The following is a 118,797-nucleotide window of genomic DNA, read 5'->3' as shown; positions in this document are numbered from 1 at the left end:
GAAAGCGCTACACAACATGTTGAACAATCGCAAGTGAGTTTCTCCAAAAATTACAATGGGCTCGGGAGAAAGCCACTTATTTGGGACAATCAGAAAACAAGTCCCTGCCAAAAAGGATTCAGCGATGTAATCCAGTCTAAATTATTTTTCTTTTTTGAAATGGCGTCATTGCTGGCAGTAGAAACTTATTGCGTCACGAAAGGTTCTACTGTCAGCAAATAAAAATGGGGACTGACTGGACTGACAAAAGCTTGACTGACTTGACACCAGTATGCAAGATTGCACCTCCACCTTGACCTGACAAAAGGGTGGATGTATGTATGTATGTTTCTTTTTACAGGAGTAGAAAGGTGACAGCAACAGGTTGCATGAGCTTTTGGGCCGTGCTGATTTAACCTTTTAATTACCACTTTCTGTGTCTTTGTGAATTTACCAGCGGTGTGTTATTCTTGACCTTGTATTGTTTACAGTGCAGAGGTCACTGTGAGAAAGTGTGCATACAGATGCACTGCGCTAACAACTATTTTTCCACAGCAGAGGGTTAATCGTGGGATCTAATAACATGATTTACAGCAGGACACACCACTGGCTAATGTTTTTTTCCTTATGACAGGGCCTGGAGCTACTCCAGGGGAGAATCCCTGGGAATTTTTAAGAGACAATGCACAACTTCATTGTGCATGTCTAATTGTGTTAAGCTGACATAGGGCAAAAGAGGGTTTTCCGTGGAAGTTTTCATTTTTAAATTGCAGGGACCGTGACATGAGAGATATGGAAGAAGAGACTGAAGTGCAGATACAGACCACGACCGGGAGAGAACGCTTCAACAGGACCAGTGAGAAGCAGGGACCATCTGCAGGACAGCAGACAAACGACAGTGGGCTGCACCACTGGGCTTCCAAAGGATTGTCACGAGGAGATTTTGAACAGCAAAATCTTAAAATAAAATGAAAGAGTTTCGCCGTTGACGTTGAGGAAGACAACTAAGGTGTACGACGTGCTCTGCCTTAAATCTACAGCTGCGTTGGAACAGAAATCGAGGGATGGAGAGAGCATGCCAAGCTCCAAAAGTGACAGCACAGAGGAAGATCAGCGTTGGAATTATAACTCTGTAAATGGCACAGACACCAGGAGCCATGACTGTGACTGGGAATGACCATCTAATGCTTTTTCACTTTGCCATGCAAAGTACTTTGACACTCTGGAGAAGACCTTTCCTCTGTATCATTGTTGTTGCCATTTGCATGTGAGAGCTTAGACTGGGGGGAGGATTAAAGAAGAACAAAGGGTGGTGGGAGAACAGTGAAGTTAGGATACACAGTGTGAAACTCCTTTAAGTGTACAATAATGTTGATGTGATGTACAGAATGTCGGGAAAGAAATTCTGGTATTATTGTGATTCTTGATTTAAGAATCAAAGGGTGGGATTGTAATGGAATTTCTTTCACTTATGTATTAATCACGTTATTGTAATGCCTTGGTGATTTTAACATGTCTGACACTCATACTTAAGACAAATGGTAGGGGGTGTAGTAAGGATGTTGGGGGAAACAGGAACTCCAGAGGACCAGTCTTTTGTCTCTTTTTTTTTTTTTCAACAATATGTTTATTAAAGTTTTACATATATACATATATAAAGTACATACACACACAAATTTACACAATAAACGAAACACAAGGTACATTCAATGAAAGCACTTGAGTCCATGAGACTTCTGACAGATTTTAAAGAGTAATCTTCAGGTTGCAGCATATGGTTGTGGTCCTGTACAGGGAATAGTTAGGCTGTCCCTGTCTCCCGCAGTAAACCAGAAAGATCTTCATTCTCAATATACTGGATGTAGCGCCCCCAAATTTTCTGGAAAATTTCTTGTTTATCTTTTAAAGTATATGTAATTTTCTCTAATGGTAAACATAAAGACAATTCTTTGAACCAATGTGAAATACTTGGTTTGCCAAGACTTCTCCACGTTAGAGCTATCACTCTCTTTGCTTGCAGTATTCCCATATTTATGAAAATTTTTTCAAAATGATTTATGTTACATCCTGCAGGATATAGTCCCAGTAGGAAAAGTTTGGGATCCATCACAAGTTTAATTGACAAAATCTCCTTTATCATTACTCTAACCTCTTCCCAAAACTCCTTTATTTTTGGACATGACCATAAACAGTGGAGCAATGTGCCCTTATCTTCTTCACATCTATTACAGATGTCAGGGATCTGCATATTAAATTTGTTAAGTTTTTCTGGTGTTATGTACACTCTCATCAACCAATTAAATTGTAGCAATTTTAGACGTGTGTTACCTGTCTGTGTTTGGGCTAGCTTACATGCTTTACTCCATTGCTCCACTGTCAATTCCTCCTGTAAGTCATACCTCCAAGCTTCAAGCTTAGCAGCAGATGAATCAGGAGAGGATGTCATCATCAAGTTATATAATTCAGATATCATTCCTCTACCAGTGGGGTTTTTGGTTAGGATTTTCTCTAATGTGGACAGCGGGGGAATTTGTGTAAAATCATTATGATAAGACCTGATAAAACTCCTAAACTGTAGGTATTTGAAAAAGTGCTTTCGAGGGATATTAAATTTAGAGATTAGTTGTTCAAAACTTAAAAGTCTTCCATCACCCCCGAAAGCATCTTTCACCAGTCCCAGCCCCGAGTCTGCCCATATTTTAAAACCACCGTCCGCTCTACCTGGGGCAAAATAATTGTTGCCCCAAATCGGGCTAAAAACGGAGAGGGGAGATTTTATGTTTAAATATCTTTGAGTGACATGTAAGATATAAATCATGTTTTTAACTATAGGATTAAGCGTAATGTCTTTAAGTTTATTATATTTATCAGAGTATACATATGTAGGAAGTGGAAGCCTAAGAGAGAGAGACTCAATAGTTCTCCATGCGGGGGGCTTTTCTGCAGCATAATAGAACATTATAGTTCTTAACTGGGCTGCCCAGTAATACCAAACCATGTTAGGACATTGCAGCCCTCCGGCATCAAAGGGCAAGTATAAAAGTGATAAGCGAAGTCTGGGACGCTTGTTATTCCATAAAAACTGATTAAACAGTTTTCTTATTTTAAGGAAAAAGTCTGAGGGAGGTGGCAAGGGTATATTCTGAAACAGATACAGAAGCTTAGGGAGCACGTTCATCTTTAGTATATTTATTCTACCAATCAGTGAAATTTGGAGACTCGACCATCTCTCCACTGATTTGGATATGTCAGTCATAATTGGACCATAATTATGGTTCACCACCTCTTCCAATTTCGGGACAATCTGAATACCTAGATAAGTAAACTGATTCACATTTCTAAAATGGCAGGTGTATTTAGGTGGATTCATCCTTTCTTCTGAGTTCAAAAGCATTATGGAAGATTTTGATTTATTGATTTTATAACCAGAAATATGTCCAAATTTTCCAATTAGGTCTAAAATGGCTGGAATAGATTTTCCCAGATTTTTAAGAAAGAGGATCACATCGTCAGCATAAAGAGCTATTCGATGGTCGAGCCCTCCGATCTCTATACCCGTGATCATACCGTGTTCTCTTATAGCAATAGCAAGTGGTTCAATTGCGATTACAAATAAAAGGGGGGATAGGGGGCAACCTTGTCTACAACCTCTTCCAATCTCAACTGGTTTTGAGACAACATTATTGGTAATTATTTCTGCATAAGGATTATTATATAGAAGCTTGACCCAGTTACAAAATCCCTCTCCCAAACCAAAGCGACCAAGAATCTCAAGCAAATAGGGCCACTCTACCCTATCGAAAGCCTTCTCGGCATCTAGTGCCAAGAAAGCTGTATCTGAAGACCCCCCTTGCTCGTGTAAAATATTTAACACTCGTCGAACATTATGGAATCCCTGACGCCCAACCATGAACCCATTTTGATCTTCCTTGATGATAGCTGGCAAAAGGCACTCCAGTCTCTTTGCTAGAATTTTACAGAGTATCTTTAAATCTGAGTTTAAGAGGCTAATTGGCCGCAGGTTTTCACATTTATCATTCGATTTTCCAGGTTTGGGAAGAAGTGTAATTAAGGCCCCTCTCAGAGTGGGTGGGAGTATCCCCTTTTGAGCAGATTCAGAAAACATTTCCAAAAGGGGTACCTTTAATTTGGATGCAAACTTTTTATAGATATCAATTGGCAGACCGTCTGGCCCCGCAGCCTTTCCAGAATTCATACTCATTATTGCCTCTGAGATTTCGTCCAGAGTCAATTTAGCCCTCAGTCTCAAGGATTCCTCTTCTTCTATTCTGGGGATATTCATATTGTTAAGAAAAGAGAAAAAATTTGGGTCTGGTTCACCTGGGTTTAGATCAGAACTGTATAACCTTATTTTGTCTCTTCAAGGACTCTGGGAGGTAGCAAGGGAGTGTGAACCTTAAGGTGTGAAACAGCTGTACTGCCTTTTGTTCCTGGAGAAGGTATTTAACTGAGAGCCGTGCTAGGCTCAGTGAGACTCTGCTGACCCTGCCCCGTGGTCATGCAGGCTCTCCATCAAGCTTGGTTGTCTGTTCTGTGTGTTTTGATTAAAGAATGTTGGCTACCACTCACCGCTCATCTGCAGGCTTTATTTAAGTGGAAAACTTCCACAACAGCGCTGAGCCACCTGGAGCAGCGGCAAAGTTACGTCCGAATGCTCTTTGTGGGTGTTCTCAGAATCTCATCTCTGCTTTTCACGGATGATGTGGTTCTGTCGGGTGATGGCCTTCAGCTTGCTTTGGAACAGTTCGCAGCCGAGTATGAAGCGGTGGGAACGAGAATCAGCACCTCCAAATCTGAGGCCATGGTCCTCATCCAGAAAAGGGTGGCGTGCCCACTCTAGGTCAGGGACGAGTTCTTGCCCCACGTGGAAGAGTTTAAGTATCTCGGGGTCTTTTTCACGAGTGACAGGAAAAGGGAGCAGGAGATCGACAGATGGATTGGCGGATTGGTGGTGGTGGAATGATTGGCCCCAGTGATGCGGACGCTGTACCAGTTCATCGTGGTGAAGAGAGAGCCGAGTGTAAAAGTGAAGCCCTCAATTTACCGGTTGATCTACGTCCCTACACTCACCTATGGTCACGAGCTTTGGGTAGTGACTGAAAGAACGAGATCGCGGATACGAGCAGCAGAAATGGGCTTCCTCCAAAGGGTGGCTGGTCTCTCCTTTAGAGAAAGGGTGAGAAGTTTGGCCATCCGGGAGGGGCTCACAGTAGAGGGGCTGCTCCTTCTCATTGAAAGGAGCCAGTTGAGTTGGTTTAGGCATCCTGGGCACCACCTGGGTGAGGTGTTCTGGGCATGTCCCACTGGGAGGAGGCCCGCGGATAAGCAGATGGATGGATGCTCTTTGTGGATTAAAGCTCAGCTTTCAATACAATCAATCCCAGATATCCTCTTCACCAAACTGGTCACTCTTGGCCTTGGACTTTCTCACCAACTGGTCCCAGACTGTAAGACTTGGCCCCCAACTCTCCTCCAGTCGCACGCTGAGCACTGGCTCCCCACAAGGTGTGCTGAGCTCCCTCCTGTATTGTCTCTAAACCTAAGCCTGCAATTCGACCCACAACAACAACCTCCTCATCAAGTTTGTATTAGGAGACCTGGGTCGTCGACCCAGAGTTTTGAGTTTACTTTATTATTGAACTTTGATTTTGATATTATTTATCATTTCTAGTCTTTTGCTTTCTTTGTTAGTTCTGCTTTCTGGTTTCTGCCTGTGTTCCTTAGTTGCTGTGTCTCCCCTGTCTGCTGTATCCCCTTGTGAAGTCCGCGTCTCTGTGTTATGTTTCCTGTTTTACTTTGAAAGTCTGCGTCTCATGTTAATGTGTCTGGTTTTGTTTCCTTTGCCTCGTTAGCCCTGATTTGCCCTAGCTGTGTTTCCCTCCTGTCTCTCATTCTCTGATTGCTCCCACTGTGTATTTAAGCCTTGTGTTTTCATCTGTCCATGTCGTGATCTACCCTCATTCATGCTGTGTGTTCTGCGTGCGTGCGTGCGTGCGTGCGTGCGTGCGTGCGTTTATTTTTGTATTTTGAAGTTTGTTACTTTTGAGTTCAGCATTAAAGCTGTTCTTTGAGTTCACGTTTTGTCTCTGGAGTCTGCACTGTGGGTCCTCCATACCTGCACACAGCCTAAACATGACAGATTGCTGATGACAACACATTAGTCTTACTTATCTCAAAGGGAGACGAGGCAGCTAATAGAGAGGAAGTCCTGAAGTTGGCAGCATAGTGTTCAGAGAAAAACCTGGCATTGACCACCAAGAAACCAAAGAGAACATTGTCGACTTCAGGGCGCACAGCACTGATTTAGGCCCCCTATACATCAACGGTGAGTGTGTGGAGAGGGTCCACACCTTCCTGTTTCTCTGGAAGCACAAACTGGACCCCAACCTGCTGCTGACCTTCTACTGCTCATCATTGACAGCCTACTGACATACTGCATCAAAGTAAGGTACGGCAGCTGACCAGAGGGGAATAGAGTGAAGCTTCACAGTGTAATCAAGGCAGCACAGAAGATCATTGGCTGCCCTCTCCCTCCTTGGTGGACATTTATTCCACCCGCTGTCTCAACAGAGCAACAAACATCATCAAGGGCAGCTCCCACCCAGGTTTTGACCTGTTCGACCTGCTACAGGTGCATCAGCACAAAGACTGACAGACTTGGGAACAGTTCCTTTGCAAAAGCCATAACCACGCTGAACCCACTAATGACACAGTTTCACCCCCCAATTAAAGCCTCTCCTCTACACACAGAATATACAAACACCACCACAGTGCAATATTTAATTTACGTGCAATAACCCCCACTGTAAATATACACTATTTATTCTTTTCCAATGTTTGTGTATTTGATATTTTTTGATATTGAACTGCTCATATGTATACAGTGCCACAGAACTGTGCACCTCAGCCCCCTTTCTTTTCCCACATGTCTGCACTGGGTAGGAGATGCTCTGAATCTCATTGTACATGTGTATAGTGACAATAAAAGGCGTTCTATTCTATCAGTTTAGAGGTTCAAGAACAGCAGGGAGAGAACACACCTGCTGGGGAGGCCTTTGCTGGTAGTTTGTGTGTGGGATGTGCTGCTGGGAAATGAGGGTCCAGATATATATATATATATTTTTTTTTGCAATCGTACACATTTATTTCTTACTATTTAAAAGATTTCTCATTTCTTTTGAGTTAATACAGTAAAAAGAAACATTTTGTCATGTAGAAAAACTGATTTGCACTGTAAATGTTCAACTTCAACTTGCAATCCTTCAAACAATAGAAAAGCCATTTAATTGTATGAGTGTTAACAGACTTTTATGTTTGATTAAGCAGAAATTCTAAACCTGGTTCAGTTGCTAAAACCTCTGACTGTTTCAACAAGTGTTAAAGAAAAAGAAGATAAAGCTGAGAAAACTACTAAAACTGCTTCACATCCATGTGGTTGTGGATCAATTTTATTACATAATATCGTCATAATATCAAATATGACACTCTGATAGTGATGCCACATCTAAAACAGTTTGTCTTTTAATCCGTTTCACATGTGCAGTCTCCACGGTGCCTGTTATTTCCTTGAACAGTAATGAGAAGAAAAACTGTGAAATTTACAGCCTTTCTACATATGAGTGTTTTTTGGTAATTAGGCAGGTGACCATCAAAAATACATTTAGTGCAAAGATATCTACAAAATGTAAATCATCTGGGAAATGCAGATAAATAATAAAGTTTCATATCTGCTCACATCAATAGACCTGTTTTCAGACAACTCCAAATAAAACACAAATTTCAGTAAAAAATAAAAACTTTTTTTGGACTTGTTTTTCAAAGATGTCAAACAACGGGTGTGACACTTAGCTGTGTGTGAAACTATTATCTGATCGAATAAAACAAAAATTAGTTCTTTTTAAAATAACAAGACTATAAATTCTTTTTTGAATTTTGGTCAGTTTGAAACCGTATATCAGAGGATTCATGATAGGAGGAATGACAAGAAACTCTATTGCTATAAAGTTTTGAAGGGTCCGAGGCAACTCTTTCGAACCCAGTCGCATATTTATAAGATCAGTAAGTATTGCCACAACAAAAGTAAATAATGAGACGAGATGTGGGACACATGTTTGCATGAACTTTGCCCTGTTTTCTATAGACTTTACACATGTTTGAATGATATACATATAGGACCAAACTATAAAAACACCATGAAGAAAATAAATACTTATTGTAATATTTGCAACTATAGCATTGATTGTAGTTTGTGCTGGAAAACAAGCGAGTTGAACAATACTCCAGTTCACACAGAAGAGTCTGGAAATATACGGGCTGCATAACTTCAGTCTGGATGTTAGAAAGACATTTACAGCCACAATGCAGAAAGTTGTGAACCAAGAAAAACATGCAAACCTAATGACTCTTCGCTTTGACATGATAGAGTGGTACTTCAGTGGCTGACATATGGCCACATATCTGTCATATGCCATGACTGCAAGAATCGACAGTTCGCCACAGACAAAAGAATAAATCACCTGATTCTGAATAAGGCAACCGTAATATGAGATGAGATGAACATCAGAGAGGAGATCCCAGAGAAATCTGGGAAAGAAACCTGCTGTTCCATAAAGTGCATTCATACAAAAGACACAGAGCAGAATATACATTGGTTCATGGAGGTTGGTGTCCAAGATGATGATCACAATGAGAGAAACATTGACCAGGCAAATGATGCAGTAACACAACAAACTGAGAAAGAAGAGAACAAACCTGTGACTGATTGTTTCATTGAAACCTGAAAGAAAAAACATTGTTATTACAGAAACATTATTCATTGTGATAGAGAGACCTAAGTGTAGCCTAGTCTCTCACTGTATCCTGTCTCTGTTCTCCTCTCTCCTCTATCTACTACAGATAACAGCAACATGTGAGCTGGGATTTCAAACCAGCCAATCAATGACCTGGAATGAAAGCTCACAGCTTTGGAAAAATATCCCAGGGGATTTAATATGTATCACGTACTAAACACATAATAAAACAACCCTGCAGGTTCTCGAAAAATAAATATTAAATAGTTTTTAAATCTTTATTCAAAAATAAGCTTCTTTATGATACTGTTAGGAATTTATTGCATTTATGCCATTTAAAGATAACTGCCTAGGGCTTGTTGTGGTTTTCTTCTGTTATTCTTTTGTAGTCCTTCGTAGTCCAGCTTGAGCCTACACTCAAGTCAGCTCATTCTTGCTTCAGTGATAATGATCAGGCTCTCTGATGCTTGCTGAACTTACGAGTAAGATAGTAAGATGTCCTTGTGAATGTTGCTTCCTCTTTGCCTCTTAGTAACTCTGTGGAAAAAGGAATTGTTTGCACCTGTTACATGTTACTTACCTGTTACTCTGCTGCCTGCTCACTCTCCACCTTTCCTACTCCACAATGGAAAGATTCCAGCCTGCACTCCCTCCTTTGTCCATTCTGGAAAAGTGATCCAAGCTCCTCAAAGCAGAACTCCAGTCATGAAGCCTCAAGAACCCAGCTATTTATCAAATTTTCTGCAGTGTGATGTAACCTTATCCTTGCACCACGATCACCCCTTTTCTCTGGCCTAGGACGTTCAAAGTTCTGACATCCATACTGGTTGGCTTTTGTATGGCTTCAAACTCCTCCAGTGCATGATGATACTCATCCACTGACGAAGCCAACTGGACAAAATCACTTGCAAAAAGCAAGGACACAAGAGTGCGGTTCAAAGCGTCAAAACTCTGTCATGGACATTTGGTTGTACAATGTTGAATTGAAGAAGCTTTTCAGATGAGAGGTGAAACGTCTTCAAGCAACTTAAAGTAGTCCAGACGCTTTTATTTCTAAGCTCCTTAGACTACGATGACCTGGATGACTGAGAACCTTCACAGACACATTGGTTGTACAAGGATCTTGTAAAATCCATCCAAGTACCTGTTACTCACCCAGAACAAAACACATGTTGAACGGTTGGTCAGTCACCCATGAAAACTCCAATCAATCACTAACTCAGAACCACTGAGGTAGACTACCTCTCCTCAAAAGAGAACAGAAGCGAAAGGAAGGAAGCCGGAGAGCCAAAGAACCAGAAGGATCACCCTTGCAGTGAGCCCCAGAATGATTGATTGGCAATTTCCTAAATTTTTGTTGATAAGCTTGCGGGACAAGCTCATATGTTTGTAACAGTTTTCTTTACAATTTTATAATTAATCAATCGACAAACTGGTACACACCCCGTGGGCTTTGCCGACCAGTTTACGATGTAATAAAAGCAGCCAAAACTCCATGGGACAACTTGCATTTGTTGAAATATGAACCAACTTTGTCTTCATGACATGGAGGGACTAGTTGAAAGTGCTTTGTGATGTCAAAACCTATAGAAATAGTAGTAGATGTGCTGGGATGACCAGACACAGGCATGGGAACAACACGTGAGCTTTTCTCTAAGTCCAGGGCCCTAACACGAGATGCATAGCTTGCACCTCAAGTTGTTTAGCGTGGGCCTCCACCTCTCTTACACAGAGGGTTAAGCAGAGATCCTCAGTGGACATACCTGTTTGTCCATAGCTGCATCATTCAATAGAAGGCACTTAGGTAGAAAGAGCTTAGAAAAGAGTACCTCTGCGAATATGTGTAAATGGATGAATGTGGCAAGTTGTGTAAAGTGCTTTGAGTGCTCAGACTAGAAAAGCGCTATGTAAGAACCAGTCCATTCACCATCAGCCTCCACACTAGCAGGGAGCATGTCAGTAGCCTCCGGCACTTTGGTATCCGGTCCCAGTTTAGTCCTGTCTAGGGGTCAGGTCATAGCAGGAATGAGGCATCTGCCCCAAGCAGGACCCAAGCAGCCACAGGAGACAATCTTCTGTCACTACATGGTGTTTATTTATAGAAAGGAACAACAACAACACAGGACGGTCAGCACTTCAGGATGAGCTGAGGACAAAATAATAAACTCAGGGAAGCAAGTAAACGTCTTTCACAGGCAGTTCTCCAGGTACCGCAAAAACAAGTATATATGACAACGGCTATAACACTATGCATTTATGGTATACTCTGAAAGAAATATTTTTCATTACGATTTACAATTATCCCCTTTTGTTCTTCAGATACTTTAAATGATCTTGTATATATATAAAACTGGTCAGAAAATCCAGTAAAATCACCAAAAACTTGTAAGGCAAATCTGAAATAAGATGATATCAGGTTCCTCTTTTATTTCACTAATGAACATAAAATGTCAGTGAAGTTTCCACACAAAGTGCATTTGGTAATGGGTGTTAATCATTTGCCTTAGACGAATTCTCTGAGATATATAATTTGTAAATTATATGTAAAAATAAATAAATGTATTTTTTAGTGCCAAAAAACTTGAAATATAAAAAGATTTAAGGCACAAAAAGCAACTTCCTATCACTCAACAGAGCGTCATGATGATGCAACAGTGCAAGTGACCATTCACAATACATTAAGCATCACCTAATAAATTAACATTAATGCTTTAAAAACTGTATATGTGGCTTGACTATTTGCTCAAGACAGTCCATTTATGTGGTTTAGTGATTTTTTTTAAGAAAAGTATTAAAAATGTAAAAAAAAAAAAAAAGATATAAGTAACTTCTAAAACTCAAAGGGGCTTTACTAGCATAAGGCAAGAGTCACCGAAATATAAAAAACATGACAGTACAGATTCTTTTCTTAATTTTGGTCAATTTGAAGCCATAAATAAGAGGATTCATAATAGGAGGAATGACAAGAAACTCTATTGTCACAAAGTTTTGAAGGGTTTGAGGTAAAACTATTGAACCAAGTCGGATATTCATAACATCAAAAAGTATAGTCACAAGAAAAGTGAGTAGGGAAAGTAAATGTGGGACACATGTCTGCATGAACTTTGCCCTCTTTTCTGTAGACTTTACACATGTTTTAATGAGGTAAACGTAGGACCACACGATAAACAAACCGTGGAATACATAAACAGTTATTGTAATATATGCAACTATGCTGTTAATGATAGTTTCAGCTCGTGAACAAGCAAGTGTGACAATAACTGAGTTCACACAGAAGAGTCTGGAAATGTACGAGCTGCATAACTTCAGCCTGGATGTTAGAAAAATATTTACAGCTATAATACAAAAAGGTGTGAACCAAGAAAAACATGCAACCTTAATGACTCTTTGCTTTGACATGAAAGAGTGATACTTCAGTGGCTGACATATGGCCACATATCTGTCAAATGCCATGAGTGTAAGAATCGAAACGTCGATGCAGGCAAAAGAATAAACCACATGAGCCTGAATAAGGCAATCGTAATATGAGATAACATGAACAGGAGAGAGCAGATCCCAGAGAAATTTAGGGTAAAAACCTGCTGTTCCATAAAGTGCATTCATGCAAAAAACACAGAGCAGAATATACATGGGTTCATGGAGGTTTTTGTCCAAGATGATGGTCACAGTAAGAGCAAGATTTAGCAGGAAAATGATGCAGTAACACAGCAAACTGAGAAAGAAGAGAACAAACCTGTGATTCACTGTTTCATTTAAACCTGAAAGAAAAAACATTGTTATTACAGAAACATTATTCATAATGAGTGAAAGACTGAACTCTGTCCCTCACAGAGTCTGGTCTCTCCTTTTCTCTCTCTTGACTAGATCATCACCTGAGCTGGATTTCAAACCAACCAATCAATGATCTGGAAAGAAGGTTCACTGCAGTCAGTGTGCTGTAATTTGCTAAATATAAAATAAAACAAAATTAAAAGCCACAAACAAATTTCAAGATACTATAAGTGTATTTTCAGTTTTACAGTTGTGTTCAGTTGTGATCACTAATACATTACAGACTGCGGCCAGTCTCAAACAAAGAGGAGTCTCCAGATTTATTCACTACGACTGGGAAACTGAAGTGTAACTCTGTTCCTCACAGGTTGGTCTCACTCCCTTTCTATTAAGATCTTCTATATGATCTTCTAAAAGATAGATTTTATTTGCATCACCTGTCTGTGTGATGTGAATGTGGAAACTTTGTTGATAATTGGTGAGGCAAACCTCTGTAATCCTGCGACAAAATCTAAACTGTTAAGTTTTTCCTTGCTCCCAGTTAAGAAATTGTATACAGATGCTATAATGCTACATTACACCAGATCTTCCCAAAAGGTTGATTCTGTTCATCTGGACGTTGTCAGTGGGAGAAACATTTCATCACTTGTCCAAGTGACTTCTTCAGTCTTAACTGACTGCAGGTTTCCAACCTTATAAACAGTACATTTGCACAATGACTGAAACTAAACACTTATCACCAACCACTGATCAAAGACCATTGATCAGTGATCAAAGACCACTGATCAATGGCCATGAGTACCATTCACACAGAGTTGGGGAATGGCTGCAATCACAGCATTGTAAGATGGTGAAAGATGTACCCTTAGGCCCCCTCCTCGATTTAGAGATGGTCTTTGCCTTTTCATGTAAATGGCCAGTCAAATCTCATAGTGCTACCAGCCCCTCCCCAGTACGCTCAAATAGCGTGTAGATTAAGTTTAGTGTGGAAGAAGGGGTGAAAAGATGCAGCTAAAAAGCTGAGAGAAAACAATAAAAAGAATGTAAAAATAGATGCAGCAACATGTATCAAACTGACATCTTGGCTGTTGGGGGCTGCTGCACCATGAACAGTAGTACCACCAACAACTTTTAACCAGACCTCACAGCCACAGGAGGCTGCTGCTTCTAGCACCAGCTGTGGAAAAGTGAGGAAGAGGAGGAAGATGAAACTAACATGGTAAGAAAATAGTTGGAGGGACATCATTAGGGAGGGAAGATACTGGTAAAATTCATGGCTACTTTGACCATAAGCTACTGCTATAATCCAACAACAACTGTATCAACCTGAATAAAACCTGTTTCAATATCTATAATTAAACAAAACAAAATACATACATAATATGTGTATACATGATATACAGTGGCTTGCAAAAGTATTCGGCCCCCTTGAACTTTTCCACATTTTGTCACATTACAGCCACAAACATGAATCAATTTTATTGGAATTCCACGTGAAAGACCAATACAAAGTGGTGTACACGTGAGAAGTGGAACGACAATCATACATGATTCCAAACATTTTTTACAAATAAATAACTGAAATGTGGGCTGTGCGTAATTATTCAGCCCCCTGAGTCAATACTTTGTAGAACCACCTTTTGCTGAAATTACAGCTGCCAGTCTTTTAGGGTATGTCTCTACCGTTTTGGTCTCATCTGACCAGAGCACCTTCTTCCACATGTTTGCTGTGTCCCCCACATGGCTTGTGGCAAACTGCAAACGGGACTTCTTATGGTTTTCTGTTAACAATGGCTTTCTTCTTGCCACTCTTCCATAAAGGCCAACTTTGTGCAGTGCATGACTAATAGTTGTCCTATGGACAGATTCCCCCACCTGAGCTGTAGATCTCTGCAGCTCGTCCAGAGTCACCATGGGCCTCTTGGCTGCATTTCTGATCAGCGCTCTCCTTGTTCAGCCTGTGAGTTTAGGTGGACGGCTGTGTCTTGGTAGGTTTACAGTTGTGCCATACTCCTTCCATTTCTGAATGATGGCTTGAACAGTGCTCCGTGGGATGTTCAAGGCTTGGGAAATCTTTTTGTAGCCTAAGCCTGCTTTAAATTTCTCAATAACTTTATCCCTGATCTGTCTGGTGTCTAAATCCAATCGAGAATCTGTGGCAAGATCTGAAAACTGCTGTTCACAAACGCTGTCCATCTAATCTGACTGAGCTGGAGCTGTTTTGCAAAGAAGAATGGGCAAGGATTTCAGTCGCTAGATGTGCAAAGCCGGTAGAGACATACCCTAAAAGACTGGCAGCTTTAATTGCAGCAAAAGGTGGTTTTACAAAGTATTGACTCAGGGGGGCTGAATAATTACGTACAGCCCACTTTGCAGTTATTTATTTGTAAAAAAATGTTTGGAATCATGTATGATTGTCGTTCCACTTCTCACATGTACACCAATTCAATTCAATTCAATTTTATTTATATAGCGCCAAATCACAACAAAAGTCGCCTCAAGGCGCTTTATATTGTACAGTAGATAGTACAATAATAAATACAGAGAAAAACCCAACAATCATATGAGCCCCTATGAGCAAGCACTTTGGCGACAGTGGGAAGGAAAAAATCCCTTTTAACAGGAAGAAACCTGCAGCAGAACCAGCCTCAGGGAGGGGCGGCCATCTGCTGCGACCGGTTGGAGTGAAAGAAGGAAAACAGGATAAAGACATGCTGTGGAAGAGAGACAGAGATTAATAACAGATATGATTCGATGCAGAGAGGTCTATTAACACATAGTGAGTGAGAAAGGTGACTGGAAGGGAAAAACTCAATGCATCATGGGAATCCCCGGCAGCCTACGTCTATTTCAGCATAACTAAGGGAGGATTCAGGGTCACCTGGTCCAGCCCTAACTATATGCTTTAGCAAAAAGGAAAGTTTTAAGCCTAATCTTGAAAGTAGAGATAGTGTCTGTCTCCTGAATCCAAACTGGAAGCTGGTTCCACAGAAGAGGGGCCTGAAAACTGAAGGCTCTGCCTCCCATTCTACTTTTAAATACTCTAGGGACAACAAGTAGGCCTGCAGTGTGAGAGCGAAGTGCTCTAATAGGGTGATATGGTACTACAAGGTCATTAAGATAAGATGGGGCCTGATTATTTAAGACCTTGTATGTGAGGAGCAGGATTTTGAATTCAATTGTGGATTTAACAGGAAGCCAATGAAGGGAAGCCAAAACAGGAGAAATATGCTCTCTCTTTCTTTCACCACTTTGTATTGATCTTTCACGTGGAATTCCAATAAAATTGATTCATGTTTGTGGCTGTAATGTGACAAAATGTGGAAAAGTTCAAGGGGGCCGAATACTTTTGCAAGCCACTGTATCTATATAAAAAAAATTCCAATCATCCCTTGCTGGTGGTCTTTTATCCTTCCTTCAAGCTCAGGTCCTCTACCAGAGGCCTTGGAGCTTGAGGATCCTGCGCAGTGTCTTAACTGTTCCTAGGACTGCGCTGTTCTTCACAGAGATCTCGGATGTTGTTCCTGGGATCTGCTGGAGCCACTCGCCTAGCTTGGGAGTCACTGCACCAAGTGCTCTGATTACCACTAGGATCACTGTTACCTTCACCCTTCACATCTCCTTGAGCTCTTCTCTGAGCCCTTTGTACTTCTGCAGCTTCTCGTGTTCCTTCTTCCTTATGTTGCTGTCATTCGGCATTGCTACATCTATCACTACGGCCATTTCCCCCTGTTTGTCTACCACTACAATGTCCAGTTGGTTAGCTATCACCAGTTTGTCTGACTGTACCTGGAAATCCCACAGGATCTTAACTCAGTCATTCTCAACCACCCTAGGATGCGTCTCCTATTTTGACCTCAGGACTTCCAAGTCATACTCGGCACAGATGTTCCTGTATACTTTTCCAGCCACTTGGTTATGGCGTTCCATGTATGCCCTGCCTTCTAGTACCTTGCACCCTGCTGTTATGTCCTGGACTGGGGTCTTGCCTTGTGTGATAGACCCCAGCCTCCATGAATCTTGTGCCCAGAGCTTGTTCCTGTGCTGCCATGATTAGTGCCTTTGTGCTGTCTTTCAGTCTAGCTTTGTTCAGCCAGTTCCTCTATCTGCCAGTGGTATATGCCATGCAGGGGCCCGTTCTTTTCCTTGCTCCTCCTTTTTCTTGGGTTTCTGTTCCCTGAGGTATTCACTGAGCACGTGGTCGGTTGAGGACATCTTCCTGATGTACTCATGGATGTCTGTGGTCTCATCCTGGACAGTGGTTCTGACACTCGCCAGTCCTTGGCCTCCATCCTTTGGCTTAACGCACAGTCTTATGGTGTTGGAACTGAGATGAAACCCTCCATGCATGGAAAAGAGCTCCCTTGTCTTGACATCAGTAGCTTCCATCACCTTCTTTGGCCAGCTTATTATCTTAGCATGGTATCTGATCACCGACAGGGCATAGGTGTTTACTGCCTGGATCCTCAGGACTTTCCTTACTCTCTGCAGGTATTTAGTGGTTGTGGCTTTCATAGCAGCCTGTTCAAGGTTCCCATTTGCCTGTGGGATTCCAATGTACTTGTACTGTAGATTGCCACTATGAGAGGCAAAGATGATCTTTTGACCACAGCTCCTGTAAACTCGGGGCAATGGACACAACCCTTTTGGACTTTATGTTCTCAAACTGTACCAGGATGCAGGGGAAATTCTTTCTAATGGGGAGTTAAGACCTCACAGCCACCTTCACCTTTAACTGTTTCGGTTCACAAGATTTGTTAGTCTTCTGGACCATTTGATCAAACTAACACCCGAGTGTTCAAAAAATGTGCTTGCAGAAACTAATCATTGATCTTTAGCTGAACATGGTCTGTGAACCTTATGGTCTAACAAAAGGTAGCTTTTTATTGGACAATCCATTAAATCACAGTAGTCCAATGAGGAAAACCAAAAATCAAAATAAAAGACTGCTTTAGATCAGGCAGGCCATTCCTCCCAATCACCTCCTCGTGGTTTTTCCATCAGGATAACTATGAAGCACAGAACCTCTTCCTGGATCCAAAATTCAATTCAAAGTGCAAGTATTTGTATTGAGTATACTCACAATTACCCAGTGCAGTTTCAGAAAAGGAGTGTCCTTCTCTAATTAGAAAATTGGTCCTATCTGAATAAATGGTAGTGGAGGGTGCAGGTGGGTCATCCTGGCCTCTGTTTCCTGCACCCTGTCCAGGGTGGAGGGTGGCTGGTGATCCAGGGCTGGACTGGCAGCATCTTGGGATCGCTGCTGGCTCTGGGGGCATCCATTTGTCCGCACTTTGGAGAGTGGGGTGGGTGTGGATAAAGTTTGTCTCTGTGCAGTATCTGTGTGTATGTATGGCCAGCCTGGGTCTAGAGCTCTTTACGCCTAGGCCCATGTGGGATATTGTTCTAAACTGAACTGGATTGGGTAATGTGTTAGGAATGAAAGGCCGCATCATATGATTGAATAACACCCAGCAGGCTAATTCAGGCTAATCCATTTTACTGAATTTTATTTGCACCAACTCAAAATGGTATGCATCCCTGACAATAACTGGATATGCTTTGAATGAGATGATGGATGGTGTCCTGGGGCATCTTTTTTCACATCTGTACCATGGCATCATGGAGCTCATGGACAGCCTGAGGTGCAACATGGTGGTGAAAGATAATGTCCCAGAGCAGTTCTATTGATTTTAGGTCAGGTGAACATGTGGGCCAGTCAATATTAACAATTCCGTCATCATCCAGACACTGCCAGCATACTCTCTCTACATGAGAGACCTGAAAGAACCCATAGAATTTATCTGTACTGTCAGCAACAGCTAACTATGCATTTATGGTACACACTGAAAGAAACAAATTTTCATAAAAATATTTATAACATTTCTTTATATTGTACTATACTTTACTATTATACCTATGATCAAACCCGGGTAAAGCCTTCTGTGTGTAGTTTACATGTTCACCATGTGCTTGTTTAATTTTGTAATTTCTCATGGAACAAAAAAACATGCTACATTAATCTTGATCATAAGAGTTTTATTTCTTCAGTACATTAAAGTTTCGGGTTTAATATAAGATGGTAACAGAGGAAGTGACCATTCACAATACATTAAGCATTACCTAATTAATTAACATTAATGCTTTAAAATCTCTATATGTGGCTTGACTATTTGCTCAATACAGCAGGAAACTGCATTTACATGCTTGAGTGTTTTTTTTAAAATAAAGTAATGAAAATGTAAAAAAAAGATTAAACTAACTTCTAAAACTCAGAAGTTCTTTGCCAGCATAAGCAGGAGTCACTGAAATACGGAAAGTAATAAAAGTACAGATTCTTTTCTTAATTTTGGTCAATTTGAAGCCATAAATAAGAGGATTCATAATAGGAGGAATGACAAGAAACTCTATTGTCACAAAGTTTTGAAGGGTTTGAGGTAAAACTATTGAACCAAATCGGATATTCAAAACATCAAAAAGTATTGCCACAAGAAAAGTGAGTAGGGAAACTAAATGTGGGACACATGTCTGCATGAACTTTGCCCTCTTTTCTGTGGACTTTACACATGTTTTAATGAGGTAAACGTAGGACCACACAATAAACAAACCGTGGAATACATAAACAGTTATTGTAATATATGAAGCTATGTGGTTTATGATAGTTTCAGCTCGTGAACAAGCAAGTGTGACAATAACTGAGTTCACACAGAAGAGTCTGGAAATGTACGAGCTGCATAACTTCAGCCTGGATGTTAGAAAAATATTTACAGCTACAATGCAAAAAGGTGTGAACCAAGAAAAACATGCAACCTTAATGACTCTTTGCTTTGACATGAAAGAGTGATACTTCAGTGGCTGACATATGGCCACATATCTGTCAAATGCCATGAGTGTAAGAATCGAAACGTCGATGCAGGCAAAAGAATAAACCACATGAGTCTGAATAAGACAACCGTAATATGAGATAACATGAACAGGAGAGAGCAGATCCCAGAGAAATTTAGGGTAAAAACCTGCTGTTCCATAAAGTGCATTCATGCAAAAAACACAGAGCAGAATATACATGGGTTCATGGAGGTTTTTGTCCAAGATGATGGTCACAGTAAGAGCAAGATTTAGCAGGAAAATGATGCAGTAACACAGCAAACTGAGAAAGAAGAGAACAAACCTGTGATTCACTGTTTCATTTAAACCTGAAAGAAAAAACATTGTTATTACAGAAACATTATTCATAATGAGTGAAAGACTGAACTCTGTCCCTCACAGAGTCTGGTCTCTCCTTTTCTCTCTCTTGACTAAATCATCACCTGAGCTGGATTTCAAACCAACCAATCAATGATCTGGAAAGAAAGTTCACTGCATTCACAGGTGCTGCAATGTGCTAAACATAAAATAAATATAAAATAAAACAAAATTAAAAGCCACAAACAAATTTCAAGATACTATAAGTGTATTTTCAGTTTTACAGTTGTGTTCAGTTGTGATCACTAATACATTACAGACTGCGGCCAGTCTCAAACAAAGAGGAGTCTCCAGGTTTATTCACTGTGACTGGGAGACTGAAGTGTAACTCTGTTGCTCACAGGTTGGTCTCACCACCTTTCTATACCCATAGTAGACCAGTAACACCTGAGCTGGAATTTCAAGTCAACCAATCAATGTTCAGGAGTGAAAGATCTCTGAAGAATCGAAATGTTTATTCCAAAATGGAAAAACATAAAAAGAAATCTAAAAACAATTAACATGAATGTTTAACATTATTAGATTCTCATCAAATAAAGAAAGTAAAAGTTTTCTCAGTAAATGAGCCGGTGTTTTTGTTCAATTCAATTTTATTAATACAGCACCAAATCACGACAATGGTTGCTTAAAAACACTTTATATTCAAAGGTAAAGACGCAACAATAAAACAAATAAATAAGAGAAAATCCCAACAATCACATGACCACCTATGAGCAAGCACTTTGGTGACAGTGGGAAGGAAAAACTTACTTTTAACAGGAAGAAATCTCCAGCAGAACCAGGCTCAGGGAGGGGCGGGGCCATCTGCTGTGACCGGTTGAGCATGACAAAGAATTGCTGTGGTAGAGAGCACTTAATAATAACTAATGATTGAATGCAGTGTGGTGTATCAGCAGTCACCTGATCCAGTCCTAAGTATATGCTTTAGCAAAAAGGAACGTTTTAAGCCTCATCTTAAAAGTAGGGCAGGTGTCTATCTCCCAAACTGGAAGCTGGTTCCACAGAAGAGGGGCCTGAAAACTGAAGGCTCTGCCTCCCATTCTACTTTTAAATACTCTAGGAACAACAAGTAGGCCTGTGTGGCACCCTGAGTATTTTGAGCATTAAGAACAAGTCTCAGATGTGTTCCTTATGTGTTCGTGCCCCCCATCATCTTTTTTTGCTATTTGTTGTTACAATAGTTTGCATCATAACACAGAGCGAAAAGCTCATTTGCTCCCACCTGATGTGAAGTGAGGGCGATATTTAGTTTCGCCAGTAGGTGGCAGTGGCGGCTCAGCCAAATAGGTAACTGGCAAAATAATCTCTCACAAAGTAACGCAGGCCAGTTATTACAATGGAAGCTGCCAGTAACACCGAACTGTTTTACTGTGTTTCAGGTGAGAGCGATATACAAGCACTACATACGTTTATGTAGAGTTGATGCTTATTTAACATGTTGGAGTGTAATTCGTGTTTATATGGTGTTTAATGTGAGGGAATAAGGGAGTTGTTTCACGTTATCTGTGGGTAATCCTAGTAACGTTTGTGCGCTAGCTAAGCGATGTTAGCCTCCTGTATCAATCTCTGTAACCGTGTTGTTACATCAGTAATGTGAAAGGGAAACTGTTAGCTGGTTTCAGTTAAAGTTATAGGAAATAGACCAGCCAGTACATGTTATGTTGTCTGTTGTTTACTGGTCATTTTCTCTGTGTGTTAAGGGCTGATTAGTACATGGCCATTACATGTAACGCCAAAAAGTAACGCAGGCCAGTTATTACAATGGAAGCTGCCAGTAACACCGAACTGTTTTACTGTGTTTCAGCACAATAAATCTTCATGTGCACCTGAATGAACCCTGTCGTCCTTCAGTGTGTAACACCTGCAGTGCGAGAGCAAAGTGCTCTAATGGGGTGATATGGTAGTACAAAGTCATTAAGATAAGATGGGGCCTGATTATTTAAGACCTTGTATGTGAGGAGCAGGATTTTGAATTCAATTGTGGATTTAACAGGAAGCCAATGAAGGGAAGCCAAAACAGGAGAAATATGCTCTCTCTTTCTAGTTCCTGTCAGGACTCTTGCTGCAGCATTTTGGATTAACTGAAGGCTTTTCAGGGAGTTTTTAGGACATCCTGATAATAATGAATTACAGTAGTCCAGCCTAAAAGTAATAAATGCATGAATTAGTTTTTCAGCGTCACTCTGAGACAGGATATTTCTAACTTTAGAGATATTGTGCAAATGGAAGAAAGCTGTCCTACATATTTGTTTAATATGTGCGTTGAAGGACATATCTTGTTCAAAAATTACTCCAAGATTCTTTGCAGTGTTACTGGAGGTAATGCCATCCAGAGTAAGAATCTGGTTAGAGATACTGTATTTTTAACATTTTTAGGACCGAGTGCAATAAACTCAGTTTATTCTGAATCTAGAAGCAGAAAATGTGGCTAAATTTCTAGAAATTAGAGCTCCATCAAAAGTGGACACATGATAGAGATGCATGCTTTCATCCATATCTACAGATTCAGAAAGGGCACAGCACGCAATAACATTCAAATCCAGAATCTCTTTTTTTTTCTCTCTGAGTGAACAGTGCTGATTGTGTCACCTCTGTACCTCCTCTGGTACATCACAGCACAGGGTTACAGATCTCAAAGACCTAGTAGACGTATTCAGCAGGCCAGGAATGGGGAAGATCACTACTGAGAGCAGGTCTTCAAGCTTTTTTTGTCTGGAGAATCCAGTCAGATTAAAAGCATCTCTGTCAGCACACAGCAATAATCTTGACTGTATTTACACAGATTTGAGACATGTGCAGTGGTGGTTCACCCCTAATGGGCAAAACCTACCCAGCTAAGCATCTTACATCTCTGGGTGACACTGGTTGCATTATGCACCATGTACTACAGTTCAGTGCTGCTTTCAGGTGTATGGGCCTGAATATTAGCAAGGAATACTGGAATCTTTATTTATATTATTGTATGTTGTTTCAGATTGAAAGAAAGTCAACATATAAACTGCAATAAAGCATACAGTCACATTTTAACAAAGTAGCTGCCTATTGTATTATAAAGTAACATTTGAACAGCAATGTTTCAAAGAAACACACTTTAATAATAATAATAATAATTTATTACTATGGCTATTCAGTAAAAACAGTTTGCAGGGCTTTTATCTGAATCAGTTTAATTAAAAAGCAGCTTTTTCATTTTTACTGTGGTAGAAGTGCAAACAGGCAGCAGAAACACAAAGATATAAAAGTATGATTCGTTTCCTCAAAATTATATTCAGCACAAAGTTGAAATGCTTATGAGAGAAGCACAGGCATAACAAATAACAGCTTTTTAGATGTACATATGTGTCCTTTAAATTGAAGATAATTTAAAAACAGTGATTAGTGTTACATGAATAAAGATCTAAATCTCCTTTTGTGCTAGAAAAAAGGTTTTGAGTTAAATGGAAGACTATAATGAAACAGTTGATGATTAAAAATGCATGTTAACTTATGCAGATATGCATACAAATCACTAAACCCTGTACTGAACTACTGTTCATTAGAAACAAGAAGATATCCTTGGGGTTTTTTTTCCAACTTTAATTTTTATTAGTTTTAGTTAACATTGAAAAAAACACAGTAAAGAAAATTACAAACAAACAAACAGGCTGGAGTTTACGTTTCTTTTCCATCTATCACATGCACATTTCTTGTTGTGTTGTTTTTTTTGGTGCCACTTCGGAATGCTTTCCACTTCCTCCATTGTCTATCGTATTTACATCCCATCAGTCTAATATTGAATGTTATTTTTTCAATCTCTGAGATACCCTCTACAATACTAATCCAATCTCGTTGAGTGGGAGGGTCTGGATGTAACCACTTCTTTGTGATTGCTTTTTTAGTTGCGGCTAGAATAATTTTTACTAAATATAAGTCCTCCTTTTGTATCTTTTCCTTTATGTTTCCAAGATACATCACTTGGCAAGTGTTTGGGAGTGCATAACCCAGAATATTATCCATGGTCATTTTAAGGTCTTCCCAATACTTTTTAATTTTTATGCACTTCCAGAACACATGTGAATGATCTGCTTCTGTTTCCTCACACAGTCTCCAACATTTCTGTGGACTTGAGATCTGTTTACTTTTAATTTTGGGTGTAATGAAAAAACGTGTCAAATTTTTCCAGCAAAATTCCAGCAAGAGTTACCCCCTCCAAATATGGATGCTGTCGCACTGCTTGCGCTAGTGGCTCGGCATATAAGGCAAAAAGAATTGGTGACAAGAAACAGCCCTGTTTTGTACCTCTATGTAGCTGAATTCTGTCCGTCAGGCTACCATTCACCTTGATTCTGGCTGTAGGTTGATTATAAATTGTCCTTATACATTGTATTGAACTGTCCTTAAACCCAAACAAGATATCCTTGGTTTAGGAGTTATTTTGTACAAATTAACAAAAAAATGAAAAGAAACATAATTCTTTTATTCAACCTTTGAGACTTTTTGAAGTGTATACTAAGGGAAAGGAGCTTTTGTCCATTCAGATAAAATTACTTGATTTTGAAATTTTAAAAATAACAACACAAATACTTTTTCGGATTTTGGTCAGTTTGAAACCATAAATGAGAGGATTCATAATGGGAGGAATAATGAGAAACTCTATTGCCACAAAGTTTTGAATGGATTGAGGTAAATTCTTTAAATCAGTTCGTATATTTACAACATCAGTAAGTATTGCCACAACAAAAGTGAGTAAAGAGGCCAAATGTGGGACACATGTTTGCATGAACTTTGTCCTGTTTTCTATAGAATTGACACATGTTTTAATGAGATAAATATAGGACCAAACTATCAAAGCACCATGAAGCACATATATGATTATTGTAATATTTGCAACTATGCCATTAACTTTTGTTTGTGCTGGAAAACAAGCGAGTTGAACAATACTCCAGTTCACACAGAAGAGTCTGGAAATATACGGGCTGCATAACTTTACCCTTGTTGTTAGAAAAACATTTGTTGCTATAATGGAGAAAGGTGTTAACCAAGAAAAACACACTAACCTAATGAGTCTTTGCTTTGACATGATAGAGTGGTACTTTAGTGGTTGACATATGGCCACATATCTGTCAAATGCCATAAGTGTAAGAATTGACAGGTCACTGCATCCACAAGAGTAAATCACCAGTGCCTGAATAAGACAACCGTAATATGAGATAACATGAACAGGAGAGAGCAGATCCCAGAGAAATTTAGGGTAAAAACCTGCTGTTCCATAAAGTGTATTCATGCAAAAAACACAGAGCAGAATATACATGGGTTCATGGAGGTTGTTGTCCAAAATGATGGTCACAGTAAGAGCAAGATTTAGGAGGAAAATGATGCAGTAACACAGCAAACTGAGAAAGAAGAGAACAAACCTGTGATTCATTGTTTCATTTAAACCTGAAAGAAAAAACATTGTTATTACAGAAACATTATTCATAATGAGTGAAAGACTGAACTCTGTCCCTCACAAGCTCTGAGCTCTCCTTTTGTCTCTAGCGTTGACTAAAGCGTCATTTCTGACCAGCCAATCAATGATCTGGAATCAAAGCTCTCTGCTTTTGAAATCCACTGGAGATTCAGCCATGTTGCAATGTAAAAAACATAAAATTAAACAAAATAGAAACAATAAAGAGGCATGAACAATTTTCTTCATAAAACTAAAATAACATTCACTTGTCACCAGTTTTCCAATAGGCTGGACAGTAACACAAGCAAAAACAAACCCACAGCATTGAAGGAAAAAAGGAACAGTTGGTAAAAACAACCAGTGAAGTCTTGCAATCCTGGAAAGAGGCCCTGGGGCAGATCCAGAACACAGAAACATGATAATGAAAGTATTTTCTAAAACAAACCAGGCCGATGAAATCAGAAACAAGTAGACGAGACAGAGAGAGACAAAGATAAGGAAACACTGGTGATGATGAGTTAGCAAGAGAAATAATGGGAAGGCCGGGCATGCCTAATGGTTTAGAGATCCTTAAATCGGACCTGTGGTAAAACTTCAACAGCATTCTAAGGGACATATGTTCCACTAATATCCTTTCCACACAGGAAGCAGATTCTAGGCATGAGGGGGATCACTCGTGCAACTATGATGTAGTTAATTAACTCCTTGATGGCAGCGACCCCGGGGTGAATGAGATTTGTCCTAAGTTCCTCAATGTTCTGGATGTTGTGGGTCTGTATCACTTAACATGTCTCTGTTGAGGGTCTAGTATAGCAACTTTTTCTGCTCCTGGATTGTGGATTGGCACGACTAGGTCGATGATTTTTTTTTTTTAAAATAAAAAGGCACCTGAGGGCGTGCTCATATTACAGATGGACCACACTTCTAAGCCTACCTGGGAAGGTTTATGCCAGGGTACTGAGGAGGAGAACCTGTCCATTAGCTGAACATCACATTCAGTAGCAGTTTTTCATAATGATTGTAGAACACTGGATCACCTCTTTACCCTCTTAAGCATATTCAGGGTGCATTGGAGTTTGCCCAACCAGTCCACGTTTTTGTTGACCAGGAGAGGGCATTAGACTGTGCCCCTCAGGTGTCCTGTGGGATATCATTCAGGAGTACTGGGAATCTGACCCATTGTTATGGACTTTTCTATCCCCGTGCAACCATGCTGAAAACTTAGTATGCATTGCTGGCAATAAGACACACTTTTTCTCAGTAAGAGTTCTGCTGTTCATAACTTTAATGGACAGAATATCTGCAAATACTACAAAAGTTACAGAGGGTTTCCAATTTGGTGGCCTCAGGACCATCTCTCTGCATTTTGTGGATTTGTGGTTCTTTTGGCTTCATTAGGTAGTGTGAAGACATGGGAATTAGTACCTCCACGTCTGAGCCCTTGATTCTCAGTCAGAAAATGCTGGAGTGCCCACTCCAGGTTGAGGATGAGGTGTTGCACCAAGTTTAAGTGTCTCAGGGTAGAGAGTACACTGGTAGACTGACAGACTGGCGCAGGGTTGTCAGCAGTGAACTCTTTACCAGTCTGTTGTGGTGAAGGGAGAGATGAGTGTGAAGGCAAAGCTGTTAATTTACTAGCTGTCAGAAGTTCCTGCCCTCATTTCTTGGTGGTGAAGCAAACAATGTGCGAAGAAGTATTAGGGCCACATAAAGAAAAAATTATTATTTTTCTTTTTGTTATTGATCATTTTGAGAATAAAGATGAAATTTTGAGAATAAAGTCATAATTATATTTTGAGAAAAAAGTTGAAATGTACAGATAACAATTGTTGTTTCAAAACAAACTGCAATGTTTGCTATACCCTCTACAAAATGTCTTTTTAGATGAATTAGTGAACCAAATTGATCAGCAGTCTTGTGATACAACAAACATCCTCTTTATTGGAACATAAAGGTTCACCTCAGTTTTGCCAAAAAACAATTTGATGATCCCCCAAGACTCTTGGGAAAATATTCTGTGGACTGACGAGACAAAAGTTGAACTTTTCGGAAGGTGTGTATCCCATTACTTCAGGTGTGAGAGTAACATGGCATTTCAGAAAAGGAATATCATATGAACAGTAAAATATGGTGGTGGTAGTGTCATGGTCTAGGTCTGTTCTACTGCCTCAGGACCTGAAGCGTTGCTGTGGTAAACTGAACCATTAATTCTGCAGTCTACCAAAACATCCTGAAGGAGAATGTCCGGCCATCTGTTCGTACCTCAAACTGAAGCACACTTGGGTTCTGCAGCAGGACAATGATCCAAATCACACCAGCAAGTCCACCTCTGAATGGCTTAAAAAGCATACTGAAGACTTTGGAGTGGCCTCGGCAAAGTTCTGACCTGAATCCCGATTGAGATGCTGTGGCATGACCTTAAAAATACAGTTTGTGGTTGAAAACCCTCCAACATGGCTGAATAACAACAATTCTGCAAAGATGAGTTGGCCAAAAATTCCTCCATGGTGCTGTAAAAGAGTCATTGCCAGTTATCGCACATGCTTGATTACAGTTGGTGCTGCTAAAAGTGGATGAACCGGTTATTAGGTTTAGGGGGAAATCAATTTTTCACATAGGGCCATGCAAGTTTGGACGTTTTTCCCCTTAATATTGAATAGCTTTATTTAGAGACTGCATTTTGTGTTTGCTTGTCTTAACCCTACACCATAACTTTCAACCTAATCTTACCTGATGTGCACCTCCCAAAAAACTACAAGCCGGGTCGGCTCAGCCCACAAGTCTTATTTGTGTGGAAGGTTATAGCGTAGGGTTAAGTGGGGTGTCCAGTTATGTTGCAAGTTATTATGCAGAGTCACCACTGAATCATAATTCAGGTAGAGAGAAGGTGTGAGGTGTGATCATCCTGGAGGTAAAGCCAGTATTTCTCTACATCAAAAGTAGTCAGCTGAGATGGCTACTTTTGATCACTCTGTCTCTCGCCCCCTCTCTTGCTGTCTCTCCCTCAGTGTTGCTCAAGTCAGAAGCATATCTGCAAGTTAATCGCAAGTGACGTTTCCCTCAGGATGAAGCCACAGAGGTTTCTCCTTTTACTCATTCCCTCCTTTGCCTTCTTTGGTGCATGTTACATGGACTTTTAACAAGTGTTGTTACCACTCAAGATGGTTTTAATCGGATTTTAAGTGACAGCAGGTAGGCTGCATGTTCTGTTCTTCTTCTATCTTGTTAGTTCACATAATAAGTAAAATAGTAGCTCATCCACACCCTTGTTTGCAGTGTGGCTATTCATTTTCAGTTGGAGGCAGAAATTAGTTGTAGCTAGCTGAGTTGCGAAGGTATCCTTGGGCAACATACTGAACCCCAAGTTGCTCCCGATGCATTCATCAGCAGATAAGTGTGTGCACGAATGTTAGACGATGGGCTTAGGTACAGAAAAAAGCATTTCTATGAACGTGTGTGTGAGGTGAAATGGCTTGTAGTAAAATGAGTCTTGAGTGCTCTGTTAGTGTAGAAAAACTCTATATAAATACCAGTCCATTTACCATCTCTTTCTCTATTTGTCTTGTCTCCCTTTCTTACTCCTAACTGCTGGATTGGCCCTACAGGAGGAAAGCCAGCAGCCGTGGGATCTCCCTGGTGGTGGGTCCACTTTAACAGTTCCTTTATTGAAGAGAACCATGAGTGTGAAGTTTGGTGTGTAGAGTGTCTGCCTGTCCCATTACATTATAAATTTTCTAAGGGTCAAATTCCCCCTAGGAAATCTAAGCCACAGTCTACTATAGCTAGCTGATCGCACTGCCACACTAATTAGCTTAATGGAACACACCGTAATTTTCCACTAATCTACACTAATGAGCCACAGTAAAAGTCAGCTTCTATGTTTTTCTCTGCTCTGGCCCATGAGGTAGCTATCCCGTGGTTTAGTAAAACCACAGTTTTAATCCTAAACTGTCTGATGATGAAATTATGTGAGTGGGACCCAAGCAGACTCACGGACATAGAAATTAAAATTCCTGCTTTAGGGTAAGACACTGTGAGCTTATGGTCAAGTCCATGATGGCCAAATCCATCTCTCAGTGGTTGCTTTACTAGTGCTTAACTGATCACAGAAATATAGACACATGACAGATTTAAAAAAAAAAAAAAAACTCTCCCTGGAAACAGCAATCTTGACTGTAGTTACACAGATTGGAGACATGTGCAGCTGATCATACCTACCCATGCAGCACAAGCACAAAAGATGTACGAGTATGATTAGTTTCTACAAAACTATATTCAACACAAGGTTAAAGCGTAAATGGGATAAGTGCAGAATAATATGGAAGGGCTTTTTAGAAGTACGTTAGTGTATTGCAAATTCATTGGAAAAAATGTAAATAATAGTAATCTTTTTACACAAATACAGTGTCTTTGATATGCTGCACAGATGGTTGTGGTGGATGGGAGATGGTCTGCAGAAGTATGTTTTAGAAGTTGGCTGTTGTGCTTGCATCCTGCTGTGAGATTACTTTGTGAAATATCTGGAGGTGTGAAAATTTCAGACTCTAGGAAAGTTTTCTATCTGACAGATCTGTTAAATGAGTTAAATTCAGAAATTAACAAAAATGAATAGTATATCACATTTTTAATGGTCAATTTTTCTAAGTGTTTTCTCGTCCATAAACTTGTCAAAAATACCATAAATCTTCATATTTAATTTTTAAATTTATATCAACATTTATTTGACATAATAGGTATCTTTTAAAAATCAAAGTTCCTTTATCTGAAACATGTCACTCTATAACACAAACCATTTGTCTGTCACTAGAGTGCAGATAACTGACTGTATTTACTAAATACATTAAAAGCCTTTTTCCAATTCAAAAAAAGAAACATGCTTTTAACATTACTGCTTAAACCTGTGTCTGTATTACATGATTAAAAGAAAGCTCTTCTTAGTAGAACTATTATATCCATTTAGCTTTAATGCCTGTTTATTTTTAAGGAAGTAATAAAAATATCAGAAATGGAGTGGGATTGATGGCATTTAGTACCTCTAGACCCAGAGAGAGACGGGCTCTCCTCTCTCCGTGCTTTTAGGAGGTTGAGATGGCAAATTGGTCTTGCTCAACCCCTGTCACATGGCAACACCTCATAGTCAACATCAGCCAGTCGGTGTGTGACTTCAAAGAGTCCTTGCCACTTGGCAAAAATTTGGAGCTAGAGGAAGGGAGTAATGCAAGCACTTTATCTCCCAGTAAAAGGTGACTGGTTTAGTTCCTCTATCATACAGCTGCTGTTTTGCCAAAAGGGAGAAAATTCCATGGAGGGCTGAGGTACCTCCTACACTGGAAACAACAAGGATCCAATGACTGGTTCCAATTCCAATGCCCACTTTTTGCAGAAAGACTCTGAAGGGGCACTTGTTTGGAATATCATGTTGAATAGTCTACCACAACAATGCCAACTCACTCAAATGGAGCCTCCATGAGTGGTAAAGGATGATGCAATGAAACTTTTTGGATGGCTGTCAGGTTAACCAGCTGGCATTCATACCAGGCCAATAAAATCAGGCCATTATTCTTTGCAGAGTTTTGTTCTATCCCATATGACCAGCCATAGGGTTGTAATGAGTTGCCTGAAAAATTATTTCCTGACAACCTTTCGACACCAATAACTCGGTCTTCTCTTATCTTGTCAAAGTGTCATTATTCACTTGATATAATCTGTCCCAGTCAATAAAAACTATGTTTGTACTGCATCAGCCCACATCAGCTGACCATTAACTTTAATTACTTGATTAAAGGTAGAGCGAAAAGTGCTTTCTGCAAGTTTGGCTAACAATTGTGCCAGTATAGAGTCTCAGCCAGGTCAGGCAGTCGCTCTGCCCTCAACTGAAGGACATTTGGTGCCACTGTAGCAGTAGCCCTTTCAATTGTGAGTCCTCCCCAGTAACTATGGACCTCACCTTCAGGTTTTCACATACCCAGTTCTTTATTTCACATACTTTTGTTATATACACACACTTATATGCCTACCACTGCACAACCTTCATGCAGCTGCAAACATGGAGCAGTAATATATCACTGCTGATACAGGGACACAAGTCAGCAGTCTGTCACAGAGAAACACAACGGGCATCTACATGTACAGATACAAAGAAGGTCCAGGTGACAAGCAGGTCACCCAGAATCTTCTTGCTATGAGGTATTATGCTAAACACTGCACCACTGTACCACCTCTCATACATTAAATTATAAACATAACTCCAGTTACACAGGTCATAAAGCTAGTGTTCCAAATGTCTGGACTGAAGAAGTTAATTACAGCATAAATTCTTCAAGTCTCTGTCTGGAGAATCCAGTCAGGATATGAACCCATCGCTCTGTAAACAGCAAGAGTCCTGATAGCATTTGTAACATCAGTGAAACACAGCTGTAACACAGGCTCAGCATGTAGGATGGTGTGATGGTGGACCTCACATATGTGGCTCCCTCACATCCACCCCCAGCTCAGCATCTCTGTGTGGTTCCCAACATTTTTTGTTCACTGTAGGCAAATGTGTTGTCTCATGTTCTACAGTCTTATCCAAGGCTTTTAATTGTGGAGATTATTACTGGTGATATGGTTTGTTGTGTTGTGTTCAACAGTATTTTCATACTTTTTCACACTTTTCTGTTGCCTGCAACACCTTGTTACAAGTGCTAGAACATGTTTACCGAATCAGGTGCGTGCATTGAGGAAGTGCATTAACCTTTAGTCATGGTCCCGGAGGAAACACTTTCACTTATTTTTAAAGAAATTCAAAATAATAGTTTCTTGCTAATTTTAAAAGAACATTTTTCTCTCTCTCTGTGAAATGCTCTAAAACTGTCAATATTTAATTTACAGTGCATATTGGAGTGAGTCTGCATAAAATAGTTTTAGATAACTTGGTCTGAGATTTGACTTTGACTCTGCCAAAAGTGAAAATGTGAGTGATAAATGTGGAGCTGTATGAATTCTTTCTATGTGACAGAGCTGTTAAAGTGTGTAAAATTAAGAAATTAACAAAATCCTAATTTGATCATTTGCTGGAGAATATCACATTTATTAATCATTCCCCTTAAAAGTAATTTGTTGTCCATAAACAAGAAAACACATATATTCTTGTTGAATTTACACATTTTATTAATAATATGTATTGAGCATATGATGAGGTGATGATGATGAGAGATGAGATAGCCTTTATTTGTCAGTTGCAGGTCTTTTGCCCGCAACCGAGATGACAGACCTTGCCGACCGTACATACAATACACAAACATCACATTGGGGAGACAGGTCAGGCCAGGTAGCGAGGAAAAAAACATCGAAATGTGTAACACAAAAGGATAATACAGGAATGCACAGATATCAACACACCATAGCACAATAAACACAGACAAGCAACATGGGAAAGAGTTCCAGTGTGTACATCTGATCTGGGACCGCTGCAATCTTTCGACTGCGTCTCCAACTGACCCGATGTCCACATCAGAGGGGAGGTAAGCGTTGGAGGTGGCGTTGGATCCAGGGTAGGGAGGGTGATGTGTCGGTGAGTGCTTATCAGTATCAGTATATGTATGTGTGTGCGTGTCCAGAGTTCAGCTGAGACAGTGTCCTTCGCCCTGCCAGGCTAAGTAAACAGTCTTCCAGCCAACCCAGGTGGCCTTGCATGGAATGGGAAGGAACAGACTCAACACAGTCGTTATCAGGGTGTTTTGTTCAGCTCCGGCCTTGCAGCTGGCGCCAAAGGGGTATCCGCATAAGTGATGTTATTTTTTTACTTTAGTGCGAACAGCTCATATGAATTTCAAAGCAGTTCTACAGTCCAACACTGGTCTCTCAATCTCCCGTTGGAGAGCCGCGAGCTTCGCCATACTTGCGTTCTGTGATGTTGTCACTTCTTGTGCTCAAGGAGCCAATGTCTGAGAACTCACGGCAGTGTGCCTCCCCGAGATGTCATCCAATTTTGCGCCCAGAGATGTTATTCCGGGCTAGCCCTTCCAAGATGTATCCGGTCTGCAGTCAGAGATCTTATTCTGAGTATTCACAGCAGCCGTAGCCTCTCCAAGATCTTATCCGTGCTGACTCAATGAGCCCATTTTGAGAAACTCACGCCTCTCCCATCGTTCCGATCCCAGCGGGCAGCCTTGTGGGGGTTTGAACAGCCGGTTCCGCTTTCTTAATTCTTCGATAAGTCAGGGCCAAGCCAGCTCCGATCAGCCAGAACCCTGTTACCATGGTTCCGAATAGGTAGATATCTTCACCACTCAGGCTCACCCAAGCCCAAACTTCTCGTTGAGAAAGGGGTGTCAATTGCATTTAGGGACCAGTTGATCCAATCCATAATTCCTCTTTTAGGTTTTAGAGAACAGACTGTGAGAGAATGTTCCAGGGAAAATACAAAGAAAAACACGAGACTAAACAAGGACATAAGCAGGGAAGATAAGGGAGAGGAGAAAAACCATAAACCATATGACCATAAGTATTACAAATGTTTTTTTTTAAACTCAACTCTTTATTTCAGTTTCTTTGTCTAAAACAGTCACAGCACTGGAACATGCTTTAATATTAATGCTGAAACATGAATCTATCCGCATTTACTCACATATTAAAAGAAAGTCGTTCTTAGCAAAACTATAATCCCTATTTAATTATTTGATAATTAAATAGTTGATAGTAAAAGAACCTTTTAGTTAGAAATGGCACAGGTTATTTTACACTATTTTCTTTGTCATGTGACATGTATCTAATTAGGCATACTAACTTTCTTAGGATACACTTTCTAATTTCTGGTAACTTTAAACCATACATGAGAGGATTCAAAATGGGGGGAATCACAACAAACTCCAGTGACAGAATGATGCTCAGAAATGGATTCAGCTCTTCAAGGTCAATTCTGCTGAGGGCAACATCACAAAACACAGTAATTGAATAATTGATAAAAGTAACAATGTGTGGCAGGCAGCTCTGTATGACTTTGCTCTTGAACACTGAAGAGCGCTTCCTACAAACAAGGAAAATTCGCATATATGTATACAAGACAAAAGCAAGTGGCAGAAACACTGTGGTTATACTCACAAACATGCCAATAATATTATTGATCACTGTAGGGACGCACGACAATTTTACAACAGGCCAGTTGGCACAGAATACCTTAGGTATCTTATTGCCACACACTGGAAGTCTGGAAGCCAAATAAACACAGGCTGCAACTGAAAAGGCTGGATAGATCCATGCAAAAGCGAGCAACTTGGAGATCACCCTTGAAGTTAGTTTGCTGTGGTAATGCAAAGGCTGGCATATAGCAACAAAGCGATCATATGCCATTATGCCTAAAATGGTAAGCTCATAGGATGCATAGGTGTATATGATATAGATCTGAGTGAAACAAGCCGAACGTGCAATCAAGTTAGAGTCAGACAGAAGATCTCTTAGAAATCTGAAGAAAAATCCACCAGAGCCATACAGAGAGTTAATTGAGAGGCACATAATAAAAATATACATAGGTTCATGTAAGGTTTTCTCTCTTGATATTACCACTATTATGACAAGATTCGCTGAGATAATAAAAGTATACAAGAGTAAAAACAAGACAAATGCTGGGTAGCGAAACTTTCCTATGTTCACAAACATTGTCAGATTAAAATATAGTGGATAAGAATTGTTTTCCATTTACCCCATAAGCAACAGGCAGTACCACGGTAGATGAGCGACACAGAACAACACAATACAACAGAAATATTTTCAAACCAATCAATTATGTAAAACATGAACAAGTTAAAAGATAGGCCTATTTGTAATAAATCCTGATAAGTTAGAAAATAAGTTAGAAAAACTTTTAGTTTCAGTTATATTTAAAATATAAATTCAGTGTTTTTTAAGCCTCACCACAACTGAAAGTCCTTTGTGTTGTCAGTGTGTGTGGTCTGTGGAACAGCAGGTAACCACTGAGGTTTAAGAGCAGTGCTGAGAGCCTCTTTAAGTAGTCACACAAAAATGTATGACGGCAGCTGAGAGTCATCGCTCCATGGAGAATCTAAAACAATGATAGTTTACATTATTGATGATAGCATTTGTGTACAAAAATAAAATAAAAAATAAATAAGTACACAGTTTATTTATTATAATGATACACTCACCAGACACTTTCTCAGTTATACCATGTTCATATCCAGTTTGAGCCTTTTTTTTTTACTTCAAAAATGCCTTACTTCTTCATTTTGGAGGTTCGAAAAGGCACTGGAAATGTTTTTTCAGAGCTTTTGGTCCATATTAATATGATAACATCACAGACTTACTGCAGGTTTGTCTGCTGCACGTCCATGATGCAGAACCTGCCATTCCACTACATCTGAACAGTGCTCTTATGGATTGTGATCTGGTGACTGTGGAGGAAACCAAGATGATCGGGTCTTTGTGACATGGCACATTAACCTGCTGGAAATGGCCATCTGAAGAGGAGCACACTGTGGTCGTAAAGGGACGGACATGGTCAGCAACAGTCTGCTTGGTAAGTCATGATGGTATCAACCCTGCTTCCTGGTCCAAGTTCCCACTGCATTCATTAAGGCTGGTGTCTTTTTATGTGTTGTGATCTTGTTTTATTAAATATAAACAAGCCTCTCAAAATAATCATTGGGGATTGTCGGCCTCTCCGGGGTTTTTTATAGCACTATTCATGTGTGTCTTTAAGCTCAATTTTTAAGACCTCGTGATGAAACTGCAGCCCATGTACTCATGGTTTGGAAGACACCAAATAACTGAATGCTTCACTCTGAGGCAAATATTTTAATTTGTACATGAAGCTTAGGAACAGGAATTTTTTTGTAGCGAGTAATCCAAACCACACAGCAACATATTAATGGCTAAGCTCATTGAGTCAGATGTTCTCTTGACTGAAGTTTGGTTCATTTTCAGTGTCTTTTTTGCCATATGATTGCATTTGTCTGTGACCATCAGGGACCCTGAAATGGATTATTATTCAGTGGAAAAGAGAAAACACTCATCCTCCATCTTTGCTGTGCTAATGTGTTCATATTATCCTAACCACAGCTTTGTAACTAGCCACCAGGTAGCACACCAATATATGCCAGCAAGCCCAACTTCAATAACCCTTCAGACATTGCTGCTGCTTAGTTATTCCATCTTTATTTATGCATAACGTGATAGCAGAACAGTACATGTTAGTTTCTTAGAAATCCATTAATCAGAACATGGTACATCATCTTTAGATGGAAACCAGCGAGCTAACTTCCTGCTAACTTCTAACTCAGTTAAGCCTCATAAATCCTCTTTTTCATGGTTGTTCAACTTTATTGTAACACCTGGGAGAGCAGCCACACTGATCATTTTATTAAAGGTGAAAAATTGTAGATTGTTTTTATCTCACTGTTTGTTTAGGTTTGGGAAAGGAAGAAGAGTTTGAACCTGGAAACGGCCAATGACGTCAGAGGCCGCTGTATTTAAACAATGCCTCTGATTGGCTGACTAGAGATTTGTGTTAAAGAGACAGGTTTGTGACCGTGGGTAACTAACTGCTGGTGATAGAAGCTATAAAGTTAAACATGACTTTCAATAGCACCAGTTAATTTTTGAAAGGCCCTAGAAGGGAAAAAAGAGAGCAATAGCCCGCGAAAATGACGTCACTTCCGGTTTTGCTGAGTAACGGCAGACACGTGTACTGTCACAACGTGATGACGTTTATTCCAATGTAGGAAGTGCCATGAGCAGCTGATCAGATCGGCAAAACGTGTTTCGGGATTATAATGTTTTTGTTGCTGCCAGCAGTTTTTACGCGATTTTTCCAAAGTGGAAGGAAACCGCGGCCTGGGATAAGTTGAATGCCTGATATGTAAGTAAAACCCTCCGTTTTTTTATGCAAAAAAAAATATTGCTCCAGCATTTTTGGTTGCAATTCTTCAGGGTTTAATGCTAGATATGCAAATATGATCGTGTCCGCTTTGATGGGCTTCAAAGGGTTAAAGGAAGTAAAGCGCTGTCAGCTCAGCAGCACCGGAGGACACAATGATAACTGAGCACATGATAACAGAATTATTTCTATGTGTATGGAAAGACCCCTTCACAACATCTAACAAGGCCAAGGACAGCGACGAACGTGTCACTGATGAAGAAGGTTTACATGTAGAGGGATTACAACAAGCTGCAAGCCACTGGTTACATTCAGGGGCAGCGAGCCCAGAAAAAACATGTAAAAGAGCCTGAACAGTTCAGGGGGGACACAAAATCTGAAACAAAGATGAATTCATACAAGATTGAATAAAGAAAAATGAAGAGAAAGAAAGGAACAGCTCATGATCTCAGCAGGACAAAAGTTTACAGGACTATACTATATGCATACTGTAAAAGTAAATAGGATGTTTTTCAATGCGCAAGTCAGTCACCTGATCTCAACCTCACAGAACATTTTCAGGTATTAAAAACAAAGCAGAATGCAGAGAGACAGTAAAGGCCTGACAGAGCCTCTCGAGGCTGATGTTCAGTAATCTTTGTCTGGGACTTTAATCCACATTTTAAAAACATAACTTATAATTTTGTCTAATTACTTTTGATCCTCTGAAATGGTGGACTACAGTAAACATATATTATGTTGTTTTGAGATAACTGGGCTGAAATAACTGATGATGCTTATTTGGGAAGGACTTAACAGGCCCAATATTCCAAATCACATCTCAGCAGGATTTTAACACAAGTCCTTACTTTGAACTCTCTATATGTGTATTTAGGTGGATACAGTGATGCATAATGGAATACTAAAGATGGATTCACATACATGAAGGATTTATTAGGACAGACCAAGTCATTGGGACAGACAAAATCTATTTCGTTTCAAAGCGTCTTTAGAATAAACTTTTAAAACAACAACACACACAGGGGCATGAATGATGCAAGTACACTGAAAAGAATTGCACGAGTCCCTCGGCCCTTCTAGATGTCCATCACGGCCATGAACCCCCACGTGTATCTCCTTCAGGTGCTAAAACACAGAGCTTGGGGGATTAGTGTCAGTAAAGTGAACTTGGGTAAGCTGTAGTCAAATAACGTTTACTTTATCTCCTGGTTCAATGTTTGATGAGGCTGAAATTAATGAGAGCCCATGGGATGGCTTACTGCTCAAGTTGGAAATGGTCAACAGGTCATTACCTTCATTATCCCACAAGAGCAATTATACACACTTTGCAACGCCCAGAGGGCTGTGCTGGGTTACCAAATCAAAACAAAGATGTTTTTCAGTGTAAGTGGTCAAGAGAAGGATCGCAAACTATGACAAACATACAGTGAAACCAGCTGACTGACCTAATGAACTTGTTTGTGGAAATCTACGATGGCAGCAGCCATAAACTTTATTTCACACTTTTATGCTACACTGTATACACATAAAAGGGCCCATAGCAGTATTGACTTTTAATGGAACAGTGTTACTACTAATAATACTGTGTATATTCATTTTGTTTTGTTTGTAGTGTAGTAAATGTCAGATAAAGGTAGCATGACAGACATTTACTTTGACTATATGAACATTATGTAGGTGTTGGTAATGGGTATTAATTTGTAAATAACTGAACATGAATAACTTATATAATATCTTTTGCAATACTTTCTTTGAAGATATAACGCATTTTGGGGTAGAAAAAAGAATTCCTTAATAAGATTATAACGTCCTAAATGTTGCCAGCACAAATGAAGTTAGTAGAATTTTAAGCAAAGCAAAAGACATTTTCTGAAAGTTTGACCTTATGTGATCTTGAAGAAGAGGTCAGAGGTCCAAAGTGATATTTAGAATCCTCATATATCATGTTGTTAATTTAAACAATGACAGTAAGAAACATAGTCTTAAATACCTTTATAATGCATTATTGTGACATTATTGTGAATCTGTTGACCTTAAAGCAGAGGTCAGAGGTCAAATGTGACATGATATTTTTATGAGGCCTTTTGGCATTTTTTAACCAATAAATCATTAACTGGAGCTTGAACACTTTGATGGATGTAAGCCAAATGAATTATTACTGGATTGTTAACATAACTCTGCACTCCTACAAAGTTTCATTCAAAACTATTTCTATTTTGTTAATGTTCTAGTATGAGACGGTACAATCTGTAGAAATTGTCCTATGAAAGGGTTAAGTAAGAGGCCCTGCCTCTGTTGTGCACTGTTAGCAAATCTGCAGCCGAGTTTAGTTCCTGGCTTCAGAGGAACCTTTTAACTCGTAAGAAGCATTTTTCTGCATCAGTTTTACTTTCTGCTTTTCTTCCCTCAGTGTTTTAAACATATCTCTACTCTCATGTGTGAGACTGCAGCTTCAGTTCAGTGATTTTTTTTTTCTTCCTGTTAATGCTTTGATTAATGTGGAAAAACGCCAGTGCAGGAAAAAACAAGAGTGCAGTGTGTGTCCGGACAGAAAGCAGCTCTAACAGAGGCTGTAGCAAGAAGACAAGAGAAGATATACAGAAGCTTCATTAACAGAAAAGCAGTTAAAGTCAAACAAGAGGCTGAAGGGCAATACGGGCGAACTTTGCTCCACAAAGAAGGCTGCTTTACAGCCCAGATTAAAAAGCCGCAGTTGTTAACAGAAGAGTGAAAAGGCAACTCCATGGCATACCGGCTCTTTGAAGGGAAGGATCATGCCTCCATCTACCAAAAGTATCGCTTTACACCTCCAGCAGGGCTCAAGGATATTATTATTCAGTACTTAGATAAAAAGGTATGCTATGCTTAAAATATAATGTGCAAATTATCTTAACATATGAAGGCCTTTCCTAAGGAGAGACATTAACAAGTACCAAACTCCTTTCTGCAACTCCAGAAGGGACAGCCACATGAGCTGGCGGTGGATCTGGGATGTGGAACGGGACAGAATTCACGTCTACTGGCACCGCACTTCAAGGAAGTAGTGGGTCTTGACATCAGTGAGTGTCAAGTGGAGGAGGCCAGAACTGTGCCAGGGTACTCCAACATCACCTACAGGTAGGAGAGCTTCCGGGCTACAGCCTGTAGGAGTGTGTACAGTAAGGTAAGTACTGTGAGCAAGTGATTTACAATACCATGCCATGGGCGGTATCGGCCTTCTTATCTGGCTCACAGCAAGAAAGTAAATAAAAGTTTTCTCAATGCCAAACTGTTCTTTCAAGATCTTGTCCACATTTCTCTTATAACTGCCAAGTCCACAGCTTGAGGAACATTTCTATTGTAAATCACTTGTTGAGTACTTCCTTCATGTTTCACTGCAATATATTTTCCTGAGTATTATCAAGTCCATGCAATCATCCTGTTTATGAAATGTAAACTTAAAGAGGAAAACTGGGTTGAAATAATGGCTGAAACCCTTCATGTAACTCAGTGGTGTTGTGATGTAATGGTGCTGATCGGTTTTGAGCTGACTAGGTAGAAGTATCCCTTTACATGGGCAGGTTGCGTATTGTTGTGTCTGTTGCATTTGCAGAAAGGGGACAGCAGAGGAGCTTCCGTTTCCAGATGGATCCGTAGACCTGCTGACGGCAGCTTCAGCAGCACACTGGTTTGATCAGTCGAGGTTTCTGGCAGAGGCAACTCGGGTCTTGAAACCCAGAGGCTGCATGGCTCTGCTAGGCTTCAGCGATTCTAACACCAAACCCAACTACCAGAACTGTGGAGACAGGCTCAAAAACATCTATGAAGAGGTAGGTGCAGACTGATAATCAGAGTAGTGTCCATTCCCGTGTGCACCTTTGGATTGCTTTCAGTGCTCCTGGATCTCTCCCTGAAAGTGTCCTGTTCTACTCAAACATCCATGTGTGCATGTGCGTTATCACCTTGGCAATCAAACTTCGACTTTGCCAAAGAGGCTGCAGCGTCTGAGCCTGACAGTGGTGAATCAGCTCATGAATGTGACAAAGAACACGTTTTTGCAAAATGCCAATTCTTTTAACTTCATACAAAGAGTCATTTGTAAATTTTTTTGAAGTTTAGTTACTTCAGCTGCAATTTTTCAGTTTATTTTTCTTGTTCAGTGAGAGAAATCTGGTCTGTTTAGAGTCAGATTCAGTGCTGTGACTGAGGATCTGTGAACTTCATCACTGACAGTGTTTGTTCACATGTGAAGGTGGATTCAAACATCTTCTGCACACGTGTCTTTATGTGAGAGAAGAATAAAACTTGAGCAGTGATACTGTCCTGAAGTGATCTGTCTGTAGCGAATCAAAGTGCAACAAACTGTCTGTGAAGTTAACTGTCTCAGTTTCAACATCAGCAACGTGGTTAATTTTTAAGCACTGACAAAAACACCTGGTGCAAAAATGCTGCTCTTGTTGCTTTCCAAGAAGAGTTTCAGATCTCTGTTCCTGCTCGGCTTCCATGAAGTTCTTGTATTTCACTGCATTTAGTCTCATTCTTGATGACTCAAACTGTAATCTTTCATCACAGAAATCTGCTTTCCACAAACAAACCACACAGCTTTACTTCTGACTTCAGTACATAAATACTTAGAAGTCCTGTCTTATTGAAAACTTCACATTCCACATCAGTCTTTCTTTTGTCACTGTCACATCTCTCAGGGCTAGAAACCTTCAGAAACAGTGAAGGTGCATTCCTTTCTGCACATCTACATACATTTAAAAAAACATAGTAGTTGCTTAAAAATAAAAGCAGCAAAGTTGTGTTGTGATTTCCCATAAAATCACACACATGTGACCCATGTGCCACACGATTGCATCCACTTAGAGGCAAACACAAACATATATAGAGCTATAAACAGAGATGTACGGATAGATAAGATGTATAATAACAATAAAAGTAAAAGTGTACAGCAATTTAAAATTAAAGACATAAAAATGATAAACACCAAGACACAAACAGCAGCCGGCACTGGACTGGCCTATAAGGTGGAACACCCAACTAATTTCAGTTTGCCTAATGTAGCATAGACTAAAGGCTTGGGGAAAGAGCTAGCCATTGTCTGTGCCTTAACAAAATCCAGCACCACTGAAGCTAAGCTAAACCTTCTCTCTGTACTTAAAATGCATTATAAAACTTTTTATTTTAAAATGTTTGTACTTTGTAAATGTCTCTTGTGGAAGAATAATACTGGGCACTGACTGTTTTGAGAATCTCATATTTTTGTAAAGTCGCTAGGCTTAGCGCCGACAGACAGCAGGGGCCTGATTGTATCGACAGCCACACTTCATTTGGTCCGATGACTAATTTGCAACAGTTCCACCATTCACTGCTTTAATGTATTCTTTGTTTGTCCTTTTAGAGATGTACTATTTTGACAGCTTTTGCAGACAGTCACAGAACAAATGGTGCAGTACCATCTCACACCTCTATGAACTCACTTTCAGGTGAAGCAGGCGCTGAAGCCGTACATGAGCAACCCAGTAGCTGTAGCTGAGGGTAAGCTGGACCCGCTGTACTCTGCCATTCCCTTTCCAGACAAAGAGAGGTAAACACAAACACATCCCTGCCTTTATGCTACCTCTGTGATGGTTAAATAAAAACTGCTTAAGCACAAAAACAGCATTAACCTGTTGCTTTACAGGAAACTCACTGCCAATTATACAAACTTAGGCTGGAATGATTTTGTCAGCTGTGTGTAAAACTAATCTTGTGCCTTATAGAAGATATTATTGGTGCTTTTTCATCAGATTAATTGTATCGTTTTACTGATCCGACAGGATTGATTGTTTTCAAGCAAAGTCCTTGATCTCAGTGAGGCATCTGGTGGGTTTCATGCAAAGCTGGTCCATGTTCCAAGCCTACACTTTGAAAGACCCCAAAGGTGCCGAAGAGCTGCTGTCCAACACGGAGAAGAGGTCACCTGCACACACACAGATATTTAACTGGCCCGTGCCTGTTATTGTAATCTGACTGAAACTTTTTGGTGTCACTGATCTTCTTACAGGTTCCTTCAAGAGATGGGAGTCACATCTCCTGACACTGAAGTGGAGCTTGAACTGGATTATTACTGCATCCTGGCCTGCAAACCACATTAATCAACACTTCAGCATTCAGTGAATATCACTGTGAGATAAACAAGCTTGTTGTTCTAAATAAACTATGTTTTTATCAGCAGATTCTGTGTTTTGCGGATTTTCTTGAACTGGACACGTTTCATTTTGTAGTGAATAACTTCTTTAAACCGGTGTCTGACATGCACAGTCACAGGTTACATAAGGGGAAAGAAAGAATTGAAGATTAACCAGCCTACCACTGTGTCACGTCAGGGGGTGGAGGTGGGTGGGTGCTTGGATGCGTCTGACAACGGTCATGACACTGTGGGTGGCCTGTCCTCTTATTGTAACCATATCAGTGTCCCTTCCTTAATATTTCCAATAGTTAATCTGATGTTCCAGCTGAAAGAATGGCTGTCATTATCACTCGGAAATCAATTTAAGAGATTTTTCTGGCATTCACTGAGATTTTTACATAAGGATCTGTCAGAATCAATCAATATTTTTACTTAGTGTAGGTATTATTAGGTGTAGTGTAAAATCAATCCACCCATTCTCTTCCGCCTATCATTTTTGGGGTCGCAGGCGGTTGGAGGCAGGGTACACCCTGGACAAGTCACCAGTCTGTGACCATTTAGAGTTTCCAGTTAAGCTGTTTCCACTAACTGCACTCTTTGGACTGTGGGAGGAAACCAGAGTACCTGGAAACAACCCACACAAACACAGGAGAACATGCAAAATCCACACAGAAAGATGATGGTGGACTTAAACTCAGGACCTTCTTGCTGTGAGGTAACAGTGCTAACCACTGTGCTGCCTTAGAAGCACATGTAAAATTCACTCTTAAAACTTTACAACTTAAAGTGGCCTGCTGGGATCAAGATTAACTCACTGTGCCAAATGTGTTTTGCTAAGTAGCTGTAAATCTCTCAAGAAGAGATATCGCCGAAGTTCATCATAATTACTTCCTTAGAGGTTTTTTCATGAAAGTAATCCCTTCATTCCTCTAAGGTACCTCACACGTGGGAAAAGAGGAAACCATTACTTACAAAATAAAATATGTGTTGTAGGTTACATTTAAAACTTTTTGGTACAGGAATTTGAAGTACTAAAGGACTCCACTTTAGCTTTAAACACACAAACTAGACATGCGCACACACACATATACACACACACACGTCTCAATGTTGGGAGAAAAAAAAAAAAAAAGCTAAGCCCAGCCACACGCTCTTACCTCAGCCCGGAGTTTTTATTGGTTCTGACGGGAGCACATACCATCACATGACCCGTAATCTAACCTTTTTCTCACAAGGCGCTTTTGAGCTTGACCCAGATTTCAGTTTAATGTTAATATCATGGCTTAATTTAGACAATTAGAATATTAAAAATCAGTATTATGTAGGAAAAGAAGAAAACAACACAATTATAATAACAACAAGCAAAAAATAGGAGCATAAAAAGACTACTGTCTCTTTAAAAGGCCCTAATTATGAAGCAAAGCAGGTTTGGGCAGAAGGAGTGGGACCTCCCACTCCACTGTGTGCCTCTCTTTAGTGTTTGTGTGCCGTATGCGTGTGTGTGTGTGACTGACTGCTGATTCTCACAGTGGAGTGTAGAGTTTCACTTCTCTTATCTGGTCAAAAAGAAAAAATACACCGACAAAAAGAACACCACATTAGGTAACTGTTATTATTTAAACTGATGCTTGTTCAGCTGTTTAACAAGGCGTCAGCTCACCATGGCCTACCGCCTGTTTGAAGGCAAGCAGCATGCTTCTTCCTACTGGAGGTACAGGATCTCTCCATCAGATCATCTAATTCAACATGTGCTCGACTTCCTGGAAAAACATGTAAGTGTGACAAATGCTTCTCCTTTGAGAATCATTTCTACTGTAAACTGCCATCAAACATTTACAGCACGTTAACAACATGTTGAATATTTTGTCAGAAAGGTCGGCCCTTCGAGCTGGCAGTGGACGTGGGCTGCGGCTCAGGACAGGGCACGCTGCTGCTGGCCAGACACTTCGCCTCTGTGGTGGGCACTGACGTGAGTCCCGCCCAGCTGGAAGTGGCTTTGGAGCACGCTAAAGAACCGAACATCACGTACAAGTAAGAAAAGACCAAACAAGTCAGAATTTATCAAAACTCTTGCCTGTAAAAAAACAAAAAACAAAAACACCATTTGTTCAGTTCTAGTAGGAAAGTGTTCCACAATGTGAGCCTCACAGCATGACCAGCCTTCACAGGACAGGGGTTACATTGTTCTGCCGCGAGCTACGTGTTGTCAGAAGTCCTGCATAAACACTCTGAAAAATAATGCTGCAGCCAGTCAAAAGTTTCATTTGGCCTTTGCTCCTCTTCCATCTTCAGACAGTGTGGTGCTGAGGAGCTGCCACTCGCTGACAGCTCAGTGGACCTGGTGACGGCCATGTCTGCCTTCCACTGGTTTGACAGGCCACGCTTTCTTGAAGAGGTCCACAGGGTCCTGAAGCCCCGCGGCTGCTTAGCCTTGCTCAACTACACCATTGACATGGAGCTCAGCTACCCCGACTGCTGCTCGCACTCACTAAGCCAAGTCTGCAAAGAGGTGCTCGCATAATATCCACCTAGAATAGACTGCTGTGTTCTCGTTACCACTGTTTATAGTCTAGTGGTTTTTAAAGCAATGCAGCAAAACCATTTCTGGAAAAATACTTGAGCACTCAGTTATACACAAGTAAGTCATATGATTAATAAAACAACTCTTTTCTTTAAGACTAAACATTATTCAAGCCTGATATTCATGTCCAGTGAAGTCATTTGGTGATTTCTGTTAAAATAGTTACATTTAAACTAAATAATTCTTACAGAAATGCTTTATGTAAAAAGGACTAAATGTTCCTGTGTGCAAAGTCTGTTTTAAGGTGGACTTTTTTACCCTCTAACTAATAAATATATGAGGAAGGAGCAGTTGTGTGTCCCTCAGATGTTATTTTATAGTAATGTGAGCAGTGAACAACGGTGATTTCTAACAACTCCCAAAAGATAATAAATAATAACAAAGGAAGCATCTCCTCTGCTTTCGGTGGCGTTTTATGCACCAGCTTCATCGCCTCATCATCCAGAGAAACAGCTCTTGGTGTCGGGCAAATATAAGGACACACGCCTCATCAGAGTTTGGATCGCTTTGTTGTTAAGAAACTAAGATGATGTGCGCTGCCATTGTAAATATCAACACTTCCTGCATGACACATTGCCCTGGATCTCAAAATGGTTGTGCCCCTAACAGTTTTATTACAGAAGCGCTCTCATTCTAGTCAAAACAACAGTGTCTCAGTAACTTTCCACTAGAGATAGTCCCCTCTTATCCACATTTTTCCCAGGCAAGTGTGAGCGAGAGTCTGCAGCTTTCTACTCCCCAAGGACACATGTTCTCATGCCTTTCTTTTTCAGGGCTGTGTCCACTTAATACTACACTATATAACTTTATTTAACACTTATCATTAATAAAAAGCATAGCATTATTGAGGCACTGCAAATTATTTAATTCCAACACCATCTAGAGGAGGTTTTTGGTAAAACAGCCTGAACTGAGGGGTGCAGCTGTTTTAGTTGATGAGTGAGACACCAGTGAAGATGCACTAACTCTGAGTGGACTGTAACACACAGCTCATAGTTATCATAACATGGATATCACTGAGTTATGTCTGATTGATGCTCTTTGTCATATTAGTAACAAATTCATAATAAATACTTCTCATGGCCTTTTCTGTTGAATTTGCCAGTTTTATGCAGCCTTGCAGCCACACCGCAGCCCCCACCTTGGAGTGAGCTCTATTAACTTGTACCGGGAGGCCTTAGAAACTATTCCCTACCCTCACAAGGAGTGGTAAGTAATGCTAATCCTAACTCTAATTGTTTCTTAGTAGAGAAGCTTTTGCAGCAGATTACCATGTAATGCCAGACTACTAATGTAAAAGATGTTTTAATTCTTTACAGCATTTTCAGCTTTGAGATGTTGTGTGCTTTGTAATTTGTAATATTTAAAAAAATTCACTTTAGCTATTTTAATGTTCAGTATCCACTTTTAAAAAGATCCCTTTGGCATGTCTGACGGGTATTGTGTGTGTATTGTATATATATCCACTGACTGTGTTCATGCCGCGAGTGTATTTTGTGTTACAGGCAGGAGTGTTTGTGGGACAGAAAGACCATGCCTCTGTCCAGCTACATGGGGCTGGTGGAGTCTTTCTCCAGTTATCAGGCTCTGCTGAGAGACGACCCGCAGGAGGCCTCCAGACTCTCCCAGGACATCTGTCACAGGTGAACTGGGACCTTCACAGCGTATATGTGTCATAATGATGATAATGTGTTTTGACAGCTTAATGTTCCTCAGTGTTAAAATCTATTACATACAGTAACATGACAAACATGTCAGCAGGTTTTGTGGGTGATAATGATGTTAGTGGAAAAAACACAATTATAGGTATAAGACTGTCGTTCAGTGTTGTCTAAATGAGTCCCTCTAGCTGAATTATCATGCGCTCTGCTTCCTGTGTTTCTCTGCATAGGCTGATGTCTGTAATGAAGGTGACCTCTGCAGAGACAGAGGTGGTGGTGGCTGTCAAGTATTACTACCTTTTGGCCTGCAAACCACAGGAAGCCTGACACCTGTCGTCTCCATTAAAAAAAAAAACAAACAAACAATAATAATGAACCTAATTAAGGATCCAGAAGAAAACATGTCCTGTTTCTGTTTTTTCTTCATCAGCTTCTCTGTGCACAAATGTTTCTCCTTGATACTTAAAATTTAGGGCAAGCTCAGAAACAAATAGTGCTATATAATGCTTTAATGACATCATTTATTTCCTGTATTTTCACTAAAATAAGTCACGTGTGTGCATTTACCGTACAAACATAAGAGTGATATTCATCATCACACTTAATAATCCAGCTTTTACAAAACCAGCCTTTTCATAGAGAAGTTGCACAGGAAGGTTGTGTAAATATTTATTGATATTGATATTGATTGAGAAACATGCGAGGCATTCATGGTGTTTCATAAGTTGCCACTAGAGGGAGGCATTGATCAATGTTCTATTGATGACAGACGATTCAGATCAGGTTTTTGTAACTCTGGGAAAGCTCCACCATTAAAACCCGACTGCTGTATCCTTGGTTTCTTCATCATCATCATCATCATCATCAGTGTCTGCCTGGCTTCATTGCCCAGGAGGAGATGTAAATGAAGCCCCTGTTATCTTAATGTCGGTGTGCTAAAGCTATTTTCAACCATCAGTCTTTGAAAGTTCATTGCAGCTTTTCTTACATTTGTTTGCTGAGAATCTCAGTGAGAAAATATAATTTCCTTAACTATCAGAAGGGGTTGGAGTGGCTATTGCTTCTTAACAGTTCTCTAAGACTTTATATCACCCTTTTGTCTACAAGGCTTTAGAAAACCTTTGAACTTCTTACGGCCTTCATCCCATTACAGACCACAGTGGATTTATGGGCTTGTTCTCCAGAATAATCCTTTTGTATTCTTGTCTTTACTGAGCTAAGAGTAACTTTGTCATATTTGTTATGGTTAAACAGCCTTTATTACGTTCTTATAAACCCTGACTTTGTAACGGAGGACCTTTATTATAAACACATTATAGTACTGGCAGTGCAGGAGTGTTAAACAGTCAGTGTTAGAGTGCCACTTGTTGCTGCTGGCATGACTTGAGATCATGGTTTGACTCAGGAGAGCCAAGTAGGCATGTTTGCCTAATCTGAAGTAGGTCTGCTTTTTCTTTAACCTGACAGGACATCCTCAAAATATGTAGTTACCTCTATTTTGTTTCACTCTTTATCATTTTATTTTTACAGTATCTTCATGTCTTCCTCCTCTGACGAGGCAGAAGTATCTAACAGCATCTGTTAAACAGTAAAAAACATGACATTCTCACCTGCCGGTGCTTTTTGATTTTCTTCTTCCAATTTCTGGATTTTTTAATGATTTTCTTTTTCTTTTTTTTTTTACCTTTAACCTTTTCGTTTCCTTTGAGCATTATTGGCATTTTTTACTGCTTAATATAATTAATGTAGTGAAGGCTATAGCTGATTTAAACAATGATAGAATAATAGTTGTAAATAATATTACTTTCATGTATTAAATACAACAGTTTACTGTGGCACATCTGAGTCCTCCTTTCTGTCTGTTTCAAGTGCATGGGCTCCATTCAGATCTCATTATAAGCACTGTGCTATTATCTAAAGAATATGGGATGAATTCAATAGCTGTCTGTCCTTTGAAATCACATCTGTTCACTCAGGCTGCTGACAAAGCTTAGCAGAAAGTCGGCTTGAAGTAATTTATTTTTATTGATCTGCTTTTGAATTGCGTCTTTGCACAACTCTGTGCATGCGTCTCTGCAGACTCTTCATCTTTGGACACAGTCTGTGTCTATGTAACAGTTTCTGATTTTAATGGGAAATTACCAAAAATAACATGAAAGCTGGAAATAATTTGAAGACCATCTGGAAGTCAAGAATACAAACCAAGATCAGAATCTTCAACTCTGATGTTAAATCAGTGTTGCTCTATGTTGCAGAACATTGGAAGATGACAAAGGCTACATCAATAGCACATCAGCATCTGCCTAAGGAACATTTTGAAGATTTACTGGCCTAACTAGATCTGCAATAATGACCTGTAGGAAAAAGCGAAACAAAGACCTGCGGAAGAAGAGGATGAGATGAGTAGGACATACTCCGAGGAAACACCACCACTAGACGAGCCTGAAGGAAAGGAAAAAAGAGGCAGCCCAGAGTTTGAATAAGCAAATATTTGAATATACAAATATGAGCTAGAGCTCATTTGCATCCTCCTCCTTTGTTCCTCCTCCATCCGTATACAATGATCAAACAGAAGCAAAGGGGCTCAGGAAGAGTTTTAGTTTTGTCAGCGCGTGTGTGCGGTGATTTGTGACAGAAGAAAACTCTGTGCTGTACGTCAGAGACGCCAGGCTCTCATACTAACTCTCATTGAATTCTGCAGAATGCGCTGGAGCAACTTCAAACCAAGTGAGATGTTCTGTCAAACAATGAGCATGTCTGATTTGTCTGCTGTACACGTTTCCATCTGTGCAGTCTTAAATGTTACGCATTAACAACCAAAGCAAGGATATTAATAACAGACAAATAATTTTGTAGAGCATACATCGTAAAATGAAAACAAGATAGCACAAACAGTCCTCTCGTGACTCAGTAAGCCTGTGTTTTCTGGTACTTGCAAACACTGCACGTTACACATCAGCTTCCCGCATGCCCGAGGACAGCATGACCAAATACTGCCATCAGGTCTACTTTTTGACACATTTCTACTTTCAGCACTTTGCCATGTCACGTCGCGTATTCCTAAAGCTCACCTACGACAATAACACCACATCTAATGGTACATGAGTAAAGGTGGATTGCTTGTAATGGGTTTGACACAAAAAGTATGCCTTTTTCTAACATGACAAATTTGTGCCTGATACACGTGGCAGCACTAAGCTACATGTCTTACTCTGCTCAGGAATAACTACTGAAGGGAATTTCAGCTCATAACATTCTTCTACATTTCACACATAAATTAGTCTGAAAGAAAAGCCAACAAGGCAGCAAGGTTGATGGCTGTCTGTATTTACCATCAGGTATAAGCATGACTGATCTGCAGCTATAAGCAAAAATCTGATCTTCTGTGTATTCAGATACTTTTCTATCAGAACCAGCACAACCTTTTTTGTTTTTTAAACTTTGAGCTACAGAAGCTCGTCTGTTGGATCAGACCATACCTTCACTCCTCATGTGCATCCATGAACCTTGGTCGTCCATGACCCATCACTGGATTACCACTGTTCCTACCGTGGACCACTTTTGATCGATCCCTATAAACCAGGAGCACCCCGCAAGAGCTGTGGTCGTGACGCAGTCATCTAACATCACAGTTTGGCCTTTTGTCAGACTCAAAACTCACCGTTTTTCCTGCTTCTAACATCGACTTTGAGGACAAAATGTTCACCTGCTTCTTGATAAGGTCCACCCACTAACAGGTGCCATGATGAGGAGATAATCAGTGTCATTCAGTTCACCTGTCAGCAGTCAGAGCATTACTCCTAATCGGTGTAAGTGTTAGTGCAGAGACGGACTGGCATCCTGTCTGCACTGTGCTCTGTTTCTCGCTCTAAGAAAACCCCTGGTCCCTGAATCAGACAAGGATGGATTGTTTTTTCTCACACAATAGTAACTGATTTTTGATAGAACCTAGCTGATAATAGAAAGTTTGCAACAGACATAATAATCGTATAAAAATGATATCACAAGCATTACTCATGTTCTTGTGGATACATTTTCCTTTAAACTGATTGGACACTGTGCCAACATCTGGGTCATTTGGTCCAGTGGGGAGAGCAAAGCCCCAAGTGTAGCTTTTTGTTTCTGCATGATTAAGACTGGAGCCTCCGGGGCTGATGTCACTGCTGCTGCAGTCACAGTGTAATCTGAATTGACAGCCAGACATGACTTTATTGTGCATTCAGAGACCAGGGGTACTTCTGGGGACATTTAAGAAAAATCTTTGTTAAAACTCTATTTTTTCTTTTTATTCAGTACTTTGGTTTCTGAAAAAATATGATCAAATCTATGGTTCACCCATAAACTATAGATGTTTATTGTGCCAGTTAGAAAATGAATTAGAAATAACAAAGAAGGTTCTTTTTAGCTGTCGTCCTTGGACACAGAAAACCAGTAGAAACGACATACAGCAGTTTAATAAAGTATCAATAACAGTTTAACTGGTACATTATTTAGGTGACCTGTGAATTGTCACCAAAGAAATAGTTGAAACATACAGTCATTTTAAGTGCTTTTACAACACAGTTTTTACAGAAAACAAGCAATATTTCCCCATCCTACATTATAAGTACGCTGTACTATTGAGTGACTTACCTTTTTACATCGTTATTTATTAAAATAAAGATGCAAAAATCATCTTCCTTATATTGATATGCATGATGGATATTCTGTGTTCAACTGTTCTTTTTTTACTTACCCTGTACTTAGAAGCTACTTAAATTGGCCGATAATATAATGATTTCTTTGTGTTCTGTAAAAACCTGACTTGTTACCCCCTTATTGTCGGGTACTAAGTACATGTAGGTAAATATAATAAAATATAAATATAATATAAAAAATATAAAATTTAAAATAAAATACACTGAAATTCAATTCAGCTGATTGTGTACTGTATGAAATTGCTTGTAAATTTTAGGAATAAATAAATAAATATAGCTGATTGTTTTTGTTTATTTTTGAGGCAGCTGTGTAATGAAGCTGGCTCGGAAGCGAATAATTACATGGAAATGCGATGACTGGTATCCTGTGGTTTAAAGTTGGAAACTCATTAGTTTTGCTGTAACTTGATAATAAAGTCACCAAAAGCGGTAAGCAGTCTCCACAGCTCGACTTAAAACGTCAAATTACTGTGACATTAAATCAAGTGAGTACCTCAAAATAGCACATGCACTGTGAGGAGCATAGCTTCAGTCTTTTAGAGTTATAAAATAATAACTTCTGTAATATTTTCCAAGCAGCGTGACAGAATCTGAGTCATGGAAGGGAAATGAAGATTAAAGATCTGCCTTCAAGGACAATCCAGAGCCACCGGCTTGTAGACAACATAGCAGCAGAAGATAAATCCTAATACGTTTCTATGGGACATGCCGCTGTTTTTTTCACTTGGGCTGAATATTTTCCAAGGCACCGATGGGCTTCAGACATCAAAGCTGACAGAAGCTAATTAAACATTTCAATTTCAAGATGTTTCTGAAAAGATAAACAGAACTCAGAAATTCCTTAAGGGGCACTTCTGTCAGTTAATTGCCTCCTTTGGGTATAAAAGTAACAAACTTTGTTTTAAATCCCCCTCTTTATTCTGGTTTTGATCTCTGAGTATGGGCAGAAATCTGTGCCATCAGAAACTGAATTTGAATAAGTTAAATTTGAATTTGAATTACTCGGATTGAATCTGAATTGTAACTTGAATGAAAGCTTTTGAAAACTGAATTTGAATTAGTCTAATTTGAAATTGAATTTATGGTTTGAAACTGCATTTTATCCTTTAAAAATTCAGCTCTCGAATAATTTCACATTCACTTCTCACCATTCAGTTTCAGTTCTACAATTCAATTTCAGTTCCAAAATTCAGTTTTTTGGGACTTACATCCGGTTCCGGTTCAAGCGCAGATTAATAGAACTACAGACTGATAGCGTTACTGACGGAATCTACAGCGTCTTGAGCTGAATTAAGACTTCAGAAGTCATTCGTCATGTCGAATGACCAGCGGATAAACTCTCAGGTTGGTAATAAATGTATTACATGTATAAGAACAAGTGTCATGTTAACAATTGATAGCCGTACAACCTTTATGCTTATTGTAGCTGCTAGCTAAAAACGCTAATTTAGCCTAGTTTGCCCTGGATTCAGCTTTGACAGACAAATATGATCGACTGTTTCTAGTAGAATTCCAAAGTTGTCATCTTGTACCCTCTCAGAGCCCTGTATGCTTGCAGAGACCCCTACAGTAAGGAAACATGCAAAACGCTGTCCAAACCTTTGTATTTGAGCTTTATTTATGTCTTACACAGCATCCCAACTCTTTAGCGAACTTAATAACTTTAGCTAAAGTGAATAGTTAGTCTTATTCATTAGTGCAGCGTTACTGGATCACCTCTGTTTGAAGTGATATAATATGATATACAACTATCACTGAAACAGCAAACTTTGTAAATAAACAACACTTCTCATTCTCTAAACGTTTGGCCACAGATGTAAATTACACTATCAGTGCTTGTTCACTCTTGACAATAATTACATTTCTAAATTCTCTTTGTGCATTTACAGGTAAACAATATCTAATATTTTATCTAAATGACTGCTTTGTCTTTGAAAAGGTGAAGAGCCTGAGGCCGGTGACAGTCCAGTTCTACTCTAAGTACATCCTTACGGTGGTTCACAGGACAAGGCGACATTCCTGTCCTGCCAGAAGAGAAGAGAAACTTCAGAGTCTTCATGAAGTTCAACCACACCTGTCATATGGAATATGACAGGGGTCTCAAACTCCAGTCCTCGAAGGCCGGTGTCATGCAACTTTTCCATGCGCCCTCGAGGACTGGAGTTTGAGACCCCTGCTGTATGGTGTTCATGCAGTTTTCTACCCCACAGTTACAGCATGTCTGACTGCCTGTTCAGCATATGCAAAAATATATGATGAGTTTAAGCATGTGATGACTAAGGCCTTCCATTATGGTGTTTGTCATCACATGTCACAGACATCTGGATGATCATTTGGAATAAACAAAAAAACAAAAAACTTGTTACTTCATCTTTTATCTTTATTATTATTATTATTGTTCTTATTTTACATTTTTCATTGTTAGGCATTGGGTTTATTTGTAGTAGTCCTTTCCAGCTTCTTTCCCTCTTCCATGTTACTGTGTCAGCTTGTCAGCATCTATTTGGGGTTGGGAGTGGAACAGGAAGTAAAGAACAGAAAGTGCCATTTAAACCAGGAGAGGTTCTTATATTTCAGAAGAAGGGATTAATTCAAAAGAAATGACCTCAATGCCATATTTTATTTAGGAACCCTAGAGAGCACTTTGCAAAATAACACATTCTTATAATTTCACCCTCAGATGAGCCAAGCTACGACTGTCAGGGAAGGTGATGTAGGTACAGAGCATGTGAGAGTGGTTAAGTTAATGTCTCTTGTCTAGATGAAGGCACAGGAGGGATCAATGGCACGGCGTAGAGATTCAGTATCTTCAGTCTTCAGTGGACACTCCATTTCTGGCACAAAACACCTGTAAAAGATGGTCGATTTAGGAGGTGACCCGACAACTTCAGCCTGTCAAACATAGCAATGGAGCAGTATGTTTTAAAAAAAAAAATCTAATTAAGCATGCACTCAGTACCCTAAGAATTATTATGATAGTTAAACACAGTGATAGTTGTATATCATATTATATCACTTCAAACAGAGGTGATCCAGTAACGCTGCACTAATGAATAAGACTAACTATTCACTTTAGCTAAAGTTATTAAGTTCGCTAAAGAGTTGGGATGCTGTGTAAGACATAAATAAAGCTCAAATACAAAGGTTTGGACAGCGTTTTGCATGTTTCCTTACTGTAGGGGTCTCTGCAAGCATACAGGGCTCTGAGAGGGTACAAGATGACAACTTTGGAATTCTACTAGAAACAGTCGATCATATTTGTCTGTCAAAGCTGAATCCAGGGCAAACTAGGCTAAATTAGCGTTTTTAGCTAGCAGCTACAATAAGCATAAAGGTTACTGTACGGCTATCAATTGTTAACATGACGCTTGTTCTTATACATGTAATACATTTATTACCAACCTGAGAGTTTATCCGCTGGTCATTCGACATGACGAATGACTTCTGAAGTCTTAATTCAGCTCAAGACGCTGTAGATTCCGTCAGTAACGCTATCAGTCTGTAGTTCTATTAATCTGCGCTTGAACCGGAACCGGATGTAAGTCCCAAAAAACTGAATTTTGGAACTGAAATTGAATTGTAGAACTGAAACTGAATGGTGAGAAGTGAATGTGAAATTATTCGAGAGCTGAATTTTTAAAGGATAAAATGCAGTTTCAAACCATAAATTCAATTTCAAATTAGACTAATTCAAATTCAGTTTTCAAAAGCTTTCATTCAAGTTACAATTCAGATTCAATCCGAGTAATTCAAATTCAAATTTAACTTATTCAAATTCAGTTTCTGATGGCACAGATTTCTGCCCATATCTGAGGCCCTGACGTGACAGTATACATAATTTTAGTAAATGCCTTGATTTTCAGTACTGGATTGGGGTCATTTAAGGACCGAAAGTCTAATTTGTCCATTTCTTTAGTGTGTGTTCTTGATCTCTTGCTCTCTCTTTAGGCTAAAACTCTCATTGATTTATGAGGGTATTTATTTGCTCTGGGTTCGAGTGTAATTTTTACACTATTCATTATAAATATTTATTTATTTACTTTGGTTCTCGATCTCTACAATGAAGCACCAACACTCCCACAAATAAATACAGATGTACGCTTTGTTGTTACTGGACATCCTCTGAATAACAAACGCGTTGTGTGAAGCGAGGATGTGAACGTCACACAGTCACGGGGTAAATCCTTTGGCCAGAAAGCCTGATGGCCAACACCTGTCTAAACACATGTAGATGAAAAACAGAACGCACACCCGCTGCAAGATTAATATGCCCCTCTTTTTTTAAGACCCTTATCTAATCAGACGGGTCAGTCAAGAGCATGCGCTTGTTTACAGTGACAGCACCACCCTCGTTCCTACAACAACTGGCCGAGTGAATCACAGTTTTGTCCAAATACTTTAGGGCGAACTGGGTTTGCTCCAAGAAAAATACGTTCTGTCAAACAGCAAATGCTCCGCTTTATATTTCTGAGTGTGTTTGTGTGTCTTTGTGCAGACATGGCAAACAGGAGGTTTTCATTTCATACATAGATGCTTCTTCATAAGCATCCTAACATTTGAATTTATGAACCTTTGCCCTGCACTGCAATGCAAGAGAACACCTTCACAAAGAATACTACATTTTTAATTTTTCTGTGATTTCTCTTTATCTTTGCATTTACAGTCAGAAAGGTTTGCACAGGACTTTATGGAGCATCCTTACAGCTTCCAAAGGGATTAAGAGGAAAAGTATCAGACAGGTGCTGCAAATCCAATCCTACAATCTTCCTAGGCGGAGCTGCTCTTCCTCCTGAGACATCCCCAACGGTCAGACTCTGCAACGATGGGGAGAAAACCCAAGAACTACATCTCAGACTGTACAGGCCTCAGTTAGTATTTTATAGATAGATAGATAGATAGATAGATAGATAGATGGATAGATAGATAGATAGATAGATAGATAGATAGATAGATAGACAGATAGACAGACAGACAGATAGATAGATAGATAGATAGATAGATAGATAGATAGATAGATAGATAGATAGATAGATAGATAGATAGATAGATAGATAGATAGGATTTTAATTTGAACATGCAGATATATCTGAAATAACAAGAGAAACAAGAAAAAACAAAACTTAAAAACCATCAAGTTTCATGTATATATCTATGTCTACAGAATGAGTGTGCTCAGAGTAGGATGAAGTCTACACTTTTCCTGTTCCTACCCCCGTATTTCAACTTTTATTACTTACAAATCCACATTCAGAATTCGACATTATATGATCCGTACATGTTTAACTATATACAAGTCTGCACTCATATACAACACATAAAACAATTTCAGCACTTAAACCGAAACAATAACAAACTACATTTTTACATAAACTAAGCACGCTGTGGTTAACACCTGCTTAATCTCTGAGCCTATTTTATATCTATGTTACAGATACCTTAATGAGCGCTTTAAGCTTGGGTTACTCTGGCTTTGATCTATAAAAAGGAGGACAAGGCTTCAATAGAGCACAATGAGACAACTCAGTCACTGAGAGGAATATTTCCTATATTAATGCAATTTATTATTTTTAAACAATCGTGTGAATTTGTGTATTGATGTACTTTTCTTGATTTCATCTGTACAGGTGTTCCACACACTAACTCATGTGACTGTAATGCTCTTTTATTTACATTTGTCCCTACTGCTGGCTTGCTGAACATAAGGATTCCTCTCAGGTCATGAGTATTTTGTCTTATTTGGAAGAACTTCTGAATGTTGTGGGGCAAAGATTTATTTGCTGCTTTGTACATTGTTTGCGCAGTTCTTAGACATTAAAGTTCATTACATTACAATTAGAAAAAGACCAAACAATATTTGAAAGGGTTACGAGGAGAAAGCCTCATCTTTCAGTTGCTTCTGAACAAACCCAAACTTCTGGAAAAGTTTGCTTTAGACAGATGAGACCAAAGTGGAGATGTTTGTCTATAACATAGCACCACATGTGGAAAAACAAACACAACACATCAGCACAAACACCTCATTCCAAGTGTCAAGCCCAGTGCTGAGAGGGTGATGATTTGGGCTTGCTTTGCCGGGACAGTCCCTGGGCACCTTGCAGCAACTGATTCGACCATGAGCTCCTCCGTATGCTAAAGTATTCTAGAGTGAAAAGCGAGGCATCCGGTGCTGCAAAGTCCAGACTTCAACCAAATTAATAGTGCAGAAGGACCTGTAGGTGTATTTAATTATCCACATGGCCCGAGTGTAAGTGATTCCAGCCTCCTCATAAAAAGACTGCAGCTGTTTTGTATCAACAAACACATATTGAAACTATTCACTTGCACTCGTGTATTTCTCCACTTTTGTTCAGTGTTTTCTTTTACTTACTGATATTTTACATATGTTAATCAAAGATGCTCCACTGTTTCACTCAATCCACAAACTGCACCGTGTCCTAGTTTCCCATTGGTCACATGACTGCATTTACTCCTCTTTGTCTATACAACGTTTCTCCTTTTCTTTCTTCTCATGAGTTTACATTTTTCAAACCCTTTAAAATGTATCTTGTACATGCATTATGGATCACACAACTTGGTTCCTCAGAAACACTCTTGTTTTAGAGTGTTGATGAAGTATAATGGTAAAAAAAATATTGAGTTATTGATTAATTTTGAAAACAGGTGATGCTTTGCCAGAATAAGATGGCTGATATGCTTTATTTAAAATGTAGTTTCAAATGTTCATGGTTGACATGTTAATATTCACTGCTCATATTACAAACATGTTATTAGCACAAGTATATAAGTACATTATAGCTATATTGAAACATGTATACCGTCAGGGTGGCAAAGTTATCTTATGTCATGTCAAAAGAAAGGTGAGTGCAGTACTCAGGCTGACTGAGATTTTTCCCTGAAAGCCCTTCAGACTCAGGCTCCAGTTATGATGAAGTCATTTCAAGGCAGTGAGTAAGGATTGTGCTACTGAGGAAGACGGGGAGGAGGAAGAAGAAGGTCAAATATATACCTTAAGTCTGAAAAAATGCAGAGGCATTAAGCTGTGGCAGGTCTGTACTTTGATAAAGAATCACTGAATTTATGCGAGGACTAGTATTTATAGTGTGCGTGCAGAACAAAAATGTATCCCGTCTTTTCATCAAATAAAAACAATTAAATGTTTCCCATTTTTGACTCCATTGAAAACAATATATCTGGTTACATGCAGCTCATAATTATATATAAACACACATTATTTGTGGAGAAGTGGAAATATTTTACTCATTGCCAAGTCCTTTTAGAGAAACAGTGTCAAACTCAAACTACAGCCCACTCTGATCTTTAGTTTAACTGCACAATGAATCCCTGGAAGATCTCAATATAAGAAAAAAGACATACACTTTTAAAATGTACGTCTCAGTTTTTCAACATGACAAAGAAATGCTGCTGTAGTTAATGACATAAATTTAATGCACGTGCAGATGTACAAATAATATACCAGTGTAATGTTAAATTATTTCTGTAATTAATTTTTTAAATAATCATATCATCTACTGCTCATTTTAAACTGGAACTTACTAGAACGGACGAGAAGACGGCTGCCGCCCTGCGGAACTATTTATCAGCTGCAGTGTCTACACGGACAACAATAAAGTAAACTACTCACTGCACTTCCGTTGCCCATGACACCGGAGCGAAGTTCTGACAGCTGATTCCTAAATCAGTTCATATCCATTTCGTGCCTCCAGGGCGTCATTTTTGAGGTTATTTACAGGCGCACGGAGCTGCTACGACCCTCGGCTGGAGTTGCAGACTGCGGCCCGAGCAGAGGAGGGGCGGCTGATTATGGTGTAGCGCGGAGCGCTAGCTCTGAGACAGCAGGTAACACAGATCACACACAGGCTAACAGCAGTTAGCACACAGACTTTGCGGGCAACTTTCAGCTGTACAGCTGCTCCCATCTACTTTTAGAGAGGAATAACCTCGAGCCGAGGCTGCTTATGAGCTTGGACATAGTGTCCAGCTAGCCGTGCTGAGCAGTGTGAGCCATTTGTTGTTGTTATTTTACGGTTGCACAGCAGCCCACAGCTCGGAGACGAGGCAGTGACTTCACTCTGAAAAGTTTTAGTACGAGTCCTGAATGTGTTTGAATCACTTTCAGCCCCGCACAAAGGTTTAACTCGTGGACTACACCCCTGTTTGGTTTGGGTGCTATAAGAAGGGAGCCGGCTCCTTCTAGTTTGGGTCACGTTCGGTTTGGGTTTTGGGTTTTGGGGAAGTTTGGGATTTACATTTTCAATTTCGCTGATCGCTGGAACTGCGGTAGGACTGACAGATGTGTCATATGTTGCCTGCTTACTGTTTGACCGGCATCCAGGTACTATGTGTCAAGGAGGTGCAGCAGTGAGTGACAGCTGAGGCAGGTGGGCCTTGACTCAGGCGCAGTGACACACATTTCACGGTCCGCTGATAGTTGATACCTCTCTGCTTCCCACATCGTTCAGACTGGATTCACACTGACCGGGAGCTGCAGCCTGCGCTGTCTGTGAAGCAGTATCACAGTAAGAGCACCGTGGCACATGATGTTTTCAAAAGACCAAAACGATTGAGTCTGATGTCAGATGAGAGCGGAGGACAAATATTGCATTTGCAATGTCTCATGATGTTCCAGATAAAAAAATGTAACCTGTCAGGAAAAAGATAAGATAGGCCAAATGACAGCAAGCCAGTGCTGTCCTCAGTGTGACCCACTGATGATTTACCCTTAACAGCCAGGGTCACATTCCGCCTCAGACACTGTTTGTTTACAGTATATCTGTGTTCCTGGATTCAAGGTCCATCTGTTTTCTCGTCATGAAAACTTCCAGCCCATGACTGACTGTGGACTGTACTGTACGAGTAGTGACCCTGAAAGAAATATAACACTCCATGATGTCTTGACCTGCTTATCACACAGAAGGAATGTGTGCAGTAAGATTTCCTTCTGTTGATGGAAATGTTGTGTTGTGCGAGACTAGATCCTGTTTTTGAGTTACCTTTGAATCCTCCCCCACTAAATTCACACTAAATTCACACTAAATTCACACCTTCTCTGCAACCAGATGGTAGCTACGAGATCAAAAGCATGATTGTGCAGGAAATAATATTTAACATATCTATAATTCAAAACTTTTTCGGCACGTCTCTGCACATCATTCGGAATTGCAGTGAGTTGGGTTTTCTAATATCATTCTTTTTAATATTTCACCATTATGAAATTGTCTCATATGTCAGTGTTTTGCCACAGGAAGTATGCAAAAAGATGAATTAAGACGCAAAGGAATGATGAGGTTTATCCATTACTACTTATGAGTTGCAATTAAGATGGATTACATATGAACGAGTTTAAAATCATTTTTTCACAGTAGTTGTAGTGATGTATGTAATATGTAGTAGTACTAATTTTCTGTGAAAAAATAGAGAAGACTTTTTACTGTTTGCCTTTGATGCAATTTACCTTGAAAGAGCTGTGATCCGTGTGTTTGCTCCTCTCTATTCTCTGTGTTACCTGTATGTGCATGATTGTAACAGCATTATGTTTTAAACCACAGTTACATGAGAAGTTTTGAATTTTTGTCCTCAATTTTAGACTGTGGGAGGAAACCAGTGTGAATGTTTGAATAACTGCAGTTAACAAGTAACGTTACTACAGATGTGATGTTTGTTTTGAGAGTGTTGATGGGGAAGAATAGATAACGTCAGAAGGAGCTTCACTAAGTCTTTAATGTTCTAGGGGAAGCATATGATAGGGTGTCCAGAGAGGAACTGTGGTGCTGCATGAGGAAGTGAGGACTGGCAAAGAAGGATGTAAGGGTGGTGCAGGACCTGTATGAGGTCAGCAAGATGGTGGTGAGGTGTGCAGTAGGAGTGACAGATGGGTTCAAGGTCGGGTGAGTTTACTTCAGGGATCAGCTCTTCTTGTTTGCAGTGGTGATGGACAGGCTGACCATCCACCCATGGACTGTGATGATTACAGATGACTGTGATCTGTAGTGAGAGTAGGTAGGGATCAAGTGGAAGAGAGCCTGGATAGGTGAAGCTATGGTCTCAAGAATGAAAGTCAGTAGAAGCAAGACAGAATACATGTGAATGAGAGGGAGATGGATGTAAGGGTGAAGTAGCAGAGGTGATGAAGGTAGATGAGTTTAAATGGGGGGGTCAGCCATTCAGTGCAACAGACAGTCCACAAGAGAGATGAAGAAGCGAGTGCAGGTTGAGTGGAGTGGGTGGAGATGGATGTCAGGGGTAATTTGTGACAGGAGAGCTGCAGGAATAAAAGGGAGGTTTTACAAGATGGTAGTGAGACCTGCTAGGATCTGTAGCTTGACATGGTGGCACTGACAATAAGACAGAAGGCCGGCCTGGAGGTGGCAAATTTTCATTGCGGGTGACCAGAATGGACAAGATTAGAAATGAGTTCATGAGAGGCACACATCAGGTTGGAGACAAAGTTGATGAGATGATTTGGACATGTACAGAGGAGGGACAATGGGAATATTGTCCAATGGATGTTTAATATGGAGCTATGAGACAGGAGGAAAAGAGAAAGACCACAGAGGTGGTTTATGGATGTATTGAAGGAAGACATGCAGAGGGTTGGTGTGACAGTGGAGGATGCTGGGATATGGGGAGGGAGATTATCTGCTGTGGCGACCCCTAATGAGAACAGTTAAAGGAAGTAGTAGAAATATTTATTTGTAATGAAAACACAGACTCCCTCGTGTAGTTCAGGATTATTTGACTGCTGTGTCACTACCTTATAATGCCTCTGCATCTGTGTGTTATGCAGTATGGTATAACTGAGCTTTTTATTCTGTATGCTCTGTGTTGTTTGCAGGCATTTGAGCAGCAGTGCATTGCAGCACGGTGCACCGTGGTTTTGACAGTCATATCACATCAGCGTAGCCATGCTCACGTTGGCCAGTAAGTTGAAGAAAGAAGACGGAGGAAAGACAGGCCGTGCCTCCGGAGCCTCAGACTCCACCTACAGGGTCTCAATCAGAGACCGCCTCCTTACCAAAGGTACCCGGGTATTTTATAATTTGGTCCATTTTTCATTTTTCAGTTTCAGTTTTCGTTTTTTATTACAGGAACAAAACAAGATTTCAACAAGGTAGCAACAGTTTTCCTCTTGTGAATATAATCCATTCCTCCATCCTTCCTTCCTTCCTTCCTTCCTTCCTTCCTTCCTTCTTAACTGTTTCTCCATCTTAGCTTGATGGAGTGGCTGGAGTCTGTCCCAGCATTTGTGCTCACTGGTTAGGGTGAGAGTCACTTGTATGTTTGCTCTCTCTCTGGCTCCGACCACAGAGACAAAACATTCACTGTGCAGAGCGCCATGAATACTAGGGATGCTCCTTGAGGGTAATTTACTAATGTTTTTAAAAGGCAGAACACAGTCTGACTGACTCGTGTCATAGTAGTACACGCTCAGAAATCCGAGTCCAGCGTAGTGGGTGAGGTTAAATGCTGTCTCCTCTGATATTACGTGTGTATTCAAGAGTTGTTAGAAACACTTAACCATGTTCTTAAATAATCAAATCACATTTTAAATTTTGGGTTGTAGCCCTTGAACTTGTAGCATCTCAGAAACAAAGGGCAACAACAAGTGTTCAGTAATAAAATAAGAGAGAGGTACTTTAACTGATTAGTATTTGAATGTTGACTTGTGATAGCAGCAATTTTTAAACCTCTAGTTTAAACCTATAAGTGGGCATGCCCTGAGGTGAGACTGGCCACCTGCTCCGCGCTCTGCAACTTCGTCTTCCTCCTCAAATTGAAACTGTGGTTGAAGGCTTGTGTTTTAGACACAGTAAAGTAGATCCAGAACATCGTAGGGCCAGAGTGCAAATGGTTAAAATGGGGCTTCCAGTGATGGCTCTGCAATAGCAGGACGCCACCCAGAGGTGCACACAGAGATGATCTTTCTTTATTTCTTTATGTTACATGCGTAGAATCATGGAAATTAATTCTATTAAAATATTAGTTGTCGGTAATACATCTAATTAGTCGAATTTTTTGTTTGAGCATCACGTGCAGAAATACCCAAATGCCATTCCCTTTGAGACTCCCAGCAGGTGACAGCTTTGCCAGTCAAACATGCATGAATAATGGCAGCAGCTGCAGCTCATGACAACACAATAAGACCCAAGAAATGTAAACAAATTGGTTTCTTGATCAATGAATAATTTTTGTGTTTCAACACAGAAAATATCCTAGAAATAACTTTCACACTCACATTTGTCTGACGTTAGTATCAAACATGTAATCTTACAGTCTGCTGTCAGACTCTTATTTCCTTGGTCTTACACTCCTGAAGCTTTACCTCCACTAACAAAACACTTTTCACTTTTGTACACTTTTGTAGTAAGACATTTGCCAGCCCTCCAACATAAAGGCTGCACATGGCCTTATTGTATTATTGTTATGTTTGGGGTTTTGGTTTGTGTAAAGGAGTAAAACTTTTTATAAGTGCAAGTATATCATGTTCAGAGACGCAAAATAAAGTTGGTAAATTTGTGTTGAGGACGATGATCACAACATTACCCCAGCTTACCCCATGTTTAACTTTTGAATGCATGACTGTATAAGTTGGTGATTTAGAGCCAGCCACCCCGAAAACATACTTCACACAGATGTTTTTACACATATTAGTTTTATAAAGAGACCCACCTTCAGCCAGAAGGAAGGAGTCTCTTTTAGCTTTTCTTAGCTGGGGACAGGTGACCTAAATTGTAGGTGATGGATTAAAGACTTTTCAAAACCTGAATAGGACTTTGACTTTTGGCCAAAGTTTGTTACTGTGAGCTACTCTTAATCTGATAAAAGCCCATCGTTGGTCTCCTTAGGCAAAACAGTAAGCCGGCGTTATCTCCGAGGGAGCTGTTAAGTAGATTACTGTGTACACACATTCTGTGTGGAGAAACAAATGAAACTCCAGCGACTTCCTTGAATTACATAATTATTAGACTATGCACATCTCAAAGAGCATATTTACCAAAGTAAAAATTCTCAGCAGGCCACATCAGACCAACAGCACCAGCTGCTCAGAGAAGAGGAGGGAAAAAATACAACGGTTATTTTTGTTGTGGATTTTTCTAGGAGGTAAAGGTGTTAAACCAGCTGACACAAATTAGGAGTGAAAAGTGTGTCAGTAGTGAGAAAACACAACAGACCCTGAACGCTTTTAAAAATTCAGCCAGACCTCGCCCTCTGGCAGCGAGAACAAAACAACCTTTTATCCTTCTTGCGTTGCTCTTCTCTCTCCCCGTCTCCTTTTTCCTACTTTGGCCCACCGTGTAACTCGCTGTGTGTCTCTGCTACACTGCGCTGTATGTAAAAGACATTTTTTCGTGCATGAATTTCATATTAGACTTTATGTTTTATGCAGAGAAACTTTCCTGACAGTGCAGCTACTAAAACATTGCTTCATTATAAAAACACCAGTGTGGGAGTGGGAGTTCTTTGTGTATGAGGATATCACACTGTTCCTCATTCTTCAGCCTCTGTTTTTGTGTTTTTGCTGCTTTCTCACTTGTTCTTATTTTCTGCCAACAGAAGTTGCAGAACTTGAAGCCAATCTTCCTAGTAAGTACTTGCACTTTCATACACACAGCACTTTTTTCAGCTCCACGTTTTTCCGCCAGTCAAAAGCAGCTGAAACTCTGACAACTGAGTAATTGGCCTAATTTGCCATAAATCCTCAGTCTCCTTCTGGCTCTTAATTTCCTCAGTTATGGTATAAAGGAGGCAGGAAAGAAAACCAAGTCTCTGATGTGCTTCATGTTCTCTGTTTTTGACAAATTGCTTTGCTAATTTTAAGTGAAGGCTATTTGTAACCATACTTTAAGCTGTTATTACATTGCCACAAAGTTATTCAGCAACAACCAGTAACATGATCATTTTACTTCATGGTTATAATGTTTGTTAAATGAGTGGTTCACTGAAGACTACTTAGTCCAAATGACAGACTAGTGGATGTTTTTAAATGATAAGAAACAGCTTAGCATTATTTAGCTGTGCATTTTCAGCCAGCTCATCGAGTTCTACCACATAAATGTTTCTGTGTTAAGCTGGAAGTGATTCATGTCTTTAAATATAAACAAAAGTGATGCAGGCCTGAAGAGGTTTTCTGCTTGCTGTATTTCTGCCCTTAGGGGAGGTATTTGTTTGAACAGACTTTACCCCTGGCTACTATTTTAGCACCGGCCTTAATTTGGGAACTTCCACCTCAGTATATCAGGTCTTTGGTCACTGCTATGCACAAGTGCAGAGTTCATCATGCTTGCTGTGGCTCAGACTGGGTTGCTTCTTTTTTTGTTTTTGTTTGTGGCCTGCTGAAACTAATATGCAGCTTGAGGGCCACGGAAGCCAGAGAGATGAACAATGTGTCATGCACACGAAAACAGGAAAGTAACAACGCTGATTGGCTTTCTTGGAAGATGTTTTTGTGAGATTCAAATTTAAGACACAATTCTAAGAGCTCAAACAAAGCACCAGTATGTAGTTACTGGAGGTAGGCGCTGCTGCAGTGGGTGCTTGCAGCTTATTTGATCTCTTCCTTATATGACAACCTGAGAGTTCTTTAAATTGCATTTCAAACGATCACTACAGTTGCTGTGAGGTCATGCGGCTCTTAGATGAACAACAGTGTGAAGCAGGAGGCGTTTATGTTTCTGCGACCTGTGCTGCACAATTAAAGAATGATAAAATAATGTCCTGTGCAAAGTGCTTTTTTAAAGTAGTTTTTATATATGGAAACTGGGCTTATATGTCAAAACATTATTAGGATTTAATATATGTTAGAGGTGGGAATCACCAGACTTCCCACTATACGATATTACCTCAATACTTCACTCGAGATACAATTTTATTGTCATTTTGCATCTCACTATTGGAATAACACATATTTCACTTTTTTATACTGCAAATTATCTCCTCAAGTTAAGCTTTTTCACTATCTGTTTTGTCCAATAAGAATTTATCCAATCTGCTGCTGTCTGCTAAGAAAGGTCTAATTATTACATTCCCAATCAGCAACCTTCAATTCTATTTAATTACAAGTTATTTATTTACACAGCGCCAAATCACAACAGCAGTCGCCTCAAGGCGCTTTATATTGTAAGGTAGACCCTACAATAATGCATACAGAGAAAAACCCAACATTCATATGACCCCCTGTGAGCAAGCACTTTGGCGACAGTGGGAAGGAAAAACTCCCTTTTAACAGGAAGAAACCTCCAGCAGAACAGGCCTTCCTGTTTTATAGGCTCTATGTTAGTATAACACAACCAGCTGGTAGTGGAGTCGAACTCCCTCAGTTGGTGCTCAATGTCAAAGACTCATTCTGACTGATGGCAACATGTTGGCAATCTGTCTCCGTTTATAAGTAAGACAGCAATTATTTGCACACCTCCAGCAGTCTCTCTGAGAGCGACTGCAGTCAGTCCAAGTCACACTGCAACTGTTTGCAAACAGATTTCCTCCAACCAGGCGACCTGTGCAATCAACAGTGCTCATGACTGTGCTTACACCCCTCAAGCTCTGACCAACCAGAGCTTGAGGGGTGTAATTAGTTAGAAGATATGAAGAAAAAAAAAATCAAAACCATGACAAGCCAGCCACCAACCTATTTATTTATTTATTGTTGATGTAAGGAGGTTGCGTTCCTTTTTTACTCATGCCTGGGCCATTAGCTTGTTCTGAATAAGGAGAAGTGTGTCCAGTGTTGGATGGTTGAGCTGAGTTAATGCAAGTTTGTTTGGCCAATGTTATCTCAGGATGACGGTGCAGGAGATGAACCGTCGTGTTTGTAGTATTTAATTTATTAGATAAAACATTGATATCTTAGCCTTTCTTTTCAAGCTTGCCTGAGAATTTAGATGCAAAGTGCTGTTTGTTTTAGGAACTCCTGAGTGTTCAAACCTCATGTTAAATTTGTATGGACCACTACGTATCCTTTCTTTACATCCCAGTATTAATGCTAAGATACATTGAACAGTATGAATTAATTAAAAACCCTTAGCAGCATAGCATAAAACCCAGCTGTGAACACAGTGAGAAACACCAGTGTGCAGAACAGTGACCGATTTGTGTGCACAGTCTTTCACTTCTATATTTGTCACTTTCTTGAAATAAATTAAAGCAGAGAACTTTGCCTGTTAAAGGCAATATGTTAAACGGAGGGTGGATAGGGAAATAAGAAGCAAATCAGATGTAAAAAAACAAGGATGACTTGTGATGGACTTGACTGAGTGCAGTTTTGTTGTCCAGGTGAAAGCTGGGATTCATCCACCGTGCAGTGAAAACATTTTTATTCTCTATAGGTTTACGCTCATAAACATGTCTTAATTGTAGATGTTCACTTCATCACATAATTATTATCATTAATATTGTTGTTATTGATCCATTTATGTAAGTTTTATTTGCAGCTTTTAAGACATCATTTTCATGTTTTGAGGTGAAGAAAGGTTGTAAAAATATTTAATGCTGTATTTAAATGCGATATGCAATCTTCTCATAGAGCAAGCAGAACACTTTATTTCTCAAGAGCTCTTTAATGACACCGATTCAGACAACCAGGGTTTCATTAATTCTTTTCTAATCAGGGAGCAATGTGTGAAACATGTTATATTAACATTCTGATGCATTGACTGGCAGCCAGCCCGGTATAATTTGATCATCCTCTTCAGAATTGGTTTCTAGTTCGAGTGTGTGTGTAGCTGAATTACTCTGATATTATAACTTCCATTGTGCAGCACAGAGTAGTGTTATGGTGTTTGACCAAAGTCAATAGTGAGCACTGAGTATGTATGCTAGAGCTGCAGGATAGAGGCTGGGGCTCATTTGCATATATATAATGTGAATGTGAAGATGGCAGTCTGGAGTCATTTTAAGACATAAAGGATTTTTTTTATTTTTTTATTTTTTTTATCGAAAAGCTGGTAAGTATGTAAGTAAAACAAATGAAAGGAGTTCTTTAATAGTTTTGAATGTAGTACCTGACCTTGAACACCAGGGGGGAATATGGTGCCACAGGGACTTTGAAAGGCAAGGCAGAAATCCTGCACCAAATTAAGACGGTATCACCATACCATGGTTAGAACAGATTGCACTATGTCTTAGATTTTAATGCCTTTATTTACCAGTAAGGCAAATATGCTTCTCTTTTTATTATCTGACTCTAATGACTCTTTTTTCCTCTTTCCCCACATCGTTCGTGTCCAGGCACATGCAAAGCCAGTTTTCCAGATGAGGATAAGCTGCATCATTTTCAGCTGGCAGTGTCTCCTGGTAAGAAAATAAGAAAGCCTGTTTTGATCCCGCTCGAAAAACTGCTTTGGTACACCCTCAAAAAAAAAAGTTGGTTGTTATTCTAGTTATGAAAGTAACATTTTTAAATCTCTGTCTCACTTAAATTTACTACACCAGTACATTTAAAGATTTAAGATTTAAAGAAGCTCTAATAGGGATGTTGTTGGGTTCAGGTGATTTAGTGTGAAGGAGAGGAGACTGCAAGTGTTTGCAATTTGTTTCTCAAGCTCTGTGTGTCCTAAAGTATTCCCTTTGAAAGGTACTTAAGCATTCTCTGTACTTTCACATTACTGCAACACTGTCTTCACTCCCCAAGGCAGTTGTGCTTAATCAGCATTGTTTCGAGCTCAGTGGGCTACCTGTCGAATATTGTACAAACCAAACATAGTGGTGTGGGGTTACCTAAGTCTCTGGAGGCTCTCTTGCGTCCCACTTCCTGCTTCCTCTCACCCTCATCACACACAAACTTTCTTCCAGCCCAAACCCAGTTTCTTCTTCTCATGTAGCAATCTGTCTTCATTGTCATCAGTAAACATGCTAAGCCATAGACTGAGAGAAATCTCAGTCATGTTTGAGCAATAGAGTGAGAGAAGCAAAGAAACAGAGCGGTAATATATTTTATTTAAATATTTGTAGAATATTTCATCTAGCTAATAATTTAAGGAAGATGTCTTATTATGTTTTCACATTTCCCAACAACTACTCTTTCAGTCCACTTCAAAGCTGGCGGGTGTACGGCTCGGGAGTGAGTGGACTGAGGTCATGTGCATGAAGGATGGTCTGGGTTTGGAAGTTGTTTTGGAAAAGTTTGAGCTCATTTCTGATGGATTTTGTGAGCAAGGCTTTGTCCACATTTGCAAGTTCATGGTTTCCAAAAACACTTACGGTAACCCAAGTCTTTGTATGAGTGACTCCACTGCAGCATCTCAAAGAACTATTCACAGAAATTAATCAGATGATTATAACATTAATGACTGCCGACCACAAGACTGCATGTTGTTCCTTGTATTCTGAAAAAGGACACCTCACATGTTATTCCTTAGATAAAATACATTTATTGCAGCAGTCACAGACTAATAGAATAAATTGAAGGGACAAATTAATTAGGTATAAGTTAAAAAAAATATTGCTGTGATTTGGTCCAATCAAAAGCGTTTTAATTTAGTTTGTTAGTAGCAGTTTTAAGCTTAAACATGACTTTAGAAAACTCTGTTATTTAACTTTAGGAACTGATCAATATTTAAACTTTTGTTTTTTGTTTTTGTTTTTTTACAACGAAATTAATAGTTTAGTTTTATTTTCTTTTTTCGGGTTGGTCATTTAGAAATGAATTCATTTGAAAATTTTAAGCTGTCTCATCCTTTAATAAGTGTGTGCCTTGTGTGATTGTGTCTCCGTGATTCATCCACCTCTGTGCCACTGCAGTACGCAATGTAACGTTCAGGTTAACGTTCACAAAGGCCTTTGTAAGCAATATCTGCAGAGAAAAGCAAAGATCAGCAATTAGAGAAAAGCTTTGGTGTCGTGTTATTCTAAGAGAAGTTGATAAGGAGATTGAGTTCTCAGAAAAAGGCTTGCTCAATTATTCAAAACCTTTGTCTCTCCTGGCGTGCGCCGCCTCGGCTCCACCGGCACCGCGCTCGACTATCACATGCTCCCCTTTGCCATTTCTGTTTTCTGTCTTGGTTTAATCTTCCTTTTCCCTCCTCCTGTGCTGCTCCCTCAGCCGTCCTGCATTTCATCAGTTGTAACCAATATGGTGTTTAAGACAACGGCGCTGATCATTTGTTGGTCATTTACATTTAATCTGTGAGAACAAACAAAATATTGCCTCTCGTCAAAACACAAAATACTAATAGCCAAATCTAAAAGCATCTAAGCACAGGCACTATTACAGGAGTATATTTCTCTATAATGCATGTTAAAGGATGAGACTGTAATTTCTTTTGGGTGCTTATTGTGTGAATTTGGTTACTAAAAAAGTAGCATCAAGCTTTTCAAATTAATAAATGAATAAATAGTGGATTTGTAAAGATGTGTCATGTTACAGGTGTGTTTCTGGCAAAGCTGTATGAATATTTGTCTTATTCCGATTGTTAGGTTTTTTCCTTTAAGAATGGCAATGTAAAAAGCTGACGTTACCCATGAAGCATCTTTAATTTGTGCTTCGGGGAAGATACAAACCATCCATCCATTCGCTTCCGCTTATCCTTTTCAGGGTCGCGGGGGGGGCTGGAGCCTATCCCAGCTGTCATAGGGCGAGAGGTGGGGTAGACCCTGGACAGGTCGCCAGTCTGTCACAGGGTCAACACACAGGGAGAGACAACCATTCGCACTCACATTCACGCGCACATTCACACCTAGTGGCAATTTGAATTATCCAATTAACCTATCCCCACAAGCTGCATGTCTTTGGACGGTGGGAGGAAGCCGGAGTACCCGGAGGGAACCCACGCAAACACGGGGAGAACATGCAAACTCCACACAGAAAGGCCCCGGCCTGATGGTGGAATTGAACTCAGGACCTTCTTGCTGTGCGGCAACAGTGCTAACCACCGTGCCACCGTGATGCCCAAAGATACAAACCGGATTCCAAAAAAGTTGGGACACTAAACAAATTGTGAATAAAAACTGAATGCAATGATGTGGAGATGGCAAATGTCAACATTTTATTCAGAATAGAACATAAATCACGGAACAAAAGTTGAAATTGAGAAAAGTTATCATCTGAAGGGAAAAATATGGTGATTCAAAATGTCATGGTGTCAACAAATCCCAAAAAAGTTGGGACAAGGCCATTTTCACCACTGTGTGGCATCTCCCCTTCTTCTTACAACACTCAACAGACGTGTGGGGACCGAGGAGACCAGTTTCTCAAGTTTAGCAATAGGAATGCTCTCCCATTCGTGTCTAATACAGGCCTCTAACTGTTCAATCGTCTTGGGCCTTCTTTGTTGCACCTTCCTCTTTATGATGCGCCAAATGTTCTCTATAGGTGAAAGATCTGGACTGCAGACTGGCCATTTCAGTACCCGGATCCTTCTCCTACGCAGCCATGATGTTGTGATTATGCAGAATGTGGTCTGGCATTATCTTGTTGAAAAATGCAGGGTCTTCCCTGAAAGAGATGACGTCTGGATGGGAGCACATGTTGTTCTAGAACCTGAATATATTTTTCTGCATTGATGGTGCCTTTCCAGACATGCAAGCTGCCCATGCCACACGCACTCATGCGACCCCATACCATCAGAGACGCAGGCTTCTGAACTGAGCGTTGATAACAACTTGGGTTGTCCTTGTCCTCTTTGGTCCGGATGACATGGCGTCCCACATTTCCAAAAAGAACTTCGAATCGTGACTCGTCTGACCACAGAACAGTCTTCCATTTTGCCACACTCCATTTTACATGATCCCTGGCCCAGTGAAAACGCCTGAGCTTGTGGATCTTGCTTAGAAATGGCTTCTTCTTTGCACTGTACAGTTTCAGCTGGCAACGGCGGATGGCACGGTGGATTGTGTTCACTAACAATGGTTTCTGGAAGTATTCCTGAGCCCATTCTCTGATTTCCTTTACAGTAGCATTCCTGTTTGTGGTGCAGTGTCGTTTAAGGGCCCGGAGATCACGGGCGTCCAGTATGGGTTTACGCCCTTGACCCTTACGCACAGAGATTGTTCCAGATTCTCTGAATCTTCAGATGATGTTATGCACAGTTGATGGTGATAACTGCAAAGTCTTTGCAATTTTTCGCTGGGTAACACCTTTCTGATATTGCTCCACTATCTTTCTGCGCAACATTGTGGGAATTGGTGATCCTCTACCCATCTTGGCTTCTGAGAGACACTGCCACTCTGAGAAGCTCTTTTTATACCCAATCATGTTGCCAATTAACCTAATTAGTGTTAATTGGTCTTCCAGCTCTTCGTTATGCTCAAATTTACTTTTTCCAGCCTCTTATTGCTACTTGTCCCAACTTTTTTGGGATTTGTTGACACCGTGAAATTTTGAATCAACATATTTTTCCTTTAAACTGATACATTTTCTCGGATTAAACTTTTGATCTGTCACCTCCGTTCCATTCTGAATGGAATATTGACATTTGCCATCTCCACATCATTGCATTCAGTTTTTATTCACAATTTGTTTAGTGTCCCAACTTTTTTGGAATCCGGTTTGTAATTGTAGTCAGGCAGGAAAATGAAAAATCAAATGCAAGAGGAACTTGCCTCCGGATGCAGGCTGTCTAATATCTCTTAGCAGTGTACGGTAAAATCAGCTTGACTTGCTATGTAGAGAATTTCTACAGCTCTAGGCTAAGCGATCCTTTGTTTTTCTTTTTTTTTTTCTTTTTTCCTCATGTTCTTTTAGATTTTCTTCTGTTATGTTTCTTATAGACTGTGGCACCGTTTACTCTGTTGGAACAGTTTTCATGCTACAAGGGTTAAAATGTCTTGCTATAGAACTCACTGCTTTGGTTAGAAATACTTAAATGCATTGTACTGAAGGTCAATCACTTTTTGTACCAAATGTGGAATATTAGGAAAAAATTATTCCTGAATCCTGTATTCATTTAAATGTTGTACTCAAAGGTTGTGCATCTTGGGCTCTGTGGCTCTTCATTTTAAAGTCAACTCTCTGATTTGATCAACCTGTAAGGAAGGTAAAATAGATATATTTATATCTATATATAAATATATATCAGTCAAGTATTTGAGTAATGATACAACATTTGTAGTTTTGACTCTGTGTACCGTCCCTCATAGATTTGGCATCATAGTCATTTGGTTCGAATTGTACATCATTGGAGCATTTATCTGAATGTGAGCAGAAAGTGGAGCCCTGTGCACTTCAGAATTCATCCTGTTTCTGAAAGTGCTCACATCATCAGTAAACTCTAATGGCAGCCATACATGCCTGTGCCATAACACTGATTCCACCTTGTTTGATAGATAATGTGGTATGCTTTAGAGCGCTCTCCTGTTCCTTACCTTTCTCTTCCTGTCAATCTGGATAAGCCCGACCTCTTTCAGAGTGTCATTGACTTGGCTAGATTTCATGAAATATTTGCAATTTTCTTGACAGGTTAATTACTTTTTATTTTATTGTATTTTTTCTATTTCGACTTTGTTTATCGAGTTGCAGTGAAAAGATCTCAAATGCGAGTTGAACAGCCACAACTCCACAGCTGGCTTAACTTGTCATAAAATAACGAGGTAGCTGGCCTCACCTGATTGTGAAACTGCTCGTCATAGAATTGTCCAATTACTTTTGAGCCCCTGACAACAGGGGACTACATACAAAAATGGCTCTTATTTCTAAACAGCTAATACAATACTTTTGTTAAGCCCCTGAAATTAAAGCTGAATGTTTCACTTCAATCACATCTTAATTGTTTGATTTAAAAGCCAAGTGGCACGACTGGTTGGAGGCTGATGGGGAAAGAGAAAAGAAAGGAAAAGCATAGAGAGACCAAGGACAAAACAAAAGTGTGAGAGAGAGAGGGGAGATGAAAGTTAATGACATGCAGTGGTGGCACAAACTACGCTGCCAATTTGACTGCAGAGGGCTTTTGAAAATATTACTTTTATATATTTAAACGTGTTAAATGGTGTGATTTAAAAAGAAAAGAAGGAAAAAAAATAAAAAGGAAAAAAAGAAACTCTTGTTGGGCTTTTATTCACAAAAAGCCTGATTCACTTTGCTCACCCATGGTGAGGGAAAAATGCTGCTGCACTGATACTAATAACTTCAGGCAAAATCCTGTTGTGGGAATGTTTTAATGAATAGAGCTTTGTGAGTCCTCTGAAAAGAGATTATTTGTGAAGATGTAACCTTCATCTGTAATTAGTTTTAAATCATTTGAATCAGTAGTGCAAAACATCAAAAAATAATTTTTAGATAAAAAGTCCTTGACAGTCACAAATATAGATCTGTGGGTCATTATGGGAATTAAGCTGCATTACTATTGCAAGTAAATATTGATTCATAAATTTCACTTTTCTTTCTCATTTTTAGTAAAAAGAATACTTGTAAAAACATTTTTTGAGCAGCTCACTCAAATCATCTCATACATATCACACAAAGACCAAAGTAAACAACACAAAACCAAATTAAGAACACATGAATACTCATCAAAGGAAACATAGCTGGTGCTGGATTGGTTTCCCAGATCTAATTGAAACAAGGCAGGTGGGAGACAGCACATTAGTTAGGTCTGTTGTTATTTAGTTGGAATGTCTGTGTACTTTTGGTTTTTTTCCCATGAAACACTCTGTGCTGTGACCCCGTGGTCTTAGACCCCTCAGTCTCTGAGGAATGGGGACACCAGCAACATGACGGGGTGAACACATTCTCATGTGTCACTGTTATTATTATTAGAACTACAATGATGAAAGAAAATTGATGTACCAATCGCCTTGTCTTTGTGCTGCATGGAAGCATAATTACAGTATTGTTATGCACATTGTTGCTGCGTTCAAAGTGTATGAGCGAGCCTGGAAGTGTGAATAAAGTAAAAGAGTACGATCTGGATGCAAAGTAAATTTCAAGCATTTATTATTTCTAATTCTTTGCTAACTTCACTGACTGTTTGTCGCAGCCACGTCTTCAGATTTAGCTTCAGAATCACCACAGTTGGGTTTTTGTGCTTTTTGTGTTTTCTGTTTGGGTTAAATACTTTCTGCTTTTTGATTTTTGGTTATTAAGTTGCTTGCCAGTGTTTGGTCATTCCTGCTGTGAAGTTATTAGGCTGATAAACACGGAGAACAAAAGTTCCGGCTAAGAGAACAGCGAGAGGCACTTTAGAGTAAACAACTGTTGTTTTTTTCCTGCTGAGAAATGACCGTAAGGAAGCTACAGAAGCTGCATAGTCATCAGAAGTTCAGTGATGTGCAGCTTGTGCACAGCTTTAAGCAGCGCCAGAACCATCTATAGTTTGGTACCGCAACGTGTCGCTCTGCTTTTCAACATATTTTGAGTCATAGTCTCCTGCTTCTTATTACTATATTAATATTTCATTTTTTTTACCATCAGGTTTTCAACATTTAGATGTTCTGTGTTCATGTTGTGTTTAAAATGCCTTTCAGTAAAACGGTAATTATCTGTAAACACAGACATGCACTGCAGAGATCACTTTTCCACACGCCGCCTTCCTAAGGGGAAAATCACAAATACAATAATTCGTCCGGGTAGGGCAATAAATTTTATGCTGCAATCAGCGAGTCAGAGGCTGTTGATCCCAATAAGGGTTGAATGTTTGTATTGAGTAGGATACTCGGTGTGAAGGACAAAGCAGACCGACCATGATGAAGGGCTGAGCTTTGTATCCCTAATTTAAATGTTAAGCTGTTTCTTGACGTAGGAAGAAAGCAATTTTCTCCGTGCCCTAAATAAGCAATATACATAATTATGTTAAATCATGTGTAAGTCATGGTTTACAGAAATTTGGAGTTCAGTTATGAGATTATTTGTTTTAGTGTTCATGAGAAGTGTTTAGTCACAACAAATACCGATTGTTCCTGCGTACTGGAGACAGTCATGAATTATTTATGACCTCTGACTGCAGCTGTTAGAAAAAAGATCCTCTGACTGTCATATTCTTACTTCTCTTCTTTTTATGGGAGGCTTTTAAAAACAAATCTTTTTGTTACTTTGCCTTGTTGGTTTTGGTTCCTTAGCTTTTTCTTTCTTTATTCCTTCTTGCTGATGTTGAAGCTGCATTTCTCTGTGCCAGTTTCTTTCTCTGTGTCTTTTGCCTTTTAAAATACAGAAGAGGTTGTTTGCAGTCTAATTAAATCGCACCTCATTGTTACATTTAATAGAATGTAACTGTAATAATGTTTGAATAGAAACAAGGAAAAAACACTCTGGAAATAAAGCCAGACTCATGTTGACGATACTGAGCCAAGACTGATTTTTAGGAAGTATATTTCAGATGTTGTATTTCAGATATCTCTTTGTTAGAATTGCATTGGGAAGGAAAATTATTGCTGATTACATTTCTGGAACATCCCTAATTGTATTACACTGTAGCTGATCCACAATATCAGAAAATCTTGAGTACTGGCTGATACAGTACAGTAGATACAGTAGAGCTCATAGAGACAGACAGACAGACAGACAGACAGACACACACACACACACACACACACACACACACACACACACACACACACACACACACACACACACACACATATATCCCTTGTCTCTCTTACCTTAATTTCAGCAGGTTGTCAGGAGTGACAAGTCCACCTTTGTGACAGGTTCAGTAGCCATTTCTCTCTCTCTCTCTTTTTTTTTTTTTTTTTGGACTTTAAATCTGACCCATGTCTCCTCATTTTTTTTCTCCTGTGATCCGTGATGGTACTATAGCTATTTAGTGCCTATCCTTTTCAAAGCATCTGGCCTAATAAGGTGAGAGCAGAAATGTAAATGTCATCCGGCTAATTAAAGACCCTTTAAACAGACCCTATGTCTGAACAAGCCTTTAATGAGCTTTGAAGGCTACATGAGGATGTGAGAGTGTGTGGATAACTGGACCAAAAACTTTCCCCACCATAGACCTCCCTGCATGTAGCTTAACTATATTTCACAGTAATTCGTTATTCCAAGAAAAAAATTATCAATGTTTAACCTGCAGAATGCGATCAAATGATCTGAGATTATCTCCAAGATTGAAATGCTCCAGCTGGGCCACTCATTTACTCCGCTGTCACAAATGGATTGATCTTGGGTACAATGGCTACTGATGCTGTGCAGAAACAACCCTCATGTCCACCTACACTGACACTGCAGGGGTCCTTTCACAGAGAACCCAGACCCCCCAAAACATGCACCAAGCAAGAAATATGAGCAGATTTTAACTTATTCTTGAAGTGTGACCTCATTAGCAGTGTACTGCATTGGGCTAGTCACATAATCTGCAAAAAAACACAATGGAAAAGATCACTTCATTCAATAATTAGTCCATGTAACACTGCTAAAGAGCCAGTGCATTAAATAGTAACAAGGCTAAAAAAGGTATGAGTGGACAGCAACGGACACAAATAAGCCACAAAGTACATTGAAGTCACTGTTTAATACAAGAAACTCACATTGTGTGGTTAGAGAAGGGAACGGGGTTCAGCTGCTCCTTTAAGTGTGAGATAGAGACGTGTGGGGAAGAAGAGCAGTGGAGTGAAACATTGGGGGTGAAAGAGCCAAACTAAAGGGAAAGTGAACCTGGAATGTTAAACACAGTGCGAGTGCAGTCCAGGGGGCCATGGAGGCATTCATGTGTTTCTACAGCTAAAGCTGCCATGCCCAGTATGAGGATGACCTAAGCAACTTTGAACGAGGGTTCATTGTAAGGGCACGGTTGAAATGAGCTTCAGTCATAAAAACTACTCAGCTGGATAGTTTTTCCATTAGCAGCTGTGACCGCAGAGGCCTCTGTATTTAGATTTACAGGAAGGATGTCAGTAAATGTGAACCAACTCCTATTTTTTTGATGACAGTACCTAATTAATGTCAGAAATTGTGGTTTGGCACTATGATCACATGTACACTGCATTTGTGTGATGTGTTGAGGTCAGTGCAGTACGCTTCAGCAAAAACAGCCATCAAGAGTGAAATAGAGAAGGATACTTAGTAAGGCTGCAATGCATAAACGCCTCATTACAAAGACAAATGCACATGTAAGAGTTTACTCCTCAGTGGAGATGTGGGGAAAGGCGATGTGGTCAAATACGTCATCCTTCACTGTAGTCCAGGATGTTTGGCCCCTACAGTGGCAGGATCTGCAGATGGTATTTTGCTGCCATTGTTTAGTTTCCACTTGTCTCTTCAGAGAGAAGAGGTCACAGCAAATCAATACAGAGTTGCCCTGGGTGATCACCTTTATCCTATGATGAAACATTTCCATCAACGATAACTGTCTTTTTTAAATCTTTTTTTATCGCAATGATGGTTCTCCCATCTCCAGGGCATCAGGGGTCAGGCAGTGGTTTGATGATAATGGTATGGATTGTTTGCTATATCTTCATGTTTAACAGATCTGCCAGTTAAAGGTTAATGAAATTTTAGGCTGGTGTGTCAGGCAGAATTCTTAAGATCATCAAAACACCAAAGAAAGGATGTATTTTTGGAAGAATGGTTTTCTGTTAGCTCCAACCATTCAGACTGTGTAATGCAAACATTGTCATGTTAAAGTGTGGGTCTGCAAGAGAGCCTCAAAATTATATCTTACTATTTCAAGGAAACTTGTGATAATTATATTTCTAATGGTCTAGGAGAAAAACACTGAGTGATTTATTAGTGATGGCAGCTTGCATTTAGCCACATTTATTAGTGCAGACAGAATGAAGGGCATTTCCATCTTTCTTTTCCAATGAGCTCCTGTCACTGATGACAGAGTCTAATGTGAAGAATGACATTATCAAGGTGGAGCAACATTAAAGTCCAATAGTACTGACACAGCATCAGTCAAGTGTAAGCACGGTAATCTGGGTAGTGTTATCCCTGGGAAGTTTAAGTAAAATTATAAAATAACCGCTTAACAATAACTTAGGTATCTTAACCTTAGTCTCTGCAAGAGCTGCACAATATTCTCACATAAAAAAATAGAAATTGAAAAATATTTTCTACCTGGGCTGTTGTATTTTGGGTCAGTCTTTTTAAATAGGTACTGAAGGCTTTCAGTAGCTGTACCTTCTTTTTTTTTCCATCAGGATTCTGTCTGTTTGCTTTTCCTGGCATATGGAGTGCTGCTAGTGATGCTCGGTAGGGTCTTTTGTTTATCTTTGGGTTGCACATCGCCAGCTGTTAGCATCTCGTTCTCACATTCCTTCATAAGGTTGAAGGTTGTTGAAGTTTTTTTTTTGTTTGTTTGTTTGTTTTTTTACGTTACTAAAGCATCATCATCATAGGCTGATACCAGAGGTGGACAGATCAGTCTAAATATTTAAGTATCAATACTAGCACATCATGATTGATTCTTTGTTAATGAATGAAATTATGCTAAATAGTATTTGTGTCAAACACCTACGACTTCTTTTTCTTCTCCGTCTTTGGCATAATAAAGGTGTAAGGTGTGACTTGTTGTGTTAACTAATTGTTGTGAGCAGTACAAATCAGTGATTTAGTGGTCATTAAAATATGTTCATAATTTACAAACTGATTCATCTCATAATGACACACTGCTCTCTAATACGTAAGCTGCCTTTATCGGTAGTTTAAGTACTGTCTGTGTTGGTATCAGCTACACTTGTTGTGCATGTACTTGGTATCAAATCTATAGCAAAATTTGCAGTATTGCACAGCTGATACCAGCTGGTACATGGCTCTCGCTGTCAGACAAATTTGGACTTGTGTCATTGCTGTGTCACCATATCACTGATGCCACAAAATGTCACATAAAACTGATACCGTTATTATCGTGGACAGTGTGATGTGGCACAGCTCTTGTCATGTGTTTGCTAAAGTTCTTGTTTTCAAGGCCATTCTTACTGAAGTCTTTCTGAATTCAAATACTTCTATTGTTGTTTTATTTTTAAGTCCTGATCACCAACACTGAATGAATGAATGCAATCTCTTACCAAGAATCATGTATTCTTGTAGATGATGGAAAATCTTCTTTCTGTCATCCTTTCTCCAGATGAGGGTTACTACCAAAGTGGAAGGTTTCAATTTGAAATAGATGTCCCTGAAGCCTATAACATGGTGGTGAGTAGTCAAGTTTCTCTCCTGTGGGCTGGTTTGAAAAGCACATTTCTGTGCCCGTGGGTGTCTCCATGTTAGCCTGCTCACCTCTTCCTTTTGTTTGTTCTTTCACTCATTTTTTCCTACCAAGTATTTATTCTGATACTCTTCTGTGTAAGTGTATTTATTCTTTGTGTTGCTTTTCTCCCTTTGCTCTCTATTTTTTTTTTTCACACAATCCCTATTTACTCCGCACAAGTATATGTAGCACTTCATAATAGCTTCACAATTCCTTCTGCATAAAAAAGCAATCATAGTGTTAATGGGTAAGCAAAACCAAATAAATTTCAGTTCTGCTATTATGTAAGAAGAAAAGTCCACAAAGAAAGTAACAGTAACTTGTTTAGTAATGAGTCAGAAACCCAGCTCAAAACAGCAAATGTTGTTTTGATGGGATTTTAATTAATGCAGGGTTTCTGACAGTTTTCCAAGTTGCAAGTTTAATTTCTGTCGGGTCTAAACATCAAGAAATCATTCAACATTTTTTCATCAGAAGCTACAACAGTTTAAACCGTATCTGTAAGATTTTTTAGATCTTAATGTAAGGAATATAATAACAAAAGTAATAATGCATTTTATTTATAGGCACCTTTAAAGACCCTCAAGGTAACCTTACATTAGTGCAACCAAATAAAAACATAAGGTAAATGAAAAATAAAAAAATGTATGAAAGTATAAAAGCTAAACAAGGTAAAAAGAGACTAAGACGGAATCATTATGAAGGGTATCCCATTTTGAATAGATGGGTTTTAAGGCGCGATTTAAAAGTAGAAAAAGTGCATTCCAAAGTCTCGGGGCAGAATAACTAAAGGCTCTGAGTCCCGTGGTAGTCAGACGAGCAGGTGGAACAGATGGAAGCGAAGCTGAAGAAGAGCGCAGTGTACGAGGGGGTGAGTGTGTATGGAGAAGATCAGATAAATATGGAGGAGCGAGGTTATGAAGCACTTTGAAAGTAAGAAGCAGGATCTAAGAAAGATAAGATAAGATAAAACTTTATTAATCCCTCGGGTGGGTTCCTCTGGGAAATTCGGTTTCCAATAGCACAGCACCGACAGAAGTTACAGAACGTGAGCAGAATATTATATATATACACATATATAAATACAAGGGAATTGCACATTTCAAGTATTGAAGTCTATTGCACCGTTGACTATTAACAAAAAGTATTGCACAGTGAAGTGAAGAGGCGCTACAGCTTGGTTGTTCCCCCCTCCTTTGTCCCCCTGTTTCCCCTCCCTCTCCCCTCCAGAGAGGAGTTAAACAGTTTGATGGCGTGTGGGACAAAGGAGTTTTTAAGTCTGTTGGTTCTTGTCTTTGGGAGAAGCAACCTGCCACTGAACAGACTCCTCTGGTTGTTTATGGCCGTGTGCAGAGGATGCCCAGCATTGTCCATAATGTCCAGCAATTTTTTTAGTGTCCTTTTCTCTGCCACTGACACCAGAGTGTCCATCTTCATGCCGACCACAGAGCCAGCCTTCCTGATCAGTTTTTCCAGCCTGGATGAGTCCTTCTTTGCTGTGCTGCTCCCCCAGCACACCACAGCATAGAAAAGTACTCCAGCAACCACTGACTGGTAAAACATCCTCAGGAGCTTCCTGCAGATGTTAAAAGACCTCAGCCTCCTGAGGAAGTACAGCCGGCTTTGGGCTTTTTTATACAGGTGCTCTGTGTTGCATGACCAGTCCAGTTTGTTGTCCACCCACAGCCCGAGGTACTTGTACTTGTTGACCACCTCCACCTCCTCTCCCTCTATCTGAACTGGCAGTGGACCTGCTCTGGACCTCCCGAAGTCCACAACCAGTTCCTTGGTCTTTGAGGTGTTGAGTTGCAGGTGGTTTGTGTGACTCCATGTGACGAAGTTCCTCACCAGACTTCTGTACTCCTCTTCCTGATTATCCCAGATACACCCCATGATGGCTGTGTCGTCTGCAAACTTCTGAATATGGCATAATTCAGAGTTGTAGTCAGAAGTCAGAGGTGTACAGGGTGAAGAGAAGAGGGGACAGCACAGTTCCCTGTGGTGCTCCTGTGCTGCTGACCACAGTGTCAGACATGATGTCATTCAGCCTGACGTACTGTGGTCTGTCAGTGAGGTAGTCGGAGATCCAAGCGACCAGGCAGGGGTCCACCTGCATCCTGTTCAGTTTTTCCTGGAGCAGACAGGGCCGGATGCTATTAAAGGCACTGGAAAAGTCAAGAAACAGGATCCTGACCATGGCTTTTCTCTTGTCCAGGTGTGAGTGGGCTTTATGTAGGAGGTACAGGATGGCATCCTCCACTCCGACATCCGCCTTGTATGCGAACTGTAGTGGGTCCTGGGCATGTTGTACCTGTGGTCGGAGTCTTCATAAGATGTGACGTCAGTGCCACCGGTCGGAAGTCATTAAGCTCATTGGGCCGGTTCCTTTTGGGGACCGGGACAATGCAGGATGTCTTCCATAGGGCGGGCACTCTCCCCAGTCGCAGACTGAGATTGAAGACTCGTTGTAGCGGCTCCCCAAGTTCAGCAGCACACGCCTTGAAACTGACATGGAGGTGAACTGGAAGCCAATGGAGCTGTTTAAGTCTAATTCTGAAAATTATATGAGCAGCTGTATTTTGAACTAACTGCAGTTTAAGAAGAGATTTATGACGTAGACCATAGAGAGGAGAATTACCGTAATCTAAATGAGACGTGACAAGAGCACTGGCAAGTATGGCGGTACTGTTTGGAGTGAGTGAAGGACGAAGGCGGTTAATAGTACGAAGATGAAAATAAGTTTTGATTTGGTGCCTGTTAGAATAAATTCTGGGGGGTTTTGCCATTAAGCTTAAGAAAGTTGTGAGTAAACCAAACCTTGATTTTGCTTAAACAATCAGAAATGGATGTGGGTGGGAGAGTAGCTGTGGGTGTGGAAGATAAGTGTTACATTTCTTGAAAATATTACCTAAGGGTAGGAGATGGATAATAAAAGGTAAAGGACCCAGGATAGAGCCTTGGGGTACACCAGAGTTAACTGGAGTAGATGGTGATCTGTGAGTGAGTAATTGAACAAACTGTGAACGGCCAGAGAGATACGAGGAAAACCAGGCGATTGTAAAGATGCAAAAGTGTTTTTTAAAAAAAATGCCTACATTTATTACTGGTTTGACTCCAGCAGTTAAACTGAACTATCTTTACAAATGATATGATGCACTAAATTAATCATTGTTGTATTTAAACAAGGTTAGTTGTGAGTCTGCAGTCTGTGCAGGTTGGCTTTCTCCTCATGGTAGAGCAGAATGAAGTCGGAGGTTGGAGCCAGAATTAATAAACACATAAACATACTCATATATGCCAGGCAGATGCAGTTTATGGAGCAAATTAAATTTCTCAAATAAAAACTTTATACATCAGTGGTATCAACTTGAAAACTTCTACGTTGCCTCATTCTTGATTTATCACGTTGACAAACTTCCATGTCCACACTGCCCGCTCGGCAGGCTGGTTATAATACTCTGTCAGCCTTTTACAGCTGAGGGCTAAACACCTGTTAATCTAGGGAAAAAAACCCTGCTTTTAATTTTGACATGCATCTCTGACATGAACTCAGGCTTTGTTTGGAGCTGTGTAGCTGTAAAATCTTGCTCATGGACAGTTCCTCCATGAATAATCACCAAGAAAAATAATTTCCATGAACAGTTAATCAGATCGACCTTACAACTCAAAATGTCAGCTGTTAGGGGAATAATAAATGGGTTTATTCATTATCAGACTGACACTCGGGTCTTTTTAAAACAGATTCTTTCTAATCTGAGCTGATACAAATGTTCACCTTGCTGTTGAACAAGAAGTTCTTGATTATAGGTTTTTAAATGTAACAAATAACCTGCTAATTTCAAATGGCCTAAATGTTACATTGGTGGATCTATTGATAAACTTTAACTGAAACACAATCATAATTAAATGTCAGTCATTAAAGGACAGTCAGTTGCACTGTGCTTTTCTAGTCTTACTGACCAGTTAAAGAGTATTACAACACAAGCAAAAAGAAGCATTTTCAATAACTGTTAGACGTGTTCCAGAAATACCCCCTCACTTTACTTTAATCCACTTCCTGTTAGATGTAAAGTATCAATACTTATTTATGCCTAAAAGCTTTGTCTTGTGTGCTAATTAGACGTCTCCAAATTTAATAGTTGGTTGTCACATCTAGGTACTCAAAATGTCAAGATGGGATTGAAATCAATGTAAGACTCAACTTCATGATACAGAAATAAGGAATTTGAGAAAGTAAATCCATATAATTTAATTTTCATCATGAAACCATATCACGTAGCTGCTGGCATAAAGTTTGATGATTCTACAAATATGTGCAAGGATACAGAAAAACAGTCTTTATTTCATCAGTGTACTTGCTTATTGTCAGTTTGATGTTTTCATTACAACACACAGCTTCTTGCAGACATAATTATAATTATCGCTCAAGTCACCCCAAATTATCAGACGCTGGGTAAAGTGAACAGTGTGTGTCATGCAACAGTGTTTCTTCATTTTCAAGTGTTTATGAGTGCAATCTCTTTGTAATAAGGTGTTAGTCATAAAAAGTGCAATAAGAAATGTTTCTTTTTTTGGCTGTACTTGAAAATAGGGTGTTGTGACTTGCTGGGGGCTGCTGTGTATTACTTCTTTTTTTATATATAACAAAATGGTTCCAGACAAATGGCATTCTAGGCCGTTAAGAAAAAGAAAGTAGCCATCAATTCCAGAATGGGGAAGCTTAAACACGTTTAAAAAAAAAAAATCTGATTAGCAAAAGTTTGTTTTTGTTTTTGACACAAATAGAATCAACAACAAGAACAACAACAACAACGACCAGTTTAAAAATAAGAACAACTGCAGGAGAGGTTAGGAAGACCATAAGGTGTTATAAAACCACCTCCGCTATAACATTAACAGGTTAGCAGGAGGCACAGATAAGTGACATACAATAATTTACAAATACAACAAATATACACGTCATATACTATTAGAAATTAACATAGTTTTTTTATTGTTTTTTTTTTTTTAAAGATTAAAATGCAGTTGGTGGTGGCTTGTTCTCATATGAAGGTCCTCTATATTTAGTGTGTTTTTTGCCCAGTTAACGTTATGCATGAGGTAGGGCTGCACGATTTTGCATAAAATGAGAATCACGATTTTTTTGCTTAGAATTGAGATCACGATTCTCTCACGATTTTCTTTTCCAATATAAATATTTATTGCACTTATTAACTGCACATCAACTTCGTAACAGTTGAAACTGAACATAAAAACAATAAATAAAAATAAAAACAATAAATGCCTCACATTTTGTGGTTGCCGCAAAATGTTGTACTGCTTGAAATTCTGTCTCCACCGTTGCTCGACACTGCGTGTATAGAGCAGGTAGTGCAACAATAGAAAAATAGTTGCGGGACGGCACTGTGTAGCGTTTGTCTAGGCTGTTGATCATTTTCCTAAATCCCTCGTTTTGCACAGTGTTGATATATCTTTGGTCAGGTGATAAGTAATAGCTTCCGTAATTTCTTTGAGCCTGCGTGTATAGGGAAGCGCTGTATAAGGTTCCCGTTATTGATGTTTGGCTGGTTGACCGGCACAAATTTTCTCCTGTCACTTTCTCGTCATCCCTGACGTGTTCTCCGTTGTTTTTTCCTGCCAATTTGAGCATCACTGCACAGCTTCTGTATCACGTGGTATAAGGCTCCGCCCATGTCATTTGTTGAGCAGGAAGGGTGAGCGCTTGTTTTCATGCAGATTACGTCCCGGATCAAAATGCGGTACAATCGTCGTCGTCTTTTTTTTTTTTTTTTTTTTTTAAATCGTTGTCATTTGGAAATGAGATCGCACATAAGTATGAATCGAGATCGCGATTTTCTAACAATTAATCGTGCAGCCCTAGCATGAGGGTAAATAAATAAATAAATTGAATAACATCTGAAGTTGAAAAGTAGATGATAGTATCGCAGTAAATTAGATTGTTTTTTTTTTTCTGATCATGCTGCAGTAACGGGAGCTCTAAGCTAGAAACCTTCCTTACTGTCATCTTTCTTTTTACTTACTTCATTCAAACGTCATCTTTGAAACCACTCCTGTAAAACTACAATAAAATTCTAATTACATGATTATACTATTTTTACAGTGGCCTGTGTCACATTTGCTAACAAAGAAAAGAGGTCAGAAAACTAGAAACACCGGGGCACGAGGCACGTGCACCAAAGGCTCAGAAGCATCCTTGTTGCCCAGAAATGATGAATAGACCACTTTTGGACACTCTGGGTTTTGTGTGCTCTGCTTTTTAACTGCTGTTTGCACAACACAATTCAAAAAAGAGACAATACTCATTTAACATGATTTCTCTGTTTTTATTTTCTGGCTGAGGGTTTTCTTTCTTGGACATTTCTCTGTGTTTGAGTCTTGTCTGTCATTTAATGAAATTTAGTCTGACTAATTACGTTGGTTTAGAGCATGTATGAAGTGATGCTCAGGTAACTTGGGAGACTAATAGGAGAAATGGACTGCTTTTAAAACATCACATAATGTTAAAATAATAAATGTGTCTCTTCCTAAATTGTTGGTTTGTTGGTTTCCAGCCTCCTAAAGTGAGATGTCTGACCAGAATATGGCATCCCAATATCACGGAGAATGGAGAAATCTGTTTGAGGTAAATTGTGTGTACCCTTCCCCATTATTACTTCTTCCTAGTGCGTGACTTTTTATCTCATGTTGTCATTTTCTATTTAGCCTAGAAATTGATGGAAAATCGAAACTGATAAATAATTTCTCTGAGCTCTCAATCTTTGAGAACATCCTCGACAATGCATGCAAATGCAAAACAAATTTGTAGTCTACAGTAAAAAAATGTGCATTAAAAAGCTCACACAAAGCGTCTTACATAAAGTGCAAGCATTTACAGTATTGCAGATTACTATAGCTGTGTATTTCTTTTTTCTACAGCTTATTGCGGGAGCACTCTATTGATGGCACAGGCTGGGCCCCCACTAGAACATTAAAGGTAAAGTGTAACTTTTTCTTCAGTAGAATTTCTTTTTCTTTGTTTTTGCTGTGTAATTGAAGTTTGGAATCATCATCAGTGTTTTATCTGTGGGCTAGGGGTTCAATTCAAGTCCCGATACAAAGATGTGCCTCAAAGGTGTGATGAAAGGTGCAGTTTGCTGATGTCAGCAGTGCCTGCCTTACTAGAATAGGACTCCATGATGAAAAAAGCTTGGACCCTTCTTATTGCTACATCATAATATTTATGAATCTCTCCTTAACTTTCGATACCATTGCAATGTGCACAATACCCAACAAACTGCCTGGATAACAGGTCAGTTTTCTCCATCAGAGACCAACATGTGGTGGTCATAGGCTGCCAAGCATGTTTGTTTTGTTCTGTTCCTGCTATGAACAGAGCAAAACGACCTTCTGTCATCCATTATTAAATTACAGAAGGTTGTAATGTTGGGAGATTTTAACCTTCATATTGATGATGCATTCTGTAACATGGCTGCTGACTTCATGACTATCACAGAGTCTTTTAACTTTAGGCAGCATGTTTCTGGTCCCACACATATAAAGGGCCACACATTGGATCTTGTTTTCTCCTTGGGTTTAAATATGATTGATTGATTGAATCTTTATTTTGAACATGTTGAAAAAATACAACAACATAGAATTAAAAGAGACAAATAAACAAAGCAAAACAAAAGGAAAACGAGCAACCACAACTACAAATAACTTTCATGTTCATGTCAATATAAATGACATTCATGTGGAAGACGTCCATGTGAGTGACCATAGCTGCATATGTTTTAACTTGTTGTTTTATTTGGAGCCTCCGGCTCCCAAAATAATGATTGAAAGGCGAATTTTAAACCAGAACGCTGCCAAAAGGTTCTCTGCCATGTTTGACGCTGAAATGACTTAGAATGATTTGGACTCCCTTGTCTCATCCTTTAATAATCAATATAATTCTATTTTAGTGGCACCTCTGAAAAAAAGTACTGTGCTATGTTTGAAATCTCGTCCTTGGATAGAGACCACATGGTCTCAGAAATTAGGCAGCATATCAGCTTCTTAGACCCTTATGTAAAATCGAGCCTTAGAAACCTCGGTGTCATATTTGACAGCTCGATGTCGTTTGAGCAGCATTCTAAGCAGCTGGTCCGAAACGGTTTTTATCATTTACGGAATATTTCAAAACTCAGACTAATGGTGTCAAAGCCTGAACTTGAGATGATTATTCATGCTTTTATTTCCTCCCGTTTAGACTACTGTAACGGTCTTTTTACTTGTTTTAACAAATCAGCCTTAAATCGTCTTCAGACTGTGCAGCACGTCTCTTAACAGGCACCAAGAGAAGATCTCATATTACTCCAGTTTTAGCCTCCCTTCACCGGTTGCCTCTAAGTTTTAGGTTTCATTTTAAAATTTTAGTTTTGCAGACTGGTGAACCTCTGCCCATCTTTTCATAAACATTCAGCATGTTTTCTGTGCTCTATTGGGAGTAAAATATGGGTTCATGAGATTCACAAGTGATTGTTTTCTGTTTTTATTTACTTTTTACACATCGTCCCAACTTTTTTGGGAGTTGAGGTTGTATATGATTTCAAACACAAAAGACATGATCAAACACACACATCCACAAATGTGCAATAACACTAATGTGCAATAATCTTTTCTGGCATCGTTGTATTTTTACTCAATTGTATATAGCATTTGTACTCTATTTTTATCTCATTGTATATTTTATTCTATTTTATTCTATTCTGTACAGTTGTGTACTGTATTTATTCTTATTTTATTTTATTCCAATTTTTGCTTCATAACTTTTGCACTGTCCACTTCCTGCTGTGACAAAACAAATTTCCCACGTGTGGGACTAATAAAGGTTATCTTATCTTATCTTATGAGCATGACACTCCTTGACACACAGTGTCTTTCACTTCCTTAAACTAACAAAGAGGCAGAAAAAATACAGTTCAGAGCTGTGGCATTCTCTCAGGACACAATAAAGTGTTGCATTGCCGTGGAAGGTAAACTCCACAATAAAAAAGCTTTTCAGCTGCATGTAAAAGAAAGCCTTGACTTTTCCTGCTTCACCCTTCACTCAATTTAGATTTTTTTTTTTTTCTTAGCTCTTAAGAAAGAGTTACTGAAGACTCGAGCAAGGACGTCCTCCTCTAGCCCAATTCAAGATTTGACTGAAATAATGTTTGATAGAAACTATGGAGTGAAACATAATGTAGTTGTACTTTCTACATTAAATAAGATTTCTCTGCAGAGATTCAAGACTGTATAAAAATTGCTGTCACAAACTGCACTGGTATGCTCTTGTAATTTTAGAAATATGCAAATATATGCATGTATGCATTTGAAGTACTGGGTGGGCTTTCTTCCTCCAGTGCAGGATTTCTGAGTTTAGAGGGTCATTCACTAAATCCTCTTTGAATACCCTCGAGTTTCCTGCAAAGGCGCTTGTCGGAAGTTACTGTCAGGATTTGTCTTACCCTTTATTCCTTTTTTAGGTTTTATGGCGTGTGTGTGTGTGTGTGTGTCAATCCAGACTAGCCGCCTTCCTTTGCCCTATTTTTTTTTTCTTGCAGACATTGCTTTTCTTTACCTTCCTCCAAAGAAGACACATTCCTTTATTCTTGTACAATCATTTTGTACAACAACAAATAGTATGAACAATATGTCTCACATTGTTGAAACTCTCAGGCCGGTTATGTTTTCTTTTATTGGAAAATCATCATTGCAGGTTTAGTATCCCCAGAGCACTGAATAAATGATGTTACATTATTTAGCATGCTCTCAGTCACAGTTGAAGAGATGAACGTCTCGGTTAGGAGAAAAATGTATAATGGGGTCCAATGACTTTATGTGTCTGTGATCAGGTTTCTACTAAGGATTCATAAAGGGAAATTATAGAAAGCTTATAACTTGGAGTAAAATGACTGTACAAAAAAAATGAATTATCTACTATTCGTCCTTGTACAAAATGATTGTACAAGAATAAAAGAATGTGTCAAATCTACTTTTAACATCTACGAAACAATGTACACTTTGGAAAAAATATCTGTGTTTTTTAGCTGCTTAAATAACTTTTATGGCAGTAAGGCACAGCATGTACAGCCCCCCCCCCCCCCCCCCCAAGCCTAGTGGCCACAGCTGCTGTGATCCAAAAATGTCCAATGATGATTTGCGGACAGCAGGACATCTTTAACTCCCACAATCTTAAATGAGTCCAATGGGTCCAATATACATCTATGTCTTTGTTTTTCTTTGTAGAGTTATTACCTTGAATCCGTGAATGTCTTTCACTGAAAATAGTCTCAGCGCACAGAATGATTTCACCAACCAGATCTTTTTTTTTTCCTTTATTGTAAATGCAGTTCTGCCTGAAGGCCTGGAGATCATGGTAATTCAACATTGGTTTTGTCCCTTATAAATAGGCATTTCTGTTGAATTTCTAAAACTTTAATTGTATTAGGTACAATTAATCCGTGAATTACTTGCAGTTTTAATTTTGCTTAACAATTTGAATATCTCATTCATTATTCCAGAAAGTAGTGAACACTTTTCACTCTTTACCACTTTATAAGCAGCCGTGTTACTTATGACCTGTGGTCGGTTTTAAAGAATGTTGCAGGCGTTAAATTAAATTTTTTTCCCCACATTTGATACAGAATGTAGTTTTTGTATTATTTTTGAATAGATATAGAATTTAAATAATTTCCATATCACTAAGTCTGTTTTTGATTACATTTTAGATGTTGTCACAATTCGTTAAGGTTATAGATCTCACGAGTTGCTCAGTCTGTATAGGCTGTGGTTATAAGCAGTTTTTCTTGTTGTGGTTTGGTGTACAATCACAGGTGATGTAACAGACATGCACACATAGTCTTATGTTCATTTACCTTCTTCTGATTACTTCTATGGAACACACTGACTGTAAGGAAAATAAACCCCACACATCCTCCTCCAAAGCTCAAATCAATTACGTTACAGTTAGAGATGGACCGATCCGATATTACGTATCGGTATCGGTCCGATACTGACGTAAATTACTGGATCGGATATCGTCGAGAAATAAAAAATGTAATCCGATCCATTTAATATCAAAAAAGCACCTCACAAAACTTGCGACACGGCGTAACTCGGCTCATAACCGTAGCACGTCGGAGCAGTGTGCATCACGTGATAGAGCGGCTGTGTGTATTTGTAGCCTCGCTACCAATCTGGCATTTCATCTCCGAGGAAGTTATCCCAGAGAGAAGTAAAGCAAGTGTGTAAGTTCATCTCTGAATGTTTGTAAAGCGTTCCCATGTTAAGCTTAACAACCGATATATGGAGCGACTGCCTCTCTCTCTCCCTCACCTTCCTGCTGCTACTTCAATCATGAAACTGATCAATGATCAGCTGATCGGCTTTTCTGTCGCGAGTCCGTCTCTCTTCTTTGTTTTTGGCCCACTTTGCACCAGAAAGAGGAAACCAGCGGCTGAACAACAGCAGCACGTTTAAGCTTGATAAGCTGTTGTTAGAATGTATTTAATATTACTTTCTACACCAGGATCCTTTTCTACGTAGCTGACGGCTGGTAACTGTGCAGGGGCGGATCTAGCAAAGTTTAGCCAGGGGGACCGATAGGGCATGAACAGGGAAAAGGGGGCACAAAGACATACTTTTCTTTCTTATTCTCATTTAAAATGTCTAGCTTTTAATAAATAATTATCTGAATCTTACACCCAAAGTTTTAATCTGATGTAAAATGTATAGAAGTCCATTACTGTATATAGTAACTGTTAAGTCTAATATACCCTAGTAAGCTATAGTACTTTTTCCTTTGGGAAGGTACCATCTGTGCAGTCTGCAATTCTGTTGAAGAAAGATGTTGAATCTATTTAATTATTCTTGAAAAATAATTTATTTCTGTGCATTTTTTTTTCACACTGCATCAAATTAAAGTTGATTACATCGATTAAGCATCATGAGGTGGGGGTGGGGGTGGTTCCCTATTTTTTTTTTTTTATTTTTTTTTTTTTTTTTGCTGGGAGTTTGCAACCCTATTAGTTAGGTTGCTTAATATTTCTGCTAAGTACTCTTTAAAATACCAGAATAGGGAGGATGGAGCAGGTTTAAGTTTATTAGATTGATCAGTGTTGCTGAATTATGAAATATTTTGGGTGCAGTGTATTTTTTACATACAGGTATAACAGAATAGCTTTAGTGTTGTTGTTTATTTAAACGTGAGTATGAACTTATACAAAATGCAGCAAGATATTAAAAAAACAGTTTTATTGATTAAAAAACACACTATATCGGATTCATATCGGTATCGGCAGATATCCAAATTCATGGTATCGGACATAAAAAAGTGGTATCGTGCCATCTCTAGTTACAGTCGACTTTAATCTCATGCTGCTGTTGCTGGTTGGCACTAGTTTCCAGAACACAGTGGAAATGTATAAAAGAAAAATAATAAAACAAATCCTAATCTGTGCTGATTTTAAAAAAACATTTTTATTTCTGTAATTTCTGTAAAATGAAACTTAAAATGTTGAAATCCTAAGAAATGGAGAACATTTTACTCTGAAACCTCTTTGATAAAGTACTTCACCCACGGTTCCTCTGTCGTTTTTTCCCCCATGACTTTGATTATAAGAAGGCGCTGCACAGAAAGCAGCTTTGCATCCAATATGAGGACATAATTGTGTTTCTCTTTATCGTAATGTTAAAAAAACAAGTCATGGACAAATACATTTTTGCATATGTATTCGTTACACAGTGTAATGTTTTTTTTGAGAAGAGTATTTGAATGAATCATAACAAATGGGATTCACTAAAGTTTGTGGCAGACTTGCATTTATTATACTTTAATTCGCATCTAAGGTGGTTTTGATAGTTGCTGCTGGGACTGTTAATTTACTTTGAATGACAGGAGATGTTATTAGAATGAGTCCATAATACGTATGGCTAGATTACAGCCCTGTGGCTCCGTTCAGAACAATTAGAAGCTAGTCTCACATAATCAGTCCTGTGGAAAAACTTAACAAAGCTTAACAAAAATGCAGCAGAAGTGTGTGTGCAAAAAATGAGTACATCCCACAATTCAACTGCTTGTAAAACCGCTTTAAGAGTAATAAGTTGAGATGATTGAGTCCTGCCACAGGGTTTCTCTCGACTTAAGGTCTGATCTTTGCCTGGACCGTTGCAACACCTCGATTCTTTTCTTTTGCAGCCATTCTGTTAGAGGGTTGCTCTGTCAGACATATTAGACTAAGTAGTAGCGCTTGTTACTGACAAAAACATAATATGACAATAGAGAAAAATCAAGAGAATTGGGATTTTAAACAAATTTAAAAGCATATAGATATTAATATTGCTGATGTGTGATGATGTCTGTCCAAAGTTTCGTTCAGATTGGCCCAGCTGCTAAGGAGGCAAGAGGGTACATACCAAATGATTATAGTGAAATGCGTTACTTTGTAATGAATAACCCCCAACACTGCTTTGGCCTTAAACTGGCTTTAAATCTGTCCAATTTACGATTGTACTTTGCATATCCAAAGCTAAGTTGTTGCTAGACCAGCTATTATAATTAAAAATGGCAACATTTAAACAGCCTTTCACTGATTATCTGGTGGAACGATCTATGGATGACGTAAAAGGCTTCCAGTGATGCTCACAGTCATATTGTTTAAGGTTTTCTGCGGCTGTCCCTTTCTATTCCTGGCCTGTCTCTCTGTGTGACCCCAGCTCAAGTTAAAACGTGGCCTGTGTTTGTTTACCTAAAGGTAGGTGTGAGTGTGATCATATGTGTGAGAGTGGTTGACTTTGGGTTGTTGTGCGTCAGCAAAGTGTCATCAGGTTCACAAAAGTGAAAAGAAACCACAAAAAAAGGGTTGTGTCGAGTCAGTATTGTTGGTCACCGCTCTTCTGTACTTCAGCCCACACACTGCTACATGAAATATCTTTGCTGTGTGTATTTGTATATAGTCATGCCATATTCACCATTTCATTGCTTTAAGGTTTATATTGTGCCTACATGTATTTATTTTCCAACCTTTTCTATGTAAGTGTTTCTAATAGGTGCTTTATAGTCAGGTCTTTTATCAGTAGTTCCAATACTGAGAATCATCTTTGTAGTTTTATGAATTTACTTCAAACAAAAGTATTTGCTGACTAATCAGAAAAGCTGCCAGAGTTTCTTTTTGTTAAAGGATTAGAAAAATAGCAATGTTTGTTTCACAGTTTAAATACGATGTTTGTTTTTAAAGTGCACCATAGCTTTTAGAAAATTCTGGAAATGTTGATTGGAAAGGCGTCGTGACACTTTTCAAAGTCGTCCTTTCTCTTTTACTGACTTTTTTTTAATGTTGGAAGCCTAATCTCGTTTCTAGTAAACAAGCTTAGAATGTGTAAGAACCTGTGAATGTGCTCACACGCATGGCTCTGAGCACTGGGCTGCAGGGGTGTCCTTGCAGTAAAGTATCTAACGTAAGTCAGTGGATTGCTGTTTGCTTTTGGATTGATTGGGGTGGTAATAACATACTGTTTTTGTTTTTCTTCAGGTAATCAGTTTCCTCACATTTTTTCCTTCCTTGTTTTGCGGATGTTTTCTCTAAAGTGGTTTTTACCTATAACTTCTAGTTCACTCTGAGCTCGTGTTCACATTTCTTTTTCCTTTCTTTTTCTTTTCGCTCATAAACTTTCTTCTGCTTAGAAGGGGATATCACTGGCTGCAGTGCCTTACAGCTTCAAGAAAAAATACAGCAAAGTAAAAATTATCTCTTACTTTAGACTGGCTTTAATAAAAGCTGGAAGTGATTTAGTTTTAGCTCACCATGATTTGAAAGAGAAAACTTTTGGTTTTAATATCATGCACATTGTATAATGAGAACACTTTGTATTTGCTTTTCTCACAAAGCATGCAGTGCACACCTTCAGAACTGTGAAAGACAAACTAGTTGTTTGTCTTTCAAAATAATCATTACTCAGAACTTCATGTAATTATGTAAATTAACAAAATATGTGCCTATGACATGAATGAAGATAACTGAAACCTCTGAAAGCATTCAATTAAATCATTGCAATCATTTAAAATGATCAGTATTGGAAGTTGTATCTAGCAAGTGAATTTCTTCTGATGTACTTGTTATAATTCCTAACTGTCTTTTTTTCTTTACTGTACTTTTGTCCTGTTGTCTTAATGGACAAAAAAGAAAGAAATGCAGCTATTGTGGGTGAAGATTACCCTTCAACCTTTTTACTGTGCATAATATTAACATGAGACGGCACTGACAAGCGTCTTTTTGCTTTTTGAGGAAATTACTAGACATGTAAAAATGTGTTTATGTAACAGGTTATGTATAAAAATTAACAAACGTTATTGAAATTGTTTTCTATTTTTGACATTCTGGTCAAGGAAAATGTTTTTCTTCGTTATCAGAAGGCAGAAATCAGAATGTTTTTAAAAATATAGTGTAAATATGTACATAGTATGCATATAACGTAGTAAGTGTAGTGTGTTTGTTAATGTTCTTTAATTTGTTTTTGTCTTGTAGGATGTGGTCTGGGGATTGAACTCCTTGTTTACTGTAAGTTTTTGCTAGTTTATGACCTAACGCATGAACACACGCACGGTTTCATTGGAAAATTTCGTCATCTAAATCAGGGGAATCCAACAAAAGAGCTTCCTAAAGGCCAAACTGAATTAAATCACTTAACTGGAGAGTAAACCTTCACAAATACATTCACGCTATTGAAGCTTCTCGCTGTATGTAGGTTATGCTAATGACATTACTCTAAATTCAGCTCAAATTGAACAAGGTCCTTGTTTTTTAGCCGCTTCTGCAGCGTAGAGAAATTATCTTTCTCCTCATGATGAACGCTTTGAGGTAATGGGGAATAAAAGCAAGAAAATTGGATTACATATTACTTATCGAGATCCTGGGCCAGCTGGCTCTGGATGTCTCCTGGTTCCAGGTCTTATAAGGAAAGATAAGGACTAATTGATTATAAATTCTTTAGGAAATGAAGGAAATTGATAAGTAATCGAATTGAGGGTTAGGTTGAGGAAAAATATACAGTTATCTGAATGTCCTCCGAGAATTATGTTAAATGTTTAATTTTGTGAATCTAAACGCGAATTTTAAAAGTATGTCTGTCTTTTTTGGGGGTTTTTGGGGGGTTTTTTTATTAAATAAAAATACATTTTAAAAGGTTATTTACTGCCATAGTAAGCAGGAATTAAGGAGCTTAAAGCACTTGGAATATTTAGTTCAGTCACTTTATGTGAAGTTGAATAACTTCATCACATTTCGAGCATCTAAACAGCATCTAACGTCTTTAAACATCCGTGGTCATGCACTAAGTCCTACCACTTTATAAAGAAACAACTTCTCAGGTGTCCTTTTCTCTTCTTTTTTAGCTCAATTTTCTTTCTGTTTTTGTTTATCACAGTTGCTTGTTTCAGGGCGTCAGTACAGAAAGGAAGTAATGTGAATGTGGGCTGTATTTCCCACACCAAAGTCTACAGAATTAACACGTGTAGCTGATACCAAAACAAATGCCAGTTTTGAAGATGTGTGTGGTTTGATCCATTGAACGATCATGACCCGCTCCTTTGCCTCTTCCACAGGACCTTTTGAACTTTGATGACCCGCTGAACATTGATGCAGCAGAACATCATCTGAGAGACAAGGTGAGACATGTCGTTCAGGTCATCTGGTATAAATTCGGCACACTTGTTAATTATCTGCAGCATCCAAGATGTCCTCGTAGTCCTCATAATACTAGCCTGTGGCTATCGCTCACATATGTAAACACAGACTTTAATTTATCACATTGCCTTTTTAAAATCTTCATTATATCACTGTGTATATGAGATGGCAAAAAGCTTATTTACTGATATGCATGACAACACATTCCAGTTTAGTTTAACAAAAATGTATGTAAGTGTGCACATAATGCACACATAATGTGAACAATGTCTCCATTCGTTTGAGATCAGCTACTACACATAACATATAATTCGTAGAGGTGTGTTATAAAAATAACAGTTGCATTGTTATATGTAGAGGTTGATAATCCCAGTACCCTGTATTGATCTACATGTATTGGAGGAGTTGGGAAACATACACGGCAATCATTGCAGTGAGGTTGTTACTGCTGCATATCCTGCATATAAGCTATATTTAGAAACAAAATTTCTGCTGCTGTAGGTTTCAGAGGTGCTCTGTGCACACCGCTTGCTTTTGTAGGTGGATTATGTGATAACTTGGTGTGCTTTAATCTGGTACGGTGGGCTGAAGACAAAGAGCACACTGCAACCTTTTTGAGCAGACAGTGATGTTATGACTCCAGAACTGTCTGTACAGAACAGGTGCATATGGTGTTTTTGAGCAAGACCACTGAATACACTGCCTCTGAAGCACGCTCTGCCATTTGTAAGTCAAATGAGACATCCATCAAACTAGATGTCTGGGTTTATATATGCTTCACTACCCTGATGATTTGTATGGTAATTATGTATTCTGACTATAACTTTTGTATATTTAGTCAAGCTTATATTGGTAAGTGCCAGGGATTTACTGGGCTTTTTGCATATTGGGTAATAATAGGCTTTGAGCTATCATGAGAACAGTGGAATCCCAATAGAGAAAAAAATTAATATACACACACAAGATCCCTGAAAAAATATATGTTTACCCTGGCTCATTAATCTTTAAATTATTATTCCCTCTGCGTCGCCTTACTTCCCTTCCATCTATGTTTAACTTGACCATCGGTTACTGCAATTTAGTGTCAAAACTGTTAAAACTGATCATTTGAGTATTTTGATCACATAAGTTTAATTTATAGATTTCTGGCCAACATCTGCAGGGAGCCTGCTGACTGTAATAATTATGAGCCTCAGTAGGGACAAGCTGAAAGCATTTTGAAGTACATCACTGACCTTCTGCCCTCTGTACGTACAATTTCCCGTGTTCACTGGAGTGTATCCAACAGTGTGTGATAATGGTTGCCATGTGAGCCCCCATTAGATATGCAGGTTTGACTGTGCGTGGGGTTTTAGAAAGGCTGAGGGTTTAAAAAGTGTTTGTGGCAGAAGTTGCAGCTGTTAGGATGTTGCATGTATATTTACATGCAAATTGTTCATTTATCAACTACTGTGTTTTGTCAAGCATCCACTGGATCTTTATTAACCGACTAAATAGGTGGAAACAAACGCCTGTAAACCATGTATAGACTTAATCTGTCATGTGAGTGTGGTTTACTGGTTCACTGTAGCCTTCTTCCTTTGTCTCTTAGATATTTGTCATGCAAACAGGAAGTTAACACGATGTAGCTGATGAATTCGTTTAATATACCCGCCTAAAAATATTACATGCTCTGCTGCCTTAATGGCTGCAGAGTTCCAGACCTCTGGCATTAACAGCAGCACAAAATCTGTGCACCAGGAGCGTCATGGGATAGGCTTGCATGGCTTAGCAGCTCCTGTAGGGATACATGTTTACATACTATATGATATGATATAATGATATTTTCTTGCACTCTGCAATATTCTCATATATTAATCATATATTGTGCAGTATAATTTAATGCACTTGGTCATTAGGCCGTGGGAACACATTTCCACACAGTCTAGCCAGCTTGTGATGGGTCAGTAAATCTACTACTGGAAATGCACTTTTTATTTTTCCCCGACCAGTTGGCCACACGTGACACTTAAACATTTAGGTGTCAGTTTAATTGGTGGCAGTGAATGCAGTGCAGAATCTCTACATGAAGGTTTCTTGTAGTTAATGTAGTTGATGTACTGCTGTCTCAACAACCGCATCCTGTGGGGCACAGACAGACTAGCAGAAGCGCATACGTGTGGCTGCGGCTACTTCATTCATTGGTGTTCACGCACAGCAATGAATGAAGTATGGTAATTACACTGACAGAAAACCCTGTGAGCTCACCCCCAACCGTTCCTCCCTGAGCCTGGTTCTGCTGGAGGATTTTCCTGTTAAAAGGGAGTTTTTCCTTCCCACTGTCGCCAAGTGCTTGCTGATAGGGGGGTCCGTCTGTTGGGGTTTTCTGTGTTCTTTAGAAACTTGACCTTACAATATGAAGCACTTTGAGGTGACTTGTTATCCAGTGCTTTATGAATAAACAAATAAACAAAATTTATTTGAAATTAAATTGAAAATAGAGTTCTACTGCCCCAGTCTGTTATTTAGCCCCTTTTCTGTTTCCATGATTTGTAGCTATGTCAGACTATTTGAACGGCTGTATAATGTGGCTTTGGAAAAAACAGTGATTTGACTAAACTTTGACTGATTACACACATTTACACTGAAACAGACTGTTGGACGTTGAACTACAGATATATAATCAGATCAGTAGTGAAACTAAAGGCAGTTTGAATCGATAAGACTGACCAAAAGGCAGAATTTGTTTTTGTAGTGTATCCATTTAATGTTTTCAGTTATAGTTCTGAGTTAACAAAGTTACTAATTTGATACATTAATGATAAAAATCTCTCATTTTCAAATGTGTTTCAGTAAGTTTTAGTGGTGCTTTACCGCCTGTTGTGGCTTTTCAGAGTCACAACATCTGAAAAGTCATCCAACCGTGACCCACTCCCACTGAGTCAAAGCCCGCTGTAATCAACTTCAGCAGCGAGTGGATAGAGATGTGGGAGTGCGAGTGTCAGTACACAAACATGCTTGTGAATGTGGATGCGTGTGCTACTTTGTGTTGAGGCATTTGAAGTGGGGCTCCTCCTGTGGCTGCTCTCTGAATACATTAGCTGGTTAAAGTGGCTAAAAGGAAGCATCCTCATGAGCAATGCAGTACGAGTGTGTGCAAATCTGTGTGTGTGTGCGTTGTTGGTTATAATGGTGTTGTGCTATTATTAGTTGTGAGTGGGTTTTTGTCTGTGTAGACACCGGTACAACAAACAGTTCAGAGATAACTCTATATAGGACAGCGAGATTGTGTTAACATGTCCACTTCTTTAAAAATTATATTTATATATATTTTAAAAATTTTCTTTTATATAACTATTTATTTGTAGTAGGTGATCAAAGCGTGGTAGAGTAGCTGACACTGAAGAAAGACATGTTTACATGGAGATCATCCTATGACAGATGTTCAGGGATCGCTGCCCAGAACAAAAAAATTGTATTTCTCTGTATGAATCTCTCAGTGCTTCATGAAGGAAGTGGATTAATAACGAGCTCTGCAATGCACACAGTCTCTGACATTTGAAGTCTTCAGTAAAGACTTTATCTATAAATACTAATTAGCTCCTTCCAGTGTAAAGAAGTGTGTGAAAGATTAGACTGACTGTCATCTTCCTGAGATCTGTGTTTCAAACCAAGAACAGGATGATTTTGTTGTCAGTTACCTGTTTTTCTTGATATGTAAACATTTTCTGTGCCCTAGTTACATAATACATGCTGACACGAAGTAGGTTTGCATGTGAAGAAAAAAGTAAATGTTGAATGGTGGAAAACTTGAGGAAGGCCTATGGGGTTGGGTTGCATTAGATGATGCACCAACTATATTAGTTAGTTGAAGAATATTTTGTACAGTACTAAATCTGTTAGCAAACTGAAAAGCATACAGGTCCACAAGTGTCTGGACAATGACACTTCTTGTTTTTTTAGCTCTGTATACCACCGCGCTGCATTCTAAATAAAGCCATCACCTTGTAAGAGCGTAATGTCACTTGTAATGGAAATTGTCTATTTTGTTTGAGTGTTTTTTATATTTATATGCTTATATTTTCAGAATTGTAAAACCTTACTGTGGATGTAAGAGCCAAATTGTGTGGATATTTTTCATCCACTTCATTGTGTAATATTTTAGTCGATTGTATTTGATGGTTTGGGCCCCAGGACGACTAGCAACCACTGTTGTGGAAGCTAATGGGGTTCTTTATAAATAAACAAATAAACCTTGTGATTGAAATGCAAATCTTCAGTTTTAAATCAAGGGTTTTAACAAGTTTTTAGGAATTACAATTTTAATTATAAAATATCAGTCAAAGATCCAGGAATCAAAATCAACATGTTACATAAAAGTTATAAATTAAACTTTTGATAAAGTATTTGATTCACAGGCAAAACATGGCTTAGTACTTGTTGGAGAAATCCTTGTGAGCAGAGCAATAAGACGATTTGTTTAAGTTTGCACCTACAAGAAAGAGAAGTTGGATTTTATCTCTTTTCTTTTTACTGAAACGCTTTAATTCAATAGAAGAAATATAAAAACATCACATTGTTTAATAATTGCATCTTACTTATTCAGTGTATTTTTTTCAACAGCAATGATGGAAATATCACACAGTGTGAGCAGTGTACATTGGCTCTTACCATTAACGCGCTCCCTGGGAGTGCGAACATGCATCTATCATAAAATAGCAAATGTTGTTAAAATATCAACAACCTGAACCGTGAGCAGAAGCCTCACAGGATTGCAGCACGTATACTTCAGTGGATATGAAATACAAATTGGAGCTTGTGTATTTGGGATACATGGTAGACTCTCTGTCCCAGTCCTAAAGCGCACAGAGTGGCGCAGTGACCTTATACCAGTCAGCCCTTGGAGGGTTCAGAGTTCATGCATACAATGCTAAATGTTCTGCATCTTCATTTATTGTTACTGACCAATTAAAGAGACTAACTCTCTCTAACTCTCCCAGATGCTCACTCTTGGGTCTCTCGAGTGGCTTTGCTTCTTCAGTCAATAGTCAGACGTGTCAAGTACAGACACACACTCTCTCACCTTTTGCTGCATCTCGATCGGGCTTCTCTTCTCCTCATCAGCTTTCTGTCCATGAATGACCCACAGGGTCTCGTTAAAGCACAAAAGGAGACCACGTATCAAGGTTGTTTATTCTTGAGTCTCTCTTAAAAGAAGCAGTGTTCACTTCTTGTTTATAAAATACTAACATTTTTCTACTTTGTAACCCACTAAATGTACTGAATTATTGGTACCTTCCCAGCAGGCTTGAGCAGATGTTATTGCCCCTGTATCTAATGTGTAATAAGGTATTCCCTAAATTTGTCAAAGCGTACCACAGAAACGGTAAAAAGATAAAATAGCTGTCTCAACATATAAAGAACTGAATGACTGATGGATTTAGCTTGCAAGTGATTTCCATGTATAGACACGATTTCTCACTGTCTTTCAGTCCACAGTACAGGAAGTTGGGGATATGAGTGCATGTGGGAGTGTGTGGTGTAGAACAGGATCCCAAAATAATACCCCAACAATTTCTATAACAGTGAACAGTCCACTCATTTTGTGCCATCGACGTACACAACAGACGAGGTTTACTGGGGGGGGTTTAATGTCCAGTCCCAAAGTCTTACAGGGGAGACTGTCCTTTGGATTCACACTGGAGGCTCTGACACGGGTTAACAAGCACACTGTCAGAGCCTTCAGCAGCTCCAGTCACCTTATTATGTTGTGTACCTGTTCTGTCAGTTTAGTGTCAGAGCTCTGCAGTGGCAGCCAGGCAGTGAACGACAACAGCATCAGACTGCTCTCTGCTGCTGTCTGTGTTTAGTCAGACCAGGTGCTGACTTAACAAGCATGTGATGTAAAGCAGTCTATTAAGGTCTTTAACTCGATCTGTTGTCATCTAAAAAGACGGTGCGTCCGCAGTGGCCAGACAAAGCGTAGGCCCTGCCTGTAGACACTGAGCTGTGGCTGAAGTGGAAGCAAAGAATGTTTGTGCAAATAATCAGAAAACAGTCACTGGAAAGTAAAGTGAGGCACAGCTTGGCTCCATATTTTAAAGTCAAAGCAGCAGTTGTATAACGAGCAGTGTGGCCTTTCTTAAGGTGAAAAAGCCGAGGGAATCCAGAGTGGTGACGAGTTCAGTGCTGCATGAGCCACGATGTCATCCATCGTGAGCGGCCAGAGCCTCCACCTCCTCCTTTCAGACTGTAGCAGAGTTGCTTTTGCATAGCGACACCTCCAGTATAGGTTTTTCAAACAAAAGGCTGTGGCATCAGTATAGCACTCCATGCACTCAATTAATGCAGAGCTATTCACCCGCTGCAGTGCTAATTAAGTTTCAGCTGAGCTGAGTAGGTGCAGAGAGAGAGAGGGGGATACCTGGGAGTTTATTTCACACTTCCAGGTTATACCAGCGAGATATCAAATCACATTTACATGCAGCAAAGAATGATCGAGGGTACTGAAATCCTTGATTAGTGCACACAAGTGGATTCACTACAGAAGCTTGGAGCATGATTTTAACACATGCCTGGTTCTTCATTCTGCTTTTCTTCCTTCTTTGCAGTTTTTTTAACCTATTTTTTTACATGTTTAAAAAGACGACTGGGAACAGTTGGCTAATTCGATGCATGTCATCTCTGTTTGCTGTCCTTTCTTTACTTTACGTTTTTCACATCGCTCCTCACTTTGACATATTTTCCCTTCATAGTCTGCTTACCTGATATATCCTGAGGCTCTCAGTTGCTCAGTTTTTATATGTTAGCAGATTTTAAACCAACCATTTGAACCCACGGGGTTTAATTTACATTCCCCTCCCACTGATGGTGGTACATATTTTGAGTACCTGTGCAGATCACTGGAGGAACAGAGTTAATTGCTTTCTCTAGGTGAAACAGAGCCAAGAAAAGTAAGCTCCGGACCAACAAAGTTTTTAATCGACTGCAGAGTTCACTTGTAATATTAAATCTAATGAATCTCAGAGTCATTTGCAGTCCAGCCAATTTTCTGCTGTAAGAGAAAAATCGAGAACAAAGGAAGAGAAACGTATATGGTCAAAGTATGTAAATGTACCCATACCATTTTTGTGAGTCGTCTTTAATAGAGTTGTTGCTCTTATCTTGTTTCTCCTCCTATTTGTGTGATAGCTTAAGTAAGATTTTTTTTGTTTTCTTATTCTTCCACTGAGAAACTTCCTAATCTGTGTTGACATCTTAATTGGACCCAGTTGACAAAGAGTTTGTAATTTATAATCTGTGTGCACTCTGTCTGTGTTTACTTCCACAGTTAATGTGTAATTTTGTCACCACATATCTGCCTTTTTTTAATCCCCTCTGTGATGTCACGTCACCTGCCAAATGAGGAAGAAGAGCCACTAAGTGTCATGGGCAGGTTTTTATTATAACAGAAGTCAGAGAGAACTGTGAGCGTAACATTTTCAGCCTTTAGTGAATTCTGTCGGCGGTTCCTGGGTAGATTGACATACTAATGTCTATACATGCGTCACTGGCCACTTCATTAAGTATACCTTACAGTACAGAGTTTGCCCCATCCTTTTTCCTTCAGAACTGTCTGAATTCTTTGTGGTACAGATTCAGCAAGATGCTGGAAACATTCCTCTGAGATTTTGAGATGATACTGACACAGTGACGTCACACAGCTGCTGTTAGCTGCTCATCAATGATGCAAACCTTCTATTCCACCACATCCCAAAGGTGCGCTATTAGATCTGCTGATTGCGGAGGTCACAATGAACTCACGATGAGCTTTGTCCTGAAAGATGGGTACACTGAGGTCATAAAGGGATGGACGTGGTCAGTACCAGCTGGCCAGCGTTTAAACACCACAGCCCACCTAAGGGGCCTAAAGTGTGTACCGTGGTCCCTCGTTTATCGCTGGAGTTACGTTCTAAAAATAACCCGCAATAGGTGAAATCCGCGAAGTAGCCATCTTTATTTTTTACAGTTATTATAGATGTTTTAAGGCTGTAAAACCCCTCACTACACACTTTATACACTTTTCTCAGACAGGCATGAACATTTTCACACTTTTCTCTCAAAGTTCAAACCTTCGTAGAAAAATAAGTCCAGTATTATAGAATGAAACCAAAGATCAAACCCTGTTTTCAGGTTCAGAACGTGGGAATAGAGCAGCTGCCAGAGAACTCAACATTAATGAATCAATGATACGGAAGTAGAGGAAGCAAGAAGAATGAGTTGAGTAAAGTTTGATTCATCTTACTGTTTTGTTTTGCTTAATGTGCCTTATAATCTGACAAATACGGTAACTTCTGCCTTCCTTTAGCAGGTCCAGAAGTCCAACTTTTTGTGACAGTGCAAAATGTTTCGTCAACATTGTTGTTTTTATTGGGGAGAAAACGTACATACAGTACAGCACTTCAGAGTCACGCTGCTCGTGACTGAAGATTTATGTAAATTTGACAAGCTGAACGCATTCTGTACAGTACGGGAGACACGGCACGGAGGAGATTGACTATGATCTACAGTCGATCAGGACGCAGAACACAATGCACTGTTTAAAATTTAAAAAAAAAAAAAAACTATGCAAAATTGCAGACAAAAATCCAGCAAAACAGTGAGGCTGCGAAAGGTGAACTGCATTATATCGAGGGACCACTGTAAATAAAATATCCCCCACAGGATTTCACCTCTACTGCCAGCCCCAACAGTTCAAGTGAAACAGAATAGATCAATGCTTTAATGTTATTTACACCAAATTCTGGCCCCATCATCCAAGCTTAGCTTAGCTGACCAGTGAGGTCTTCTGCTGTTGTGGCCCATCTGCTTCAAGGTTTGGCATCCTGTACAGTCGGACCTGCTCTTAAGCACCACAGCCTGTCCGAGTGCTGTTACTGACCATGTCCATCCCTTTATGACCTCAGTGTACCCATCTTTCAGGACAAAGCTCATCGTGAGTTCATTGTGACCTCCACTCATCAGGTTGTACACCTTAGTTGTAATGAGTATTACTTTGAGTTACTCTTGCCTTCATATTAGCCTGAAGCAGTCCAGCTCTTCTCCTCTGGTCTCTACCAGTAAACAGCTGCAAACTGGATATTTTCCCTTGTTCAGACCATTCTCTGTAAACACCAGTGATGGCTGTGTGGGAAAATCCCAGCAGGTCAGGAGTTTCTGGAATACTCAGATCAGCCCATTTGGCATCAACAACCATGTCACCTTCAACATCATGTGAATCACTTTTCTTCTGCTCTTTGGTTTGAACCTCAGCAGGCCGTCTTGACCGTGTCTACATGCGTCAGTGTGCTGAATTAGTGCCATGGGACTGGCTGATTAAATAATTGTGTTAACAAGTAGTTGATTAGGTATACTTAATGAAGCCTGGATCAAGCTGTTCAAATTTAATAAATGGAAAAGAAAAAGTTGTTTATAATTATTGTGCAGTAATTCTTCAAGTTGCACCTTTGTAATGGCAGCTTTGAAATATATTTGGCCCATTCCAATTTCCTCTTGGCTCAGTGTGTTTTGCCGGTTCCAGTTTTCTTTCTAATAACTGTAACTCATTTAAAGTCCAAGAAAATGTCAACGTTTCATGCAAAATAATACATGAAACAGACACGTTTCGGATGTTCACCAATCGAGGGTGATTCTGATCCCTGGCTGATTGATTTGTGCATCTCTAGTTGTATCTCTTCAGTTTCACCATTTTTACTGTAGTCTTGTCCATTCTCAGCAGCTCTCTTTGCTTTTTTTAAGCTGGGATCACAAGCCAAGCAGTGTGACTGGCTGAGTATGTTAGTCAGTACGGTCTGATCTATATATATCTATATAATAAACAGAAATAGTAGGTTCACTTAGAAACAAGCAGTTTGGGTACCCAGACTCCAGCACACTGTGCTCATTCCTCTTCTTGCATTCATTAAAGTCTTAAGGGAGTAATCTCTCAACAGAGAATAGCTGATCCATCATCCCTCCATGGACCAATTCTCAGACCGCTGTCATCAATTCTTTTATGGTTGCTGGCAACTTTTCAGCATTTATGCGTGTCTCCCCTGTTTGTGCACAGACTGTCTCTGTCCCTTCACCCTTTATTTTCTCATGCTCTCCATTTCTTGTTCGTACCCCAGCAACCTCAGAGAAATGTGTGCGTAACCAACAAACTGCTCGACCTGACGCATAAATCGGAGCGTTGTTGTCAATGCAAGGCACATTTATGTGAAAGGTTGGACAAGAGGGGGACTCGGTGACAAGGGCAGGACCCTGTGGTGGTGGATGGGTTTAAAAAAAAAAAAAAAAAAAAAAAAGCAGAGGCAAATGACTTAAGAAGTGGGTGGATAGACGAGGCTGCTTAGGAACCAAGGGTGCACAAGTATTAATCTAGTCACAAATAAGCTAGCTAAATATTTATAGCAAAACAAAATGACCAGATGAAAGCAGACATGGATTAAATCCATCTGTGCTGAGTGATTTTTGTGCTGTTCTTTGGGAAAAAGATCATTTACTCAAAATACATTCAGCAGAAGACCATGTGAGCGTGTAGCACATAGTTTAAATAAACAGAGTAGGGTTAACCTGCTATTTAAGGCCTAAGCAAAGTCAGATTAAACTGTTTTTTTGGGGGGGCCTAACTTCTACCCCACATCCGCATACTTGGGAAATGCTAGCAATCTGTGCACAGAGTCATACCTGCATCATCATTAATACTAGTAAAGAATGTCCCCTGTTTTGTTGTTATATGTGAGCAGCGCCCTCAGTTACAGCACTTTCTATGATTTATAATGTGTGTAGCTAACAGAAGAGTTTTGCCTGGCCTTGCATTTTCTTGTGTAGACCAAATAAAGAAAACCTTTTCACAACAGAGCAAAGCTGCTGCAGCTCAAATTAATAGCCTGTAGCCTCAAAGTGTGTGTGTGTGTGTACGTGTGTGTGTGTGTGTGTGTGTGTGTGTGTGCGTGTGTGTGTGTGTGTGTGTGTGTGTGTACGTGTGTGTGTCTTGTAATGTCTTTGGACTGTCACAAAGTGCTTGCTGAAAGATTTTTCTCTGTAATATTATAAGGTTTTTACTCTACAATGTAAAGGAAGTATAAGCTATTTGAATAAAATTGAATTGAAACAATGTTTAAAGGAATAATGGGAGAAAAAAGAAGTTAAAATAAAAAGGATGTTGGCAAGAAAAGTCAAACTGTTGTAAAGGATGGAAAACTTAAACAGTGACTAAAACTAGCGGGTAGCAGAGGAGGAGAGAAAAAACCAGAGGATGGAGAGTAGAGGTCACACACAGCTTGGTTGGACCAGATGCCACCAGGAGATATGAGTCAAAGGAGCGACAGAGGGGAGTTTATAGGATTCGTGCATGGTGGGTGGGGGTGGAATGATGTCAAGCATAACCTGAAGGGGCATGATCGAGTAAAGGGGGAAAAAAAACATGGTAAGGAAGGAAGAAGGCACAAAGGACCAGAAGGAATATGGGCAAGGAATGTCGACTCGAAACAGACGTCATTATTATCAAGATGTGAAGCGCTCCACGTCTCAGGCACATGAGAAAAATGTGAAACCTAGTTTTTAAAGAAGCATTTCATTTTTAAACAAGCAGATGTAAGAATATAAACGTTTTTCTTTTTGTTTTGGGGTTTTGTGCTTGTCAATTTTACGTACATTTACTTGCAGTGTAACATCTGCATAGGACTGATACTGTGCATAATACATAGTTACAAGAGATGTAATATTTGATGAAATTAATATTGTAGTTTTGTAACAGAGACTGTTATTTATCTTTTGTTGTTGCTTGTTTAACCGTGTTTATGCATCATACTGTACTCCTATCTATGTTGCATTTATAGGATAACATTACTGTACAACAAGAAATTAATTGCATCTGCCAAAAGTCATTTGCATGTTTTCAGTGTAGTAAAATTCAGATTGAATGACACTTGAGTTTTGTGGCGGCACATGTGTGCAGTGTCCCCTCAGATTTGCCTAGTCCCATGTCCAAAACTAGCATAGCGACCTAAAAAGTTGCATTAAAATATCTTCAGTTAGATCTGTGTTTATGTGCTTTTTAGCCATTTTTGGTTTTAAATGGGGGAAAAGCAACACAGCAACATTGTTACTTCTAGTTTTCCCATCTAACTCGTTTCTTCTCCTTACCTTCTCTGTCCTTAGGAGGACTTTCGGAATAAGGTTCAAGATTACATCAAGCATTACGCCAGATGATAGAAGCATTGGTGATCCCCTGCAGCCTGCACCAACTAACCAAACTGCTCTACCTTGCCTCTGCTTCTCTCGGCCAACTCCCCTCCCACATGTGTGAATCAGCAGCTGACTCTTTGACTTGTACCACTCCCCTTCCTCTCGACACCACAGCTCTGGCAACGCCCCGCCTCTTCTGTTCACCCAGTTGCAATAAACTTCACATCGCAGGAATGAAATTTTTTAAAAAAAGAAAAAAAAAAGTCACACGTTTAAGAGAGGACTTGCATACACGAGAAAATAACGCTTTAGTTAATCGGTCGAGTGTTACAGTGACCACACTGTCTGTCTGTTATGGCAAGACACACGAATGATGTCACGCCGCTGACGGGCCCGTCGGAAACGAGCCGCATGGCGATCGAATTGGATGTGATGTTTAACTGAAGAAGACAAGAAGTCATGTTTGGCTATTTTTAAATTTGATGACTCAAGAGAAAGATTATCTGTTACTGTCGGTTCTCTGTTCCAGTGCCTGCCATGTTTGTGTCGCTAAAGCGAAAATGCATGTGAGTTCACAAACATGCACACACACACACACACACACACACACAGTCACACCATGCAGTAAAAGGTGAGCACATGAAAAACACACATTGGTTGAAAGTTGGAAAGCCTGCAGCCCCCAGCCCCACTAGACAGCATGTGAATGACCACACTGACTCATTTTGTTGTCATTCTCTCTGCATGTGTACACACACGCGTGCACACACACATGCACGCAGACACAGCTGTGTGTTTTCAGTTCCAGTGACATAAAATACTGCCACAAAAACAGCCAAATGCACTGTTCAGTTTTCAGCTTCATCTCTTGTCTCTGCACCACTGCCCCCTTCACTTCTTTGTCTTTTTTACTTCATCCGTCTCTGTTACACACACACACACACAGACACACACACACAGAGCACAGGTGAGCGCACATGTGAACTTCTGTGTTGCAGATGGAGAGGTTAAAATGGTACAGTCAAAACTTCTGGCACGCTGGCTCTTCATGTAAGCGAAACAACGACTGGTTTTAAAGGAATGATGACGTAAGCCTGAGTCTGTTAACAGCACTAAGCAACAAAGTGCTAAACACGGTAAAGAACCTGGCAACAGAAAAGTTGGAGGAAATCTTAAACACGACTCCAAATGAACTCCTGGATGTACGTAAGCAACACTTAAAATGACTCAAGTTCGTTCTTCGTCACCATCCACGTGCCCTGCAGCTCTGAACCTTTCCAAAGATTATTGAGAGACGTGCAGCCACCTTTCAATGATCTTTAAAGTGAGCTGAGAGAAGCACAGGTGACTGTCAGGTGAATTCACAGCAAGCACTCCCTCCTGCCTGCTCTGGTAGCTGCAGAGTGTATCGTAGCCCCCCCCCCGCCGTGTGCTGCGTGTCCCCATCCCACCAGACAGTCCTGACATTCTCCAGAGTTCATGTGTGAAAATGTCTCCAGTGAAGATCAGTAGGTGCGAAAACAGCCTTACAACTTTTAAACTCAGTCATTGTTTTATTTTATAGTTACTGTTCAATGCTGAGCCAAACCGATAATTGAGGTTTTTGACTGATCTGCACAAACCCCCTCGTTCTGCTCCCTGAGGGAGATTTCCGAGCTCACAGTGTCTTTCTAAAAACGACACTATTCCAGTCTCTCCTCCTCTGTAAGCGGACTGTATGATTTCACTATCTGAATGTGTGTGAAGAAAACAATAGCAGAGGTTCATAAAGACCACTCTGTAAATGACATCTGCATACAGACGTGCAGAGTCTGCTGTTATTGCTTGTAGTCAGAGTTGATCTGATCGGTGAGCAGGCTGTAGTTGCAGGCAGGTGTAAACCATAACTGGCCAAAAGAATATGAACCCTTGGCCCAAATATATCTCCACTGGGTACATCAGAAGCCCAGAAGAGTTGGATGCTGGTTCAAGCAGCTGCATCAGCAGGCGGGTTTCCAGATTGCATGAAAACAGATGGCAAGATGGTGAGTAATCTGACATGCTAGCAGGATTACTAGCTAACCAGCTAGCTAATGTGAGTGGCTTTAGATCTGTTAGAGACGGCAGGAAGGCGTCGTTCTGGACATCCATGAAATCTATCAAAGTGCAGTACTTAACAAAGCTATTAGAACAACTGTCATAAAAACAGAAATCACAAATATTTGAGAATTCTGTCAAAAATGTGTTTTTTTTTCTTTGCAGAAACAAACTGATTTTACATTTTATCCGTGAATTTGAGCCGCAGCACGGGACTTCTCTGAGAAGTAACCTTCAACGGCAAAAATGTAATTTGTAATTTGGCATCTTAATAAAAAAAAATAATAATTGTGATTTTCTTTTTTTAGCATTTTTGTGAAACAGGAAATTAAAATTTCAGGGATCATAATAATTGTATTTTACCATTTAAAAATCTAATTTTGATTAAAGATCTTGTGCGTACTGCACGATTAAGCATTACAGAAACTAATACTTTGAATTTAGAGCAGCAGTGGCGTAAACCTTACCCTGGGTCGGGGTCTAATGTGTGGAGCTCTGCAGGCGTGGTCACAGTCAAAACTGGGAAAAGTGAGGAGGAAAAAAAACTGCACAGATTTGGTGGGAAACGCTCTTGAGGCAGTTGGCATGTTTGACACTGGATTAAATTGCTACCTCGAGTGCTAGTTAACTAGTTAAACTGTATTGGCGCCTCTCGGTTGACTGGAGCAGATTATGCTTTGTGGGATGGCCGCTAGGAATTCTGGACTAACCAGATAATGTCTCCATGAACCTCTGCTGCTGTGGGTTTTGGCTAGTGATTGTGTTTTTATGTGTCAGAGTGCATATGTCTGTGAGTGGCTGTTGCCCGGCCCTGGCTGTCGCTGTGCCTCCGGTTTGAGTCTGCAAGCATCGCCTGTTTTCACCCGTTCAGCTTTGTTTTCACGTCTGCATGAGGAAAAAGTCTCTGTGCGAGTGATGCAGTTTACCGAGGATGTAGAAATGTAGAGGCAGAAGATTGAAGTTTTGTGTAGGAAGTGTGCGTGTAAGATTAACAAAAATGACAGTTTGTGTTTCTGGAGTGTGTCTGTGTGTGTGTGTGTGTGTGTGTGTGTGTGTGGGCAGTTACAGTGTGACCTGTGAAGACGATGTGACTTGTTAGCATGCTCTGGTTTCCTCTTTCCCTTCTTTTATAAAATCTGGATTCATCAGCTCAGATCATTTTTATTTTCTTAACAAACAGAACAACACAAACATCTGACTGCCAAAATAAAAGACCCAGGAGTTTAAAAAAAAAAAGTGAAAGCAGTCCCAAATCTGGCTACCTTACGCTTCTTCTGTCCTTAAAGTTCATTAATTGGCAACAAATTGTCACAGTAGTTTTTGCCTCAGCCCAACACTCAGTGCTTTTTCTTGGCCTTAATAAAACTTTTGCTTGCTGTTGGAGATCTTGTTATCGGTGTCCTTTAGTTTGGCAGTTTGTGGTGTTGGAGGTAATTTTGGTTTGTTTCCTCCTCTTTTTCGGATGTTTCTCTGGAAATGTCTTTGCTTCAGTTTAACTCCAGGGCCAGAGGAACGAGATTAACAATCTGTTCTTCTTCAGATCCTCGACATTTTCTTTCTCAGATTGTATATCCATTTTTTTAAGGTATATTAAAGAGTATATAAATGAAACTAATGTGTCTTGTTTCTTGTGTTGATCGAGCGTTCGGTGACGTGTGCTGTGTCTGTGTCACTTCACGAAGAATAATTATTTTAACTGCTGCCGCGCTGCTGTCTCCAACCATTGACTGTGACACTAGTTAAGTGGCTGCTTGAGGCTGACCATTAACAAAGTAATTATATGTGTACATAATTGCTTCTGTGTATCGCCCATTCTGTGGTTGTAGTTCTGTTATCAGGCTAACCCAAACTGAGCATGTCTGGAAATAAAGGAAGCTCTAAGGTGAGATAAAACCTGCGAGTGGGTATCACAGGTATCGCAAGTGATTCTTCACTTTACAAATATGCAATTTGAAGAAGAAAAAAAGCATTGAAAGGTGCTTTAAATAAAAATGTGGAGTAAATGAATAAAAGGAGTAACAAAATTTTTTGAGTGTTTACAAAAAATATTAAATGTATTTGTGTTTGCTGCTTTTTTCCTTCTGTACATTTGCTTCTTACACATTTGTGCATACATGCACATGAAGTGTACCTTCAGCACACAACCGTCAGCCTTTCAAAGCTTTGACTTGGGTGGAAAAGGGAGGCAGACAGTGCTGACGTCTGTCAGTCATCCCCACAGCCTGTCATTATGCCGGGTTTTGGAGGATGCACAGTCGCACTGTTCCCGTGCCCTGTGGCTATGCAGCCTCGTGGATTTCCTGTGTGTGCAGTGACAGCTGACAGCCTCAACCAAATAATGAGAAGGCTGAGTGCTATAAATCATATTTCTCCAGTTCCTTGGGTATTCCAGGCCCCGCTCACCTACAGTGACTGTTCAGCCTGAATATAATCTAACCAATAGAGTCCTCTCCAACCACGCTCAATTATCTTTAAGCAGATGTTTCCATATCCTTAAATAGCCGACTGTAAATAAATAAATACTAAATAAATAATGCAAAAAAAAATTAATGGGGAACTTGAAACCATGTGGAGATTAATGGGCTCCAGTGATTGGTTGGTCTGATTCCTATTCAAATCACACTCACTGAACACTTTAACTCAACGCAGTGGTGGTAAAGTCCAGCGAGCAGCAGTTCTCTGGGAGAAAATGCCTTGTTGATGCCAGAGGTCAGAGGATGATGGTCAGCCTGCTTCGAGCTGATAGGAAGGCAACAGTAACTCAAATAACTGCTCATTACCACCAAGGTACATCAAACCTTCAACAGATGGGCTACAGCAGCAGAGGATCGCACCAGGTGCCGCTCCTGTCAGCTAAGAACAGGAAGCTGAGGCTACAATTTGTACAGGCTCATCAATTTTTGCTGCGACATTCGGATGGCAGGATCACAGTTAGGTCAGAACACCATAAAAGCACCGCTCCATCCTGTCTTACATCCACAGTTCAGGCTGGTGGTATGGGGAAATATTTACTTTGCACACTTTGGGGTCCTTTAGTACCAACTGAGCATCATTGCTGACCATGTGCATTGTGTATGACCACAGCGTACCTGTCATCTAATGGCTGATTACAGGATAAAGTCACAAAGTGAACTCATATCAAACTGGTTTAATTAATGATGATGGGTTCACTCTGCAAGCAAGGTGTACCTAATAAAATGTCCAATGACTGTGTAGCCTATCGTGTATGTAAAATGTAGTAAAGCGTGTGCATCAAATCAAGAATAAAGTATTACTAAGTACTGTCTGACTAAACTATCCTATAATGCAACTTAACTGTACTAATTATAATTCAGTTTCATTCATTATTATTTATCGCCTCCACAGTGCATCTTTTGTCCTGTCTTCCTCCCTTCAACCCAGAGATTCCTGTTAAATAGGAGTTTTTCATTCCCACTTTCACCAAGTGCTCATAGGGAGGTCGTCTGATCGCTGCGGTTTTCTCTGTTTTATTATTATTGTAGGGTCTTTACCTGATAACATTACCTGATACTGTGATTTAGTTCTATATAAATAAAATTATGTTGAATTAAATTTAAATACCTAACATTTTATGAGGAAATGAGTCATAAAAGAATACCAACTTGGTTAATCAACTGTGCTGTATAGGAAAATATATATTGATATAAATGTACACTACATGTGAAATGAAATACCAAATCAGAAATCATTTGTGCAGTTACTCTACTTTTAAAGATTATAGATAACTTAGAGGATTAAACTGCATGCATTCACTCCAGATCCAGATAATTCATGATTATCACCAGTGTCCCTGTGGTACATTGTAGCGTTAAATGATGTTAGGTACTTTTGAATTAATTTGTCTTTTACTCTGTGGCTTTTCAGCTGAGTGATGCTGTTGCTTGTTATGTAATTGAACCTCACTGCCTGAGCAGAAGCTGTAGTTTTAAGGGCATTACATATTACCTAACAACTGCTCCATTTCTAGTTAAAACCAGCGCTGAAGAATTAAAAAAAAAAAAAAAAAACTTTGTCGGATAATCAACAATTAAACCAAGCGTTCGTCCTCATATGTCACGCTTGTGTGTCTGAAGTAATTCACGCGTGAAGCCACGGGCGCTCATGTTTATCTAAACTGAAAATCCTGTCAGAGCTGAAGTTTGATATCCCCTCTTTTCCTCCTCATCTCCCGGCATCTCTCACCCACACACACAATTACTTCACATCTCTCCTCTTTCCCCCCTCTTCCAAACAGCAACAACAGATGCAGCGATCCGATCCCAAGATGTGCAGTGAAGCCAGTGTAGCAGACAAGATAATCAGAGGATGTAAATTGTATTTGCGCCCATCAGCATCCAGTGTGAGTTTCCTGTGTGTGCATTCGCTGAAGGGCACGGGAGGTTCAGGGGTTACATCAGAGCAATTCCCAGTGGTTTTTATTTTTAGGCACTCACTGAAGAACAGTCTGAACAGGATCATTATCTACCTATGCGCGCTCTCTCACTTCCTGCTGACATGCACATCAGGTTATCTTATGGTGGCTGTTACAGAACAAAATATCATTTTTCTCCCCTTTCAGTGGCAGTACCATTATTTTTTACTTTTTGTTTTTTTGCCTTCTCATTTTTCTGGCTGTCTGCAGCATCTGCAGCACATTACGTGCAGCAGAGTAAAAGTTTTGTCTAAATATGGAAGGCAGGTCAGTGCGGACACACTCGAGTGCGGGGAGAAAATTGCAGGTTATTGCTAATGTCAGTCAGCACCGACGCTGGAGATTAAGAGATGTCAGAGTTGTGTCATTTTCTTTGTTTCTTAATTCTCTGTAAATGTGAGTGTTGTGCGTGTTTGTTTTCTCTGTCCATCTCTGTGCGTTTGCGTTGGTGACCTGGTGGGCGTTCGGTGTCAGCTGCTTATTTCTCTGCTGCTTCTCTGTCTTTCCATCACTCAGCTGCGTGCAAACTTCCGCTCGTCGGCCACGCTCGCTGCTTCTAGCTGTTTCCAAGCTGTATCTCATTTCTTCAGCTATTTACCGCTCACTGGTTCTGAACAAAATTTCAGCACTGGGCTGGAGCACTGTGAGGAAAACTCAAGTAAAAAGTCTCTGTGGCACAGACCGGCCGTGACACCCATTAACACCCCGACTATGTGACCTATTAGTATTCATTAGTTATCACGTGAGTTTTCACAACACAGTTCTGTTTTGTCGGAGCAGAGACACTGACGGTGGCTTCAGTGGTAAAATCAATGATATCTGGTAAACCAATAACCAGTGTTACTTTTTTGGTGTATTTTAAAAAATACTCGTCATCACTCTCCGTGGCCTGTTCATGGAGCATGCGCACAGTCTGTTAGTTCAAATGATTTGTCAAACATCCCTTTTATGAAAATATGCACAGAGCCTCCTGAATGTTAGGATAGCCATGGCTGCCGATTGGTGTTGAGTCAGTTAACATTACGAACATCTGGCTCTGACGAACAGAAATGAAAGTGCAGTTTTTCCCTTCACCTAAAACTGGGTACATACAACGACTGCAAAACACGAACTCTTACAGTGTATCAGGGTTAGGCCCAAATGCAGAAGCGCTGACTGAAAATTGAAGTACGCCGTCAATTTTCTCCATTTTTATTTCCAATAATAACCTATAGCTTTATTATTGCTAAAGCTATAGGTTATTATAGCTTCAACAATAATAACTTGAAGTGATTTTCTGGTTGACTTGTTTATGGACGCCCTTCCTTAAAGTCCCACCGCAGCATTTCAGGTGAGTCGTGTTATGAACTTTAGATTAGCAAACTGTGACTCAGTTAATCAATCATCTGGCTGTTACTTTCCCTCCTCCTTAATATAGAAACATTAAGGGTGTGCTTAGTTTTCCTTAGCTGCTGTTTATTTCAAACGTGACAGCTGAACATCGGGGCTTTGAAACCTTTGGCACATTTCAGCATGTTCACTGCTTATACTCTCCAACAGGCTGATGAAGGAGATGTGGAAAACACTTTCGTTTGTTGATGGCTCGAGTGCATGAATGATATATAGCTTACAAATGTAACTGATCAGTTTTCCAATCTGCGATCTATCAGCGGCAGTCCCAGCAAGTGTGAAAAACATTTTCTGTATTTCTACCTGAATACATTTAAATTCCAGTGATAACGTGATGCAATCAGGTTGTGCTGCTACAGTTTTTCAGCTGCTTTTCATGCACAGATTTTAGTATGTTGTGAATTTACAAGTTGCATGTAGAATAGAATAGAATCATCCTTGATTGGCCCTCAGGGGGAAATTTGGTTGTAACAGCAGAAAGAAAAAACACATATACAAACAGAACAGGACACTGAACATCTTAAGCAGAAAATGTATTTAATATAAGCTCATTGTAAATAAAAACAGGGCATTTAAAACCTAAACCTAAGCCTAAGCTCTGGAGTAGGTTATGTGTTCAGCATTAGTTACCATGGTGATTTCGGTCCCAGTCACACACAGGTCTAGAAACCGGTTAGCAACCATTTGGAAACCACTGTCGTATTCACTGACCAACTTGCAAGTGGA

General features: G+C 39.6%; 8 protein-coding genes and 1 long non-coding RNA gene across 12 annotated transcripts; 3 read left to right on the top strand and 6 right to left on the bottom strand.

Moving 5' to 3' along the window:
* Nucleotides 1–7,844: 7,844 nt before the first annotated feature.
* On the bottom strand, nucleotides 7,845–8,834 carry LOC100700634 (olfactory receptor 52D1-like). Its single transcript, XM_025903613.1, has one exon. The coding sequence runs from the start codon at nucleotides 8,814–8,816 to the stop codon at nucleotides 7,845–7,847; it is 972 nt and encodes a 323-aa protein (XP_025759398.1). The 5' UTR covers nucleotides 8,817–8,834.
* Nucleotides 8,835–11,657: 2,823 nt separating this feature from the next.
* Nucleotides 11,658–12,596, bottom strand: LOC109197471 (olfactory receptor 5F1-like). The gene has a single exon (XM_019352477.2). It carries the CDS (start codon nucleotides 12,585–12,587, stop codon nucleotides 11,658–11,660), a length of 930 nt encoding a protein of 309 aa, XP_019208022.1. The 5' UTR covers nucleotides 12,588–12,596.
* A 6,222-nt stretch (nucleotides 12,597–18,818) lies between these two features.
* LOC100700358 (olfactory receptor 5F1-like) lies at nucleotides 18,819–19,799 on the bottom strand. Its single transcript, XM_003443291.4, has one exon. The coding sequence runs from the start codon at nucleotides 19,791–19,793 to the stop codon at nucleotides 18,819–18,821; it is 975 nt and encodes a 324-aa protein (XP_003443339.2). The 5' UTR covers nucleotides 19,794–19,799.
* A 4,516-nt stretch (nucleotides 19,800–24,315) lies between these two features.
* On the bottom strand, nucleotides 24,316–25,266 carry LOC106098076 (olfactory receptor 6N1-like). The gene has a single exon (XM_013270207.2). The coding sequence runs from the start codon at nucleotides 25,258–25,260 to the stop codon at nucleotides 24,316–24,318; it is 945 nt and encodes a 314-aa protein (XP_013125661.1). The 5' UTR covers nucleotides 25,261–25,266.
* Nucleotides 25,267–33,942: 8,676 nt separating this feature from the next.
* On the bottom strand, nucleotides 33,943–35,027 carry LOC106098075 (olfactory receptor 10A3-like). The gene has a single exon (XM_013270206.3). It carries the CDS (start codon nucleotides 34,903–34,905, stop codon nucleotides 33,943–33,945), a length of 963 nt encoding a protein of 320 aa, XP_013125660.1. The 5' UTR covers nucleotides 34,906–35,027.
* A 1,877-nt stretch (nucleotides 35,028–36,904) lies between these two features.
* On the top strand, nucleotides 36,905–43,302 carry zgc:162396 (putative methyltransferase DDB_G0268948). Of its 3 annotated transcripts, none has more exons than XM_003443288.2 (7): nucleotides 36,905–37,084; nucleotides 39,616–39,956; nucleotides 40,059–40,219; nucleotides 40,695–40,911; nucleotides 42,571–42,671; nucleotides 42,904–43,041; nucleotides 43,131–43,302. In XM_003443288.2, the coding sequence occupies exons 2-7, from the start codon at nucleotides 39,846–39,848 to the stop codon at nucleotides 43,219–43,221; spliced, it is 819 nt and encodes a 272-aa protein (XP_003443336.1). In that variant the 5' UTR covers nucleotides 36,905–37,084; nucleotides 39,616–39,845; the 3' UTR covers nucleotides 43,222–43,302. The 3 variants fall into 3 exon arrangements, with proteins under 3 accessions (XP_003443336.1, XP_019208949.1, XP_013125716.1); XM_019353404.2 differs by having other exon boundaries at nucleotides 36,934–37,084; nucleotides 39,513–39,956; XM_013270262.3 differs by lacking the exon at nucleotides 36,905–37,084 and having other exon boundaries at nucleotides 39,408–39,956.
* Nucleotides 43,303–44,671: 1,369 nt separating this feature from the next.
* LOC100690542 (putative methyltransferase DDB_G0268948) lies at nucleotides 44,672–48,046 on the top strand. Its single transcript, XM_003443340.4, has 6 exons — nucleotides 44,672–45,028; nucleotides 45,127–45,287; nucleotides 45,549–45,765; nucleotides 46,943–47,046; nucleotides 47,343–47,480; nucleotides 47,729–48,046. The coding sequence occupies exons 1-6, from the start codon at nucleotides 44,918–44,920 to the stop codon at nucleotides 47,823–47,825; spliced, it is 828 nt and encodes a 275-aa protein (XP_003443388.1). The 5' UTR covers nucleotides 44,672–44,917; the 3' UTR covers nucleotides 47,826–48,046.
* A 644-nt stretch (nucleotides 48,047–48,690) lies between these two features.
* LOC102077911 (uncharacterized) lies at nucleotides 48,691–51,823 on the bottom strand. Its single transcript, XR_265974.4, has 3 exons — nucleotides 50,978–51,823; nucleotides 49,878–49,940; nucleotides 48,691–49,679 (listed from the first exon to the last, which is right to left on the bottom strand). It is a non-coding gene; the product is annotated as an uncharacterized LOC102077911 (long non-coding RNA).
* A 7,996-nt stretch (nucleotides 51,824–59,819) lies between these two features.
* On the top strand, nucleotides 59,820–113,861 carry ube2f (ubiquitin-conjugating enzyme E2F (putative)). 2 transcript variants are annotated; one of them, XM_019353218.2, is made up of 11 exons: nucleotides 59,820–60,052; nucleotides 60,549–60,732; nucleotides 63,048–63,232; nucleotides 65,768–65,797; nucleotides 69,437–69,502; nucleotides 81,157–81,224; nucleotides 87,852–87,922; nucleotides 88,216–88,273; nucleotides 96,828–96,860; nucleotides 97,904–97,966; nucleotides 110,148–113,861. In XM_019353218.2, the coding sequence occupies exons 3-11, from the start codon at nucleotides 63,118–63,120 to the stop codon at nucleotides 110,196–110,198; spliced, it is 555 nt and encodes a 184-aa protein (XP_019208763.1). In that variant the 5' UTR covers nucleotides 59,820–60,052; nucleotides 60,549–60,732; nucleotides 63,048–63,117; the 3' UTR covers nucleotides 110,199–113,861. The 2 variants fall into 2 exon arrangements, with proteins under 2 accessions (XP_019208763.1, XP_003443334.1); XM_003443286.5 differs by lacking the exon at nucleotides 60,549–60,732 and having other exon boundaries at nucleotides 59,821–60,052.
* The last annotated feature ends 4,936 nt before the right edge of the window (nucleotides 113,862–118,797 follow it).

The sequence above is a fragment of the Oreochromis niloticus genome, linkage group LG16, assembly GCF_001858045.2.
Source record: "Oreochromis niloticus isolate F11D_XX linkage group LG16, O_niloticus_UMD_NMBU, whole genome shotgun sequence".
In the NCBI taxonomy this organism is placed as follows: Eukaryota; Metazoa; Chordata; class Actinopteri; order Cichliformes; family Cichlidae; genus Oreochromis; species Oreochromis niloticus.
This window is presented reverse-complemented; position numbering and strand designations above follow the sequence as displayed.

What these genes read in the sequence shown, in the direction of transcription:
- LOC100700358 (XM_003443291.4), bottom strand. Translation starts at nt 19,793, where the DNA reads ATGAATAATGTTTCTGTAATAACAATGTTTTTTCTTTCAGGTTTAAAT.
- ube2f (XM_019353218.2), top strand. Translation starts at nt 63,118, where the DNA reads ATGCTCACGTTGGCCAGTAAGTTGAAGAAAGAAGACGGAGGAAAGACA. An exon ending in AGACCGCCTCCTTACCAAAG is followed by an intron (nt 63,233 to 65,767) that starts GTACCCGGGTAT and finishes TTCTGCCAACAG; the next exon opens with AAGTTGCAGAACTTGAAGCC. An exon ending in AACATCATCTGAGAGACAAG is followed by an intron (nt 97,967 to 110,147) that starts GTGAGACATGTC and finishes CTCTGTCCTTAG; the next exon opens with GAGGACTTTCGGAATAAGGT.
- LOC100690542 (XM_003443340.4), top strand. Translation starts at nt 44,918, where the DNA reads ATGGCCTACCGCCTGTTTGAAGGCAAGCAGCATGCTTCTTCCTACTGG. An exon ending in TCGACTTCCTGGAAAAACAT is followed by an intron (nt 45,029 to 45,126) that starts GTAAGTGTGACA and finishes ATATTTTGTCAG; the next exon opens with AAAGGTCGGCCCTTCGAGCT. An exon ending in GAACCGAACATCACGTACAA is followed by an intron (nt 45,288 to 45,548) that starts GTAAGAAAAGAC and finishes TTCCATCTTCAG; the next exon opens with ACAGTGTGGTGCTGAGGAGC.
- LOC100700634 (XM_025903613.1), bottom strand. Translation starts at nt 8,816, where the DNA reads ATGAATAATGTTTCTGTAATAACAATGTTTTTTCTTTCAGGTTTCAAT.
- zgc:162396 (XM_003443288.2), top strand. Translation starts at nt 39,846, where the DNA reads ATGGCATACCGGCTCTTTGAAGGGAAGGATCATGCCTCCATCTACCAA. An exon ending in TTCAGTACTTAGATAAAAAG is followed by an intron (nt 39,957 to 40,058) that starts GTATGCTATGCT and finishes CTGCAACTCCAG; the next exon opens with AAGGGACAGCCACATGAGCT. An exon ending in CCCTTTCCAGACAAAGAGAG is followed by an intron (nt 42,672 to 42,903) that starts GTAAACACAAAC and finishes CTGATCCGACAG; the next exon opens with GATTGATTGTTTTCAAGCAA.
- LOC109197471 (XM_019352477.2), bottom strand. Translation starts at nt 12,587, where the DNA reads ATGAATAATGTTTCTGTAATAACAATGTTTTTTCTTTCAGGTTTAAAT.
- LOC106098075 (XM_013270206.3), bottom strand. Translation starts at nt 34,905, where the DNA reads ATGGAAAACAATTCTTATCCACTATATTTTAATCTGACAATGTTTGTG.
- LOC106098076 (XM_013270207.2), bottom strand. Translation starts at nt 25,260, where the DNA reads ATGAATAATGTTTCTGTAATAACAATGTTTTTTCTTTCAGGTTTAAAT.